This window comes from Pygocentrus nattereri, chromosome 4 (genome assembly GCF_015220715.1).
Source record: "Pygocentrus nattereri isolate fPygNat1 chromosome 4, fPygNat1.pri, whole genome shotgun sequence".
In the NCBI taxonomy this organism is placed as follows: Eukaryota; Metazoa; Chordata; class Actinopteri; order Characiformes; family Serrasalmidae; genus Pygocentrus; species Pygocentrus nattereri.
In genome coordinates this window covers 21,881,756-22,025,934 of record NC_051214.1, presented here as the reverse complement: position 1 = coordinate 22,025,934, position 144,179 = coordinate 21,881,756, and the positions used below count along the sequence as shown (strand labels likewise).

General features: G+C 39.2%; 2 protein-coding genes across 3 annotated transcripts; one reads left to right on the top strand and one right to left on the bottom strand.

The window, feature by feature from the left end:
- Positions 1–12,491: 12,491 nt before the first annotated feature.
- ptchd4 (patched domain containing 4) lies at positions 12,492–54,060 on the top strand. Its single transcript, XM_017683234.2, has 3 exons — positions 12,492–13,300; positions 20,264–20,744; positions 49,708–54,060. Exons 1-3 carry the CDS (start codon positions 12,752–12,754, stop codon positions 51,363–51,365), a joined length of 2,688 nt encoding a protein of 895 aa, XP_017538723.1. The 5' UTR covers positions 12,492–12,751; the 3' UTR covers positions 51,366–54,060.
- Positions 54,061–81,797: 27,737 nt separating this feature from the next.
- On the bottom strand, positions 81,798–143,771 carry opn5 (opsin 5). 2 transcript variants are annotated; one of them, XM_017683235.2, is made up of 8 exons: positions 143,554–143,771; positions 121,787–121,951; positions 107,142–107,261; positions 99,771–99,941; positions 96,240–96,574; positions 95,789–96,033; positions 87,277–87,488; positions 81,798–83,509 (listed from the first exon to the last, which is right to left on the bottom strand). In XM_017683235.2, exons 2-7 carry the CDS (start codon positions 121,908–121,910, stop codon positions 87,425–87,427), a joined length of 1,059 nt encoding a protein of 352 aa, XP_017538724.2. In that variant the 5' UTR covers positions 121,911–121,951; positions 143,554–143,771; the 3' UTR covers positions 81,798–83,509; positions 87,277–87,424. The 2 variants fall into 2 exon arrangements, with proteins under 2 accessions (XP_017538724.2, XP_037393539.1); XM_037537642.1 differs by lacking the exon at positions 143,554–143,771 and adding an exon at positions 113,868–113,942 and having other exon boundaries at positions 121,787–121,864.
- Positions 143,772–144,179: the final 408 nt, after the last annotated feature.

Genomic DNA, 144,179 nt, shown 5'->3' with positions numbered 1-144,179 from the left:
CTTTCAATATGGCTCCAATTGGGAATGTAACGCCTCCCTGATTTTGGGTACTGCTGGTATAGCTCAGGAGCTCATGATAGCAGATCGTAATTGAAGCACTGCCAAGGTGGTTAATACGCTCATTAAAAAGAAAAAATCAGGATAAACCCTGAATTTTTAGCTTATTACCCAAGAGAAAATATGTTGGGCTAAAACCTCCTTCATAAAAGTTACGTCAGGCATCATAAACCATAGTTGTACCCAGTAACAAAGGTCACCCTTATCCTTAAACGAGGAATTAGAACCTGTAGTGCACTGTGGCACAGTATGGTGTTAAAGTGACTACATTACATCCTCCAGCTCTGTAACACTTAATGAAACTTTAATGCAGGACTCAAACAGTGCAGGCCTGGATTTAAGCAACAATGTCATCCTAAAGTTCCAGAATACGTTGAAGATGATGGTAATTACACTATGATTACATTTAATGTAATTATGGGTGCCGTGTCATCTTTACTTTGTCATAAGCGACCTTGTAAGAACCAAAGAAAGCAGGTTTTCATGTTTTCATACAGGATATTAGCTTAGATAAAGAATGTCAGTCAATACTATTCTTTATTATTATTGCATAATCGCCTGGCTACAGGTATTTCAACAGAGTGCTAATATTTTCCACAGTTATTAAGTTTTCACAGTTATATGTGTACACTAGTGCAAATTTTGGTGGGGGGGGGGGGGGGGGGGGGTAGCAGGGGTTGGGGTTGGGGGACATGTCTCCTCCACTTTTTGAAATTTCGCCAGTTTATTTAGCTGTCAACAAAACGTACATACCTAAGTTGCAAATGAGTCACAGATACGCTATACTGCCAGAAGTATTCGCTCTTCTGGCTTCACACGAAAATTAACTTGAGTGACATCTCATTCTAAATCCATAGGGTTTAATATGATGTCAGCCCAGCTATAACAGCTTCAACTCTTCTGGGAAGGCTTTCCACAAGGTTAAGGAGTGTGTTCATTGAGGTCAGACACTGATGTTGGACAAGAAGGCCTGGCTCACAGTCTTTGCTCTAATTCATCTTAAAGGTGTTCTGTTGGGTTGAGGTCAGGATTCTGTGCAGGCCAGTCAAGTTCTTCAACACCAAACTCGCTCATCCATGTCTTTATGGACCTTGCTTTGTACACTGGTGCACAGTCATTTTGGAACAGGAAGGGGCCATCCCCAAACTGTTCCCACAAAGTTGGGAGCATGAAATTGTCCAAAATCTCTTGGAGCTGAAGCATTAAGAGTTCCTTTCACTGGAACTAAGGGGCCGTGCCCAACTCCTGAAAAACAACCCCACACCATAATCCCCCCTCTACCAAACTTTACACTTGGCACAATACCATTCTCTTGGCAACCATCAAACCCAGACTCGTCCATCGGCTTGCCAGTGGTGCTTTACTCAACTGCATTCGATGCTTTGCATTGCGTTTGGTGATGTAAAGCTTGGATGCAGCTGCTCGGCCATGAGCTGCTTTTTAACTACATATAATACTGGACTTAACTAACTACATATACTACTGAACTTAACTAACTACATATAATACTGGACTTAACTAACTACATATAATACTGAACTTAACTAACTACATATAATACTGGACTTAACTAAGTACATATAATACTGAACTTAACTAAGTACATATAATACTGGGCTTAACTAACTACATATAATACTGAACTTAACTAACTACATATAATACTGGGCTTAACTAACTACATATAATACTGGACTTAACTAACTACATATAATACTGAACTTAACTAACTACATATAATACTGGACTTAACTAACTACATATAATACTGAACTTAACTAACTACATATAATACTGGACTTAACTAACTACATATAATACTGGACTTAACTAACTACATATAATACTGAACTTAACTAACTACATATAATACTGGACTTAACTAACTACATATAATACTGAACTTAACTAACTACATATAATACTGGGCTTAACTAACTACATATAATACTGGACTTAACTAACTACATATAATACTGAACTTAACTAACTACATATAATACTGGACTTAACTAACTACATATAATACTGAACTTAACTAACTACATATAATACTGGGCTTAACTAACTACATATAATACTGGACTTAACTAACTACATATAATACTGGACTTAACTAACTACATATAATACTGGACTTAACTAACTACATATACTACTGAACTTAACTAACTACATATAATACTGGACTTAACTAACTACATATAATACTGGACTTAACTAACTACATATACTACTGAACTTAACTAACTACATATAATACTGGGCTTAACTAACTACATATAATACGGAACTTAACTAACTACATATAATACTGGACTTAACTAACTACATATAATACTGGGCTTAACTAACTACATATAATACTGGACTTAACTAACTACATATAGTACTGAACTTAACTAACTACATATAATACTGGACTTAACTAACTACATATAATACTGAACTTAACTAACTACATATAATACTGGACTTAACTAACTACATATAATACTGAACTTAACTAACTACATATAATACTGGACTTAACTAACTATATATAATACTGGGCTTCCTCGAGGAGAGGTTTGAAAATGAGTAAACAAACACACTCACATCTATAACAGCAGTATTATATATATATATATATATATATATATATATATATATATATATATATATATATATATATATATATATTATTTTTTTAATTAATATTCTATACATTTGGTTTATTCAAATATTAACAGTTTTCTCACCAAATAAACACAAACTACACAAAGGAAAAGATTTTGAAAATGTGTTGGGTGCCTAAGCCTTTCGCGCAGTACTGTACATGAATTTACATCTATAGCATGCTTTTAAAGAATCTGTTTAAGAATGTGTTCATATGGAATAATATGATGTTTCTCATTGTTTACTTTAAAGTAACCCCGCTGTGTGGAGGCTGTTCTTTAGCCTAGCTTACTCTCACTGTGAGTAGATAACATGGGTGTGTGAAGCAAGAGAAGATGGCTCTATGGGGGCTGGAAAACCACAGGCATAACTGATCTATCAACTGATCAACCAAAACACAAGCAATACAGTCACTTTTATGGAATGAAAAGCAGGGCGTTTTCAGAGTGAATCTCAAGAAACATCAGAATTCACAGATGAGGCTGCTTTGGGAATACAGTCTTAAATGTGAACATCCTTAGTCAAAGCACATGTTTTGTTGATTATAAAAATAAGCTGAAAGACTACAACCCCAATTCCAGTGAAGTTGGCACGTTGTGTAAAACATAAATAAAAACAGAATACGATGATTTGCAAATCCTTTTCAACCTATATTCAATTGAATACACTACAAAGACAAGATATTTAATGTTTAAACGGATAAACTTTATTGTTTTTTGCAAATATTCACTCATTTTGAATTTGTTGCCTGCAACACGTTCCAAAAAAGTTGGGACAGGGGCAATAAAAGACAGGTAATGTTGAGGAATGCTCAAAAAACACCTGTTTGGAACATTTGACAGGTGAACAGGTTAATTGGAAACAGGTGAGTCATGATTGAGTATAAAGGGAGCCTCCCTGAAAGGCTCAGTTGTTCACAAGCAAGGATGGGGCGAGGTTCACCACTTTGTGAACAACTGCGTGAGCAAATAGTCCAACAGTTTAAGAACAAAATTTCTCAAGTGCAATTGCAAGGAATTTAGGGATTTCATCATCTACAGTCTCTGCAGAATCTGGAGAAATCTCTGCAAGTAAGCAGCAAGGCAGAAAACCAACATTGAATGCCTGTGACCTTCGATCCCTCAGGCAGCACTGCATTAAAAACCGACATCATTCTGTAACGGATATTACCACATGGGCTCAGTAACACTTCAGAAAACCATTGTCAGTGAACTCAGTTCGTCGCTCCATCTACAAGTGCAAGTTAAAACTCTGCCATGCAAAGCGAAAGCCAAATATCAACAACACCCAGAAACGCCGCCGGCTTCTCTGGGCCTGAGCTCATCTGAGATGGACTGACACAAAGCGGAAAAGTGTCCTGTGGTCTGACGAGTCCACATTTCAAATTGTTTTTGGAAATCATGGACGTTGTGTCCTCCGGGCCAAAGAGGAAAAGGACTGTCCAGATTGTTTCAGCGCAAAGCTCAAAAGCCAGCATCTCTGATGGTATGGGGGTGTGTTAGTGCCCATGGTATGGGTAACTTCCACATCTGTGAAGGCACCATTAATGCTGAAAGGTACATACAGGTTTTGGAGCAACATGTGCTGCCATCCAAGCAACGTCTTTTTCAGGGACATCCTGCTTATTTCAGCAAGACAATGCCAAGCCACATTCTGCACGTGTTACAACAGCGTGGCTTCGTAGTGAAAGAGTGCAGGTACTAGACTGGCCTGCCTGCAGTCCAGACCTGTCTCCCATTGAAATTGTGTGGCGCATTATGAAGCACAAAATACGACAACGGAGACCCCGGACTGTTGAGCAACTGAAGTTGTACATCAAGAATGGGAAAGAATTCCACCTATAAAGCTTCAACAATTAGTGTCCTCAGTTCCCAAACACTTATTGAGTGTTGTTAAAAGGAAAGGTGATGTAATACAGTGGTAAACATGCCCCTGTCCCAACTTCTTTGGAACGTGTTGCAGGCATCAAATTCAAAATGAGTGAATATTTGCAAAAAACAATAAAAGTTTATCCGTTTAAACATTAAATATCTTGTCTTTGTAGTGTATTCAATTGAATATAGGTTGAAAAGGATTTGCAAATCACTGTTTTCTGTTTTTATTTATGTTTTACACAACGTCTTCAACTTCGTGTGTGTGTGTGTGTGTGTGTGTGTGTGTGTGTGTGTGTGTGTGTGTGTGTGTGTGTGTGTGTGTGTGTGTGTGTGTGTGTGTGAGGGTGAACAACATGGACAGGCTGCTGACTGGCTACAGCTGCTAAAGGAGAACCCTACGCTGGCCACTTGTGATATTTTAAACATTAGGTATTTTTATACAGAATTGTTGTAACTGTATTGATTTGTGGGTCCACCAGACCACTGAGTAACAAACACATCAACACCACACAAGGGTTAACAGCTGTGTCTTGTCAATTGTATTGACAGCTAAGAATAAAGACAGCTTATCAGTCAGTTTGGCTGTTTAGATGCTTATTTTAACAGTTGTATACAAATAACAAAAACATCTATATAATTAAGCACAATTATCTAAATGCCAAATCAGCATCAGCTAAAATGTCATGACCCTGTCAGGCCTAGTGATAACCCTTTACAGCTGTTCCTAAAAATGCGAGTTAATACACTTAAGATCAAGGCAGCCTAGACGATATTTGTTCATGGTAAATACCTGGCCTTTTAAAAAAGTGCTGGTGCACACAAAAACAGCGAAGAAATCAATTCATCAGCAGGCTAAAGGCCTTGTCAGTTTCCTCTTGTTGTCACTGGGATCTTGTAGATGTTGCTCCACCCTCAGCCTGCACTGTGTAAGCCTATCGAGCTTGCCAGCCCTGAGCCCACCACAACACAAAATCCATTAGTAATTGAGTGTCATCGCAAGAAAGTGTCCCTCCACCAGCCACTGAGACTCCAGCCCCTCTTCTATCCCCTCTTAAAGCAGGTTCTTTATGGAGTTCTTAATCTCAGCGAAGCTTCTGGAAAAGAGTCAATACTGTACTGCCGCAAAAGTAAGTAAGCCATTTACAACGCCTCTCTTTCAAAAGCAGGTTCTTTGTAGGGTTCCTGACATACGATTCTGGATGTGACCATCTGAATCTGTTATCTGAATGGTTTCATGAGATTTTGGCCCAGTCCCATTTCTTATTTTTACCTCTACCCCTTGTTTTCGAGTATCATCTAAGGGCTAGTGGCTGAAATCTTCATTACAAAATGGAACCCCCAAATAAAAAGAGAATCACTTCATTAATATCTACTAGCGCTGCTCTGTAGGCGACCCTGCCCGTCTGCAGTGACAGCAGAGGAGGGTAAAGTTCAGCTCCTCACTGCTGGGCTTTAGTTACATTTAGGGAATGAGCCTTTCTCTCATTTCCGGGGTCAATATTTCCGGTTTGGGAAGTTCTGTGTGAAATCATTTCCGTTTTTGAGTTTTCATTCATTTCCATCTGATGATGAGACGGTTAATCACAGTAAAAAGGAAAGAGGAACCGACATTCAAAGTAATCTGAAACAGCACGTATGTGTGCAGCGCTCATTTCAACCCATCAGACGTCTACGTTACAAAGAAGGGGAAAAAACACGGATGAAAAGGCCGCAGAACCATGTCATTTCATCTGGAGTCAATGAGCAAGAGAGTCTGTGTACAGCAGAGAGAGGGACGCCTTAGAGACTCTACTAATGAGGAGGAAGGGGTGGTGGAGCAGGAGGATATGTCGGGGATAGAGGAGGAAGAACAAGCCTAGAAGGATGCATATATATATATAAACACCTATATAAGAGGCAACCATCATTTACATTATGTGTGAAATGCTGTTATTAAAATATTCCTAAATAAATTTATATAAATTTATATTCCTTATAAAATAAGATTTCAAAAACAACCCCTGTAGTCCGCTCCCATCTACACTTTATTTATTTTTGTTTGGCTTTGTACTACATTTGAACATCATATGTGTTTTCATGTTCCCCCCATGTCTGCTCATGGCTTGTGTACGAGACCCTTGAGACTGGCATCAACCAACTTCTGTGACCCAGGTGACGGCAGGTGGTTACTGGAAAGATGTGTGGCTATATGTGTTACATAAAAACCTAACAGTGAATTAGCATATAAAACAGTGAATCTCGGGTTCGTGAACTGCAGTGTTGTAACAATAAACTGGTTAAACTATTTCAACATTCTTTGAAGTATTTGGACCTCAATGCTTCAGCAGTGGACACTGAGAAGGATATAATTTAACACAATAATTCATGTTAGACACTTTAGATATTTATTTACTTCTTAAACAGACACATACTTGAAGATCTCTAAATCTGAGGAATAACATTACTCATCCTGTCTGTGACATTAAGTAGCTAACTACAACACTGGAAACCAGCTAACCATTTTACCTTCATAACCAAAAATGAACTGCGAATCGAGTTTTGCACATTTGGTGCTCAATAGCTCTTCCACAATTCTGACCACATCATCCTGCCTAAAGAACGGGAGTTCAGCCAAAGATGATGAACGTTGAAATGCAGCCGTATTCATAGCGAGACGTGAAGACCGGAAATAGGCTTACACAGAATGTCCCCCGGGACTTGACTCCTCATCATACACCTTCAACGAGGGGGACAATTATTTATTATCACGCACCCCTAGTTCTTCAGTGATATGAAGCTGAAGTCAGATATTCACCAGATTCTTGTTCAAATTTTCCTGTTCCACCTTAAATGGTGCAGCAGTTACATTCTCGCCCCTAGCACTTAGCCCTGGCTTGATGTGCATTCACAAAACACCTCATCCATCACAGGCCATCACAAGAAAGTGGCATCCACCAGCCACTGCAGCGCTCCACAGCTGCTCCTCTACACCCTCCTTTAAAAGCAGGTTCTTCATAAGGTTCTCAAAGTGCAGTTCATGCATTAGTAATCTAGTGCCGTCTTCAGAAAGGGTCCCACTTTATTATACTACACATGTTCAAATGATGAACGGGCTATCTGGTGATTCTCAGCAGTGTTGGGATTGAGGCTAGGGTGGGTTTAGAATTAAGGTTAGGATTGGGGGTCAGAGTGGGTGTTATGAAAAATTAAGATTCATTTAATAGATATTCAGCTAAACGGAAGTTAAAGGCTAGGTTAACATCTACAAAGCATGCACAATGAATTCTCCGCCAACCACTTTAAAATGCTCTTTAACAAAAGATCAATAGCTTATATACATACACACACACACACACACACACACACACACACACACACACACACATAAATATACATATATATATATATATATATATATATATATATATATATATATATATATATATATATATATATATATATATAATAGTGATTTTTGTTTTGCCAATTTCAAACCTCTCCCAGCCCAGTATTATATGTAGTTAGTTAAGTTCAGTAGTATATGTAGTTAGTTAAGTTCAGTATTATATGTAGTTAGTTAAGTCCAGTATTATATGTAGTTAGTTAAGTTCAGTATCATATGTAGTTAGTTAAGTTCAGTATTATATGTAGTTAGTTAAGTTCAGTATTATATGTAGTTAGTTAAGTCCAGTATTATATGTAGGTAGTTAAGTCCAGTATTATATGTAGTTAGTTAAGTTCAGTATTATATGTAGTTAGTTAAGTTCAGTATTATATGTAGTTAGTTAAGTTCAGTATTATATGTAGTTAGTTAAGTCCAGTATTATATGTAGTTAGTTAAGTTCAGTATTATATGTAGTTAGTTAAGTCCAGTATTATATGTAGTCAGTTAAGTTCAGTATTATATGTAGTTAGTTAAGTTCAGTATTATATGTAGTTAGTTAAGTTCAGTATTATATGTAGTCAGTTAAGTCCAGTATTATATGTAGTTAGTTAAGTTCAGTATTATATGTAGTTAGTTAAGTTCAGTATTATATGTAGTTAGTTAAGTCCAGTATTATATGTAGTTAGTTAAGTCCAGTATTATATGTAGTTAGTTAAGTCCAGTATTATATGTAGTTAGTTAAGTTCAGTATTATATGTAGTTAGTTAAGTTCAGTATTATATGTAGTTAGTTAAGTCCAGTATTATATGTAGTTAGTTAAGTCCAGTATTATATGTAGTTAGTTAAGTCCAGTATTATATGTAGTTATTTAAGTCCAGTATTATATGTAGTTAGTTAAGTCCAGTATTATATGTAGTTAGTTAAGTTCAGTATTATATGTAGTTAGTTAAGTCCAGTATTATATGTAGTTAGTTAAGCCCAGTATTATATGTAGTTAGTTAAGTTCAGTATTATATGTAGTTAGTTAAGTCCAGTATTATATGTAGTTAGTTAAGTCCAGTATTATATGTAGTTAGTTAAGTCCAGTATTATATGTAGTTAGTTAAGTTCAGTATTATATGTAGTTAGTTAAGTTCAGTATTATATGTAGTTAGTTAAGTCCAGTATTATATGTAGTTAGTTAAGTTCAGTATTATATGTAGTTAGTTAAGTCCAGTATTATATGTAGTTAGTTAAGTTCAGTATTATATGTAGTTAGTTAAGTCCAGTATTATATGTAGTTAGTTAAGTTCAGTATTATATGTAGTTAGTTAAGTCCAGTATTATATGTAGTTAAAAAGCAGCTCCTGGTTTGATCAATCAGTGCTGCAGTAAATTGTGCTCATGATGTAATTTATGATATTAACGAGTCTCTGTGCAGGTGTCTGTGAAGGTGTCAAGGAAAAATACAGACCCAAGAAATTCTTGTTACTTTTTATTGTTTTTATGTTTATGTGAATTATGAATGTGACTTTATTCTAATGCATATTGTGATAAACTCACTGCTGAGGTCAACTGGTAAAAAATTTGCTTAGATGCCTAAAACTTTTGCACATTACTGTGTGTGTATATATATATATATATATATATATATATATGTGTGTGTGTGTGTGTGTGTGTGTGTGTGTGTGTGTGTGTGTCTATTTCTAAAAGTTTTCACTCACCCATCCAAATCATTGAATTCAGGTGTTCCAGTCACCTCCATGGCCACAGATGTATAAAACCAAGCCCCTAGTCCTGCAGACTGCTTCTACAAACATTAGTGAAAGAATGGGTCGCTCTCAGGAGCTCCGTGAATTCCAGCATGGTACCGTGATCAGATGCCACCTGTGCAACAAATCCTGTCGTGAAATATCCTCAATACTAAATATTCCACAGTCAACTGTCAGTGGTATTACAACAAAGTGGAAGTGATTGGGAATGACAGCAACTCAGCCACGAAGTTATCGGCCACGTAAAATGACAGAGCGGGGTCAGCGGATGCCGAGGCACATAGTGTGCAGAGGTCGCCGACTTTCTGCAGAGTCAATCACTACAGACCTCCAAACTTCATGGAATGGGTTTCCATGGCCGAACAGCTGCATCCAAGCCTTACATCACCAAGCACAAAGCAAAGCGTTGAATGCAGTGGTGTAAAGTGCCGCCACTGGACTCTAGAGCAGTGGAGACGTGTTCTCTGGAGTGACCAATCACGCTTCTCTGTCCAGCAATCTGATGGATGAGTCTGGGTCTGGCGGTTGCCAGGAGAACAGTGCTTGTCTGACTGCATTGTGCCAAGTGTAAAGTTTGGTGGAGGGAGGATTATGGTGTGGGGTTGTTTTTGAGGAGTTGGGCTCGGCCCCTTAGTTCCAGTGAAAGGAACTCTTAATGCTTCAGCACCAAGAGATTTTGGACAATTTCATGCTCCCAACTTTGTGGGAACAGTTTGGGGTCGGCCCCTTCCTGATCCAACATGACTGCACACCAGTGCACGAGCCCGTCGAGCTTCAAGTACAGCTCAGCTTGACCCGCCATCCTTCAAGGCGCATGGAAGACAAGCATCGAGAATGTTCTCTGTAGTGGCACCCAAGTGTTGGAATGAACTCCCCCTGGCTGTCCGAACAGCAAAGTCTCTTCCTGTCTTCAAACACAGACTGAAGACACATCATTTTTACACAGCACTTAAATAAGCATTGAATTAAGTATTGTTTGCAATATATTGTGCTCCACTTGTACATCATATTTTATTGTATTGCACTTTGTATTGTAGTTTATTGTATTTTATTGCACGGCACTGCATGGCACAGAGTTCTGTGTTCAACTCTATTCCTTTTCTCTGGGTATCTACAGTGACTTTTGTTTCTAGCAGTATCTGAGCTCAGGACTGTCTTTTTCTCTAACCTATTGGTAACTAGCAAAGATGCTTCTCTAGATCGACAAAGCACTTCTTGTAAGTCGCTTTGGATAAAAGCGTCTGCTAAATGCTGTAAATGTAAATGCAAAAATGCACAAAGCAAGGGGTCCGTAAAGACATGGATGAGCGAGTTTGGTGTGGAAGAACTTGACTGGCCTGCACAGCCTCCTGACCTCAACCCAGTAGAACACCTTTGGGATGAATCAGAGCAGAGACTGCGAGCCAGGCCTTGTCATCAGTGTCTGACCTCACAGATGCGCATCTGGAAGAACGGTCAAAAATTCCCATAAACACACTCCTAACCCTTTTGGAAAGCCTTCCCAGAAGAGTTGAAGCTGTTATAGCTGCAAAGGGTGGGCTGACATCATATTAAACCCTATGGGTTAAGAATGGGATGTCATTCAAGTTCATATGCCTGTGTAGGCAGACAAGCCAATACTTTTATAAATATAACAGTATTTCATCATGCAAAGAACCAATTAATCATGCAAAGGGTTTGTTGAGTGTTTATGGTTCTATAGAGAATGGTTCATTTACTGGAGAACCATCTTTTTTAAGAGTGTATATAGACGCTTTCTGAAATCCATTCTATATAGCACCAAAAAGGGTTCTACTATTGCGATAATGTCAAGTTTGTTACAATACAAGAGCCCTTTTCAAAAAGGTTCTACACAGAATTATTTACAGTACATTCTCATGAATCCTAAGAACCTATTTACGATGCAAAGAACCAATTAATCATGCAAAGGCTTGTTGAGCATTCATTGTTCTTTATAGAGGCATTTTCTTTACAGGAGAACCATCTTTTTTAAAGAATGTATATAGGCGCTTTCTGAAAAGGTTTCTATTTGGCACCAAAAAGGGTTCTGCTATTTTCATGATGATGAGAACAATATACAGCACATTCTCCATCAATCTGAAGAACATTTGCATGCAAAGGGTTCTTTGAGCGTTCACTATATAGAACCATTCTCTTTACTGTAGAAGCATCTTTTTTTTAAAGCATACATAGAAGGGTTCTATATAGCATCAAAAAGGGTTCTGCCATTGTTAAGATGTCAAGCTTGCCTGCTCTTTCTTTTTCAAAAAGGTTCTAAACAGAACCACACATAACACATTCTCCACCATCTGCTTTAAGAGTGAAAGGTAAGCATCTACAGTGGGTTCTCCGAAAGGAGGTCCGGCCCCCAGCCCCCGGGACTCCTCTCTCTCTAGCCCTTCCATGGTGTTTCCCCCCCTCAGTTCCCCCCTCGGTCCACCTCCCACCCCTTCGTGTTGCCTCTATCAACCCACAGCCCACCCCGGCTCGCAGTTCAGCTCCATTAAGCGAGGCTCCACCGCTTCGTGGAGTGCAGAATGAGGCGAGGGTGCACATGAGAGAGCATCGGGAGGTGTTTTGCTGCTCTTGCAGCAGAACGAGTCGCACACATCGCCGGGGCTGGGGGGGCGGGCGGCTGGGGTGGGAGGGAAGGAGGCAAAGAAGAGGGGAAGAAGGAAGGGAGGGATGGATGGCTCGAGATGAAACAAAACGGGGGCTGATCAATATCTGACCGTCTCGTTGCGAAACGCTGCAGCGCTGTAACGGGGTAACAGGTACAGAACGGCTTTGTAGCTCTCTCCTCATTCCTTCCTTCCTTTCTTTCCTTCTTTCTTTCTTTCGTTTCCCCCCCTCCCCGCGAACGGACGGAGCGAACCGAGGAGGGGAGAGAGAGAGAGAGAGAGAGAGAGAGAGAGAGAGAGAGAGAGAGAGAGAGAGCGGAGGAGCCAGCGGCCACGTGTCACAGGTGCTGGGCAGCGAGGCGCGGGGCATCTGCAAGCCGGATCCAGAGGAGGAGGAGGCGGAGGAGGAGGGAGAAGAGGAGGAGGATGCTGCGGCAGGCGATCCACCGCGGGCTCAAGGCGTCCTTCTACTGGCTCGGCCTGTTCGTCAGCCGCCACCCCGTGTTCTTCCTCACCGTGCCCGCCGTGCTCACCGTGGTGTTCGGCTCCGCGGCGCTCAGCCGCTTCCAGCCCGAGACGGAGCTCGAGGCGCTCGTGGCGCCCGCGCACAGCCTGGCCAAGATCGAGCGCAGCCTCGCCAACAGCCTCTTCCCCATCGAGCGCTCCAAGCACAAGCTCTACTCGGACCTGCACACGCCCGGTCGCTACGGCCGCCTCATCCTGCTCGCCAAGGCCGGCGGCAACATCCTGGAGCTGGCCGAGCAGGTGCTGCACGTGCACCGGCAGGTGCTGGAGCTGCGCGTGAGCCACAAGGGCTTCAACTACACGTTCGCGCACCTCTGCGTGCTGCGCCACCGCGACAAGCGCTGCGTGCTCGACGACATCCTCGCCGTCTTCGAGGACATCCGCGCCGCCGTGCTCGCCAACAGCACGCTGGCCAAGGTGCCCGTCAGCTACCCCAACACGACGTTAAAGGTAGAGGACCCCCCCCACCCCACGCACACACACACACACACACACACACACACACACACACACACACACACACACACACACGCCCCCCTTTTTACGAAATCTGCCTTGATTTTTTTCTGCTTGACACGCTGGGAACTTCGTTACGAGGAGCTGCGGCGCGGCGCGGGGTTAATGCTCCGGCTTCACCTCCTCGGATGCAGCAAAACAATGTTGTGGAATGAACGAGAGCAGCTCGCGGTGACTTCTCCCCGCGCGCGCGTGCGTGTGTGTGTGTGTGTGTGTTGTTGCTGCAGTTCTGTGACGGTGGTTTCACAGAGAAAACAACCCCCTCAAGTTGCGGAGACAAACACGGAGCGAGCCGCTCTGAGACCGGAGTTGGCGGAAGATGCGGCGCCGAGCGCAGCCTGTTCACAGAAACAGCCGCGGTGTTTGTAGCCGCGCTGCTAACCAAACAATTGCTAACGGGCTGAAGCCACAGGCGGTCCGGCAGTGACGGTGTGTGGAAGTGCCCTTCCTGCCCCCGGGGTAAACCCTGATTGTCAACACTCCGCTGCTGCGGGTCTCGATGTGCGCGTGCATGTGCGCGTGCGCGCGCGCGGTTATGAATCAGCTGCAGAGTCCTGCACTGCACTCGGGGAACGCCGTGGAGCTGGACTCGCTGGGAAACCACGGCCACTCTCACCCAGCCTGCACCAGCGTCGTCGCTGCTGGGCTGCTTCTTCAGCTGAGCATGGAAGCTCGTTCTCGCCACGTAGAGCTGGGCTCTCCCCCCTCCTGCTCTGTTTCTGGCTGCTGTATGTCACAGGATTTAGTGTTTCAAATGAATGACTTATTTACTCTAAATGTTTACTTCATATTTCAAAAAGAATGACGAGATTCTCGAGATTTTCAGATACTGTGTCAACTCAAATAGTAAGAACAGCCGCTTTGTCTTTTGAAGAAACATCAAACCACCTTGGAAGCCATAATATTTCATGTACATTTTACCATCTTGGCTATAAATGTGAACATGCTGATGTACTATTATAGGCTGAAAACATGACATAAACGACTTACTCTGCTCTGCTTTAAGCTTTAGCTCAGCTAGAACTGCTTTTCTCACATCTCTGGCAGGAAATGTCTTCCGCAAAGAGTAGAGCAATGTTTCAACGCTTGCGTTTTTACGAGGCTGACATCAGCTTCTCACGCGCCGGCTTCTCATCAGCATCAGAATCCCTTATTGATCCCAGAGGGAAAATGCAGTTGTTACAGTTGCAGCCATTTATGTAAAAGAATAAACACTTTAGTAATTTAAAACAAAGATAAAGAGAAAAATTGCAATAAGTTCACGAGATTTAAGTACTTATGAATATAGTCAAGTGGCGGTGACTGTAATAATAAATATGAATCATCTAGTATAAAGCAGTTCAAATTATTGTACCTTGTACAATATTGTACCTTGCTTCTCACGCGCCAGTTTCTCACGTGCCAGCTTCTCACGCGCCAGCTTCTCACGCGCCAGCTTCTTGTTCAGATTTTCCCGCTCCACCTTAAATGATGGAATGCTTGAGATTATTACTATTTTTACCTAAAAGTCTAATTCTGCTATGGAGCCACAACAGGACAGGATGGAGCCGTGTGTTGCCGACCCCTTTTACTATGTTACAATAATTAGTTAAAATTATACATTTAAAAATGTATAAAAGTGGCCAAAAAATGTTGCGTAATATACCTCAGTATAAGGAAAATCTTTGCAGTGATACTGGATATTGGAATTCAGTATTTGGAATACATTATGAAATGTATTTCCTTGTTTTAATGTGGGATTATTCCATTCAGTATTTCAAGAAAATATATTATTACTTTGAGAAAATAAGTCAATAATCTGAGATACTAATTCAGTAGTTTGACACACTGCTCCAGAAACAGAGAAGGGAGAAAAAGGATAGTGATTAAGTGACCCTTATTAGTCGGGGCAATTTCACCTCCGCATTCAACCCATCCGTGCAGTGAAACACCACATACATGCACACTAGTGAACACACACACTAGGGGGCAGTGAGCACACTTGCCCGGAGCGGTGGGCATCCCTATCCGCAGCATCCTGGGAGCAGTTGGGGGTTGGGTGTCTTGCTTAAGGGCACCTCAGTCATGTACTGTCAGCTCTGGGGATCAAACTGGTGACTTTGTGGTCACAGGGCCGGTTTCCTAACCTTGAGCCCATGACTGGCAGGAATGGGCGTCCACAGTTGACCATCAGTTGTTCGTACTTGTTCTGTTAGCAGCATTTCTACAATTACTCACAGGCGCTTCTTTTAACTGCTGGTGCTTCTTTTTTATGAATGTAGTTTGGCATGTAAATGTGTATTCTCATTATGCCCCCTGTGCTTGGCATCTACTGTGCAGCCAGAGCTCAATGCAGCACAATCCGAAGCTATTCCATGCATGTTTCCAGAGCTCCCTGTAGAGCTGGCACGCCTTTTCTTTTACGAAACCAATGCCGATATCAAAAACTCATGATCCAATACTGATCCAATAGTTTTTCGTGAAAAAACAACAAAGCTTTAAAATGAGCTCTTTTTACCTGAAGCACTTCACTTAACATGATCGCCCAAAAGTCAGCGGTCATGCTCCAACTACTCAGACTCTCTGATACCCCACAGGAATATGCAGTCACCTGGCTGCAGTCAAGGTAACAGGCCGTTCTGACGTGAAGGACCCTTCGTATACAGCCTAGAAATGCAGACTATGTTCTGAGTGATTTCAAGGACCCATCAGATGTTCTTCGGTTACCCACCGGTCTCTGCGCACGAGCGATGCAAAGGAAAACGAAGCCATTGGAGCAGAGCTTGTTTTACAATTCAGCCCTCTACTGCATGAATTGTGACTTAAACATGGTCAAATGTTTTTTATGCGTTTTTGTTATTTGAAATTGCTTAAATACTGAAAAGTTTTGGAAAAAAACTTGGTAAATTGTTGCCATTTGCCAACCATGCACAATCATACCATAAAATCTAAAAAAAAGCACCATAAAATAAAAAAAATTATCTAAAAACATCCTTTTATCGAAAACAAGAACAGACAAATCCAACTTAGACCCAGTTGTGGAATGTACGATATTTACAAATATTGGAAATGAATGTAATTTCGACGGGTATTTGGTAATATATGATAACAACAATATCATAAGCATTTGTCCCTTCAAAGTAAAAGAGCTTTTTTCTATAATTAAATAAGAAAACATAGATTTTATTTTACTGCTTTTTAGTAAAATGAAGGTACAGCAATTGTTGCCATATGGCAACACTGTGCAGTAGAGGGTTAAGTTGTTCATATTCTTCGTCTTCGTTACCTTACAAAGTGTAAAATAACTGATTAATTAAGGCCTTTGTCTGTATAGCGTACACCGTCCATATATTGTATTTCATTTAGAAATATTTGTAAATATGTAGTTTATTGTACTACATAGATAAATAGATAGATAGATACGTACTATGCAGAAAAAAATAGAAATAAACTTAGACAAAAGTTAAAATACAAGAAAAATAAAATATGACTACGGTATATTTGCATATTTATACAGCATATGAGACAGATTTGTTGTATTTACATGACAGCAGGCACAGAGTGGTAGGAGTTGAACTAAAAGCGCGATCATTATAGACGTAACTAACTTGGAGTTGCATCAATATTACAGTGTAAATCGCAGAGTAAAAGTGTCATTACAGTAATAGTTGTGATATATTGCCCAGTGTGTATTAACAGGAGAAGAGATACAGTGATGTGGTTCAGCTCAGTTCAGACAGCAGGAGATCAGTACTGTCTCTGCAGTAAGGAGACTCGTGGAGCCGTATAGCAGTGGGTAAGAAAGATCTCACGCGGCCTCTTTAACACAGCACAGCTCTAACCGTCTGCGCTGAATCTGCTTCTCTGTGTAGCATGCAGGGGGGTGTGAGGTGTTATCCAAGGTGGCTAACAGCTTGTTGCATGTCCTCTGGTCTGCCACAACCGCCAGAGAGTCCAGCCTGGCTCCCACAACAGAGCCAGCCTTCCTAATAAGTTTGTTTAGAGCACTTTTGTTAATGCTGCTACATTAACATGAGAACATCTCCTCCATTTCCATGAAGAAATGAAAAAAGCAACAAGCGCCTCCATGTTCTCCAAGTTCTCACCATGCAGCCTCGTTAGGACTGTTCCATTGGTGTGACCAATAGGCTACTAATGAGGAGTCTTCATAGGACTGTCCTACTGAGGGCCTACACTACCTCTGCTGCAGCCTAGGCTTTGGAACGCAGCTACAGTGTGAGTGGGTGTTTTTTCAGGCTAGATTTCTTACAAGATCGAATTAGAATTGTTTTTTCATACAATAACCAATTCAGCATTTTTGATATCATCCTGACACCGATGCTTATCAATTCATTTCTAGCTCCCTACCGTTTGAGAGGTTGTCTTTTTGCATACATTTTCTGAAATTGTCATTGTTATTATGGACGGGGATCTGCAGCAGTAAAGCCGATGAAGGCATCGCACATGAAAGAACAAGATACCTCTGAACAAAACAGCCACTGTGGCTGCTGAGAGACATAAATGGAAGCTATTCGATCGTACCATGTCACCCTTTGCCAGAACATCTTCAGGCTGTTTTGCTGCATGCAAGGCTGATAGCAGCTGCCCATGTTGCACTCAGTTCAGTTCAGAGTGTCCCTGCGACACTGAACCTTCTGAGGCCCCTTTGGGTTTGATGCAAAACTACAACTGCTTAAAAATGCATAGCCGCTTGAAGTGACCTGCTCTGACACCCCAAGCCTTCTCCAGTTGTTGGAGATGAGGTGTTGTTGTGACTGACAGCTGGTATAGGGGATTTTTCAGGCCTTTCACTACTGTTGTGGACGTTTGCAGTTTGTCTTGAGGGCTTGCTTGGCTTAGGTGGCTAAAACCTGTGTGGACACGGATAAATGCCTTGCCTGACACCCAAATTTGGTTTGCTGGCCTTTTTTTTTTGCCAGAGGCTCCATCCACCAGCTTTATCACAATGTTATGACATGCCTAGAAGAAAATTCAGAAGTCCTGGGGAAGCATTTGAGCACCATGTGTCCATATAGACAAGATACACTGGTGATAATATGTACTGTATTGTGTCACTGAATGACCTCCACCAGTATCCCATAGGGAAAAAACAGTGACCCGTTATTAGTATTAGCTTGATCAATAAAGAGAGAATGTATTACAATAGTAATGAAAATCATCAGTAACTGAAAATCAACTTTTTACTCTATAAAATAGTTTTTCATGTTCCAGTTCAGCCTTCAAATTCCTGTAATGTGCTATTTCCAGTAGTGCTATAGGCAAAAGTGGGGGGGCCAGTCCTTTCATTTCCATGATATGCCAAGAAATGGTTGCTTCATTTGTCCGAGGCATCCACTTTTTTACCTAAAGGCTGGCAACCCACGTCATGCATCTCTGCTTGAAATATCTGTCATCTATCTTGGGCTTACCTCAGATGTGTCTTCTCCGAAAATAATTTAACCCTACGCTCGTATCCGCTGTACACATTTTAGATAATCATAGATTTACCACATGCGTGCTCCAGTCAGCAGCTAGGCCAATACCATGCAGTCATATATCACAGCCAGATGTCCACATTTCAGCAAAACATTCTATTTCAAACAAGTTTTAAGATGTGAGTGTTAAAGAAATAGCTCACCCAAACATGTCAAATGCTCAATAAAAGCTGAAGAGGAGAAATTAGGGTGATATTCCAGTCCGAGGCATCGATATTTGGATTGCCATAGGTAATGTAGTCACACATCCCATAAAGCTATAGTAAAACAAGTCCAGTGGATTGGATTACATGAAAATAGTGGAGTAAAATTACGTTTATAATGCGACTCTGATCCAATTTTTTTGCCTATAAAATTGTCATATTTCATAATAATCTAATGGTCTAGTTGGCTTGGCCGATTTGATACCAGTTATATTACAATTATACAGTAGAATCACTTGAGTGATATTGTCTGACATATTTCTTTGTTGACCAGGTAAAATAACAATAGAGCATAACTATATTGAAATAACCATATAGAACACAGTAGTTTTGTATATTGAGTTTGTTCAAACATCCTTTCAGCTTTGAATGTGCTGTTGTGTAATACTGCGCTGGCATTGTAAGCCTGTCTGTGGCTGTAAATTATGGTGTTCTAAGTGCGGTCATACTGCATACATTGGCATTGCAGTTATGACAAGAGGCTCTTGGGCTGTTTTTTTACATTTTCCACAATGTTTGTATTGCTAGTTCTACAAATAGTTCCGTACTGACATTTAAACTGATTTGCTAATTTAAGAAAAACATGCCTCACTACCCTAAGTTGTGGATGCTATCTGTTTATTTGATGTCTACATCAGTAAATCTAGTGCAATGGGATCAGAATGTAATTAGGCATAACCCTATTGTTTTGCTATGAAGTTCTATACAGTATGTCACAATACATCATAATAAGCTTTTCTAAGCATATCGTGGATATTTTTAGTACTTAAAAACGCTTTCCAACCGCATGTCTAATTAGTCCTAATTAGTCCTGTTTAATTTGATTTGCAGTCTTTATGAACAGATTGGATTCTGCAATTTAGATTTTTTTCGGTTTGGTTCGAAATATGGATAAAACAAAAAGAATGTTTTTTCTTTTCCACAAAACTTCACACAGCTAAAACTTTGTCAAATTCCATCATAATAAAATATGACTTGTACTTAAAAACTCATATGTGGATTAAGAGTTTTGAACCTGCGTTTTTGAAAGGATTTCTTTGCTTATTTCAATGAGCTTTGAGTGGGAAATAATTAATATTGAATTGCACAAAGCTTTTGTTATCAGTAGCATTAACTAATCTATTTTGCCTTCGTCATTTACGACACCATCCTTTTGGATCGGATCGAGGTATCCCTATTTATCCTCGCTGTATGTCGCATCTGTCTGTTTTTATCTCCAGGATGGCCGAGTGGCCTTCATCGGCCACCAGCTGGGCAGCGTCGTCCTGGCCCCGCACAGCCGAGACCAGCAGGTCAAGTCGGCCCGCGCTATCCAGATCACCTACTACCTCCGCAACCTGCGGCCCATGGTGCAGGACGCCATCGCCGAGAAGTGGGAGAATGAGTTCTGCAAGCTGGCACACCGCCTGGCCACGGCCAGCCAGGACCTGTACATTCAGTCGCTCACCTCCTTCAGCCTGTGGCGGGACTTCCACAAAACAGGCGTGCTGGCCAAGAGCGAGGTGCTGGTCAGCCTGGTGCTCGTGCTGCTGGCCGCCACCATCTCCAGCTCCATGCGCGACTGCCTGCGGGGCAAGCCCTTCCTGGGACTGCTGGGTGTGCTCACCATCTGCATCGCCAACGTGACAGCGACGGGCATCTTCTTTATCTCCGATGGCAAGTTCAACTCCACGCTGCTCGGAATTCCCTTCTTCGCCATGGGTAGGTGTTCCTTTTGATTGTTTCCTTCGATTGTCACGCCAGATTACGCTAATTGCGACTCCTCAAAGGAGGAGGGAGGGGGGTGCGTAATTGTTCTGCACCTCTGTCACCATGGACCTTTGTTTGTGTCTGGGAAGTAAACAAACAAAAAAACAAGCTGATGATGATTAGAGGCACATTTTGCAGCAAGATAAATAAAACATGTTTACTTCAAAATTGCATAATGATTGTAAATGGTTCTGAGTGTACATACTCTTACACACAAGACAGCTACACCATTAACAACGTATTTTATAGGGAAATTACAGGAGAATGGAAAGCTTAAGGGTTTGAAATTTCAAAGCCTGAACAGATTATGTCTGGACTGGATATCTGACACTTTCTGACTGGTTTTTGTGGAAGTTTATGGCGACTGATAAATTTGGGGATCACACCCTAATAGGCTTGTAACTAGTTGCTGAATTGAAGTCACCACACTCACAAAACACATTCTCCCATCACCAGGAGACAGTGATAGCAAAGCAAACATTGACGTGTTGCTGTTGTTTTCACTACCATTTGTGCTGATACAATAGAAGAGTTGGGCAGAACTCTTTGGGTAAAGTCATGGATGAGAGGCGTGATGAGTGGAGTCCTGTGCCGGTAACAGAATTCTCTTTTCCAGGTATGTTTGTGTATAATAACTGTGGGAATGAGTTGAAGCTTAAAGGAATGGTTGAGAGAAAAATCAGATTTACACAATTTTCCACTGGCCCCACATGTTGCCGATCAGCCAAGACGGGTTTGGGCCTCAGTGGCCTCAATTTTAAACCAGGGTTTTTCCCAGAACTATTCTTTTAATCCATGTCAAATAAAAGAAAAAGCATAGTTCAGTAAATTTGTGGTTGTTATAGATTAGCATCTTTAATTTGGCCACAAAACTAATTAATCTAGTTAAACATTATAGAATAGTAAATGTCACATGAGCTTTACTGTCTGAGGATGTGGTGTGTGCTGCTGTTTAGCCTGATGCCTTTTCTTCTGAGGCTGTTTCACCCGATGTCCAGTTGTTTGAGAGCTGAGACATGGCAGTGTTTTTCCAGAGAGCCATAGCTGTTTTTCTCACCTCTGAAACCTGACGGTGTGGAATGAGGATGTTTTAAAACATACGCTATACCAGAGGCCACTTTCTATAAGGGCATGATAATAAACTGCTGCAGTAGCACACAGTGCATTGCCTTCCTTAGCTTGTTCAACCAGTGCAGCTCAACAGCCATGTCTAGAACAGTCTCATCCATGTTAGATACAGTAAATGCAGTATTAACATAGAACAAGCGTGTCAAACTGGGGACCTTAAGGCCAAAGTGCTGCGGAGATTAGTGTTCACCCTTATCCAATGCTCTGAATTCAGTTCATGAAGGCCTTGCTAATTGGCTGATGAGCTGAATCGGGTGGGTTTAATAGGGTAGCGCGTTTTTGCATGTGGTTTGCATGACATAAGTCAATAAACGAACAACCTTTTTTAAAGAAGTGGTAAATGAGTTTGCAGGCTAATGCAGGGTGTAACCATGGTAACTCAATTAGCTGTCACCAGGCATAGTGTGATTTGCACTTGATTTTAATTCTGCCATAAACTCATTTATTGATAGCCACGCTACATATGTGAATTCCAGTGTGTATTTACTTCTATATGCATATATATTTGGCTTTTGCTGGGATATATTAAGAGTGTTTGACCACTAGCGTATGCAACTAGATTACGTCCAGATTTTTCCTGTTGGAAAAAAAAAAAATCAAACGTTTGATATACTTTGACAGGTCTGAAATGCGTTCAGGATGCAAAATATTAGAGTCTGTGCCACTTGCACGCTTCTCCATTTTTCACAACAATTGTCAGCTCTGGGTGCCCTAAAATCTGCAGACTAGGGCCGAGCAGCAAAGACAGAGCTGGGAGCTACAGTATAATTGGAGAAAAAGTCGTGTAATGTAACCCCAGCTTTACACAGATTTTAGCATTGTGCAAGACTGTCTTGTTGCCCCATCTCTCAGTAATTTCCCATCACTTGGCTGCTTGGATTATTACATTTGGAGGTTATTGAAGACTCACTGCATTGGCAACTGCTATTGAAAACTATGTCTGTTATTGCTCTGAGCATTAAGACTAGGCCTATTGCCGCTTATGCAGCGTAACACTGTTGAACTGATATGAAAACAGAACGTGTTTGACATTCTCTCCGTCCTAGCAGATGTCCACCAACATCCTGTCACGACAAGGTAGCGGGACAGTAAATCAAACATGGATCACAGTCCTATCCTGTCCCCTCTGTGGTGATGTCTACTTGATTAGAGCTCTGTCAGTACCTTCTCTGACAAGACTTGCAAATGCAGATGCCACATGCTAGACCTGTGTTGTTTTTTCATAAATCAGCCACACAGGAAAGGCCAACTTGAAGAGAAAGAACTATAAATACTCTCTATCTAATTAGACCCCATTTGGTTGCATGGGACGCCCCTCTGGCATTATCCATGTGAACTCTCAAATCTGTCGAGCCAATTAGGATCGAATAGAGTGCCAGTTTTTTGTCGCTATTTGACATTTTGCACCTTCAGAGCTACACAGTGAAAAGAATGCTTTACTTTGATTATATAGCACTCCCAAGGTTTTAGTATATCGCTGTTGGAAGTAAACCTCGTATCTCCTTTTTTGTTGCTTTCCAGTTTTTGACATAATTTGAAAAAAACCTCTTGACCTTTACATTGTGTGTAAGTTTCATGATGAATGGACCAAAATTAAACAGCCAAAAATGACTTGGAAAAAACATCTGGTTCCATTGACTTGCATTAAAAGTAAAGTAGGTTTTTTCCTTCTCCTGTGAAGTTACCATTTTGGAGATACGAGGTTTTTGTCCGACAACAGATATATGAAGACATTACATGTACAATAAATACATTAAAACCTATAATGAACATGAAATGAAACAACTCAACTAGACTGCCAGAGACAAGGCCACCTGATAAATGATTGATAGTAAACTAACAGTCAGGTAAAATCCAGGTTAAGGTTGTAAACCTGGTCAAGGTTATAACGCCCTGCTCTTTATAGAATCTCTCCCCTCATACCTATTGTATCCCAAATGATCTCAGCTTCTTGGGCTCTCAGTGTTAAAGCGAGGCTAGTCCAGCGTGGAAGATTAATTGCGGCCTGACCAGTGGATTTTTTTGAGCCCTTAGCCGAATGGCAGATAGCCTTGATTTACTGAGCTTTTGCATTGAGGCCGTACAAGAGGGGACAATCTGGTGGGATAGATTTTGTCCCGCTGGGCAAGATGAATGTTGACACTTTACACTGCTGGCCACAGGCGTCTTGTGACGTGGCAAGGCGTCCCTGGAGACCCGGCATGATTCTGATGGGTTGAGGAACTGATGCAGGCACAGAGGCGGTGGAATACTGATGAGAGAAGTGGCGACATTCAATATGTCCATCTAGATCATGTTTACACAGTACAGTTCACACAATTTAGGCCAAAGACTCAAGGAATTTTTCTTTAACAAACATTGGCGTGTCCTTTGTGTGTTTTCTGGTATTTTTTCAAATGTTGTTGCTGTCGGGACAAAACTTTAAATCTCAATTTTATACCCTTTTTTTTTTACAGATTTTTTTTACATTTTTGAACATTTAAAAATTCCGGTTGTCTTTACATTCTGTTAAATACATATTGAACAGAACAGATACGGTCCAAAATGACTTGGAAAAAAAGTCATTACATTCTGTTACATTAACTTCCTTTCAAAGACTAGATTGATAGAATTTTTTCCTTTCCTGCACAGTTAGTGTCTTGGAGATTTTTCTCAAAATACAGATTTTTTCGTGCAGCAAAAAATTCTGTGATATCTAGTCTATTTCTGGCCAATATGCCTAATATTTCTCATTGTGAAATCGTTCTAGAAATATCATTGTAATAGATTCTTTAGAGATTTAATTTGCTTGTTTTAAGCCATTTTGTCTAGTGAATTGATTTGAATCCATTCAAATCAGATCATTTCATAATGAAATATTGCAGATAATTTTGCTTGTTTCAAGAAAAAATGCTTGCACAAAAAAGATACTAAGGAATAACATCACTTAAAACAAAGTAAAACATGTAGAAATATGCACAGCAGTCTTATAATATTGTTATACAATCTCAAAGTAAGAAATATTATACTGTCAAAAGTTGGGAAAATTCAAACACAACCTGGTCAAATGACACGTTATGTTGATTGACATAGTGAATGCACGTTTTCTGTTCATTTTAATGGAGTTTAATAGAGAAAACATTTTTCAATATGTCAAATTCAGCAAATCAGTAATTGTGCAGACAAGTATTCCCTGTAGGGGATGTGTTAACTTGTCTTTACTTAGAAAATCAATGAAACATCATGTGACCTTGGCTACTCAATATTTTTGTGCACAACTGTATATTGACTACATTTAAGATTTCACCTGCAAAGATATCTGGTAACACTTTCTATGAATGTCCCGTGTGTAAGCATCTATAAACACGTTCATAATATGTTATAGTGCATTCATAAGGCATCATAACCATGGCTATAAATATTTATAAATATGCATTACACATTATAGCCATGCTTATTATGCATAATGAATTGTTAACATCATGCATTATAAGTAGTATTCATAACAAATTATAAGAGCTCATAAGTTGTATTTGTCCACTCTAAGTAAAGTGAGGCATACTGTACTAAAGCCTCCTCCAGTGTTAAGAGTGAGGCTTCAAGTTGAAGGATTTACTGAAGGATTTACTGAAACACTAAAACATCCACAATAAAGCTCATTACAGACTGACTCCTTTGGCACTGACAGTATAACATGTTATTAACACTACTTATAATGCATTATGTTAACAATTCATAATATATAATAAGCATGGCTATAAAGTGTGATGCAGTGTAATTCATTTTTATAAAGATTTAGAACCATGTTTATAATGCCTTATGAATGCATTATAACATGTTATAAATGTGGCACTGTCACTATAACATGTTATTAATACTGCTTATAACGCATGGTATTAGCAATTCTTAATGTATAATAGACATGGCTATAGAGTGTAATTCAGTGTAATTCATTTTTATAAAGATTTATAACATTTTTCAGAAACCCTATTCATTCTGGCCATAGAGAAATGGGGCTTAGACCCAAGTAGATGCCACCATAATAACAATTTTACTTTAGCTGCATAATCAGTTGCTTGGTAAGTAACAGACATGAAGTGCATTAACAACCTTGACTGAGTAGTTTACAGATTTTGCTTCTGTAAGATGAATTTGTGCATTTAGAACAAAAGATGGATAGTTTCTGTAATATAGGCTCTGTACTATAAATACTGTAAAACCATGAATATACAAAGTTGTCTGTAAGTAACTGAAATTTAAGTGCAGAATATCAGCTTTCGAGATGTTCGATCCCAGCTGAGAGTTTTCTTGGTCTTCCAGATCTTGCCTTGACTTGGTGTTTTGCTTTCTTAAAGGCAATTTGGACAGTGGAAATTGCAAATCACATTGATGTCTTTTATAGTCTTCCTCTGTTTTATAGGCATCAGTTATCTTTATTTTCAGATCCTCAGCCAGCAGCTAAGAGGCGTCTTTGGTTGTGGAGTTTTAGCTCAAAGTTAGAAGAGTCAGAGAAGTTACTACGCTCTGGAATTTTCATCAGCTGGAAGTTCCTAATGACTGTTGCTGACTTGCTGAACCAGTTATAACAAGTCAGTTAAGGCCTAACGAGTTCATTACGCTCTGAGACTTTACAGCTGGTATGGTGTCTTTTGCACATGCCACAATCACAGTTTATTTACATTTTTTAAACTTAAATTTAAAGTCTTTATCCATTCAATTTAGCAGAAAATGTGATTTTGTTTGCTGCATTTAATTCTGTTTTACTTCAGAACTCAGTAAAATGCAATGTGCCAAAGGGTTACCAAACTTATCCATACAAACTAACCTCACACTCAAAGAACCATTTGCATGGGTTCTCTGCATAGTAAAATGGTTCTTCACATTGATGGAGAATGGGTTGTATACGGTTCTATGTAGAACCACTTTGAAAAGGGTTCTATATGGCATTAAAAAGGGCTCTGCCGTAGTTACAACATCAAGCTTGTCAAAAGGATTGTATAATGAACCCTGATAGAACCCATACAACACATTCTCCATCAATCTAAAGAGCCATGTCAGTTAAATCATGAAAATGCTTCTTTACATGTTCATGGTTCTATATTGAACCAAAGTACCCTTGATAAACCATTTTTTAACAGTATACTGAACTGTTTGGTGCCTTGTTAAGAAGCAGTATGAACTGGTAATCTTAGCACTGGCAAAAAACCCTTGCAGACAAAGCCAGCCCAGCTGTGTGCGACACGTTTTTCCGAAACAATGGATGAGAAGAGCCGGAGTAATACTGGAGTTATTTTCATTCAGACGCATGCGGAGTGCCTATTTTTAGACCCACTCAGAGGCTGTCTCACTTCTTGGCAGCAGAACGTGGATGTAGTGCCTTGAATGGACAAATGACAGGATGGCGAATCAATGACACATTACGTATTCACCCCTTGATCCCAGTCTACACAAAATGTTTGGCAGTAAACTCCCATTTTAATCTGCATGAATCATTATCAGATACTGTGGACGGTGAAGAGATCTTTCCCACTATCACTCCTATTTCTTCAAATTTGAGGATCAAAATAAAGTTTTAATACAGGACTTGCTTTTTTTCATATACAATATATTGCCAAAAGTATAAAACCAAGCCCCTCGGCCTGCAGACTGCTTCTACAAACATTAGTGAAAGAATTGGTCGCTCTCAGGAGTTCTGTGAATATTCCAGTATGGTACCGTGATCGGACGCTACCTGTGCAATAAGTCCAGTAGTGAAATTTCCTCACTACAAAATATTCCACAGTCAGCTGTCAGTTGTATTATAACAAAGTGGAAGCGATTGGGAACGACAGCAGCTCAACCACGAAGTCAACTTTCTGCAGAGTCAATCAATACAGACCTCCAAACTTCATGTGGCCTTCAGATCAGCTCAAGAACAGCATAGAGAGCTTCATGGAATGGCCGAGCAGCTGCACCCAAGCCTTACATCACCAATGCAGGAAATCTACTATTTAATTAGTTTAAATTTTTGTTCTTATTTTGTTTTCTTAAAATTTACTGGCATGATATTTTCCAAACATAGAACAATATTGTGATGTCAGATGATTTTTACGTTTGGACTAAAGTTAATGAACCCAACCTCTTGTTATCCAGGGTATATTTTGGTTTGTCCATCTGAATTTTCGTGACCAAATCGTAAAGCAAATTATTCAGTAACTGCATGAAATAAATGTACATTTTTATTTTGTTTATTTATTTCTTGTAAAAGCTCCCCTCAGATTAACAGAACATGTGTTTTATGATATACACATGTTGCTATATGCTTACAATTTACTGCTGAAAGCCAAAAATCTCAGACCCTCTTTGTGTTTTATTTATAAAAGTAATGTTTACAGAGCAGATCACTGAAAAGACGCCGTCTGTTTATAGTTTATAGCCCAGATTTGGGGAAAAACGGGTCGACTTTCAGTAGAAAAACAAACTGAGTTCAGCTTCTTTTATTATAAGGGTTTAAAATGACATCATCATCTATTTGCCTGGAAAGAAGAGTTACAGCCTCATATGACGCTCAGCTTCTGAATGTAGCTTAACTTGCAATCTCCTGATGAGGCCAAGGCTTAGACGGTTGCGCCACTCTGGAGCCTCGTCCATCTCAAATCTTGACATTTCTTCTGCTTACATGTATGTAAAATAGTGACAGAATGACATACACCTGGCCATAGAACAGCCAAGTAGCTAATTGTCCAATTAAGTTTGAGCCCCTAAAAATGGGGTAGCTTTGTATGAACATAGTCATAATTCCTGCATCATTCACCCCATTTGGATGTGAATACATGCAAATTTATTTCTGCACTTTAAGCTGTAATCATTTTTAATTCCAGCTCCAGTAAAATAACAACTTTGTCAGCATCCAGATATTTTTGACCTTAGCTGTTTATGGTCTTTTCCCGCATAGTTTTGGTCTTTTGGAAATATTCTTTACTTTGTTCTTTTCCAATAAATATACATTTTATAACTAATCAGTAAATGATTAACATTGCCCGAATCAGATGTTCCGACCTCCACAAACTTTATTTCTGTCATCTGATACTGTGATATGGTGACATATTTGAAAAATGGAGTGATATTGATTGAATTTTATCAGTACTGCCCAGTGTTGGGCCACTGCAGACATCCTTTCATTAACTCTTATGGATACTCGAGTATTAAAATTAGCTCGAATGCACATCTCTAGTCTGTGTTTGTGTGTATGTGCATACGTATTTCCCAGAAAGCACGTGTGTGTCCGTCGCAGTGGCTGTCTCTCCAGCTCAGCACGTCACTCTCATTGATCGAGCTCATTAAGGACCGCAGACTGTGGAACAGCTTGTGCCCTCCACTTGTGCACACTCGGCTTTGCCATTCCCTCCACGTGTCGCACGAATGTGCCTGGTCATGGCTAACATGCTCAAGGTACTCATGAAAAGCAGCCCATCTCAATCACCAGCCAGCAAAGGCAAACAAATAAAGCAGCAGCGTCCACTTCACAGCCTGCGGAGCCACTCGCCAGGGATTCTAGCCTGTATAAAAGATGGTGCAGAGTTAGCTAGTGGACTGAAAGCTCCTCGTTGGGAACCAATGCTGTTATTGATCAGCCGCTGTGCAAGGAGGCTGGGATGGGAGGGCCTTGGGAAGAGATTAGAGTTGAGCTACTTAGCATGAATGCTTTCAAGCATTACATATCACATGCCATTAAGCCAGTGGCCATATAATTTGCTATTGTCAGGGCAGAGTAAGGATCAGGAGTGTGGGGGTTTCACACATTGAATAGGTCACAGATGAGTTAACAGTGGCATTTTCATGTCTGGTGGAGTGGAAACCTCTTAAAAAAAAGTAAAAGCCTAAAAACAGACCAGTACTTTAGGTATTCTTTTGTATATCTTCATTCCAGGTGATGTGCAGTATATCATTTGTATTGCAGTGTTGGCCTTTACAATATTAGTGATATTGCCAAGGCTTACAATGAATAAGCGCACAAACAAATTACTGAATGTCCTGGCTGGGGCTGTCATGACCACGAACGTTTAACTGACGATTCATCTCATTTCATTTCATTTGCCTGTTTTTACACTTCCACTATTTTGTGAGGCCTGTATGCTTAATAATATCGCAGTTGTCGGAACAAAACTTACTTTACTTTAAATGTAAGTCCATGGAACCAGACGATGTGTACGTCGTTGCTGTCCAATGAAAAACAAGTGATTTTGGAGCATTTCTGTTGGTCTGTTCATCATAATGTAAAGGACAGCTGATGTGTGTCTACAAAATATACTGTATATATACATATATATTTATATGTGTGTGTGTGTGTGTGTGTGTGTGTGTGTGTGTGTGTGTGTAATATACATTCATAATAGCCAGCCAAGTTTACGTAACTGGCTTCGGTGGTAGATCTGCAGATGGTTTCTCAGGTTTATTGAACTGGCATCTTTTACAGCCACCATTTTATTGCAAATCCAACAAATCACCTCCTCCAAGTTTTTAGCTTGGCCCCAGAAAAAAAGTCTGAATCCATATGTGTTTCAAAAGCTTCTTGTGACATGTCGTTCACAAATTACTTATAAAACAGTTCATATAAGTATAAAATAGTTTGCTTGCTCGTTCTTGCAGTTTGCACGCCAAAGTGAGTGTGATTGACGAATGCATCTTGCGTGATGCATCAGCTTCCACCTGTTAGCTGGTAACATTAGCATCGTAGCTCCAGCGCTAAAACTAAATAAGCAAACTTTACACACCAAACGTGTCTTGGCCGGTCAGGTACATTTGGATTAAAAAGCTAAAGACATTTTTCCCTTCAGACAGTAAGTAAGATGTTAAGAAGAGCCATTTTGTCCTTTCAGTAAAATCAAACCACCTTGGGAGCCACAAAATTTTATGTCCTTTTTACCATCTTGGATGTAATCATGTCTCAGTATGTGCTGATGTCCTAGTAAAGGCTAAAAATATTAACAAAAACACAGACTTACTTTGCTCTGCTTTAAGCTTTAACTCAGGTGTGGCTGCTTTTCTCGCATCTCCAGCAGGAAACCTTTCTTCAACAATAGAACAGTTTCTTGTAAAATGTCTCTTAACGTTTGACTTTTTACAAATTATTGATGTTTGTCTTAAATCTCTGTCTTTGCCATTTCATTAGCTACTAGCTAGGTGAGATTGTCTGCGTTGCTATGGTGACCAGAAGTCTAAACTGAACTTGAACTGAGGGTTAAAGGGTGAATTAGCAGTTCTACATTAACTCCACCATGTAAGACCATTTATTGCTAAACTTGGTTGAACGATCAGCAGAGCTTTATTTTACTGTAAAGGAGGATTATTTTGTTATTACCTACAAATGTTCTGCTCTGGAGGTACAACAGAACAGTAAAAGAGTTGCCAACCTCCGTTGTAGGCTTGCCTTTTTAGGTGACAGCACTGGTGTTGCACATAAATTAAATGGCACGCAGAAGCAAAGAATCAAAAACATTTTTCAAACGCTTTAATGTTCAAAATTAGGTGAAAGTAGGTTTTCATGGTGGATGAGTGATGGAGGGTTCTCTAGATGCATTAATGAGCTAAAACTACACCTAACTGATACATTATTGGATGCTGATTAGGACTTGCAACCTTTACAGGTGTTTTTGGTTTCTCCTCAACAGACAATGTCCTAAAACACTTGTAAGAGAAATATTTTTCTATACACTCTCAAAAAAAAGGTGCTAAACTGTGACTGGGGCAGTTCCCCTCTTGTCTCTGGGGTGGAACCCTCAGGGGTTCATCTCAGTCCCTTTAGTCAGGGAACATAATTGAACCATAAGCCATTGAAATGATATGTTCTAAGCTGTACTGACTCCACACACCCAACCTCGCCTCCAGGCTTTTATTCTACTGTTCTGTTTTAAAACATTCGGTTATGAAAAGGAACAAATACCAACTTTTCACCTGGAAAAACTGATTTAAGGTTCACAATCAGACCTTAAAACTACTGCTATACTTTTGAGGGAACATTTACATTGTTTGTATTTGATGAAGAGAAATGTACCTGCACACAACCTTTATTTCAGTGTACATCAGTTAGTTGGCTTAGTTAATGTTAAAACCTCTCACTCACATCCTTAACAATATGTTGTTGTTGTTAGCAAGGCACTCGCATTCGCTCGCAAATACGAGTAAACTTGACATATTTTACAGTTCTTTTAAAACACAAAATACACATTTCACTGAATTGTTGGGCTGCATGTTTTCACTGTCACCTCACGCTGAGACATAATGAGTAACTGGACAGTGATTTTAGTGTTTGAATACTGCAGACCAACCAATGAAATGGTTGAATGAGTTCTCGAGGACTCATCCACACACTTACCCGCAGAAATATTTAGAAATTAGTCTAAATTGTAAAACAGCAACAAAAACAATGGATAACAAATCACCTACATACAAATATGCACCAAGCAGCAGGACAGACATGGTGGTTTGATGGCCAGTGGAAGTGGCCCACATTGAAAAACTGGTGACCTGAGCTTAATATTTCTTGTAACGCAGAGATAAACTCCATCTCTCTCAGTCGAGGACTGGAGAACAGAATGTTTCTTATTACAAGTTGTCGTTATACCAGAGCTGCTTCTTAACTCTGCTGGCCAGTGTGACATGGTTTAAATTTGCTTTTATTAATGCCTGAATATATTGGTAACACTTTCTATGAATGTTATGTTTGTAAGCATCTATGAACACATTTATAACATGTTATAGTGCATTCATAAGGCATTATAAACATGGTTATAACTATTTACAAAAGGAATTACACTGAATTACATATTATAATAATTATTCTTTTTTATTCCTTAAAACCTCTCTGGTGACTCACTGGACTAAAAGGAGAGTGAGATGTTTGGTGTGTGAGCTCTAGAAAGAGAAACTGAGCTATAAGCAGAGGCCTTGAACTAGCTGCTGTACACTGACATTACTATGATATACACTGACATGAAAGTTTATGACAGGCCAAGAGCAGTAATTCAAATCCATGGGAATGAAAACAGTCTAACAGAAAACATACACAAACTGTCCAGTGTGATTTTCTGATTTGATTCTTTTTTTTTTTTTTACTTGATTGCTTTCAGCTCTGCATTTTTGTTTGACTTTTAATGACCATTTTTTCGTTTCATTTTATGTAGCGAAAAGGATTCTGTTGCTCTGTATAGCTTTAAGAAGTTCTGAGGTTGACATGACACATTTGAATGTTATGACTAAAAACTTAAAATCTAGTGTCTTCTGTTCAAAATGTTCGCTATAAGTAGCACTTGAATTATTGTCGTAAAGTGAATAAAATGCTTTTAATTGATTTAGCAGTTAAAATCATTTTCTCTTCTTGCTGAAATATGCAGGACATCGTCTGGATGGCAGCATATGTTGTCAAGACATGTATATCGCTGGTGTCAGAACAAAACCTTGTGTCTTCATTTAGTCATTTTTGAGTTTTTGACATAATTTGAAAATACCTTTTGCCCTTTACTTTGCATGTAAATTTAATGAAGAATGAACCAACAGAAATGGCCTAAAATGACTTGGAAAACAGTCTGATTCCATTGGCTTATATTAAAAGTAGAGTATGTTTTTTCCTTCTCCTGTAAAGTTACCATTTTGGAGATACAAAGTTTTGTTCTGACAACAGCGATATATCATTCAGCATTAATGGTGCCTTCACAGATGTGCATGCCACCCATGCCATGTGCACATCATAAATACTGGCTTTTGAACTGCTTGCTGATAATAAGCTGAGTGGTCTTTAGTCCGGAGGACACAGTGTCCATGATTTCCAAACAGAATTTCAAATGTTGATTTGTCGGACCACAGGACACTTTTCCACTTCCTCTCAGTCCATTTTAAATGAGCTCAGGCCCAGAGAAGGCGGCAGCATTTCATGATCCTGTTTATAGACGGTTTCTTCTTTGCATTTTAGAGTTTGAACTTGCATTTGTGAAGTGACAAACTGTCAATGGAAGTGTTCGTGAGCCCATGCAGTGTCATAACGTGAATACATTTTACTGGCTCCCTAACTTGATAAAAGTGATGTCAAATGATAATTTCAGGAACACTTTCATTTATCCTCACTGTTGTACCCGATGCTGGTGAAATATCTAAGTCTTACATCATTCAGGGGCTGCAGTCCCAGAAGCATTTTAGCGTAGAGATCATTGATGGAGAAGGAAGTATCACTTTGAACACTTGCTGTAACAGTTAAGATGATCTTAACGCTGTGATGCTTTGGGGGAAGCTGGCCCAGGACAGAAGAAAAAAAACCTGTCAAAACTAGACAGAGCTACAAGCATAAAGCTTTGCTTGGTTTCTCTTGTAGTTTTGCTTCGGTCCTTCACGTCTTACCACTTCTGTACTTCTCTTTCTCATTTTTTATTGTGCTTTTGTGGTTTTCGAACATTTTCTTTTACTCATTCACTCACTCCCTCACTCTCGGTCTTTTTCTCTCTCTCACTCTCGCTGTCTGTGCCTCTTGCCTTCAGTCTCACTTTTTCTCTCGGGTTTCTATAAAGTAAGTGAACTGCATACTGATGGATGAAGCATAGAATGAACAAATCATCCCTGTCAGACACACTACATACTCAGGTTTAGTCCTTCTTTGGTCCCAGTGGATTAAGGAAAAAAAACAAGAAATTCACAAAACTTTTCAAGCAAAGCTTTTACACATAGATTTGATATGGGCCATCAGTTTATATGAGCCATCGATTAATAGAATTTGAACCTATAATTCTGAGAATATCTGAGTACTGCTGAGCAGAATACAGTGTGTGTGTGTATATACACACCAATCAGGTGTAACATTATGACCACCTCCTTTTTCTTCACTCATTCTCCATTTTATTGGCTCCACTTACTGTATAGCTGCACTTTGTAGTTCTACAGTTACAGACTGTAGTCCATCTGTTTCTCTGATACTTTGTCAGGCCCCTTTTACCCTGTTCTTCAGTGGTGAGGACCCCCATGGACCCTCACAGAGCAGGTACTATTTGGGTGGTGAATCATTCTCAGCAGTGCAGTAATACTGACGTGGTGGTGGCGTGTTGTGCTGGTCTGAGTGGATCAGACACAGCAGTGCTGCTGGAGTTTTTAAACACTGTGTCCACTCACTGTCCACTCTATTAGACACTCCTACCTTGTCAGTCCACCTTGTAGATGTAAAGTCAGAGACGATAGCTCATCTGCTGCTGCACAGTTTGTGTTGGTCATCCTCTAGTCCTTCATCAGTGGTCACAGGACGCTGCCCACAGGACGCTGTTGGCTGGATATTTTTGGTTGGTGGACTGTTCTCAGTCCAGCAGCAACACTGAGGTGTTTAAAAACTCCAGAAAGTGTCAGAGAAACAGATGGACTACAGTCTGTAATTGTAGAACTACAAAGTGCACCGATATACTAAGTGGACAATATATATATATATGTGTGTGTGTGTGTGTGTGTGTGTGTGTGTGTGTGTGTGTGTGTGTGTGTGTGTATATATATATATATATATTGTCCAAAGAAAAACAAGCATCCCAATAAAAGTACCTTTACTGGACAAGGCAAAAACACTCTTACCTTTCAATGTAAGTTGGCTTAAAGAGATTTTATTCCATGTGATTTTAGAGTGTTTTTATTGTTCTGTTCATCATGAAAACATCCCACAATGTAAAGGACAACTGGTGTGTTGAAATGATGTACAAAGCAAAAAATCAACAAAAACAAGATTTTATTTGTCACTGTTGTGATGGATTAACTAATAGAATTACTTCTAATTACTTGGAAAACATTTTTTTGACAATAACTTACAATAATAATTAAGAAGATTTTTGCTACTTTAACATTTTGGAGATACTTGTTTTTTTTTTTTTTTGGACAACTATGACATTATTTACATTCCTATTTTGTTGTGCGAGGTTACCCATCCTTCAAAGTGCACATAGGAATGATGCAGATCTCCTACCTGAGCTGTTTAGACCTTTCAGTCCACGCAAGTTTATTAGACATAGTTGCTGCTCTCAGACTGGTTCATTTTCTGTGACGTTTGAAGAGCTTTTCACCCCAACTCAATTTTTAAAGAAAACTGCAGACTCCATTCACTACCAGTGAACAGCAACAAAAGAAATTTTGGGAAAAGTGAAATTTTCTATATAAAAATCTAATTTTCGCCACATCAGTTATAAATTACATTGTTGTCATAGTAAACATGCCGCTTGTCTGTGGTGAGAGATAAACACAAAACACAATTTGCATTCAGTGAATCGGTTTATAGGTATATGCAGGTGTACAAAGTCCAACATCTTTGCTTGTATTTGCAATTAAGTAATTATGTTAGTTTATTTGTTTACTACTAGGAAACACAATTGCCTTAATGTGAGTGCAGTGCCAAGAACAAATACAACCGTATTTCCCAAAATGTTGGCACTTATAAATAAAAAAGAATATAAAAAAAAATAGGATGCACTGATATGCAAATCATGTAAACCATATTTTAAAAGGAAAATACTACAAAGACAACATATCAAATGATGAAACTGAGAAATGTTATTATTTTTTTTTAAAATATGTGCCCATTTTGAATTTGATGCCAACAACACATTCCAAAAAAGTTGGATGGGGGTCTCTCTACCGCTGTGTTCATTCACCTCTTCTTTTAACAACATTGTAAGTATTTGGGAACTGAGGAGACACTGCTGTAGTTTTGTTTCCCATTCTTGTTTAATATAGGATTTCAGCTACTCATCAGGGTCTTTTTTGTTTTTTATTTCATAATGCGCCAAATGTTATCAGTGGGTGACAGATCTGGACTGTATAAGAATCTGTTAATACAGAGCATTTAATACATTTAATATTTTAATACATGCTGTTGTAAAACATGCAGAAAGTGGTTTGGCATTGATTTGCTGAAATAATCAAGGCCTTCCCTGAAAAAGACATCATCTGGACGGCAGCATATGTTGCCAAAACATGCATATATCATTCAGCATTAATGGTGCCTTCGCAGATGTGCATTTCAACCATGCCGTGGACACTAATGCCCCGCTATCCCATCATGAATACTGACTTTTGAACTGTGCACTGACAACAAGCTGAGTGGTCTTTAGCCTGGGGGACACAGTGTCCATGATTTCCAAAAAGAATTTCAAATGTTGATTCGTCAGACCACAGGACGCTTTTCCCCTTCACCTTAGTCCAGTGCTCTCAGACCCAGAAAAGGTGGCAGCATTTCTGGATCCTGTTTATGTCTGGTTTCTTCTTAGAATTTTTAACTTGTATTTGTGGATGCAGCGACAAACTGACAGTGGCTTTCTGAAGTGTTCTTGAGTCCATGCAGTGATTTCCACTACAATCATGTCTCTTTTTAATGTGATGCCACCTGAGGGCCCAAAGATCACGGCCAGCAAATACTGGTTTTTGGCCTTTTCGCTTACATACAGAGATTTCTCCAGATTCTCCAGATTTAATGTTATTATGTACCATAATGATGAAATGCCTAAGTTATTTGATATTTTAAGTTGAAAAACGTTTTTCTTAAATTGTTGCACTATTTGAACATGCATTCTTTCACAGAGTGGTGAACTCCTCCTCATCTCTACTTCTGAAAGACTCCGCCTCTCTGAGATGCTTTTTTATACACAATCATGTTACAGACCTGTTGGCAATAAACCACTAGGTCTTTTTTATCATTACACAACTTTACCAGCCTTTTGTTGCCCCCCCATCCCAACTTCTTTGGAACCATGCTGTTGGCATCAGCTTCAAAATGGGCAAATATTTAAAAAAAAACCTTCAGTTTCAACATTTGAAACATTGTCTTTGTATTGACGTATTTTCAATTAAACATATGGTTTAAATGATTTACACATCATTGCGTTTTTGGTTTTTATTTACAGTTTTCACAGCGTCCCAACTTTTTTGGAAATGGGGTTGTAGTTAAGAGCATGACTGAGACGTCATAGGTAGTTTAGCTGTAACAAGGCTACTGTTACTGACCTGACTATGCCTGTAATTGGATTTTTATAACATAGTGTGAACTTAATACCAAGTCCTATGCATTTTTTTTGTCTTTATTCTCTGAAAAAGCAGGAGAAGAGGCTGCAGTCATGATGAATAATTTAATGTTCATAAAAATGATCATTATCTTCTAATTTGATCTTTTTCATTTTCTTCTGAATCTAAATAAATACTCATGATTTCTTGTATAACTGTTTTATCACCTGTCTGTAAAGCACTTTGAGCTGCCACCAGCATGAAAAGATTAAGATTAAGAGACCCTTAGTTAGACCCTTAATTAGTCCCACAACAGGGAAATTTCACCTCTGCATTTAACCCATCCTTGAAGTGAAACACCACATACACACAAGTGAGCACACAAACTCGGAAGCAGTGAGCACACTTGCCTGGAGTAGTGGGCAGCCCTATCCGCAGTGCCTGGGGAGCAGTTGGGGGTTAGGTGTCTTGCTCAAGGACACCTCAGTCATGTACTGTCGGCTCTGGGGATCAAAGCGGCGACCTTCCAGTCACAAGGCCAGATCCCTATTAGTATTATTTCTTCACTGCAACTAAATGACTCACACACTGGGTCCACTCCATTCTACAGAAAAGACAATAACATTAGGAAGTCCACTGCCTCATGCAAGAGCTGAAGTTGCATAAGGAGGGATTCTGAAAGTGTTTTTGTATGTCAGTTAATCCAAGGCTCTGCTTCTGCTTGTTGCCTTTCTGACAGTGGTGGACAGTAGTTAATTGAATGTAATTGGTTACTGTACTTAAGTAGTTTTTAGTGTATCTGTACTGAAGTTTTTCCACAGTACTTCCGGCAGTGCTGGCGACGGCAGCAGCTGGGCTAGCTCCCCACGTTTCACCTACTGTTTGTCCACAATGTGCAAGTCTAACATTGTGTACAATCAGCAAACATTACTGGACATTGGAAAACGGTGCACAGACTTAACATTCAGCCTGCTGTCTCTTGACCCCACGCTGCCTATTGTCCGCTCCAGAGCCCCCAAGGTGAACGCTGCTTCGCCTTCGACCGGAAGACGTCATCACCAGGCATGTGAACATAAACACAAGCAGGGCAAACGCAGAGGTGTGTGAGCTAGGATAGCTAATCTAACTCAGATTTCACTCCCCATCCTACTTCTAGCAAACGTCCGGTCACTGGAAAGCAATCTGGATGAACTGAGACTCAGGCTCACGTCAGATCGCCAAACCAGGAACTGTTGTGATTTTGTCTTTACTGAAATGTGGCTTCACAGCAGCATATCAGACTCGGCTATCACGCTTCACGGGCTCACAGCGCACCGTGCGGACTGCGCGGCCGAATCCCTCAAAACAAGGGGAGGGGGGCTGTGTGTGTTCGTGAACGACCGGTGGTGCACCAACATCAACGGTGGTGATGAGATGCAGACCCTATTATCTCCCATGTGAATTTAATGTGGTTATCATCGTGGCCGCATATATTCCTACGCAAAGCAATGCTAAGCTAGCGCTAACTATGTTAGCTAATATGTGAGCAGCAATCTCAACACCCAGAAGCTGCACTCCATCAGCACGTCTCCTGCCCAACACGAGGAGAAAACACACTGGATCATGTCTACACGAACGTGGAAGAGGCGTACAGCACCACCGCTGCCTCCGTTCGGTAAGAGTGATCACATCTCTCTGCTGATGAAGCCGGTGCTGAAACGGGTTGAAGCGACAGTGAGAGCAGTGCGTGTGTGGCCTGATGGAGCAGAGTCAGTCTTACAGGACTGCTTTCAGTGTACTGACTTTGACATGTTCAAAACTGCAGGAACCACAGAGTCTCTGGTTGATGTAAATGAATTTGCAACATCTGTCACTGGATTCATCAAGAAGTGTGTAGATGACGTGACTCAAATTAGACATATTCAGACACTTCCAAACCATACACAACCTAAAGGCTGGCATCAGGGCTACAAAGCACAAGTACAGCACACAAATTGCAGCCCACTTCAACACTAACTTGGACCCCCGACAGATGTAGCAAGGGATTTAAGCAATGCGGACCACAAGAACAAAGTCAGTGCTCCTTTAACTACAGATGCCTCCCTCCCTGCTGAACTGAATAATTTTACGCACGCTTTGAGACCACTGCTCAGTCAACACTGCCCTGCCCCTCTCCACAGAGGAGCCCCCACCTATACCACTCACACTGACTATTGAAGAGGTGAGGAGAGCACTGACACGGGTCTCTACTCGGAAAGCAGCAGGCCCTGATGGCATTCCAGGGCAGGTCTTGAAAACGTGTGCCAATCAGCTGGCTGCCACCTTCACAGACATTTTCAACATCTCCCTGGCACAGTCTGTTGTTCCTTCCTGCTTCAAAGCCACAACCATCATCCCCATCCCAAAGAAAACCACCATCTCAAGCATGAATGACTACCGCCCCATTGCCCTCACACCCATAGTCATGAAGTGCTTTGAGAGACTGATCCTCACTCACATAGAGAGGAGTCTTCCCAGCACACTGGACTCTCACCAGTTTGCCTACCGGGCAAACAGATCTAGTAAGAACGCAGTCTCCCGGGCAATGCACACTGCACTCAACCACCTGGAAGGAACAAACACCTATGTAAGAATGCTGTTCATTGACTTCAGCTCCACCTTTAACACCATCATCCCCTCCAGACTCAGTCCCCACCACTAGTACTTCTGCATTTAGTGGACTGTACTGCAATTCACCATGCACATTTCTGTCTATATAATTGATACATTTGAATATCTGACTATGCACATACTGTCCAATGTTATAACCTTTGCCTATGCGCATTTTGTTTACATTTGATACTTGTACTTGTCTTTGCACTGTATGCTATTTATCTTTTAATACTGCACTGGAGAAGTAGCCCAGTAGTGTTTCGTTATACTGTACTTTTTACTTTCACTCCACTACATTTCAAAGTCTAATATCTGACTTTTTCCTCCACTACATTTTGAAATCTGTCGTTCCTTTTGGTTTCTGTGTGTATAAAAACGTAACATGTCAAAACGAAAGAAGCGCAAAGCAAGAGCACCAATCAGGGCACAGCGGTCACTTTGTTTAGAGCTGGTTTTGACCTGTTGGTCATACCGACCCAGTGCAGCACACAGTTCAACATCAGAGCAGCAGCGTAAAATTTTGGGAGAGTCTGTTCAACATAAATGATGAACTAACCTAACTTTGTGTAAATAGAGCACAATATAGAAATATGTCCACATATGCAGTCGTGACTGACGCAGCTTTTTTCTGAATTTATACAAACACCATTTCATTTTATAGTAAATTAGTTTGGGCTGGTTTATGTTTATGAACAGAGACCTACAGATCAATATAGTAAAGGAAACTCATCTGTGATCCTGAGTTTAAAGCCAGTTTTTATTCAACTTAAACTTGGAACTAAGTTGTAAATAAATCTGAAACTGAAACTTTGCTTGTTTGTAAAAAGTGATTTCAGAGCCACTCGGTTCTCCCTGATGGAAACTGTTTACCTTCAGTGTTTTGTGCTTATGATCATTTTAATAGACGTCAGCGTCACTAATTAATGACATTCTATTAAAAGACTGGTTTACCAAGAGAGACACTGGAGGATTTTCACCTAAAATGAGTTCATGAAGTGAGTCTTGTTATAAAAAGGATAACAGGACATCAGAGCCATAATTACTCTTTTAGTACTTTTACTTTATACTTAAGTACATTTGAAGGTAAATAATTTAGTACTTTTACTCAAGTGGAGGTCTAAAGGGAGGAACTTCTACTTTTACTGGAGTAATATTTTACCTTGGGTGTCTCTACTTTAACTCAAGTACATGGTTTGTGTACTTCGTCCGCGATTGCTTTATTATAATTGTGTCACAAAGATTTTGCTTTGTTTTTTTTAACATCATCAACTATAAAAGCATATAGACATTCATTAGTGAGGAAGGCTAATAGCTTTTTGTTTTTCTGGGCATGAGCAGACTACGATACACCTGTACAGTCACTGTAACATACACACCATGATTTCCAGCCTTTCATTTATGGTCCACCATTTGTTTTTCTTCAGCTTCTGGAGTTTTATAGTGAGTTTGTTGCTTGTCATAAAAGCTTTTGTGCTCTTCTACAAACACAACTGGTCATCCAACATGTTAATGCTTATTTGTTTGCAACCCATATAACACAGAAACAAGCAGGGTCCAATTAAAAAGTGTACTTAGTGTCACAGTCTGTCGGTTTCAGAATCCAGACTGTGCTTGTTTGTTTATAAAACTTGATGTGCACCCCCCCCACCACTTTAATCTTACTCTTTTAACAGATTTCATCCTATAAATCCCCCACTTTACTTTTACTCTATTAACAGATTTTACCCTATATATCCCCTGCTTTAGTTTTACACTTGTAACAGATTTTGCCCTGTATATCCCCCAATTTAGTTTTACACTTTTAACAGATTATATCCTATATTTCCCTCACTTTAGTTTTACTCTTTTAATAGATTTTACCCAATACATCCCCCATTTTAGTTTTACTCTTTTAACCGATTTTATCCTATATATCCCCCACTTTAGTTTTACTCTTTTAATAGATTTTACCCTATATATACCCCACTTTAATTTTACTCTTTTAACAGATTTTACCCAATACATCCCCCATTTTAGTTTTACTCTTTTAACCGATTTTATCCTATATATCCCCCACTTTAGTTTTACTCTTTTAATAGATTTTACCCTATATATACCCCACTTTAGTTTTACTCTTTTAACAGATTTTACCCAATACATCCCTCATTTTAGTTTTACTCTTTTAACAGATTTTTGTCCTATATATCCCCCACTTTAGTTTTACTCTTTTAACAGATTTTACCTATATATCCCCCACTTTAGTTTTACTCTTTTAACAGATTTTATCCTATATATCCTCCACTTTAGTTTTACTTTTAACAGATTTTACCCATACACCCCCCACCTTAGTTTTACTCTTTTAACAGATTTTACCCTATATATCTCCCACTTTAGTTTTATTCTTTTACCAGATTTGATCCTATATATCCCCCAATTTAGTTTTATTCTTTTACCAGATTTGATCCTATATATCCCCCAATTTAGTTTTACTTTTTTAACAGATTGTATCCTATGTATCCCTATGTATCGCTCACTTTAGTTTTACTCTTTTAACAGATTTTATCCTATATTTCCCTCACTTTAGTTTTACTCTTTTAACAGATTTTATCCTATATTTCCCTCACTTTAGTTTTAGTCTTTTAATAGATTTTACCCAATACATCCCCCATTTTAGTTTTACTCTTTTAAAAGATTTTATCCTATATATACCCCACTTTAGTTTCACTCTTTTAACAGATTTTATCCCATATTTCCCCCCACTTTAGTTTTACTCTTTTAACAGATTTTATCCTATATATCCTCCACTTTAGTTTTACTTTTAACAGATTTTACCCATACACCCCCACCTTAGTTTTACTCTTTTAACAGATTTTACCTATATATCCCCCACTTTAGTTTTACTCTTTTAACAGATTTTATCCTATATATCCTCCACTTTAGTTTTACTTTTAACAGATTTTACCCATACACCCCCACCTTAGTTTTACTCTTTTAACAGATTTTACCTATATATCCCCCACTTTAGTTTTACTCTTTTAACAGATTTTATCCTATATATCCTCCACTTTAGTTTTACTTTTAACAGATTTTACCCATACACCCTCCACCTTAGTTTTAGTCTTTTAACAGATTTTATCCTATATATTTCCCACTTTGGTTTTACTCTTTTAACAGATTTTACCCTATATATCTCCCACTTTAGTTTTATTCTTTTACCAGATTTGATCCTATATATCCCCCAATTTAGTTTTATTCTTTTACCAGATTTGATCTTATATATCCCCCAATTTAGTTTTACTTTTTTAACAGATTGTATCCTATGTATCCCTATGTATCGCTCACTTTAATTTTACTCTTTTACCAGATTTGATCCTATATATCCCTCACTTTAGTTTTATTCTTTTAACAGATTTTTTCCTATATATCTCCCACTTTAGTTTTGCTCTTTTAACAGATTTTATCCTATATATCCCACACTTTCGTTTCACTCTCTTAACAGATTATACCTTATTTATCCCCCATTTCAGTTTCCACTCTGTAGTTTGGCTCAAATCTTGATGCTGTGTTTCAGACTGCCTTCAAGATCAGGCCACAATTTCAGGCACAGTCAAACTCTAGTTGTACTTTTCTGTTGTGGTCTTTTGTGTTTATCGTGCATTATTGTGCATTTTTGTGCTTAGTTATGTTATGTGGTGGATATTATGTTGACTTGAGTTTTATGCATACGGCCCACCTAATCCATTGCAGTGGGATTAAATGCAAGAAGCCGCGGTGCGTGCCACCTCAAGATAAGAGAGCGTTTACTGTGAGTGTGGCATTCATGCACAAGGGTAGTACTGAGCACACTCTTCTGCTGTTTCAGGGCTTTCTGTGAATGAAAAATGTTTGCTCACTGCTTTCCTTCAATTTCTTTAATTAAACAGGAGAATAGGTTATGAAGAAAGACGCTAGTAGTGCTGTAGTCCTGTAATCTGTCAAATGCATGTATACACTGCAAAAATATGCATATTTAATGCATAAAGCTCCATCTTTATGATCTGAAAGCAAGATGATTTTGATGACTTTTGATCCTTATGAAGACCAAGGCTTTTGTGTTGCAAGCAATGCAACAATACAAACACCTGAAGAGACAGAGCCTGTATATATTTAGTCACGCACTGTTATTGAAACGGACTGACACCAACGTGGAAATAAACGCACCATTTTTCCCCATCACCTGTCAGAAATGGAAATGCTTTATGAGCCATATATTAAGACCTCATCCGGGCATGTTTTCCTCCTGCTGATGGATGTGTTTGCCTCCTGCACTGTGCTGAAGTTTCAAAGCTGTAATTCTGTTTAATGACTCGCTGACGCTGGGGAAGTCTGTCCACGTGCGATTCAAAAGGTGTGTGTGCTGCCTTTATTGGAGCCCGAATGTCGGCGTGCCCTTTCTCCGACACATCTCGCCTAGAACGATCCACAGGAGGCCTTATGACAAACTGCCCTTCCAAACCTCCGTCCCATTCTGTACCTGTCTAAAAGGCACACAGCGACATGAGCTACAGCCTGGCACGGGAAAGCTGCAGTCCAGGGTCATGTCCCCGGATAAAAAAAAAGAGTAGGAGGTGGAATATCTATGGTAGGAATGCTCGGGATGTGCTAACCCATTTAGATAACGTCAGAGGATGACAGCGCATAGCGGCTTCCCTGGCGTTCAGTGTTGCTCTCTCTCTCTCTTTCTACCTCCAAGCACAGCTGCACGTGCTGGGTCAGGATACCCACCTGGCCGGGGATACACCGTATCCCTGAAGTACCATTACACAAACCAGTGGTCCGAGGACACCAGTGCTGATGTAGCTGAAGTGAAATTGGACCATGTGACTAAAAATCTTACAAACTTATAATGTATTTATGCAGTGAATATCATTATGCATTGAATTTAGTAGGAATGCATCAATTTCAGCCAATGACAGTTTTAAACCAAAAATGGTTAAAAGTGGAACTTTCGGTTTTTGGTAAATAGAGAAGAAACAGTAGAACATATTGTCTAAAAAAATAAACCCAAAACAAGAAATATATCTACAAGGAAACGTCAAATTCAGTTAAACAATAATGCTGTTTGCTGTTGTTCACCTCACTCTTCTGCCGCAGTTGGCACAGATGCATTCAAACAGTTTGAGCAGCAGTGGATCAACAGTGAAAATGTCGAACGTGTGGAAATTGTGGGTTCTATGAAGGACATCAGACAAGTGATTTATAATTACTACTCATGCCATATCAAATGGGGTACCACGCTCAAAACCTTCTCCATTACGGGTTTGACACTCCTTGAAACACAGCATTCTGCTTCATATGCAGAATATAGCACATCAACACAATCTGTAACTAAAGTTTTTAAAATGACCTAAAAAGCACAAATGAGAGAAACTAAATATATAAGTTGTTTTTGTGAATTTTGGTTTCAGCCATTATTTTTGTTACAATTCAACTCAAGGACGTTGCTGTAGGCTAATTATTAGTCTATAAACATTTCCTAGTACTCACTTTATATCCTGAAGATCATTCTGAATCTCATGGACTCTTCACAGTTTGAACACTGAAAATAGCTAGATACCTAATTGTTACACTACTTTATACTATTACAAATGAATGGGCTTGTTGCCTTAATGGGTGAGACTGGTGGTCTGAAATTTTGATCAGTAACGACTTTTAGGCTTCTTTTTCTTCCCTATCTAGCAAGTAAAAGAAGTCGCAATTTTTTAAAGTTCCTTTGCGGCTAATATGAATTGAGATACAAAATGGCATAATCGTTTTATAGATATCTCAAATGCATATCAAAAATGTTTAATTATTATTGTTAGAATTTTATCGCCCAGGCCTTGTGAAAGTGGCGTAATTGCAAATGTCACAGTGATCTGCCTCTCAGCCAGATTTATAGGCTGCAAGAGGAGACCTCCACTTCTCTTAGCTTATGGGCTTCTGTGCTCTACGTTAAAGCCAGACGATTTGGCGCAGCGTTCTCGAACACTGACAGCAGTCACGGGATCCATGCGCCTGGTTTAATGCTGTCATTTTTCCTGCTTTGTGGTATTAATAAAGATACGCGCTCCGCCTGCAGTCCCTGATCTCATTTACATTCTTGAAGGGAAGAAACGTTTTGACAGAGGTGGTTCGACGTGAAATCTCTGTCAGAAGCGCTATTTAAAGACCAGACACTCGCTCTAATTTGCATATTGTTATTTTCCTCCCTTAATCTTTATTTCACCTCTAGCCTGCCTATCAGGGTCAGTGACGGCTCTTTCTCTGCCTGAAGCTCTGATGCTGCATATTTCTGTATTTTTGGAATATTTAATTGGGCAGAGGATAAGGAAGGGAGAATAACAGTCAGAGATGAACAATGTCACAAAGTTGAATAACAAAACATTTTTAGAAAAAGATGGTACATAAACGATAAACTTCTCAGTCTAAATTAGGCAACGTTCACAAAGCAGGTAAAAGTGTCCCAACATATCTGATTTTTTTGTTTGGCTGTTCAAATTACCTTGTAAAATGTGACCTGTGTGCGACATCAGTCTGAACAGATCAGCTCCTAAACTGACCCACAGGCACAAAAGAACAGAGCTTCACGCGGCTCCTCCAGAGGTAAACAATCACGACTGCAAACGTCAGTCGTGAGGTTCAGCTACATTTTCCCCAGCATCACAGGAGCATCATGAAGCTTCACTGACAGCTGGGCTCATCATCCAGAACGTGTTCTTGCTCATAAAAAAGGCACGTTATTCGGCCACAGCCACTTCTTTGGTTCGTGTGCCTCTGATTTTTTAAACTTTGCTTTCAGATTTTTAACTGGTCTTTGCTTCTGCAGCCTCGTTCTCCTACATTTCTTTCAAAATCCCTTCAAACATGGAGTCTTTTTAAGTTTTTGTATAGAAATATCACCTCAAATGTTTATGAGGTCTCAGCAGCGCAAAATTATGACGCATTTTGAGTTGGATTGACGTAAAAGTCACCTGAATTCTGATCTGGCTGTTTAGTACCACAAATGAAAGCGTCTCAAATCAGAATTGAAAATGTCAGATTCAGTCTTTTTTGCTGTTCGCACCGACACACAAACTCACATCTGGAATATGAAGGGAAAAAAAAAATCAGATTTGGGCCACTTTTACCTGCTGTGTAAACGTAGCCTTAGTGTCCACTGTATTCTCCCTGTTCTTTGCTGTGGCCACTCCTCAAAAGCCCTTTATGATTTAAGCAGCACCTCTCTGCTCACTCGGCTGTTGTACTTACATTAGTAAGTGATTCATTCAGCTGCATAAGTCAGACACAACAAGCAGCCTCAAGCTGAGAGTTTTGCACATTAAAGATTCTGATCGCACTCTCCGTCCCACCACCACATACCCCCAACATTAGGAAGTCCCTCGTCCTCTCCGACTTAATGAATGCTACACTAAATTAGCATCTGAATAGATGATGACATATTTTTCAAAGCTGCCGACTGCCACAAGCGGAATTTCAAAGTGAAACTGTCATCTTTGTGTTCTTCTGACACTCAATTATTTAGCCAAATCATTAATTTACCACCACTTAATAATGGAGGATATGATGAACAAGGCTTTGAATGCAGTCTTGCAGTCTTGGCCGAGAATGCCAATTCAACCCATCATTGCACAGGATAATGTGCTCCGGTTCTCCATGGACAATATTCCTCTTTGACAAAGAACCTAAATGAAGCTTTACGCATTATCTGGGCCCCTGGATGTGCTGCTGATATGGTGAACTAAATGAATTGGGCATTGTTGGTCATACACCCTGGAGAAGGCTGCTCAGAATGGATAGTTGGTGTGATGATTGCTGTGAAGTGCTAGCGTGAAAGAGAGACATTCATTAGATGTGCAGAAGCAGATGTGCAGCTATGAATCTGCAGTTAAACGCACAGATCACAGCTTCAGGTAATATTTTAGCAGTCAACATATAATTCTAGTATGGTCTGACATTAGTAAAGCTTTATGTAGCTGAAGTCTTAAGACAGTGTCTTATCCGTTCACAGTTATAGCATTTATCACCTGTGCGTTTTCCTATACTATCAAGGTCAGGAGAAAAGGAACATGCTAATCTACACTGATCAGTCATAACATTATGACCACCTCCTTGTTTATACACTCATTGTCCATTTTATCAGCTCCACTTACTGTATAGGTGCACTTTGTAGTTCTACAGTTACAGACTGTAGTCCATCTGTTTCTCTGATACTTTGTTAGCCTCCTTTTACCCTGTTCTTCAGTGGTCAGGACCCCCATGGACCCTCACAGAGCAGGTGCTATTTGGATGGTGGATCATTCTCAGCACTGCAGTAACACTGATGTAGCGGTGGTGTGTGTGTGTGTTGTGCTGGTAAGAGTGGATCAGACACAGCAGTGCTGCTGGAGGTTTTAAACACTGTGTCCACTCACTGTCCACTCTATTAGACACTCCTACCTTGTCATGTCCATCTTGTAGATGTGACGCCAGAGACGATAGCTCATCTATTGCTGCTATCTCTTGGTTGCTTTTTGTCTGATGTCATCTCTACTAAGCAATTTTAGAAAAATCTTTTTTTTGAGCAATGAAAATTTCCTCTGGATTTGCATTATTTAGTGTCTTTCTTTGCCATTTGAAATGAATTCTCATAAACCAATCGAATTATACAACTGCTTAAAAAAACTAAAAGCAAGCAAAGTCTCACCATTGGGCTCATTACATTGGCGTAATCCTTTATCCTTAATTAGCCTATTTCTCCTCAGTGTCAGAGAAGAGACTTCTCTGATGTTGTAGAGCAAGGTAACAGGCTAGATTCCATGACATATTCTCAGCAGTAAGGAGCAACATGAAGAAGAGCTGAGGCTTCAGCACCCAGCGAAATATTTAGTAGATGCATGAGTGTCAAATTTATTCAGATGTTCAAAGGTAATGATATTCCTTGTGTCTCACAAGCACTAGCGCTGTCGATCACAAATCCACAGAGCTGTGTCAACCCAGGCACACGGAATGGCATTCATTGATGGAAGAAGAGCGACATGAAAGTTAATTTGAATAATTTGAGCAATTTGTTTTATTATATAGACATGTATGGTGAATCTAGTTGAAATTAGTTGTTCAGGCAACTTGCACAAGTGTGTATTTCTTTGTTTATTATTCCTGAAACTTTCATGAAGCCAGTCTAAAATTAGATTTTCTTGGCGTCTCTTTTCAGGGCATGGAACTAAAGGCGTGTTTGAGCTCCTGGCTGGCTGGAGAAGAACCCGGGAGAACTTGCCATTCAAAGAGCGAGTGGCAGACGCCTTTGCCGATGTGATGGTTTGCTACACCATGACCAGCTCACTGTACATCATCACATTCGGCATGGGTGCCAGCCCTTTCACCAACATCGAATCCGTGAAGGTTTTCTGCCAGAGCATGTGCGTGGCCATCCTGGTGAATTACTTCTACGTCTTCTCCTTCTATGGCTCCTGCCTGGTGTTCGCGGGCCAGCTGGAACAGAACCGCTATCACAGTGTGTTCTGCTGCAAGATCCCCTCCGTAGAGTACCTTGACCGGCAGCCCACATGGTTCAAGACCATGATGAGCGATGGTCATGATCTCTCCACGCACCACGACAGCATGCCCTACCAGAACCACTTCATTCAGCACTTCCTTCGGGAGCATTACACAGAGTGGATTACCAACACCTACGTCAAGCCCTTCGTGGTCATTCTCTACTTGATTTATGCCTCCTTTTCTTTCATGGGATGTTTACAAATTAGTGATGGCTACAACATAGTGAACCTGCTAGCCAGCAATTCGCCTAGTGTGTCGTTTGCCCTGACCCAGCAGAAACTGTTCAGCAACTATAGCCCAGTGATAGGGTTCTACATCTATGAGCCCATTGAATACTGGAACTCTACAGTGCAGGAACACCTCAAGACTCTAGGCCAGGGCTTCAATAAGATATCGTGGATTGACAATTACTTCAACTATCTGAAGGTTGCCAATGTCAGTGCGTCGACCAAAAGTGATTTTATAAACATTCTCAAGAATTCATTTTTGAGGAGCCCGGAGTATCAGCACTTCACAGAGGACATAATTTTCTCCAAAAATGGGGATGAGTATGACATCATTGCCTCTCGGATGTACTTGGTAGCCAGAACCACTGAGAAGACCAGGGAGGAGGTGGTGGAACTGCTGGAGAGACTCAGACCACTCTCCCTCATAAACAGCATCAAGTTCATCGTCTTCAACCCCACCTTCGTGTTCATGGACCGCTACAGCTCCTCAGTTGTCTCGCCAATCCTCACGTCAGGATTCAGCGTCCTGACTGTTCTTATCCTCACTTTCTTCCTCGTCATCAACCCCCTGGGGAACTTCTGGTTGATCTTGACCGTCACATCTGTGGAGCTGGGCGTCCTAGGCCTCATGACGCTTTGGAATGTGGACATGGACAGCATCTCTATCCTGTGCCTTATTTATACTCTCAACTTCGCCATGGATCACTGTGCCCCCCACCTTTACACGTTTGTACTGGCCACTGAGCACACTAGGACTCAGTGCATCAAGATCTCGCTCGAGGAGCACGGGGCGGCCATCTTGCAGAACACCTCGTGCTTCGTTATTGGGATAATGCCCCTGCTTTTTGTGCCTTCCAACCTGACCTACACACTGTTCAAGTGCTCGCTCCTCACCACCGGCTGCACGGTGTTGCACTGTTTCGTCATCCTCCCTGTGTTTTTGACTTTCTTCCCCCCCTCCAAGAAGAGGCACAAGAAGAAGAAACGGGCGAAGAGGAAAGAGCGGGAGAGGGAGCGGGAGCGGGAGAGGGAGGAGATCGAGTGCATTGAGGTCAGGGAGAACCCTGACCACGTGACCAGCGTCTGAGACGTGGGGGGCACGTCCGGCCGTGTGGTTAAAACAGGGAGTGCATATCCTGTCCGGTGGGGAGCGATGTATGTAGCACTTCACAGGTCCAGGAGGGTCCGAGTAGAGCCGCCCTCTCGAGTGGGATGACCTTCAACAGCTCCAGCAATCAGCAGCCTTGATGTCTAGAGTAGGAAGTATTTTTAACGTGCACCCTTCGTCCTGAGCAGTGTATAGCATCTGCAGCTGCCTGCCGCTGTTGCCAGTTCGCTTGAGGACCTGTCAAAGCCTTTTGGGTAAGAAGACAATTGGAAATGTATCAAATGCTCCAGGAAGCCAGTAATAGATTTCAGAATTTTTAACTGTAACATGAATCAAAACAGTCTGTATTGTAGGGGTTGCATACAGAGTCCCATGGATGTGTTGATATTTAGGATTACCTATTATTTTAGGCTTACTTACTGTTAATACTTGCAAATGATTGGAGACCCATACAGTTAGAAATTAATAATTGGGAATGATATATTCCAAACCGCTGAAGATGTCATTTTAATATATGTTTTTCTGATACGATAGCAATATTGAAAACCTCGCATATCGGCCAATGCCAAAACGATCAAGCCGATATTTTTTCTTTAAAAACTAATCTTTAAAATTGGCTATTTTTCATAGAAGCACTCCACTTAAGGTCTTAATGATGACCTTCTAAAAGCAAGCAATCATGCCTCATACCATCAATTTACTCAACGTATAGTTAACATGGCATGAGAGGGTTAGCATTGGATTGGATGCATTGTTTTTTAGCCAGCATTTTATGCTGATATCGGCCCAGTTCGATACCGTATCAGATCAGATGCCACCTCTAATTTTGGGCCAAAAATCCTTGTCCTGGTCATCAAATCCAAAACCATATGTGCAAAAGTAGATAAGCTGGCATTTACAAATGTAGCATGTCTTTGGAGTTTGCTAGCAGAGCTAAGCAAAGCAGATGTTATACACTGTTCAGTCTGCACAAATGAATAGGAAGATAGGAAATTTTCAAGCTGCATTTCAGTGGAACAAGATGTGTTCTTTGTACTGTCATGAAAAATATATCTGTTTTCATAACATCAGCTGCATACTGGAGATCTAATTCATAAAACATCAAGCATGTGTTAGCATAACTCACAGTTAGCCCAGTCATGGTCAATCATGACTAATTTCAATGTATGTGTCCAAAATAGTTTGCAGTCCTACTAATCCACTGTTGTTTGAAATGTGATAGCACTTAGATAGATGGATACATCTCCCAAGAAGCATAACAAGGGGCAGTTAAAAGTGCTTGCGATTCTTAAATTAGATTTCAAAGCAAGTTCAAGTGTACGAAAGGAACAAGAGACCAACTGATAACAGTGGGCCGACTTTGTAATTGAGCTTTTGAGAGAGCTTTGCCAAATTAGTAGTTATTACAGTTAGTGGCAGACGTTAGTATCCATTATTGGTTGCTTATGCCCAATTTGATGATGTCATCAAACCTAGGTTGTTGATTAGATTTACGAAAGAATAGGAAGATACAAAAAAAAACTGCATTCAATATAACACATTATAACAGACATACAGTGTTGTCAGGCTTAATGTGTTGGATTTGCAGTAAGACACTGTCTTTTAGTTGTTGCTACACTGTTCTTTGGTTCTCAACAGCATATATTTTAAAAGGAAAGTTCCATCAATTTTAGATTTTACTGTTTTAGCTTGTAGGTAATCACTTACTGATTATCGGCTGTTTTTGAACTGCGGAAAACTGGAGAAACATTTTTAATATTTTTATTTTTAAGTCATTCTTTTAACATATTTTAGCCCAGATCCATGGCTAAATGATATAAACATGTTAATATGTTCCACAATCAGCAGTGCTAACTATATTAGCCATTGGCTATTAGCCATTACTTTAAAATATTGGTGGAACGTCTCCTTTTTAACATTAGCCTTGCATCGTTGATTGTATCCACTGTTTACATCTGTTGTGAAGAGCAGCGTGTGCAATTAGAAAGGACATTGCCAGTGTTGCTTTCATTTGGCCTTACTGAACCAGTCAATGCACTGGATGTTGTTGTAGAGTCATTCCAAAGGCAGGTGGTCCCCATGTAGGAGAACCATGTTGGTCAGAGTTTACGAGGCTACTGAGCCGAATAAATAGATGTTATAGAACAACACATTATGGAAACAGACCACAGATCCAACACTTCAGTGGTGGTTGATTGATATCGAAGGATGTATAAGCGTCAGAGTAAATCATAAAGTCCTTTTGGTTTATTGGGCTGGCATTATGCCATGCTGTGGTGTTTAGATATTCAAGGCTCAAAGGTTTTACCAGGACTGAGGCATTGTGAACCTTGTATAAATGTCCACCATGTCCATCTAACCAGTGGTTAGAGACAAAACGAGATGCAACATATTAAAAAACCCAGCAAGCAAACAGAGACCTCATAACTAGTACTCAGACATCCATCACTGAAAAGGAATTCAGTTGGTGCACTCAATGTCTACCACCGATGGCGTCACCATACTTTGTGAGCCATACAATGTTTGTGTAGGAAGAGGGCATGAAAAATTAAATAGGCTATATGAAAAAAATAAATGCATACTAAAATCATATACTTCCCAAAAAGACTGTCTGCCGCATGTAATGTATGTATGCATGTATTTAGTTAGTGTGCATTTTTGTTTGTTTCCACATTTTGAGAACTGTATGTTTTTTGATTGTTTTTTTAATTTATTTTATTTTATTTATTTTTTTTTTTGCATAATTGATATCATCTTGTCAGTAACTTGAAGAGCTATCTGTGTTTTCTGTTGTGCTAACAACCAGAAAAAGAACAAGAAATACGAATTGTAAAATAACTGTACAGGATTTTCTAGTTTTTTTTAAAGAAATGAAAAGTGAAAGATTTTTTTAAAATCAGAAATTCTTATTATAAAAAGGCAATAAAGGACAAAAATAAAGAAACGCTAAGCCGAGTAGGCCAGTAATAAATTATGGAATGTCAACTGCATACTAAATGGATCAGTTCTTTCCACGCAGAGAATGTTAAATGTTTAATAGTATAGTGTTTGGTGTGTAAACCACAGTTTCAGTCATCCACCTAAACTTGTCATAGCTTAGAAGACTTACTCTTCCGACACTGAGTAGCAATTATATTTCACTTCTGGACAAACTTCTAAAACTCCATTAAGCAATTTACTAGATAGAAGTAGAAAAGAAGATATAAATAATACAAGGTAGAAACGCTCAGTGTTACATAGTAAATCTCTCAGTAAAGTAAAACTCCAAATGAAAACATTGTCAGTTCAGGAAAAAAAAACTCATAGTTAAACTCACATTAGCTAATATAATGAAATATTAGGACAGCATTTAGGGTTACTCCTAGTAGGCCAATGATTAGATTTTTAGGAGAGTATGTTCCCCACAGCATGATCTGCGTTTACCAGTCTGTCAGGAACAATGTATTTTCTTAGAACAGGCCATTAATCTCTGATACAGCATTGCTGTATTATCTGCTTTATTTAACTTCAACATGCTCTTACAAATTCAAAGTCACCTGCTTTAAACTACTGAAGTAAGACACTTTTCTATCCATATCTATATCCTCTAGATAGTAAATCAAAATGTGCACTTTAACTGTAATTTAAAATGGATATTTAATTAAATAGACAGAATGTTAAAACATAGAACAACCCTTGGGTCATTTATATTATAGGAGAGCACTATCTTAACACTTATGTGCTGTAAAACCTCACAGTAGACATTTGCAGATTTTGCCTAGCAATGACCAAGGCTGGACCGAAAGATTGGTGGTGAAAGAGATCCTCAATTTCTTGTGCAGTTAGCATGCTAGCTAACTCACTACCCTGAAACAGTAGAAACACATATACCAGATGTTTATATACTTGCATATATATAGATAGCGCTGCACAGAGTTGTAGGGAAACAACTGCCATGGTTGGTCGCAGTGGGTTAACTTCTGTGTGCAGCAGTGCTTAGCCAAGAAGCTAACCCAGCAGTTAGCAAGCTGGCTGACTCGCCTTCCATAAACATTCAGATCACGAAAGTAAAAATTATAACAAGCTCTCCTGCCTAACTGCAGTCTCTTTTTTTGAGCTTAATCAAAGCCAATGATGAAGAAAAGTTTGAGGAGTCGTGCTTAGTCACTGCTACATTTAGCATTTCCCCCATTTTGGTTCGACAGTGCTATTATATGAAGGGCCACCTGTTCAGTGGTCAACACAGCCAAAGCAGCAGAGCTAGTGGTTGAGGAAGCAAAGTTACATGTCAGAGTTCACCAAAGTCACATTTCTGCTCAATTTGTATTTGTTCAGTTAGTCTTATGTCAGTTGGTCTCCAATGCTCAGCTCTTACAGATTAACGTGAATAAATTTAGCCTCGTCTTTCAGTTCTAAAACATTATCGCAGCATCAAATATGACCTTGCCTATAACAAGACACAGTAATTTGATGGTAATCTGGAAATTAAAATTCTTAAAATCACAGCTTTGTATCCTGTTAACTAAAGCCAATATATTGCCAATAGTTTTGTAATTGTTTCTGTACTAAGCAGGTGTATATTTTACTGCACTGCGCAGCCACTGCACCATGCATTATTAGTAGTTTTAAGTACTAAATTAACCATACAGTTATGATATTTTGAGCCCATAACCTGATTATCTGGCGTTTTAGACATGCAAAGGCAGGTAAGATGATCAGTGAGTTAAAAGAAGTTAGAAATTCTACGTCTAATGAAAAGGATGAAAATACATGACCTCCAAAATGCTATAACTGAGTATACAGGGTTGACAGTTTATGAGGTCCACCTACAGTGACTGTAGTCCAGCTGCTGCTGTAATTTATCAGCCCTCCCCATCCTGTCCATCAATGGAAAGGGACCACAACAGGACGACTGCTGAACAGATATTTGGGGGATGGGCCATTCTAAACACAGCAGTGATACCAGTATAAGTGCATCAGGCTCAGCAGTGTTTCGGTGTCACTGCTGGGTTGTGAACCAAAAATATCTCGCCAAGAGGGGGTCCTGTAATTAGAAAGCTGACCGCTGATGAATGGCTAGAGGATAACTAACAGAAACTGTGCAGGGAAAAAGATCTACAGGTATCCATAAAGATTTCTAAATATAAATACTATACTTTAGAGCTATAATATTGTTATAGAAACCTCACCAGCATTGCCGGCCGGTACATGAGCATGTCAGTGTCACTGCTATGCTGAGAGAGGTCCACCACCCAAATAACACCAGTAATGAGGTCCATGATGGTCCAGTGGTGGCCTTTTTCCATCGATGAATGCGATACAGTTTGACTGTTAACAGATGGGCTACAGTCAGTCATTGTAAACCTACAAGGCATAAATACAAGGTGCAAGTACCTATAGTAAGGTATAGGTGTAGGGGTGGGAATCCTCATGATTCTATTCGATTGTGATTAAAGGTGCCAAGATGCGATTCTAAAATGAATTTCAATGCATCTCCGTTTAAATGAAAAAACTAAATAAGTAATATAATTTATAATAAAACAGGAATATAAGAGCTTTTCAGGACTGTTTTGAAAGTTGGAACTGCAAACAGGCACAGTTGTGGCCGTTTCTTCTCTTTCAATTACGCTCACAAACACAACTGCAACGCAGTAGCAGCACCACCTGTTGGAGAAACCTAAGACTTCCACGTGTGCTCAAGTGAATAAGTGAGTTCCAAGTTTAAATCCATGTGTTTTACATAGAAATAAAAATGTATTTTGTTATTATAGCGGAATTGTTCTGGAATTCAGCTATAGATGCCTGTGGGAGACAATGAAGCATTATATATTCAAAATTTAACCCGTCAGGACACTTAAGGCCCCAGTCTACCTTGTCAAAATTTTCTTCTAACTAAGAATAATATCGGTCTTTTCTGTTGATTTTGAAAATTCTGAAAAAAGTTTTCTTCTTTTGAGTTGGGTGGTCCTAAATTTAGCACAGATGACGTCAGATCTGCCAAAGCACCTGTCAGAGTGAGTAAAACGTACACGCCTGCTACTCAGGTTTCTCTCCCTCACAAATAGGTTAACTTGTTAACAGTTATAACTGTTATGAATGTTTATTACACCACTGTTTGTAGCACAGCCAGATGTGGCTTCTTTCTTGCATTAGCCACCTGTTACAGGATCCTAATATAAATGATTAACTTAATTTATGAGAGCTTGTTAGCTTCAGGTTAACTATAGGAATAAAATGACGCGTTACTTACCCCCCGTAACATCAAGGCTTTATGTGTTTAAGTTGCCTGGGAGACACCAGTGTCAATCATTATGCATTCTGACATGCCAACACATTTATGAGCAAGCAACACTATTAGCACTAAAACTAAAACTAATTTACATATATACACCAATCAGGCATAACATTATGTCCTTGTTTCTACACTCACTGTCCATTTTATCAGCTCCACTTACTATATAGGTCCATTTTATAGTTCTACAATTACAGACTGTAGTCCATCTGTTTCACTTTTACCCTGTTCTTCAGTGGTCAGGACCCACCTATATAGTAGGTGGAGCTGATAAAATGGACAATGAGCATAAAAACAAAGAGGTGGTCCTAATGTTACGCCTGATGTATATTTTGATTATAACACTGGTGAGGACTTTTTTTCCATGGCATATCTTTCCTATTAAAACACAAAACTACACATATGCTGCAGGTTTACAGTTAATCCTTCAGTCATTGTTTAAGCTTAAACCTTGAGTCTTAAATATTTCTGGATAAGCCTGTTAGCTGGTTAGCATCTTCTGAGCTGGTCGTATATAAAGCCGTGCTCTTATGTGCAGTCATGTTTAGTATAGTTTTGGAGTTTTACCTCACATGCAAGACATTTTTGACTGTAAACACATGCGTATTAGTGAGATCCTGCATTTTTCCCTCCTTCATGCTGGGCTGTTCCAGAACATCCTACTTTGTAAAGTCTCTGGGGGTGCATGAGTTTATTTCTCAGCAGGAGAAACGTAGAGCATAAATAACAATCTGATAGTTTTTATGAATCGATTCAGAATCTTTCAAGAGAGAATTGTGAGACATGTAAGAATCGATTGTTTTCCCACCCCTACAGTTGTACCATGATGCCCCAGACCGTGCGCTTACTAATTAGTTCTTGGGAAGGACAAACGTTAAGATTCCTTTCTTTATCTGTAAGAGATACTTTTATTGTGTAGCCTGAAAAGAATGTACTGGGAAGCTTTAATTGTATTACAAGACAGTTGATGCTATGGAGGGAATTGGGTTAGAGTCATTTAAACCCTTGTGTGGTGTTGATGTGTGTGTTACTCAGTGGTTTGCTGGACCCACCACATTATTGTTTTTTAAATCAATACAGCCATAACAATTTATCAAAAAATACCAGATGTTTAAAATGTCACAAGTGGCCGGCGTAGAGTTCTCTTTTAGCAGCTGTAGCCAGTCAGCAGCCTGTCCATGTTGTCCACCCTCACACACACATATACACACATAAATGTAAACACATATACACACACAGACACACACACACACACACACACACTAACAGCAAGCCATGTAGGAGGAGAACAGAGTGAAGGACACAGCACCTCCACACTTTTACTCCACGCAGGTTCAGCCCAACACCACATGTGTAATATAAATGTGTGGGGGGTGAAGAGAGTGAAGACACTGAAAATGGGTTATTTTATATGTTCTTCACAGAAAATGAGACCAAGAATCTGAGGGTGAAATAATAATAAATCACATCATATTTTCTTCTGGTAAACATTGAAAATGGGTCCCACAGACCTGAACACCACACAAAGGTTAAATCGGCTAGCCCAAAGTGCATTGTGAGTCTTACAAACAGAGATTTGTTTTTTCATTTCTCTAACCTGTTTGTGTCCAAGTGTCTCGTCTAAATACTGAAGCCAAGGGTAATTTAACGCAATATCTTATTTTCATTTTGAAAATAATATGATTATCAGAGACTCATTCATAAAACTGAGGGACAGAAATCTGTATAAATCTGTACAAACAACACACACCAGCGCATTTCTCCATGATCAGGTCATTCACACTACAGAGCAATAATACAATACAGTTACGTACTGTGCTCGGTTTCTTTTCCACATGTTAGTACGACTACAAAAAGCTGACCAAGACAGGTAGCTCACTGCATGTTCCGTCTCCTATCAGAGTCTAACTGGCCTTCCGGATTTTAAGTCAGCACTGGAAAATCTCTTTCACTTTATTAGATTTCATATTACAAGAGTCCAATTAGAAACAGTAATAACACGATCATCTTCAGCCTTCTACATTTCTCACGCCGTGACGTGTGTCTATGTGTTTTGTTTTTGAACAGTAGTGCCCATATTCCACTCTAAAAGCCTTTACACTTCAGAAGTGATTCTGATTCTTATGACTCATAAAATGTTTAAGAAAAACCTGGAAATGTAAATTCCAAGAGTCAAAAAGTGCTACTGTTTATACCGACCAGTAGAGAATACATGTTTTGTGTACACTTAAGTGCTTATCAGTATCAGTGATTCATCATAAGCACCTTGTAAGGATATTAACTTCAATGTCTGTCTTCAAGAAACACTCTTAAAATGATTGTATCTAAACAAAATGTAACAAATTGATAACCTAATACTGAATTTAACGATAGGTTACAGTATACGGATAGTCAGCCCAGTTATAGGGGGGCACAGAATGTCATCGGCTCCATAAAAACACTGGGTATACAAAGATCAGTCCAAACAGGCTAATAACAAGCAATTAGACCTTTTAATATGACGGTAATATTTGGGATTACTTAGTCGTGCTGTAGTCTGAATCTCCTCTAGGTCAGCATCGGCTACATGCATGGAATTACCTTCGTTTGTGCCATGTTATATACAATACATAGTACTTTCAAATCAGTTGTGTTTTAAGGTTGTATAATCTTGCTTAAATGTTATCACTGTTAAATATTGTATTGCACTCAGTAATTTGCATAGTTAGGGTTATCTTAAGGCACTAGAGTGCGATGTTAAGTATTTCATTTCTGAAGACGGTGCAATGTTTCATGTGACTGGTTTGGAAAATGCTGTCCCCCTGTTTGTGTGATCAGTCTTACAGTTCACAAATGGTGAAGTTATAACGTGTATTAGTTTTTTATGTTTGGCACCAAAGCGTGGTGGAGTGGTTGGTCTTAGAACACTGTGATGATGACTTTGATGATGTGGTAGCTTCGGGGAGGGATCAAAGCCATTGACTTTAAACGTTGCTAATGCAGTCCGAGCAAGACGGGTGCAATGTTCAGTACATCTGGCATGTCTTCATTACATTGGAGCACTTAAGTAACCCCTAGCAAGAGGTGTGAATGATGTAGGGGAACAGGATAAAGGGGAGGATTTCATTGAGAGGTCACAATCGATCCCCAGTGATGCTACATGTGTATCTGGGTGTCCAAGCAAGCATAATTGGCCTTGCTCTCTCTGGGTGGGCAGGTTGACCTCCCTCTCCCCTCATCACTCAGCAGTACTCTTGCCAACATGGGTGTCTATTAACTGATGTAGCAGATTTGGCGGTTAGCAGGAGCATCACTTGAGATTTTGGGGGCTGAACTTTTATGAGGGGGTTTTTATGACCCTAAAATATCAGTTCTGAATGGACAGCAAAAATTTGATGATGAGAAAATATGACTATTTGTTCACACTGAGAGAATGCAAGATCTTCACAGGCACAGATCATGCAGCAGTACTGTACTCAAGCAATCTCTTCTCACTTAAAACTCCAGGTCCTAAACATGGTATTTAAATACACAGGCTATGGATGAGTACCTGATGAGACCTGCTCTTCGGCCCTTCAGTCTTCTTCAGCTTCGTTCTCTCCCTCTTTTCACCTGTGTTCCATATATTAATTTCATTACAACCAGAAGCCGTATTACAGAAACTTCTTAGATCTGAACTCTTATCTGTTTAATCACCATGACAACTTAGTTAGGACTCAATTCGGGACAGTAGCTATTACACAACAGTTCTTAAGTTCATAATCTTATCATTAACTCTAGATAAGAAAACGTTTTACTGAACTGTCCTAACTAGACTAAATGTCCTAAAGACTGTCCTAACTTTAATACAACATCAGAGGAGTTTCAACTTCCGTTTTAACCATATTTCTATCATTTTGTGCCATTACAGGGAGCATAGTTCACTATAACCGGCATAATGATGCTACATTTATTTACATTGAATCAGTTTTAAGGCTCAGTCTGATTTGGTCATACTCTGAAGATCAGATACATTTGGCGAATGGTGTTGGGTTCATTTCTGGCTGATTCCAGGTTGTTTAGCTATTCTTCTGTCACAGCTGCCGACTGAAAAGCTGCTCAGTGGTGACGACAGTTTGGGAATTTAGTGTCGTCTCATCTTCAGAGTCTGACCAAATCGGCTGTCGCTCAGATGTGTTCTTAAAAGTGTCCATTTTCTGTTTGTGGCAAAGTAAGAAGTAAAAACGTTCAAATGGCTTGAGCATCTCCTACAGCTGTCAAAGTCGTTGCTTAGCAGCACAGTTAGAACGCTTCTCAACCAATTAGCCTGCATGGCCAGAACTAGCTGTTGTATAATGTTTGATAAAAACTCATTAGATAAAATATTACAGTGATGGTGGTGAATAATGAGGAGATAGAGCTAAACGTGTGTGTGTTTATTAGGAGGAATAACATTAGCATGCGTGGCTAAAGTGTTTGGGAAATGGAGACTGAAACTGTGGAGCAGCAACTCTGATAAATAGCACGAAGTGCTGATACGACATTATTAATTCTCAGTTTATCACGCTTTAGTTTTATTTGACCTGTTTTACCTCCGTAACGATAACTAACGTTAGCTATCTGGCTAACTAGCTTGATTACATGTTTATGTTTCAGCTGTGCGCGTATGGTCAGTTGCTAGGCAACAGACACGACAGTTGATTGTCAACTTCAGTCGAGTAAGTTAATATTCCTGACTTGAGATGAGAAAAGATGCTGTAAGATAAGACAAGATTCTTAATTAAGATCAGATTTGCTTCAGTAATACGAATTTGTGAAAAATCTTATCTTGACCTGACAAGAAGATATGATGTTTCTGCAATACAGCCCCTGGTTTATAAGAATTTAAGGATTCATGAGACATCAATCTGTTCAATTTTTTGTTTTAACAGGAAAAATTGCCTCACGTGTCAGGCTTTAAGCAGAGCCGTCGTCTCTCTTCATGAAATTCCCTCTGTCCATTTGCAGGTTCAGGACCTGAGGGATATAAAACTGTGTAATGATTAACACTGTGTGACCTTTTCACTGACATTGTCTTACTGGAAACAGCAGTCTGTGGCTACTAATGATGTGATGAAAACCAAGAACCTAAAGAGCCGTCAGTGAGCCTATTTGTATCTCTTTCACTTGGTTACACTGTAACTATCTGAAGTTTCTTAAAATTCTAAAAAGTAGTTGGCTAATGTTAATTCATCGCCAAGGCAGCGGTGGATTAGAACAGCAGCAGTGCCTCCTCCAGTTCACTAAAGCCCCCCCTAGAACTGGGATAGATGCCCCTGGCAGTTAGTGTTCTCCTCCAAGCGTGTTGAGCTGTCCAGAGACATTGTGTTAGCAGCAGTTTAAGAAGCTGTCACATGTCCCGGAGGAAGCGTGTGCTGGCCTTTACCCTGGCAGCATGTTCTGATTAAGAAGTTTATCTAGCAGGTGGAATTATCCATAACAAAAATTGGGAGAAAAAATAGTCTATACATTTCACTCTATTGAAAAATTAAAAATTCTTCTACTGCTCTCAATTACAGTAAGAAAGAGAGACTAACGGACATTTCTCATTTTTTGCTACGTAGTGTTTGTGTGCAGTCAAAAGTTTGAACACCCCTGATCAAATCAAATGCTTTGTTGATTTTCTAACTGCAAATTAGATGCTCTACAGAAAACATAAACGTAACATTTTTTTCTGAAGATTTTAGTGCACAATTTTTATTTGTTTGCTGAGTTGAACATTTTGGAAAAAATAAGATATTTTATTAAAATATTTTCACTTAGAAAATTAACAGAGCTTTCAGAACGTTTGACAAAGGGGTGCCCAAACTGTTGAATACAACCGTATTTACATGACCATTCAAAGTTTGGAATCACTTGCCATATTGACACTTTTTGTTATTTTACATACAACAGTACCTTATTCAATGTGGACTTAAATATTACAAAATGGTAACCAAAAATGTATTTTTAGGTTCAATATTTCATTCAGCATTTCAAGAATTTAGTGATAACATGATAAATATTTGATAAATAATCTACTGTAATTATCACTTTACATTATTTTTTTATTTTAAAGTCACCTGTCTTGAGATTTGATCTCCATTTTTGAAATATGATGAATTCTGGATATTAACTGCATTATGTATGTATTATGTGACTTCATTCTGGGCAGCTTTCTCATGTTAGAAACTTATACAGTTCTGTTCTTTATTCACATCCGACATTTCTTCAGTCTTTACAGCTTCCTGTTAACCTCTTAAACTCCTTGGGACCTCTGGTGGTTCCAAAACGCGCTTCGTCATATTCTTCATAACTTTCATATTTCATAAGCTACATTCAGAAGCTGGGTGTCGTGTGAGGCTGTAACTCTTCTTTCCAGTCAAATAGACGGTGATGTCATTTTAAACCCTTATAATAAAAGAAGCTGAACTCAGTTTGTTTTTCTACTGAAAGTCGAGCCGTTTTTCCCCAAATCTGGGCTATAAACTATAAACAGTAAACATTTATAAAATAATGCAAAGAGCATCTGAGATTTTTGGCTTTCAGCAGTAAATTGTAAGCATATAGTGATATGAGTAGATCATAAAACACGTGTTCTGTTAATTTGAGGGGAACCTTTAAAAATAAATAAATAAAAATTTGCGTTTATTTCACACAGTTACTGAATAATTTGCCTTATGATTTGGTCACGTAAATTCAGATGGACAAACCAAAATACACCCTGGAGAATAAGAAGTTAATTATTCGAAACATGTAAAGTGGAACAAGATAAAAAGAAAAATTATTGTGTGCGAACATCTACAACTAAACTACTTTTACATTATGTAAAACATTGATTCCAAACTTTTGAATGAGAGTGTAATTATTTATTTACTTACTTATTCACTATCTTACCGATTTCATTCCACATTCCTATTTTTAAAGCCTTCCTAGTTTTTTTTTTTTTCTAATAAAGTGTTTTGGAGTGTTTGAAATGCTCTGTGATTGTTCACTTTAGATCATTCTCATAGGTTGTTTTTTTTCTCTCTTAAATTCAGTCCCAACATAAGGTACAATGCCATTTGTATGGCATCTGTTTTAGGGGAAGGGCGGTCACATTAAGATCACATCCATTGCCTCTTTGTGCAAGAAAGCTTGAGTCAGACTACAGTGCCAAAGATTTTGCTCTTGGAAGATAAAATGGGAGGATGCTTGTCAAAAAGCATCCAGGAGTTTTGCTGTATGGATCATTCTACCGAATTGGTTCAAAGTCAGAGTTGAAAATCCATTGCGAACTTTTAACTGACCTGAACTTTATACTAAAATCCTTTTTTCTTTATGTGACCCTATACCTTAACCCTTTAAATGGCCAGGGCCCACCGGCAGGCCCAAAGTTTTATAGCTTAAAAGGTATAGAAAGAGGAGCCCAGCCAGTTTGCATTAAAGCTGCTGTAGATATTGAATAATAAGCCTTAGTATGTAATAAGCCTGGGATTTTAGTGGGTTAATTGTGTTTATTTTATGGAAAAAAATGATTGGACATTCCATTTTGGTGCAAAACAATCATAACACTTCTGAAACTTTACCAAATGTTTTGATGATGACTGGTTTGGCTCAAAACACTACCCAGTACATGAGTAGCAAACACAGCTAAACAGCTATACAAACATAAAATCTTATTTGTTTCATTCAAACACACTTTTTCTCAGACTTTATTGCTGAAAATGTGTGTTTCAGTAGTGACAATTCTTAATGTTACACACCAGTTTACTTTAAAACAGTGCGATCTAACTGCTCACCATGTGGCCATGATGGGCAGGGATGCAGCCTTGCCTGCTGCTCTTAATGTCTGGGTGTGTCTAAACTAAGACTCTGCCAATGGACTAAAATTCTATGATGATCCTGCATATATGTAACTTATTACTATCTCAATTATTGCCCTGAGTTTCAATGGATTATAATATAACCCTTGCAAATGTGGTGAATATGTAAGCTCTGAATGCTTTATTGTTTCTGAAATAGTTGTTTTAATGTAGGACTGCAGTTTGAACTGGTTCGGTAGAAGGGTCCTCTTATTTTCAGGGCTATTTTTGGCTCTACCTTGTTGGCTAATCCTGCCTCTGTTCTTTCGTGGCCTGTTTCTGCACAGCCTTTCTTGATCTCTTACCCCTCCAGCTCTGTTTCCTCCTTGTCACTGACTGCCGTGCAGACGCTCAGTCACTGCAGGTTGTTAATTCAATGAACTGCCTCAATTGGGTTACATAACTTATCTGCAGCGAGTCTGTATTTCTTCTTGCTCTCGGTTGCTTCAGTGCTCTTCAAAGACTGCTGTGAGGAAAGAGGGGGGAAAAAAACAGCAGTAAACAAAAAAACAGGTCCGCCGCTTACCCGGAGCGTGCCAGATGAGCTGTACACACGATCTGTTTATGTGCTTGTCGTGGTCTCTGAACAGGAGAGAGAAAGAACAAAAGAAGGAGGAACCAAACTAAGACAGAAGTGGAGAAAAAAGGAGAGAAAGAACTTCAGAACTACTTAGTTTGTTGTACAGTTTTTTATTCTGTTTTGGATGCACATGCTATGAATATTGTTTTCACTGCTGAAGGATCTACTACCTGAGATTTTTCCTTTCAAAAATGAATAGCAGAGGCATTACTCTGATAACTAGCACGTTACAGAGAACCTGATAAAGGTACTGCAGTGCATATGGCCATAAAATAACACTAATAAACATGTCTTCCACTAATGCAGCGTTTTTTTGCAACATGCAGCAAAGATTCCTAGAACACCGACCATCTCCGTTAACAATCAGTTATGCAGCTTCGACCGAACCGACACATTTCTGGAGAAAACACAACGTGAAAACACTTGTAGCGCGCAACATTAACCAAAACAGCCAAAAATAAGGCCATAGAGACCATAGTGAATCGATTCTGTAAAGGAATGTTTAAGTCTGAATTTATTAGAGGTATGCATTTGAATGCTATGAATATTTTCATTGTAAACTATTTTCTACTGCCTGCTATGTTGAAGCTATAAATATTATGATGATGTACATTTTCTTTTTATATGAAAACAGGTTAAATTTTCATTAAAAGCCTTTGTCTAAGAAATATTGTGTCTGGAAGCCCTTTTGTTTTAGGCTGCGGCTGTTCGGTGGGAGCGTTCTCGCAGTTAAGCGTTAATTAACACGTATGAATATGCGCATATTGTAGATGAAGCGTGTAAGACTGGCACATTTGATAACAGCTCATGCATTTCTGCAGAGCAGAATTCCCTTACCTGCTAAGGTGCAGTCAAATGATGTTTGTTTATTTGTTGTGTTTTATTTATTCTTATTTTTTTGTTGTTTTGCACTGCCTAACGTGTGTCTTGTAGAATATAAAGACAGTGTTCATTATTTTTGTGTAGATACTCTTTCTTGGCATACTAGTAAAACGTGCAGACATTAGAAGAGTTGCGTGGCTGTGTTTTGGTTTAAGCAATACTGAGGCTCCACCAGGTCCTTTATGTATATGCCTTTTTCTGATATGTGAAGATGCAAACTGAGCCTCACTCACCCTAGATCAGAGGGCAGCAACCCAAATGTTAAGAAGAGCCATTTTGTCTTTTCAACAAACATCAAACCACCTTGGGAGCCACAACATTTTATGTCCATTTTATCATCTTGGCGGTAAATGTGTCTCAGTATGTGCTGATGTACTAGTGTAGGCTAAAATATAAATGAAAACAGACTTACTTTACTCTACTTTAAGTTTTAGTTCATTCCTGCTTTTCTCGCATCTCCAGCAGGAAACTTTTCTGTTAAAGTGTAACTCTTACTTCTAAAATGTCTCTGAATGTTCCCCTTTTTACGAGGCTGAAGTTGCTTCTCATTTGCCAGCTTCCTGTTCTGATTTTTCTGTTCCACCTTAAATGTAACTGCAGCACCATTTAAGGTGGAACTGAAACTGTTCAACCTTGACTTTTCAGATTAAATGTATCGGGAAACCAGCTGGAGTGATTATAAATGGAAACAAGTCCAATCATCTCCAAATTATCAGTCTTAAATCTCTCTCTTTGCCTTTTTGTAGCTACTAGCTAGGCGAGTCTGCACACCACTCTTCAGGGTGAATTAGCAGTTCTACATTAACTCCAGCGTTTAAGACCATTTACTGTTGAACTGTGTTGAAGGATCAGCAGAGCTTTATTTTACTGTAAAGGAGGTTTATTTTATTTTTACCTACAAATCAAACAAATTCTTCTGTGGAACCGCAACACGGCAGCAAAAGAACCACATGCGTCTCCGAGCCACAAGTTGCCGGCCCCTGAGCTAGATGAAGTATTTGGTTTACAACAGGAGACATTAAGCTAACCTTGCTAAGAAACGCTGGACTTTCATGAACTCCATTGAGGTAAATATAAGCAAAATCTTGTCCAGCATTTTACCCCTAATTCCCTTTTGATGGATCACATACGAGCTGTGGCATTTGGCAATAAACCGCAAGCTAGCAAGACTGACATTCAGTGAAGAGATAGATTGGATGGATGGATGGATGGATGGATGGATAGATAGATAGATAGATAGATAGATAGATAGATAGATAGATAGATAGATAGATAGATAGATAGATAGATAGATAGATAGATAGATAGATAGAACTTTATTGATCCTGGAGGGAAATTGCAGTGTTTTAGTAGCAACACATATAATCACACATAAACTTACATAAACTATGCAGAAAAAATCTAGACAGAAGTTAAAGTGCAAGAGACATAAAATAAAGCATAAAAGTTTATCTTTTTACATGACGCATGAGACAGGCGTATGACAGGCGTATTCACTGGTGTATGAGACACAGTCACTGTATTTACAGACAGTAAATGAGGTCATCTAACAGCACATATTAAAGACATGACTAGCTTTGAGTTGCATCAATATTGTTGTGTAAAGTGCATGGTGAAAAGTGTCATTACAGTAATAGTTGTGATATTGAACAGTGTGTATTAATCAGAGGAGATGCAGTGATGTGGTTCAGCGCAGTTCAGACAGCAGGAGATCAGTACCGTCTCTGCAGTAAGGAGAATTGTTGTAGAGCCTTATAGCAGTAGGTTAGAAAGATCTCACACAGCCTCTTTCACACAGCACAGCTCTAACAGACGCCACTGAATGTGCTTCTCTGTTCATCCAGTGTAGCACGCAGAGGGCGTGAGGTGTTGTCCAAGATGGCTAGCAGCTTGTTGAGCATCCTCTGTTCTGCTACAATGTCCAAAGAGTCCAGCTTGACTCCTACAGCAGAGCCAGCCATCCTAATAAGTTTGTTGATTTTGTTCAGAGCACTTTTGTTAATGCTGCTGCCCCAGCACACAACAGCATAGAATAGAGCACTTGCTACAACAGACTGGCAGAGTCCATAGGAGCTTGGTCCTTCTTCCTCAGGAAGAAGAGACAGCTTTGGCCTGTATTGTAAGCTGGTTCAGCTTACAGCAGTCAACGGAAAGTATCTTGCAGCTAACTACAGCTGTTCCAACTAAATTTCTACAGATAAGACGTGACACTGAGGTAAGCTTTGCTGACTGTTTCTCCATCTTCTGTGTCTGTTTTGTGCTCATCTAGCTACTGTCATATTATATGCAGCCAACGTGCTTGATAAATATTTCCTTACGCATTTGGACTGTAGATACATCATAAATAAGAATATATTTTTACTGTCTTCAATGTTGATTTGTTCAAGCACTGCCATCTGTATCACTCCTCACAGTAGACACTCCCTCTTGGTTGGCATCACCTGGCACTTGCTGGCAGTCTGATTGATGAATTTGGTTTTGGTGGATGCCAGGAGAACGCTACCTACTTAAATGTACTGTGCCAACATTAAACGTTGGTGGAGGAGGGATAATGGGCTGGGGCTGTTTTTCAGGGTTAGAGACTCTATAGCTTCATTTCCTGTTCCACCATAAATTATGTAGCAATTATGTTCAGATGCCTGTACAGACGTTACTTCAGTGCATCGAGTCATTACAGGTAAGACATATATAAGACATATACACATGATCAGGCCTGACATTATGACCACCTCCTTGTTTCTATGCTCATTGTCCATTTTATCAGCTCCATTTACTCTATAGGTGCACTTTGTAGTTCTACAGTTACAGACTGTAGTCCATCTGTTTCTCTGATACTTTGTTAGCCCCTTTTACCCTGTTCTTCAGTGGTCAGGACACCCATGGACCCTCACAGAGCAGGTACTACTTAGATGGTTTCAGTTTCAGATTTATTTGCAACTTAGTTCCAAGTTTAAGTTTAATAAAAACTGGATTTAAACTCAGGATCTCAAATGAGTTTCCTTTACTATATTGATCTGTAGGTCTCTGTTCATAAACATAAACCAGCCCAAACTAATTTACTATAAAATTAAATGGTGTTTGTATAAATTCAGAAAAAAGCCGCGTCAGTCACGACTGCATATGTGGACATATTTCTATATTGTGCTCTATTTACACAAAGTTAGGTTAGTTCTTATAAGAGATTAAATTCCTCAGTCGTCACTGTAAACAATTCTGATTTGGAAAGTTCCTCTAGAGCAGCATTTCCCATCAAACTACTCTGATTGGCTTTGCTTACTTCCTAACCATTTTATAATGCAGGAATTTTGAAACATTGTTAGAAATCTTCTTACACTTCTTTGAGATACAACAATAATCACACATTACATTTTGCACTGGGGCCCAGAAGATCCTATTGATACCACTGAGTTAACTGAACTATTGACCTATAGGCCGCCTCATGTCACTAGCAGTGGCACCCACACCTAGCAGTGATTACAAAATCCAGAACCCAGATTTAAACCCCTGTACTAGGTTGTCCACAGTCTCTGATTGCATGGGGGCTTCCAGTACATTCTGCACTGATGCTGCTGAATGTTGTGTTTGCACTCCAGCGCCTTGAGAAAGCAGCTAGATTAGTCTTAAGTCTCGCATCTGTTTCACCTGAGTGTCGTCTCAGTTTCAGCTGTGTCTGTGCTCGCTGATGTGGAAATGAAGGGGCTGATTGTTAAGGATGAGTGTAGGGATGATGTTAAAACTCTTATGCTGAGGAAGATGAAAGCACAGTGAAACTCAAAGTTGATCTTCTCGTGTCTCACAAAGACTCCTCTGCAGAGACTAGGCTTCAAGCCCTTCGCCTGTGTACTTACAAGCTTTGCCTAAGGGGGGAATATTTATCCTCTTCATTTAAAGGCATAAGGCGTCGCTGAAGAAGATCTAGCACATTTTTTTCACAATGTATTTCATTTCTCAGGCCGTTTCTATTATAAGTATATTTATGATGTTTCGGTAGGGATGTAGCCACGGGTAGGCCTGGATATGCTTGGGCCTACTGAGACTGATCACAGGCCTGTCCAATTAAATAAGGAAAAAATATTTATTAAGCTGCATATTTTAAGAGGAATGAAATCTGATTAGTTTTCTTTGAGTGCTGTTTCTGTAATATGGTTATGATATAAATGTGAGAGTTTTGGGGGGAAATGAACAGATTACGAACCAGTGTGTTTAACTCTAGCCAATTAAGGAGCTTGTAATGTCAGTAATTACTGGAAGTAGAGTTAAAGAAGCGATCAAATAAGAAATGAATGGTAGTTCAAAGTTGCTGTGTTGTGTTGACAAATCAAATTATACTACAACTATTATAATGTAATTCAGAAATCAGTAGGTACATTGGGCTGTATTTTGTCTTGTGAACTGTGTTCGTAGCCTGCCTTTCCTGTTAGGTTTGGTAGATATGGCTTTTCATATGGGTCAGAGAGCTAGAAAGAGGTAAACGAAATAAAATAATTGAGTGTGTTTACGTGCACTTAATAATCTGGTCATGATTAGATTTTGGGAGGTATTTGATTATTCTATTGATCATGTAAATAGCAAAATCCAAATTCTTAGACTGGAGTAAGGTCTAGAAATCAGATAAAAAAAATAATCCAATTAAGCTGGATTTTAGCCCAGAAATTGTGTTTCAGTGTAAGTATACTCGTACTCTGATTTCTTTCATTTTTCTCAGTCTGTGTCTGTGCAAAAACAGAACACTGTCCCTGAAATAGCAAGCATTGTTAAACACAGCACCCATGAGATGGCAACAAAACACTTTTAGAGCAAAGCCGACCGCATGCTTGACAAAATTCAACTATTTGTTATGTTCTATATGATGTATGTTCGTATTTTCCATGAAAGTGACTCAGTGTTAAAAATTTGAGTTTTATGTTACGTTTAAATCATGTCTTCTTCTATGAGCTTATTGGCTGGTTGCAAAGCAGAAATCCGATTATACCCTGACTCATGTAGACCAGGAGTTTCCTCATTATCTGATTACTCAAGTGCATGTAAATGTGTTGAAAGGATTTCTGACAAAATCAGATTTTCTGCAGTTATCAGATTATTAAGTATATGTAAACACTCTTGCTGTTAAAATATCACCTTTCAACATAAAGCAGGTGTCCTACACATGACCTCAGGTACTTTATTCACAACATGAGGGAAAAAATGGACCTCACTAAATGTTTATCACAGTCACAGCCCTGGAGCAGGGGTGTGAATTTGATGCTCCAGCTGCATTCAAAAGATCGCAAGACCTGGGTAATATGAGGATGTTTAGAATGCGTGAGATCCCATCTCTGCTATAGTATATAGTTTGTAACATTTTTTCCCGTTTCCAAAACCAAAAATAAATCAGAAAAGACATAAATGGTCCTGCCGTAGCAGCATGTCTTACCCTAGGTGTAAGTGTGCTGTGTTGTTTTTGTCTGATTTTAACTTTATTAATTGTGTCGTCTTCATTGAGCAAAAGTTGTGCCTGTGTGTTGGCACATGCTTTATACTGAGGGGTGCTGTTGATTAGAGAAGTGAAGTTAGATTTACGTCTATTCAGCGTTCTGGTTGATGCCAGTTGACTCAGTCTTGCTGCTGTCCTGTATCAGGGCGGAAGCGTTGGAAGAGCTAGAGGTTATGGTAGTGATTTAGTATATAGCCAGATGTTATGACTTTGCAGGACATAGAATATTTGGAAAATGTATGTACCAAGTTGGCTTATTCAGCTTTTCACAGGCTTACTCAAAATTGGATTTTTGCCTACATCACTGGTTTATATAACAAAAACAGTCATAATTCATTTTTATGACTATTTTCCAACCTCTTAAAATTAAGCAGGCTGGTAAATGTGCATAAGACATAAGATGTATTTGCTCATCTGCCTTCACATACATATGAACTTGAGTGCACATCCCATGTCCAGTGGCGGCTCTTTTACACCACTGCATTCCACACTTTGCATTGTGCTTGGAAACCCATTCCATGAAGCTCTCTATGTTGATCTTGAGCTGATCTGAAGGCCACATGAAGTTTGGATATCTGTAGTGATTGATTTTGCAGAAATTGGCGACCTCTGCACACTATGCGCCTCAGCATCCACTGACCCCACTCTGTCATTTTATGTGGCCGACCACTTCGTGGCTGAGTTGCTGTCGTTCCCAATTGCTTCAACTGGACTTGTTGCACAGGTGGCGTCCGATCACGGTACCACGCTGGAATTCACTGAGCTCCTGAGAGCGACCCATTCTTTCACTAATGTTTGTAGAAGCAGTCTGCAGGCCTAGGAGATTGGTTTTATGCACCTGAACTGGAACACCTGAATTCAGTGATTTGGTTGGGTGAGTGATCATTTTTCTAGGGATATTTTCTAGTTTAAAAATCATGATTATTGATGTCACATACCTTGTGTAAAATACAGAAAACTTTAGGAGGCCTCGTTCTGTTCTTGTGGTTCTGCGCTTTGGAATTCAGTTTCACGTCTTGCTGGACAGTCAAGCTCAGAACACACTTTTAAGAAACATTTGAACATATCTCCTTAATTTAGGGCTTAGTGATTTTTTTTGGAAAGCACTTTAAACTGCTACCAGTGTGAAAAGTGCACAGTAAATAAATTCAGTCTTATTCTTATTCCTATTCTTATTATACACTTCAAAACTTCTAAACAGGCTTTGCCATAGCATAGTCTTTTATTTCAAAAAAGCTAGGATTGAAACCAACAGATGAGGAGTAACATGGCAACAAAACAATAATATGGTTGCATTGTTATTGGAGCTTTCATCTCACTATCGCTCAGTAAACGCAGCTTGATTTATGCATCATCATTTCAGTAAAGTGTAGCATGTGTCTGGTGATGGTCTCTGCTGAGAACACAGCAACTCTTTCAAACAGGATGCAAACTGGAACATGGAAAGGACTCATTTGCACTAATTTGAAGCCCTACCAGATTGTCACGACCGTCCATTGGATCATGGCGTAGGTGGCATTATGGCCGGGCAGTTGTCGTCTCGTCTGTGTGTTTGTGCTGTGTCTGGCAGAATCTCGCAGCTTCCACAAGCCGTACCCGGTGCTCCGAGGGAATCAAATATTCATGGAAGACCTGGATTTTCTGCTGCCTTTTATGTGCTGGTCTCCCCTGAGTTGCTCCTGTTTATTTCTAGAGCAGGGCACCTACCGAGGGCCACCTGAACATTTCATGACAACTAAAAAATGCATCTAACCAAACGGATGGCAGCGGCCTGAAATATCTGCAATGGTAATCATTATGACCCATTAATTTGGTGGGGAATACAATAAACTGCCAATAAAAGCATTCGTGTTAAATGACCTTTGTTACATTAGTAGAAGTGCTTTGGTTCAGAGTAGCCTCATATAGAATGTACTCTGCAGTTGTTAATGTAAGACTAGGGATTTTATTCTGTGGATAGTATATTATGATACGTTTTATTGCACCAAACCACATTAGTTTCAGGGCTGTGTTAGAGGGAACTCTTCTGTTGGTGTAAGCCATTCGTTTCCACCTGGCTTGATGGACGACTGGCTGATAAGTTCAACCAGGAAGAGCTACAGTATGCTCCACAACAGTAGTCCCAATCTATAACAGCTCTTGCATACTGTAGGATTTACTTGGACTCGGTTGTGGACAGTAACTAAGTAAATGTACTTAAGTAGTTTTTTCATGTATCTGTTTTTTGGGCGACTTTTTACTTTCACTCCACTACATTTCAAAGTCTAATATCTGACTTTTTCCTCCACTACATTTTGAGAAATCTGTCGTTCCTTTTGGTTTCTGTCAAAATGTAAGAAGCGCAAAGCAAGAGCACCAATCAGGGCACAGCGGTCACTTTGTTTAGAGCTTGTTTTGACCTGTTGGTCATACCGACCCAGTGCAGCACACGGTTCAACATCAGAGCAGCAGCGTAAAATTTTGGGAGAGTCTGTTCAACATAAATGATGAACTAACCTAACTTTGTGTAAATAGAGCACAATATAGAAATATGTCCACATATGCAGTCGTGACTGACGCGGCTTTTTTCTGAATTTATACAAACACCATTTCATTTTATAGTAAATTAGTTTGGGCTGGTTTATGTTTATGAACAGAGACCTACAGATCAACATAGTAAAGGAAACTCATCTGTGATCCTGAGTTTAAAGCCAGTTTTTATTAAACTTAAACTTGGAACTAAGTTGTAAATAAATCTTAAACTGAAACTTTGCTTGTGTGTAAAAAGTGATTTCAGAGCCACTCGGTTCTCCCTGATGGAAACTGTTTACCTTCAGTGTTTTGTGCTTATGATCATTTTAATAGACGTCAGACATATTTGACATATTTGATTCAGTGACATATCTGGAAACTTCATTTTTGGTTTTGCAAAATTTTAACCATTTTAACTAAAACTTAACCATGTAATAAAGTTATTGCTAGAATACTTACATGATGCAGGCATGATGCATCTGTGACATAAAATGAAATAAAATTTACAGACATGTTACAGAAATTTATTGACAGAAGTCTTTGGGAATTCTCTAAGGGTGATGTTGAGGTCTGGACGTGGGTGGTCAGTCCATTGTTCGAGGAACACCAGCCTCTTCTTTGCTTAATGTGCAAATGTTCATCTTTCTCCTTTTCTCAGTAAGGTTCATCTTAACAGCTACACATCCTTTCAGACCCACAGCGCTGAGTCGTCTTCTCATAGTGGAAGGATGGACAGAAACACCTGTGGATTTCGATTTTCTCCCAGAGTGGAGCTTGATTTTCAAAGATTTTGGTGGGGTACCAGGTCTTGCACAGCTGATAAGGCCCATTTTCTCTACCCCTGTGTCACTTATTTTTGACTTTATGTAAATTGTGTATATATATGTTTGTTTGTTTTTAATGCAGCACCACCTGGGGACCCGTAGATGATGAAAAGCAAAAGTTATTTGCTATTTTAAGTTGAGAAACTTAAAACTTAACTGTTCTTGAATTGTTGCACTATTTGGTGGTGCAGTCTTTCACAGAGTGGTGAACCTCTCCTCATCTATACTTCTGAAAGACTCCGCCTCTCTGAGATGCTTTTTTATACCCAATCATGCTACTGACCTGCTGCCAATTAACCACCAGGTGTTTGTTTTTTTTTGTTTTTTTGCTGCTGTCCCAACTTGGACAGGACGTGTTGCTGGCATCAAATAAAAATGGACATATAGTTTTCAAAAACAATGAAATTTCTCAGTTTCAACATTTGATATTTTGTTTTTGTACTATTTTCAATTAAATATGGGGTTTAAATGATTTGCACAGCATTGCATTTTGTTTTTATTTACACTTTACACAGCATCCAAACTTTTTTGGAAATGGGGTTGTAGAATGGGTTTACAAGGAATAAAGGAGAAACAGTAAAACGAACAGGGCAGGGGTGGTCGAGGGCTGAGAATGACCGTAGGGAACCGGTTAAGAGGGAGGAGCAAAGCTTCAGGTTCTTAAGACTGCAGGTATGAGATCCTGTCGCAACCCAAAGCGCTGAAGTGATGCAGAAAGTATTGCAGTGGGCCCTGTGGAGGTGGAACAGAAGTAAGGCCAAGACGAAATGTGGTATCATCGCTGAAGGTGGAGCCATGGGGGCATCGTCTCCTACCATTATACCCGAACACATCGTGACCTATCAGTGGGCAGGTAAGAGGTGGGTAGTAACTAGTTACATTTACTCTGTCATGTGTACTTTAGTAAACTTTTACTTATTTAAATATTTTCAAATGATATGTCAATCTCATCTGTTGATGCGGCGCATTCCAAATAAGCTGTATGGAAACCTCAGTACTCAAGTTGTTTGTATTTACTTGGTACTTTTTCCTGAAGTTGTTGAGCTAAATCTGTTTCTACTTAAGTCATTATTTAATTGAAGAAACAATACTTCTCTTTCAGTGCGGGTTTAAGCTACTCTGCTGACCTCTGTCTGTCAACCAGGTATGCATTGACCGCTGATGCAATAAAGCCAGAGCAGAAACACAAGGCCCAGTCCACTCTGAACACCAACAGTTCTAGTCTGCCCTCTAGTGTGTGGAAGAAGGTATTACAGCATCAAAGCACCGAATGGATTTAAAACCTGTTTCCACAAGCTTCACATTATGGTCATCTTTCCACTGCACAACCAAAAACATGAACCAACACAAAAGAGAACCAACAGGAACTGACTACCTCTAGTTTATTGTACACCTACATAAAAGTCATAATAACTACTCTAAAGGATATTATTATATTAAAAAAGCTTTGTATTATTATATAAAAAGCTTATATTTTTCTCTCTTAAGTGTGAAGACTAGAATAAGTGCTCACTTTAGCAAACCCTTTATAAAGTAATAATTCTTTAAAACAGCATTCATTTCATCAACATACTATTCTGGTTATAATTCTGGTACATTTATTGGTCATGTACTTGCCAGAAACAGCTTTGCCAGCTCAGGCTAGTAGACCAGCTTAATGTACAATATATTGCCAAAAGTATTTACTCACCCATCTGGTTCATTGAATTCAGGTGTTCCAATCACTTCCACAGGTATATAAAACCAGGCCCCTAGTCCTGCAGACTGCTTCTACAAACATTAGTGAAAGAATGGGTCGCTCTCAGGAGCTCAGTGAATTCCAGCGTGGTACCGTGATCAGACGCCACCTGTGCAACAAGTCAAGTCATGAAATTTCCTCACTACTAAATATTCCACAGTCAACTGTCAGTGGTATTATAACAAAGTGGAAGTGATTGGGAACGACAGCAACTCAGCCACGAAGTGGTCGGCTACATAAAATGACAGAGTGGGGTCAGCGGATGCTGAGGGGCATAGTGCGCAGAGGTCACCAACTTTCTACAGAGTCAATCAATACAGACCTCCTTCATGTGGCCTTCAGATCAGCTGAAGAACAGTGTAGAGAGCTTCATGGACTGGGTTTCGATGGCCAAGCAGCTGCATCCAAGCCTTACATCACCAATCGCAATGCAAAGCGTGGAATGCAGTGGTGTAAAGCGCCGCCACTGGACTCTACAGCAGTGGAGATGTGTTCTCTGGAGTGACCAATCACGCTTCTCCGTCTAACAATGCGATGCATGAGTCTGGGTTTGACGGTTGCCAGGAGAACAGTACTTGTCTGACTGCCTGTGCCAAGTGTAAAGTTTGGTGGAGGGGGGATTATGGTGTGGGGTTATTTTTCAGGAGTTGGGTTCGGCCCCTTAGTTCCAGTGAAAGGAACTCCTTAATGCTTCAGTACCAAGAGATTTTGGACAATTTCATGCTCCCAACTTTGTGGGAACAGTTTGGGGACGGCCCCTTCCTGTTTCATCATGACTGCGCACCAGTGCACAAAGCAAGGTCCATAAAGACATGGATGAGCGAGTTTGGTGTGGAAGAACTTGACTGGTCTGCTCAGAGTCCTGACCTCAACCCGATAGAATACCTTTGGGATGAATTAGAGCGGAGACTGTGAGCCAGGCCTTCTCATCCAATATCAGTGTCTGGCCTCACAAATGTGCTTCTGGAAGAACGGTCAAAAATTCCCATAAACACACTCCTTACCCTTGTGGAAAGCCTTCCCAGAAGAGTTGAAGCTGTTACAGCTGCAAAGGGTGGGCCGACATCATATTAAACCCTATGGATTAAGAATGGGATGTCACTCAACTTCATATGCGTGTGAAGGCAGACCAGCAAATACTTCTGGCAATATAGTGTATATTTTCATTTGGGTTTGATGGTTTAGCTGGTCATCCAGAATGACCATCTTTGATAGACCAGCATGACCAAAGTGGTTGGCCAGTCAAGCTGCATCGTTATCAGCTTGGTCATGCAGGCAGACCAGCTAAATGATGGGTGGCAAACTATGTTCCTAGAGGGCCGGTGTCCAGTAGAGTGTGGTGATATTCATGCTTTTCACACACCTGCTAAACCTGAATTTTAGCTGAAGTGTCTGAGTTGTGTTTGAGCAGGAGAACCACCAAATTGTGCTGAACTCTGGACCTCCAGGACTGGAGTTCACCACCCTTATGCTGAACCATCAAACTCAAATGAAAGTATAACAACTGGTTGACCAGCATAAGGTTTTGTACAGTCCAGCTGGATAAACTGAAAACAAAGGCTAATCTCAGCTGGAATTTTATTGTTCACTGAAGTTTTCTTCACTAGGAAAGTGAAGAATGCACAACATCCTTCAAGTCTTCTGAAGTATCTGTTACCAAAAACAAGGGAGAACAGCTTTGCGTACCTTTAGGTCTTGCTGCTATCAGTCTTTAGCAGATAACAAAAAAATCATAAAACTAGAAACGATACTGGATCAATGGCCACTGGGAAAAGCACAATTCCATTTTTTTGGTGTCAATAGTTCCAGCATGTTGTGAGGTGGAAAAAAATGCACTGTTTGTCTAAAAGTATCTACACACCCCTACTAATTAGTGAATTCAAGTACTTTAAGGTGTCCCCATTACTGACACAGGTGTTCAAATAAGCACACACAGCTTGTAAATTGTAATCTCCACAGGAAAATACTGCCAATAAAATGGGATGCTCTGGAGCAGATGAGCCTAAGGTCACTAGGGGGCAGCGGTGTGCTGGAGGTTAGGGAACCAGCCTTGTAACTGCAAGATCGCTGGTTCAATTCCCTGAGCAAACAGTACATGATTGAAGTGCCCTTGAGCAAGTCACCTAACCCCCAACTGCTCCATGAAAGCTGTGGATAGGGCTGCCCACCACTTTAGGCAAATGTGCTCACTGCCCCCTAGTGTGTGTGCATTCGCTAGTTTGTATGTGGGTGTTTTACTGCACAGATGGGTTAAAACCTGGAGGTGAAATGTCCCCTTTGTGGGACTGATAAGTGTGACTTAGCTATGATCACTGTAAAGCTTTAGCTAGAGGGGTATTAAGCCCCCCATAGGGTTCTCCTTTAGCAGCTGTAGCCAGTCAGCAGCAGCATCCATGTTGTCCACCCCCCCCCCACACACACACAATAATAACCGCTCTTAACACTTTATTGTAACAATTTATTGTATTTATTGTAATATATTGTAGTGAATATTGAAGTGTCATAAAGAATAATGTACACAAACAGTGAAGTAGGACTTTGAATGAATGACTCATTACTCTGGATGACAAACGAACATCAACCAAAACATAAATTCACAAAAGGTAGCCATCAGATGCTCCACACAAATGGCTGGTAAAGTCAAAAGGACTTGTGTGTTATGGGAAAAGTGATGGAACTGGTTATTGTGGTAAAACTGTAAAGACGGTACAACTGGAAAACACATCAAAGATCACTGGAAATGTTGTAGATTTACATTCAAAATACATATAAACAACAAAACAGGATTTCTTTCATGCGTCTTTAAATGAGTGCTATGTAGAAATACGTGTAAGCAGTGTTTTTTGTTATTTGGATCCATCATTGTTCTTGATGATACCGTCTAAGCTGTTTGTGTGTCAGCGGCTCGATCCTTCTTTTCTACCTAGTCAGTGTGTGTGAATTTCTAATCATGTAATGTACACAATCTAGTACAAAATATTTCACAGGACAGGTGCCACCACCAAGTACATAACAACAGCCGGACCGGCCGGGACTTTTAAAAACCTTTAGAAACAACAGGAGCTACAGTGACACGTCAGTGCGGTAACTCTTTTTTTAACCATAGAAACTTGTGTAGCTTTTTTTTCGTTTGTTTGTTTTTCCTATAAAGCTTGTTTACGTAGCCAAGTCATCTAGAAACATGGATGCATGTAGGATCATTTGTAACAAATATATATGTAAGTCAAGCAGTTATTAGCACCATAGCAACAACCACATCCTCCTCATTTGGGCAAATCTGAGGCCAGCGGATAAATCATGATCAAAACCCTTCTCATAAATCCTCCAACAAAAGTCTGACATTAAAAAAACGTCTTGTTCAAAACTAGATATGTTGGTGTACTTTGTTGTCACAATTGCTTTACAAATGATTTGGAACTGAACCTGTCTGGATCACCACTACATCCCAAATGTAGTCAATCAGCCAAGACATACTGGGTGTCTAAAGCCCAGTCCCATTTCACCCCTCGCCCCTACCACTCAGCCCTTAGCCCTCCATTTTGCGTGTTCACAATGTGTCTCAATTCTTGTTGAGATGGAGGGGGAGGATGAAGTGTTAGAGCTACATGACCCTCCAAATGAAAGTTTTTCAGAGACTCCAAACAGAGAGATATAAGAAAAAAAAACAGCAAGTTGGCTGTGCAAGAGACTAAAGAAACCCACAAATGTAAGAATTTTTTCCATTAAAAAATTACAATAATCACTGTTTCATCTTAGTTTAGTGTCGTTTCAGTGTTTTGTGGTCGTTTTTCTTCATAACAAGCACAAAAATCACTAATAGCATGCTAATGTCTCAGTAGTTAACTAGCTAACTTTCCCGCTCCACCTTAAACAGTCCAGCCGTTCTGACACCTGAAGCGCCAGAATGTAACTGCTGCACCATTTAAGGCGGAACAGGAAAATTCGAACAAGAAGCTGGTGAATATCTGACTTCAGCTTCATATCACTGAAGAATTAGTGGTGGATAATAATAAATAATTGCCCCCCTCTTTGAAGGCGTATGATCCCTAAATGTAACTAAAGCCCAGCAGTGAGGAGCTGAACTTTATCCTCCTCTGATGTCACTGCAGAAGGGCCAGGTCGCCTACAGAGCAGTTAATGAAGTGATGTTTCTTTTTTTTTTTTTTTGAGGTTTGTCCCATTTTGGACGGAAAATTTCAACCACTACCCCTTGTAGTTCCAAGGAGTTAAGGTGACACTCGAAAACAAGGGGTAGGGGTAAAAAGAAGAAATGGGACTGGGCCTTAATGTTGCTTCTTTAGTTTAGCACTGGAGCTATGAAGCAAACACTAGTAACACTAGTCACCCAAATCTTTTTCTGTAAATACATCCCTAAAACCTCTCAAGATTGCTTATACATGTCAATGTAACTTGTGTAACACAGTATAATGTACCAAATTCTACAATGATAACTTTACAGGAGAAGGAAAAAACCTACTCTACTTTTAATGTAAGTCAATGGAACTAGAAATGTTTCCAAATCACTTTTGTTGGTCTTTTCATCATGAAATTTGCACAGAGGATGTAGAACCATAGGTACTTTAAAATTCTATCAAAAACTGAAAAACGAGAAAAATGGAGATGCGAGGTTTTGTTCCGACCGCAGCAATATGCTGGTTTTTCTTTGTTTATTTTTATAGTTGTACTGTGTCCTAAAGCACATCAACAAGTCGGTCCAACCTTACTGAAGACCTGCATTCACTTTGAGAGATGTTTTGGGGGAAGTTTGTTGGCTTTTTGTTGAATTCTAGTGTTTGTTAGCAGCTTTAGCCTCATAGCATCAGCGTTACACTGAAGGAGCAGAGTTTGGACAACAAACGTTCGAGTGATCGACCACATTGGGGTAAGTGAAAAACTGGTAGATCAGATGTTTCACCAAACCTTTTGTTTGATTAATAATGCTGAAATAATTCAATATTGCATGTCATTTATGTTTAATTGCTACAGGTTTTGGTACTGTGCATTTTCCTGATTGCTGTGTTGTTGATTGTAGTGTTGTAGTAGGCAAGTCCAGCCTTTCCTGTATTTCCTTTATTTAATAAATATAACTAGTTAACATTTTGCCAGAACAACTGATGAGCTCTATATAAATAAAGTGTTTTATTCTTTGCAAATAACAAACAATATTTTAGACTAGGCATGTGACGATACACTCAGCTCACGAAACGAGACGAGACACGATATTGGGTTCATGAGAACGAGACGAGACGAGATTTTAAGAAAACTAAAGGAATCGCCGAAATCCTTGATTTTCTACCACAGAAAATGGCCTCATATCTGCTGCGATGAAAACACCAATGTCTCTAGTTATTGCTGTGGCTCTGACGCTTGACTGTGGAAGTTGAGGTCCGAATGTGTTAGTCAGCGTCGTCTGGCTTGTTTTCTTCACAGGTGCAGTTGTTGATTTGAGTGCTGTGCTGTGCTGGTGCTGTAAATGTCTCTGCATCGTGCTCGTATTAGCCGCGGTGTACGGCCTTGTTTGCATATGGTCCGTGTCTTATCAGTCACTCTCTTGCCATTTATCATTTCCGCCGGGTACCCAAAATGCTGCCAAACAAACGATTTGAACGTGGCGGGGGCATCTTCAATAGTAATACCTGTATTTTCCGACGTCATTCTGGCTGCTTGCTGGATCACAAATCCCGCGAGACAGATTTTTAACGCGACGAGAAATATCGCCGAGATACATCTCGCGAGATCTCGTGACACGAGATCTCGTCACACCCCTATTTTAGACATTTAAAACATTTGGTTAAATATTTGTACTGTAATACATTTTTTCACATAAAAAACAATGGCAGTACCATCACGGCCCACTGGGGGCCTGCAGGACAACCACTGTTGTATAGATGGAAGTAAAATCAGCTGATTGAGGACTTAATTGATCAAATCTGTTGGTTAGTGATCTGACTGATCTTTCCATGATGGCTTAACTGAGCGTTATTTGTTTGTTGATGTTTCTTGGTTCCAGAGTTCAAACATCACCTAAGGACAGATAAGAATGTTATTGTAAATATGATTTCCATTTAATAATAAAAATGGAAATAAAATAAAATGAATAAATGTAGTTTAGTTTTTGCTCATTTGACTTTAGCTGGTGATTCTGAATAAGCTTTAGAGAAGAAAGGAATAGAGAGTAACCTTAACATATAATTATAATATGATGAATTGTGTGTTATAATAATGCATAATGTATATTCTGAAAAAATCTTAATCTGGTCTTGGTCTTGACTCTGACCCAGCTCTAGCAGTCTTGACTACAACACTAAGTGACTGACTTGTGTCTGACACACCACATAAAACTGTACTGTCATATGTTCCGTGTTTAAGCAAATGGAACTGAAATGAATCTCATCCGATTCGCAATTATCTTTTTCTCTTGTGTGCCTGATGACGCTGTGCTTCTCGAGTGCATTCAGCTCAAATCTTTGGTTAGCATGTTTGCATCTTTTGCACCTCGATTTCATGTATTCAGATGCAGTTTCTCCAACAAGGTAACCAGTAAAATACAACCTCATTTCCAAAAAAGCACAGACACTGTGCAGAATGTAAATAAAAATAGGATACAATGTTTTTCAAGTCATGTAAAGTCATATTTTTAAAAGAACATACTGCAAAAAGAACACATCAAATGCTGAAACTGAGAAATTCTATTGGTATTTGAAAAATATCTGCCCATTTTGAATTTGATACCAACAACACATTCCAAAAAAGTTGGGGCGGGGACATGTTCACTGCTGTGTTTCATCACCTCTTCTTTTAACAACAATAAGTAAGCATTTGGGAACTGAGGAGACACTGCTGTAGTTTTGAAAGTCAAATGTTTTCCCATTCTTGTTTAATACAGGATTTCAGCTGCTCAACAGTTCGGGAGCTTTTTTTTTCCAGTTCATAATGTGCCAAATGTTTCCAAATGTTTCCCAAACTCTTAATACAGAGCAATTCTGTTTTATTGCATGCAGAATGTGGTTATACATTGTCTTGCTGAAATAATAAAGGCCTTCCCTGAAAAAACATTGTCTGGATGACATCTGCTGCCATCAAAAACCTGTATATATCGTGGTGCCTTCACAGATAACAAGCTGAGTGGTCTTTTGCCCAGGGGCACAGTGTCCATGATTTCCAAAAAGAATTTCAAATGGATTTGTTGGACCACAGGACACTTTTCCCCTTCACCTCAGTCCATTTTAAATGAGCCCAAGCCCAGAGAAGGTGGCAGCATTTCTGGATCCTGTTATGTACAATTTCTTCTTTGTGTTTTAGAGTTTTAACTTGCATTTGTGGATGCAGTGATGAACTGTGTTCACAGAAAATGGTCTGTGATCATGCAGTCATTTCCACTACAGAATCATGGCTGTTCATAACACACTGCCATCTCAGGGCCCAAAGATCACGGCCAATAAATACTGGTTTTGGCCTTGTCCTTTGTATACAGAGATTTCTCTGGATTCTCTGAATGTTTAATGATATAATGTACAGTAGATATTGAAAATTTCTTTGCTGTTTTATTGTGAGAAACATTAGTCTTGAATTATTGCACTATTTGCTCATGCAGTCTTTCACAGAGTGGTGAACCCCTTCTCATCATTACTTCTGACTCCGCCTCTCTGAAATGTTCTTTTTTAACCTAATCATTTACTGACTGCTGCCAATCAACCACCAGGTGTTTGTTTTTTTTTGTTTTTTTAATCATTACACAACTTTACCAGGCATCAAATTCAAAATGGGCATATATTTTCCAATGAACAATAAAAATTTCTCAGTTTCAACATTTGCTTTATCTTTGTACTCATTTCAATTAAATATATGGTTTAAATGATTTGCATATCATTGCATTTAGTTTTTTCTTTAAATTTTTGGGGGTTGGAAACCTTTTTTCAGGGGTCTGGAGTGGTCCTGCATCGTAGGCAGTGGATCAAGCTTCATTTCCACCACCACTTGTGTACCAAAGCTGAATGCTAGTTTCAAAGACTTCTATTTCAGAAGAGCAATACAGAAAACATTAAACTCTGTCATTGTCATTCAGGTTTACTTATTATGGCTTTTTGAGCTGCTCCTGTAGTTTATAGCCAACACCCATTCATTTATATGTACACCGATTGCTATTACGAAGTTAAACCTGCATTCATTTTTAGATGCAAAGAACCTTATGGGCCTGGCTTGTCGGGCTGAGAGTCAATCACAAAAATAGTCAATTCCAGGCGATTTGAAATCGATAGTCAACTTGATTCCACATACAGATGTTCAGGTTTCTCCACACCTGTACAGACATGGTGTGAGATATTCTGCTGTCAGTTTCTGGATATGCTTTTTGTCATAAAAAAGGCCTTAAGCTTAATTTTAGAAGGATTTTGTTCACAAAACTCACAATTAGATATTTGTCCCAAATCTTTCAGCCCTGTAGAATCAAACAATATTGATTGTACAGACAGTAGGTGACAGAGGACAGCCAGGAAGCATTACAGTGTATTTATCCCCTGCCAGAGTAACCTAAGTTCATTTAGCTAGAGTTGACTCCTCAAAGAGACTTACTAAGATCTAATGGGTTTTATAAACAAATAAACATCTTGTGTCCCTGAAGAACATCTGTGGTGACAGCACAGAAAATTTGTATGTCAAGATCTTTCATCATTCATAACATGAATCATACTGAAATACTATTGACCTAATTAATGTTCTACTTTCCTATTTTGCTTGATTACCTTCCCAATGTCTAAATTTTTGGAAGCAAGAATCAAACAAATTATTATGTGGTGTCGACTCTTGGTAATCAACCCCATCAATTTGCATTACATCAAAAGTGGAATTGGAGTCAATTCCAGAATTTTTGGGATGAGAGTGCCCGACTGACTGCCCGACTGACAGCCCGACTGACTCACTCACTCCTGAAGGGGTACTATCAGAACTAAAGTTTTTGGTACTTCATCAAAGCGGTGCTTTACATCAGTCACACTGGTTAAATGCTCCAGATCTTTCAAGGCTTTATACTACTGCAAAACTAACTGCAGCATCCAGGAATCCAGATTTCATGAACCATTTGGTAGAACTGCTGCTAAGACCTGTATCTCATATAACCCACATTCTCCACTTGATACAGTTTTTGATTATGCAGGGTCACTACTTAGACCGCATCTCTACTGGTTTGAACTGGATATCTACCAATAAACAATAGCCAAAATTTAGCACATAGAAAATGCCAGTATAGAGCTAGGTGATGACTCCAGAAGCTGTCTTACAGTAGTTTCATTTTCTCACGCATACTTTAAACTATCTAACTAGGTCCTGCAGGAGCTCACAGCTCCATAGAACTGTTCCATGCAGTGATCTTACACTGACAATATAAGACATGGAATATTTGGAATATATGGAATATTTAGCGCAATATAAAGCCAATGAAGAATCCCTTTAAAATGACAATTGCACATTACCCACAGCATGTCTGGTGTGTTGTAAATGTTCAAATCTAAACTGTCATATATAGTGCATAGTGTTTTATCGTAAGAACTCTTTTGAAACCAGTTTTTTATCCTAATGACTTTTTTGACCATAGATTACTGTACCGGCATGTGTAGAAATACCAGTGTATGTGCCTTAATGCTACTTTAGACTTATCAAAATCAAAGTGATATTGGGGGAGATATATATACATACACACACACACGCACACACACACACACACACACACACACACACACACACACACACACAATAACTGTACAAAATATAAAAATACAGGATGTGTCTGCACATACAGGGATACCAATTACTCTGTAAGGTGGCCACGGAAAGTCAGCAGCGATAGTGCAGGCTAATTCATCCATGTCACTCATTGATTTCTCAGGGTTAGGCACTAACACACTAATGTCCACTGTAGAATTTGAGTCGTCTGAGCAGACCAGCTCACATCTCAATTTGTGTTTCATTTGCTGGTGTTGCTTTCATGGAGGCAGAGATGGAATAAAACCTGTAAAAAGCAAAAGCACTGGTGTTATTACACAGAGCAATTTAAAAGCCTACATAAGCCTTCAATACAGATTTGCGCCTTATGGTACATGTAAACATTTGTCCTTGGAGATGGTTCCTTTAGGAGCCCTTTAGAGTAGCTTTCAGACACAGCGGCCCTTCCTCATCAAACAAGCGCAGTTTCAGGCGCCCAGAATGAGATATGAGCTACTCCGCATCTGATTGATGCAACTGCTCTATCAAAACGTGGTGATTTGAGTGCAACAGAGAAATCAGTTTCAGCCGAGAGGAACCCCAAGCGCCCCAAACGACCCTTATTTACATAGCTTGTGCAGATGATGCCACATTTTAGAATCAAATAAACATAACTTACATGACATATAGCCTAATTCAGGCAGCTGTTGCAGAAGTGAATTAATAAAAGGAGAGCATTCAGGAGGCTCATGAGGCACGGCCTGTCCTCCGCGAAAAATTTCACCCAGTCATGTTCGAGCACAGCATTGAGCTCTTTCAGTGACAAATAGGTCTTGACTGCGAGGCTGATCCTCAGCCGAGGGACTAATGAAGTAATAAAAGATCCAAATCTAAAAACTGTCATTGACATAAAGGAGAGCCCTGTCTGGGTAGGGGATAGGCTCTTGCCTCAAGTGGAGGAGTTCAAGTACCTCGGGGTCTTGTTCACGAGTGATGGTACAGGGGAGCGGGAGATTGACAGGCGGATTGGTGCTGGGTCAGCAGTGATGCAGGCTCCACAAGGCAAAGCTCTCGATTTACCGGTCGATCTACGTTCCCACCCTCACCTATGGTCATGAGCTTTGGGTAATGACCGAAAGAATAAGATCGCGAATACAAGCGGCCGAAATGAGTTTCCTCCGCAGGGTGTCTGGACTCTCCCTTAGAGATAGGGTGAGAAGTTCAGTCATCCGGGAGGGACTCAGTGTAGAGCCGCTGCTTCTTCACGTCGAGAGGAGCCAGCTGATGTGGTTCGGGCATCTGGTTAGGATGCCTCCTGGACGCCTCCCTCGGGAGGTGTCACAGGCAAGTCCACCTGGGAGGAGACCCCGGGGAAGACCCAGGACACGCTGGCGTGATTATATCGTGCCTCGGAATCCCCCTTGGAGAGCTAGTGGAAGTGGCTGGGGAAAGGGAGGTCTGGGCTTCATTGCTTAGGATGCTGCCCCCGCGACCCGAACCCCGGAGAAGCGGAAGATAATGGATGGATGGATGGATATATATATATTTTCTGGATGTTTGTGTGTTTGTTCAACCATTTTCAAGCCTCTCCTCGAGGAAGCCCAGTATTATATATAGTTAGTTAAGTTCAGTATTATATGTAGTTAGTTAAGTCCAGTATTATATGTAGTTAGTTAAGCCCAGTATTATATGTAGTTAGTTAAGTCCAGTATTATATGTAGTTAGTTAAGTTCAGTATTATATGTAGTTAGTTAAGTTCAGTATTATATGTAGTTAGTTAAGTTCAGTATTATATGTAGTTAGTTAAGTCCAGTATTATATGTAGTTAGTTAAGCCCAGTATTATATGTAGTTAGTTAAGCCCAGTATTATATGTAGTTAGTTAAGTCCAGTATTATATGTAGTTAGTTAAGCCCAGTATTATATGTAGTTAGTTAAGTCCAGTATTATATGTAGTTAGTTAAGCCCAGTATTATATGTAGTTAGTTAAGCCCAGTATTATATGTAGTTAGTTAAGCCCAGTATTATATGTAGTTAGTTAAGCCCAGTATTATATGTAGTTAGTTAAGCCCAGTATTATATGTAGTTAGTTAAGTCCAGTATTATATGTAGTTAGTTAAGTCCAGTATTATATGTAGTTAGTTAAGTTCAGTATTATATGTAGTTAGTTAAGTTCAGTATTATATGTAGTTAGTTAAGCCCAGTATTATATGTAGTTAGTTAAGTTCAGTATTATATATAGTTAGTTAAGTTCAGTATTATATGTAGTTAGTTAAGTCCAATATTATATGTTGTTAGTTAAGTCCAGTATTATATGTAGTTAGTTAAGTCCAGTATTATATGTAGTTAGTTAAGCCCAGTATTATATGTAGTTAGTTAAGTTCAGTATTATATGTAGTTAGTTAAGTCCAGTATTATATGTAGTTAGTTAAGTTCAGTATTATATGTAGTTAGTTAAGTTCAGTATTAAATGTAGTTAGTTAAGTCCAGTGTTATACGTAGTTAGTTAAGTCCAGTATTATATGTAGTTAGTTAAGTCCAGTATTATATGTAGTTAGTTAAGTTCAGTATTATATGTAGTTAGTTAAGTCCAGTATTATATGTAGTTAGTTAAGTCCAGTATTATATGTAGTTATTTAAGTTCAGTATTATATGTAGTTAGTTAAGTTCAGTGTTATATGTAGTTAGTTAAGTCCAGTGTTATACGTAGTTAGTTAAGTCCAGTATTATATGTAGTTAGTTAAGTCCAGTATTATATGTAGTTAGTTAAGTTCAGTATTATATGTAGTTAGTTAAGTTCAGTATTATATGTAGTTAGTTAAGTTCAGTATTATATGTAGTTAGTTAAGCCCAGTATTATATGTAGTTAGTTAAGTTCAGTATTATATGTAGTTAGTTAAGTTCAGTATTATATGTAGTTAGTTAAGTTCAGTATTATATGTAGTTAGTGAAGTCCAGTATTATATGTATTTAGTTAAGCCCAGTATTATATGTTGTTAGTTAAGTTCAGTATTATATGTAGTTAGTTAAGTTCAGTATTATATGTAGTTAGTTAAGTCCAGTATTATATGTAGTTATTTAAGTTCAGTGTTATATGTAGTTAGTTAAGTTCAGTGTTATACGTAGTTAGTTAAGTCCAGTGTTATACGTAGTTAGTTAAGTCCAGTATTATATGTAGTTAGTTAAGTTCAGTATTATATGTAGTTAGTTAAGTCCAGTATTATATGTAGTTAGTTAAGTTCAGTATTATATGTAGTTAGTTAAGTTCAGTATTATATGTAGTTAGTTAAGTTCAGTATTATATGTAGTTAGTTAAGTTCAGTATTATATGTAGTTAGTTAAGTTCAGTATTATATGTAGTTAGTTAAGTTCAGTATTATATGTAGTTAGTGAAGTCCAGTATTATATGTATTTAGTTAAGCCCAGTATTATATGTTGTTAGTTAAGTTCAGTATTATATGTAGTTAGTTAAGTTCAGTATTATATGTAGTTAGTTAAGTCCAGTATTATATGTAGTTATTTAAGTTCAGTGTTATATGTAGTTAGTTAAGTTCAGTGTTATACGTAGTTAGTTAAGTCCAGTGTTATACGTAGTTAGTTAAGTCCAGTATTATATGTAGTTAGTTAAGTTCAGTATTATATGTAGTTAGTTAAGTCCAGTATTATATGTAGTTAGTTAAGTTCAGTATTATATGTAGTTAGTTAAGTTCAGTATTATATGTAGTTAGTTAAGTTCAGTATTATATGTAGTTAGTTAAGCCCAGTATTATATGTAGTTAGTTAAGTTCAGTATTATATGTAATTAGTTAAGTCCAGTATTATATGTAGTTAGTTAAGTCCAGTATTATATGTAGTTAGTTAAGTTCAGTATTATATGTAGTTAGTGAAGTCCAGTATTATATGTAGTTAGTTAAGCCCAGTATTATATGTTGTTAGTTAAGTTCAGTATTATATGTAGTTAGTTAAGTTCAGTATTATATGTAGTTAGTTAAGTCCAGTATTATATGTTGTTAGTTAAGTGCAGTATTATATGTAGTTAGTTAAGTTCAGTATTATATGTAGTTAGTTAAGCCCAGTATTATATGTAGTTAGTTAAGTTCAGTATTATATGTAGTTAGTTAAGTTCAGTATTATATGTAGTTAGTTAAGTGCAGTATTATATGTAGTTAGTTAAGTTCAGTATTATATGTAGTTAGTTAAGCCCAGTATTATATGTAGTTAGTTAAGTTCAGTATTATATGTAGTTAGTTAAGTTCAGTATTATATGTAGTTAGTTAAGTCCAGTATTATATGTAGTTAGTTAAGCCCAGTATTATATGTAGTTAGTTAAGTGCAGTATTATATGTAGTTAGTTAAGTTCAGTATTATATGTAGTTAGTTAAGCCCAGTATTATATGTAGTTAGTTAAGTTCAGTATTATATGTAGTTAGTTAAGTTCAGTATTATATGTAGTTAGTTAAGTCCAGTATTATATGTAGTTAGTTAAGTCCAGTATTATATGTAGTTAGTTAAGTTCAGTATTATATGTAGTTAGTTAAGTCCAGTATTATATGTAGTTAGTTAAGTCCAGTATTATATGTAGTTAGTTAAGTTCAGTATTATATGTAGTTAAAAAGCAGCTCCTGGTTTGATCAATCATTGCTGCAGTAAATTGTGCTCATGATGTAATTGATGATATTAACAAGTCTCTGTGGCGGCTGTGAAGGTGTCAAGGAAAAATATGGCACCAAGAAATTCTTGTTACTTTTTATTGTTTTTATGTTCATTTGAATTATGAATATGACTTTATTCTAATGTATATTGTGATAAACTCACTGCTGAGGGAAATTGGTAAACAATTTGCTTAGATGCCAAAAACGTTTGCACAGTACTGTATATACATGCTGTTATTGCTGATACTATTAATAATAATGATGTTCATTTTGTGTCGCCTCACAGCAAGGAGGGCCTGGGTTTGATTCCCCGGCCGGGCGACCTCTCTGTGTGGAGTTTGCATGTTCTCCCCGTGTCTGTGTGGGTTTCCTCCGGGTTCTCCGGTTTCCTCCCACTGTCCAAAGACATGCAGTCAGGCCAATTGGACATGCTAAATTGCCCCTAGGTGTGAGTGTGTGAGTGACTGTCTGTGTCTGTCTGTCTGCCCTACGATGGACTGGCGACCTGTCCAGGGTGTATCCTGCCTTTCACCCGAAGACTGCTGGGATAGGCTCCAGCACCCCCCCCCCCGCGACCCTGACGGAGAAGCGGCTTAGAAGATGGATGGATGGATGGATGGATGGATGGATGGATGGATGGGTGGATGGATGGATGAATGGGTGGATGGATGGATGGATGGATGGATGGATGGATGGATGGATGGATGGATGGATGGATGTTCATTTTGATGATGTTTTTGGTTTGTTATTACACAGATATATTTGCACTACGGCCCGATTTGATTTTGTTCACACAGATACTCCAAAGATGATGAATAACATAAAAATGCTTGATGACAATGACAGCACTCGACTATCTCACCTCTCCCTCTCCAGGCCTTCACTCCACAGTGACTTCGCGCTCAGTGTGGTGTCAGAGGGGGTTCAGGGGAGGGGCTGATGGGTACTTGGTTTGCTGTGATGTAGTGTAGTGTATTATTTAAACTGAGAGTGCTGGTTAAGAAAAGCACATTGTATTAATAATTCTAGGCTAAACTGCCTGTTTGGAGCATTTGAATATTCAGGACTGAAGCCCCAAAGATGCAGCCCTAACAGTACCTAAAGCTGGGACTGGCTTCATTGGCACTGACAGTATAGCATGTTATTAACTCTACTTATAATACCTTATATTAACAATTCATAATGCATAATAAGCATGGCTATAAAGTGTAATTCAGTGTAATTATTTTTTATAAATATGTATAACCATGTATATAATGCCCTATGAATGCATTATAACATATTATAAATGTGTTTATAGATGCTTACAATCTGTAGAAAGTAGTCCATCTGAAGAAATACACAGTTTATCAGCCACCATCTTCTCCATTCATCACTGGTCATTTTAGAACCACAGGAGCACCTCTGAACAGATATTATTTGAGAAGTGGGTCATTCTCAGCACAGTGGTGACACTCGTACGGCCGCATGTATGGCACTGAGCGAGTGTTTCAGGCACAGCAGTGTTGCTGGAGTTTTTATTTACGTCAGGGTCACTGGGTTAAGAACAACCTGCCATCCGAAGCTATCCATCCAAGAGCAGTTCTAGAGTCAGAAACTGACCACTGATGAAGGGCTAGCACAAAACTAACACAAAGGCCCAATCCCATTTTTTCTTTTTACCCCTACCCCTTGTTTTCAAGTGTCACCCTAATACCTTGGAACTGAGTTATAAGGGGTAGTGGTTGAAATCTTGCCCTATGGGACAATCCTCAAATAAAAATAAATAAATGAATAAATAAAATGAACTTTGCTTTATTAACAGCTACTAGCGCTGCTCTGTAGGCGACCCTGCCCACCTGCAGTGACAGCAGAGGAGGGTGAAGCTCAGCTCCTCACTGCTTATTTATTATCACCCACCCCTAATTCTTTAGTGATATGAAGCTGAAGTCAGATATTCACCAGCTTCTTGTTCGAATTTTCCCGTTCCACCTTAAATGGTGCAGTAGTTACATTCTGGTTCTTCAGGCATCAGAACTGCTGGACTATTTAAGGTGGAATGGGAAAGTTAGCTAGTGAGCTACTGAGACATTATCATTGCAATTAGTGATTTTTTAATGCTTGTTATGAAGAACACGACCAAAATACACTGAAACGACATTAAACTGAGATAATACAGTGATTATTGTAATATTTTAACTGAGAAAATACTTATACTATCCCTCCATTTCAACAAAAATGAGGACACCCTAACCCTAGATGTGGACATTCAAATCAGAGGGCTAAGGGATTGGGTCTAAATGTGTACAGGAGAGAAGCCAGAGGGATGGCTGGAGTGACACTGGCTACCCCTGAAATCTGACTGGCCACCCTGGGTGCCCCCTCAAAACTTTCATGTAACTGGCTGATTACAGTGCTTTCTCCAATTCAACTGACCTAAATTGAAGTAAATTGTAAAAGCCTTTGCCAAATTTGTTGCAACATAACATTCTAGCTGAAGCCTTAGCTGCTTAATGTGGGCAAACTAAAAATACATAGTTCATTTGCTGCTACATTGCAAGTAAAGATTAACTGACATAATCTGAATCGCTCAAAGTGCAGCAATTATGACACTGGAGAGTGATTTAAAACTCAGGTGGAATTTTAAAGAGTTAGATATTTATACTACATGCAGATAATCATACACGCAATATAACTTCATCTTGTTTTCTGGGTCTTTTTTGATAATTACACATACACTTTATCGCCAAAAGTTTTCGCTCACCCATCCAAATCATTGAATTCAGGTGTTCCAATCACTTCCATGGCCAGAGGTGTATAAAACCAAGCTCCTAGGCCTGCAGGCTGCTTCTACAAACATTAGTGAAAGAATGGGTCGCTCTCAGGAGCTCAGTGGATTCCAGCATGGTAGCGTGATCGGACGCCACCTGTGCAGCAAGTCCAGTCGTGAAATTTCCTCACTACTAAATATTCCACAGTCAACTGTCAGTGGTGTTATAACAAAGTGGAAGGGATTGGGAACGACAGCAACTCGGCCACGTAAAATGACAGAGCAGGGTCAGCAGATGCTGAGGGGCATAGTGCGCAGAGGTCACCAACTTTCTGCAGAATCAATCACTACAGACCTCCAAACTTCATGTGGCCTTCAGATCAGCTCAAGAACAGCATAGAGAGCTTCATGGAATGGGTTTCCATGGCCGAGCAGCTGCATCCAAGCCTTACATCACCAAGCGCAATGCAAAGTGTGGAATGCAGTGGTGTAAAGCGCCGCCACTGGACTCTAGAGCAGTGGAGACATGTTCTCTGGAGGGACCAATCACTCTTCTCCGTCTGGAAATCCAATGGACAAGTCTGGGTTTGACGGCTGCCAGGAGAACAGTACTTGTCTGACTGCATTGTGCCAAGAGTAAAGTTTGGTGGAGGGGGGTTATGGTGTGGGGTTGTTTTTCAGGAGTTGGGCTCGGCCCCTTAGTTCCAGTGAAAGGAACTCTTAATGCTTCAGCACCAAGAGATTTTGGAATTGGAGTACTTGACTGGCCTGCTCAGAGTCCTGAACTTCTTGTCCAACATCAGGGTCTGACCTCACAAATGCACTTCTGGAAGAATGGTCAAAAATTCCCATAAACACACTCCTAACCCTTGTGGAAAGCCTTCCCAGAAGAGTTAAAGCTGTTATAACTGAAAAGGGTGGGTCGACATCACATTAAACCTTATGGATTAAGAATGGGATGTCACTCAAGTTGATATGCGTGTGAAGACAGACGAGCAAATACTTTTGACAATGTAGTGTATTTTGGGTTTATGGACTATGAACCTTGCTACAGTCACCCAATGGCCACCCCATTCATGCAGTCCAACTAATCACCACTGATTGTGCATTAATATTCCATCATATGTGATGGGCAAGACAGGTGTTTCTAATAAAGTGGCTGTGCCTACAGATATAAGAGATTATACAGACAATAAAAAAATCTTACCTTGGGGTTTTATACTGTTTCTTTTTGCTCAAGGCTTTAAAGCAGCAGAACTTGGAACAGCTGTTCTTGCAGTCAATGACCTGGTATATGATTGGATTGTACATGGCAGCTGATTTGGCCAGCAAGGTTGGGATGACTGAGACCGGAATAGGCACTGAATCATGCTCCCCAAAAGCAGAGACCACTGACACCACTGCGTATGGAATCCAAGCTATCAAAAATCCAGCACAGATCAACATCGCCACCTGCAGGACACAAGCAGAATGACACTCAGTGCACATTTCACTTTTGATTTCAATGAGAGAAATAAGTAACTACATCTATATAACAATATATCTAAAACATATGAGATGAACACATTCAAACTGGCTTTACTATAACCATAAAAATGAAACAAACAAATCTTTTAAGATTAAATTTACAAACACGTTTGAAAACATAATCTAAACACCTTTGTTAACTTCATCTCCAGACTGTGGTTGTTCTTATTCCGCGTGTCGAAGTAGGACACTTCCTTAGCGGACGTCTTCACCTTGATGATGATCTTGACGTAGGAGAAAACGATGATGCCCGTGGGCAGGATGAGGCAGAAAAAGAGGATGGACATGACAAAGCTTTGGCCAGCCACAGAGGCCTGAGCCAGCCACCAGTTGAGCGTGCAGGAGGTGCCAAATGGTTCCGGAGCGTAGCTGCCCCAGCCCACCAGCGGCATGGTGGCCCAGAAGGCCGCATACAGCCAGATGAAGAGCAGACTCAGCATGGCATGATTCCGCTTAATCCATGTACCTGTAAGAGAGGTGAGATAAACATATTTTCTACATGTTGTGCACACACAGCACAGTACAGTACTGGGCAAAGACATCCAGCAACTAAGAAGAGAGTTTTTACAGCCAGTCATCTGTGAATTAAGTGTGGAGTTGCACAACATTCAGTACTGTGCGAAAGTCTTAGGCACCCAAGACACATTTTCAAAATCGATTTATTTGTGTAGTTTGTGTTTATTTACTGAGAAAAGTGTTAATAACACTTATAGAACATTAATTATATATATGTATATTAGTGATTTTCTGGATGTTGGTGTGTTTGTTTAACCATTTTCAAACCCAGTATTATATGTAGTTAGTTAAGTTCAGCATTGTGAAGGTGTCAAGGAAAAATATGGACCCAAGAAATTCTTGTTACTTTTTATTGTTTTTATGTTTATTTGAATTATGAATATGACTTTATTCTAATGTATATTGTGATAAACTCACTGTTGAGGTCAGTTGTTTAAAAATGTGCTTAGATGCCTAAAACTTTCGCACAGTACTGTATTTTGCCATTAAATGTGTTTTTGCTTGTAAAAAACACTCTTCAAAATAAACGAAAATAAACTTTAATACAATAAATTGTTATTTTAAGTCTAGAAGTGTGTATATCATTAAGATGCAAACGAAGTCAAGAGTGGTTTGATGCTGTGCTGTAGAGAAACGTACCCAGTCAGAATTGTTCTCAACTCTAGTTGAAAATACTTTTATGATAGTTTTGAGATGTAATGTATGGCCTTAAATGTATATAAAAATACTTTGAATAATGAATATTTTTTCACGGTTACTTTAATGGTGCACTGTTCACATTTTACTGCTGTCTCTGATCCACTCATACCAGCACAACACACACTAAAACACCACCACATCAACGTCACTGCAGAGCTGAGAATGATCCACCACCCAAATAGTACCTGCTCTGTGAGGGTCCATAGGGGTCCTGACCACTGAAGAACAGGGTAAAAGGGGGCTAACAAAGTATCAGAGAAACAGATGGACTACAGTCTGTAACTGTAGAACTACAAAGTGCTCCTATATGAAATGGACAATGAGTTTAGAAAAGCTAATTCCCCTTCAACCTATTTTATTTAAAAAAAAAAGACAGCTCAGCGTTGGAAGCCCCCTCATGTATTACACAGTAGGAGGTGGTTATTTTATTTTCATGATATAGTTATGATGGAGCTCTCTACTGCTAGAATACACAATTCTAAGGCTTCAGCAATCCAAACAAGGGACAATGTGGCTGTTAAACTACTTGAGTGAAAAAAGTGTTTGAAAATGGTCAATTAGGGATACAGATAAATATTACACACACACACACACACACACACACACAGACACACACACACACACACACACACACACACACACACACAAATTATGTGTTTATATGTATTTTCAAATTATGTTAAAAATTGAAAAATAAGAAAAATGGAGATATGAGGTACATACATTAAATCTCTAAACTATCATAAAAGTATTTTCAACTAGAATTAAGAACAATTCTGACTGGGTAAGTTTCTCTCCAACACAGCATTGAACCACTCTTGACTTTCACAGAAACAAGGAGTTGTACGTAATAAAGTGGCCGGTCACTCTTTACTACCGCTCGGTATACCGTTTGGTATCACTGTTCAGAAGCTTGGAATCAATGTATTCAGTAATGTATAACAAATCTTGTTGAAACTAAAAATTCCAATATGTGTGACCTGTGCATTTTCACATGTTTCAAACGATTAAATAACAAGCTATTATAATGAGTGATGAGCTGTAAAAGACCTAAAACCCACAAGAGCATTAGTAAGGTCAGACTGATGTGGGATGATTAGCCTGTTACAGCAATAGGTATAATTTAAAGCAGCTGGACTCACTAACTCACTGCAGTGTACCTAAGAAAGCTGTATAGCATTCATAAAAAAGTCATAATAATACACAATATTTCAAATATTGAATAAAACTTAAAAATACCCTTTGGAATCTGTTTAACATTTAGATCCACATTGTATAAGTTGCTATTCTATATAAAATAATAAACGAGTAACTCTTTCCTGAAGGGCAGTGTTCAAAAGGCTTCACAACACATTAAAATGTGTAGATATGTGTTCTCTGTAGAGCAAGGGTGTCAAACTCAACCACTCAAAGGGGCATATTAAAAAAGCTCTACAAATCTGTGGGCCAGAGAATGTCTATGCTTATATTTGATAACATTTTCCTATAACCTGAGCTGATTACTGTTTATTCAAAATACGCCAAAACACCAGCATCAAAATAAAGGCAGATGTATTGAACTTGGATACTGAAAAATTAGATCAAATAAATAAATAAATAAATAAAAAATAGGCTACAATACACAACATTATGCACATTACAGTAGGTTGCATTACATTGCATTACGTACATTATGCTGCTGTGCATGCTGTGGATTGTAGTGCAGCGCAGGCTAATATTAATCAAGAATAAAAATAAGCTAACACTTTCTATGAGGGTCATGTTTATAAGCATCCATAAACACATTCATAACATGTTATAATGCATTCATATGGCATCATAAACATGGCTATACATATTTACACGTTATAGCCATGCATTATGAATTGTTAGCATAATACAGTAGAAGCACTGTTCATTACAAATGATAAGTGGTCACAAGTTGTATTGTCCGCTCTAAGTATAGTGAAGTGTACTGTACACTACACTAAAACACTAAAACATCCACAATAAAGCTCATTACAGGCTTCAAATGTCAGAGTTTAAACTAGTGCTGCCATCAGTGTTTCACCCAATGTGGGAAAGTCAATGTACACCACTGTTAATGTTCACCACCGTTTGCATAGCACTAACTTAACACTGCATATCTAACAGAATGATAGCAGGAGTTCAGACTTTTGTATACGACTATATATAGGTTTAAAAAGGTTTAAGCGTATCGTGTCACTTGTTGAGGTGAAATAATATCAAAATTGACAAAAGCAGCCGTTATGACATTTAACCTTTATAAATACTTATGTAGGTTTATGTCATTTGTCATGAAAGGTTTATGTAGGAGTCATATAGCCCTATGAATGCTGTGTGTCAGTAAAGTGCTACCAAAACAGGCTTAACATAACAAATGATTCCAGACTTTTGAACCACAGTTCGTGTCTCTGAACACTTCATTCACCTTCGACGGTACCCACCGTATCTTAAATGGCAGATTTTCAGGTATCGGTCAAAGCTGACCACAGTCATGGTGATGAGGCTGCCACAGCCGAAGAAGAAGCCAGCCCAGCCATAGAAGCGGCAGCCCTCCCAGCCGAACAGCCAGCGGTGGGCAAAACTTGAAACCACAAAGAACGGCTTCCCTGTGACTGCGGGGACGAGAACAAGGCATGAGCAGTGTGACTTGGACATAAGGCACAAATGTCTAACGTGCAGGTGTATCTGATTCCTGTTCTAGCACAGGAAAAGCAATGAGAAGCCAAGAGCGACCAGGAAAAGCACCTGATCCTGTGTGTGAACTGCTACAGGTACATAGACGTTAGTTAGTTAGGAAAAAAGGCAGAGAAAAGGTGGAAAAAAAGAGAAAGAAAGGATCGGACTCTGGACAGCATTAGACACTGTGATAACTGCAGCACAGTGTCCTGGAGGAATTACAGCCGTATGCGAAACTTTGACCACTCAAACGACGTTTTATTGATGTTCTAAGTGAAAATAAGTGACATCCTCTACAGAACACCCTTCTGCTCATTTGTAATGCACATTTACTGTTTATTGGGTAAATTTAACATATCGGGGAAAACCAAAGCATTAAAACATAAAATGTGGCCGGTGTAAAATTTCTAGCACGTTTTATATTTTAGTTTTACTAATATTTTTTTATTTAGTTAAACTAAATAAACTTTAGTTATAAATAACTGTGCAGTAAATTTAGCAGAGAAGTTGTATGTTTAAAGTGTGCTGTCTGTAGAGGATGTGTAGCTTATTTTTAGTTAAAAAAAAAAGTGTGATTGGATCAGGGGTGTTCAAACTTTTTATTCATACAACTGTATATACCGTTCCTCACTCAACACATGGCTGTGGTGAGGAGAAATGAAAATAAAGTTGATTTTGACCAGTTTTGGCACACAGATCTGCGAGATACAGACAGGTAGAAATAAATTACACTCTGTCAGATGGAGCAAGAGTTTCCATGTTGTGGCAGAATTTTTCCAATGAATGCATATTACTGCTGTCGAAACAAAACATTCAAAAAAATCCCAAAATCTCCAAAAATCTCCAATTTTGTTGTTTTTCAGTTTTTGGCATAGTTTGGAAAAACATCCTTTACATTGTGTGTAAATTTCATGATGAATGGACCAAAAGAAACGGCCCAAAATGACTTGGAAAGACGTCTGGTTCCATTGACTTACATTAAAAGCAAAGTATGTCTTTTCCTTCTCCTGTAAAGTTACTATTTGGAGATACGAGGTTTTGTTCCGACAGCAGCGATATATTGCTACTTCTTTCACACACACAGACACGTTTTCTGAAACCGCTTATCCTTCTGGGTTGGAGCATATCCCAACAGTCACTGGGCGAAAGGCAGGATGATAATCATTTGAATATAATTATTATTAAATTATATAATTTTTCATATACAGGGGGGTGTACAAAATAAACACAGCATGACATACCACTCATTGGACTTTCCGTTAGCTACACATACCATATAGTTGCACTTTGTGGGCTTACAGTTACTGCTTGTAACCTGTCTGCTGCTGTATAACTTATCAGCTCTGCTCTACCCCATCCATACAGTAAAAGGACCACCGTAGGACCACCGCTGACTTAATATTATCTGAGTAGTGGGTCATTCTTGAAGCCAGGCTGTACAAAACATAAGAAATAACAACATTTTACACACATGTGGTTTAGTCGTTTGGAATGACATTGAGGTCATTATAACATTATATATCTATATATAAAACAATTTGATCGTTTCAAAAACCTCCCACTGCTTTTGGGCCCTAACTGAACATAACTAAATCTGTAGTACTGTGAGAACCACTGCTAGTTCACACCACATAAAGGAGAGGGAAACATAACTTCCAGGAGAACTTTGATGTTTTCTAAGTAGATTCCTATCTAAATTGCTGACCCCAAGGATAGAAGATGTTAGTAAATTTGAGCCTGATCCACTCAAACCAGCGGCGCACACACTAACATGCCATTTTGTCACTGTGGTGCTAAGAGTGGTCCACCACCAAATAATATCTGGTCCTACAGTGGACATTTTTCATTAATGGATGGAGTAAAGGGGGGCTAATATATCATGTAGCAACAGAGGGACTACAGTCAGTAATATTACATCCACAAAGTGCAAGTATACACAGATCAGGCATAACATTCTGACCACAACCTTGTTTCTACACTCATTGTCCATTTTATCAGCTCCACCTTCTGTATAGCTGCACTTTGTAGTTCTACAGTTACAGACTGTAGTCCATCTGTTTCTCTGATTTTTTCACTTTGTAAGCCCCCTTTTATGCTGTTCTTCAGTGGTGAAGACCCCCATGGACCCTCACAGAGCAGGTACTATTGAGTGGAGGATCATTCTCAGCACTGCAGTAACACTGACATGGTGGTGGTGTGTTAGTGTGTGTTGTGCTGGTCTGAGTGGATCAGACACAGCAGTGCTGCTGGAGATTTTAAACACCTCAGTGTCACGGCTGGACTAAGAACAGTCCACCAATAAAAATATCCAGCCAACAGCGTCCTGTAGGAAGCATCTTGTGACCACTGATGAAGGCCTAGAGGATGACCAACACAAACCGTGCAGCAGCAGATGAGCTGTCATCTCTGACTTTACATCTACAAGGTGGACTGACAAGGTAGGAGTGTCTGAGTGGACAGTGAGTGGACACAGTGTTTAAAAACTTCAGCTGCACTGCTGTGTCTGATCCACTCGTACCAGCACAACACACACTAACACACCACCACCACGTCAATGTTACTGCAGTGCTGAGAATGATCCACCACCCAAACAGTTCCTGCTCTGTGAGGGGCCATGGGGGTCCTGACCTCTGAAGAACAGGGTAAAAGGGGCCTAACAAAGTATCAGAGAAACAGATGGACTACAGTCTGTTACTGTAGAACTACAAAGTTCACCTCTATGTCTGTCTTGTGTATATTGTCTGTATATTTTGTGTATATTTCACTATATTTTGCATATATTTTCTCTAGATTTTGTGTATATGTAATATATTTAAATTTTTTATTTTTTTTATACGTATGTGTATGTAAAAGCATTTCAATGCATAAATGTCCTGACATGTTGGGCAAATGACAAATAAACTTGAAACTACACACAAAGTGGAGCTGATAAAATGGACAATAAGCACAGAAACAAGGAGGTGGTCAGAATAACCACTGAGTATTAATATTTCATGTGGTGTTTCCTTTTGAAACATCGCGCTGTATGTTTGAGTAGTGATGCTTGGAATGAATATTAAACTGATTTTTCCATGTTTGTCTCTATACTTCAAATGCTCAGCTGGAAACAAAGCCTTTCAGAGTGATTTGATGTGAAATGTTTCACTACAGCGAATGTTACCGACACAGACTTTACAGTGGTGGTGATAGGAACCAGGGGGCACGATGTCTACAATGCAAATATAGCCACTTTATTTACTATCTAAAACCACCAAACATTGATAACAGCAAAATAGTGGTAAAAAAATTTTTTAAAAACCTTTGTTTGTTTTATGATGCCCTGCATGTAGTTTTCTGCCATGCATGTACTTTTACATCAAATCACTCTGAATAACTTTTGTTTACATCTCAATGTAAACACTGCAGAAATACTGAAATGACATTTTCCTTCACATTTGATTGCCAAGCCAATTCAAAGATTCTTTGGACAAGTGCTTTGATGTGAAATCCAAGACTTTGATGTCTTTATAGTGGTGATAAGAACCAGAAGTTACCAGGTCTTTAATGCAAACACAGCCATATTAATTGATATTCAAACTGACCAGTGAATCTACGTGTCTTCGTTGTTTATGCTTTCATGTAATGTTGACGATGGTAAAATGGCACTAAATAGTAAAAATAAAAATAAGTGTTCTTTGAGTACTACTTTGCCTGATCATGCATCTCTCCACCATAAATGTGTTTTAAAAACCGCACTCTAGCCCAAAACATCATCTCAAAACTATCGTAAAACAATGTCAGACATCAGGCAACGTATTCATAACCACTTCACGTCATAACTTTCCGTGAAGGAGCTTTTAGAGGCGCTAAACTCTTCAGACGTCTGGTTCCTATCACCACCACTGTGAACAGGTCAGACGTGATGAGTTTTTCACATCAAACCACTCTGAACGGCTAGGTTTACATTTTAATGACTTAACAGTGCAAACAGTGTGAAAGACACTAACTAACGCACTCACTCACACACACACACATCATCTAAACCGCTTATCCTTCTGGGTCGCTGTGGGGTTCTGGAGCCTATCCCAGCTGCCACTGTGCGGATGTGAAAAAACAGTGGATTTCCATTTTAAGACAGGCATGATGTGAATTCTGGAAATGCTTAAAAAGATCTGATGTAAAGCAATCATAGTATCTGCATTGTGAGCATAAATTGTCAGACTGATCCATATTTTCAGGCCCTCTGCTTTAGTGCTACCTCTGCTCCTCGGCCGACTGTGTAAGTGCACAGCCGTCCACACGGTGGAGCAAGAGCACATTCATGAACAGATTAGAAGCTGGAGCCACTGCACCACAGAGTGGCCGATGGGAGAAAGGGATGAGACTCTGCACGTCTTTCTTCTTGGTTTACTCCTTGCAAAAGTGTCTATTTTGGTAAACCCATCAAAATGACCATTCAGAGCTCTGTCCAAAGTCAGAGGACATTAGTCTGAAGGCTGCTTTTGTAAATCCTGATGTGCGACGTTATACAAACAAAATCACCGTCATCAGAACCCAATCCTGTGAACCACCAGTAGCAAAATTTGTCATCACAAACAGAATGTGGTCACAGCTGGTCATCCACAGTATATGCAAACAAGCCATTAAAGGGATTAGTGTTTATTAACCTAATCACTGTCTGTGGCAGCTGGTCACATCAGACAGAGGTGGGACACAGATAACTTGGCGCTTCCTCTGTACTTAGTAAGGATATAGACAAATCATCACATTATTAGTGTCACATATAAAATCTGCCATCAAAAACTCTGAACACAAAGATTTTACTCAGTATTTCACATTCTGTGCTGCGACTAAACATGCAGTTAGTCAGTGTTCTTTAAATACTGATGATATCCGCAATTCACAATCACATTTACATTAAAACATTGCCAGATTGCCAACGTTTACTTACAATAGCAGTTAAGGGGCAGTTATTTTTCTATTATAAGCCTATTTTGGGTCAACTGCTGTCATTCCAGTCTGTTATTTATATTCATTGACACTGTATCTATATACAGCGACATGTCCACCCTTCATTTATTTCATTTCCAGCCAAAACAGTCATTAAGAAAACGATATTCTTTTTTTTCAGAATTAGGACAAACATTACATAGAAGTCTCAACAACAAAATATAATAAATCTTATATTTTTATCCACTCTTTATTTTTATTTCAGCTTCCATCTTATTTTTCCACATCTCCAAAGTTCAGTCAACTTCAGGCATTTCTCTGCTTCTACAATCCATGTAATCCCAAACATAATCAATGGCGTGGAGGTCTGGCTTCTGGGGTGGACAGTCCATTGTTCTGAGTGCCTGAACAGCTTCACGGCTTGATTTGTATGTTGTTGATTTTTTGCTTCTCTCGACGTTTCTCAGTAATGGGTTCTTGACAGCTTCTCACCCTTTTGGATTCACAGTGCCTTCTCAGAGTGGATGGACAGAAAGGCAAATAGGTCTGATCAGCAGGTTTGGACCCTTGTGTGGTGATGGGGTCTGTGGGACTCATGTTTACAAAAAGAAAAATTGATGTGGTTTATTATTATTTCAACCTCAGATTCTTGGTCTTTGCTCATTTTCTGTGAAGAACATATAAAATAACCCATTTTCAGTGTCTTCACTACACATGTGGTGTTGGGCTGAACCTGCGGGGGGTAAAAGTGTGGAGGTGCTGTGTTCTTCACTCTGTTCTCCGCCTACATGGCCTGCTGTTAGTGTGTGTGTGTGTGTGTGTGTGTGTGTGTGTGGGTGGGTGTGTGGGTGGGTGGACAACATGGACAGGCTGCTGACTGGCTACAATTGCTAAAGGAGAACCCTACTGGACACTTGTGATATTGTAAACATCTGGTATTTTTACATAAATTGTTATGACTATATTGATTTGTGGGTCCACCAGACCACTGAGTAACAAACTCATCAACACCACACGAGGGTTAATTTGTGTTTAATTATATTTATCTCTTATGTTTTTCATTCAAGCTTTGCTGGATGTTTAGTATATCTCTCAGGTTTATTATTATAAACCATTTTTACTATTTCACTCCATGTTTTCTGGGTCTTTAAATATACTTTTTCTAAAACTGCAGGTCAACGGAACCAGAATTTTTTCAAAGTCACTTTGGGCCGTTTTCTTCGGTCCAATCATTAGGACATTCACAATGTAAAGGACAACAGGCATTTTCAAATTATGCCAAAAACTGAAAAACAAGATACAAGGTTTTCTTCCAACAACAGCGATAAGCAATATTATCTTTGCTATTACTAAGTCAGGAGATCTGACTTCTCATCTGATGATGACCGTGAGTGTGTTTACATGTACTCAGCCCAATCATAATCAGATTTCTTCCGTTATCCAATTATTGCTATAGTCATGTAAACTCTGATCTAGAAATCTGATTAAGAAATCCGATAACGAGAGCTGGATTTTATCTCAGTAATCAGGTTTTTCAGTCCATGTGAACTCTTACTCTGATTTCGTTCATATTTTTCATTCTGTGCATGTGCAGAACAGATGGCAGTACCGGAAATAAGCGAGCAGCGTCGCAGTGAGACGCAGCAAAACACTTCTGGAGCAAAGCTGAAACCAAACACGAAATAAAGTCTGTAAATATTCTTCATCTTGTATGTTCATATTTTTAGGTAAATCGGCACAATGTTTGAAAAAAGTGAGTCTGTTGGCTGGTTGCAAAGCAGAAATCTGATTACTGTCTGACTCATGTCGCACCGCGGTTTCCCCATTATCTGATTACTCAAGTGTAAACGCGTAGATCGGATTACTGACAAATTCTCATTTTCTGCAGTTATTGGATTATTAAGTGCATGTAAATACACTCTAGGTGGTGTACCAGGTCTTGCATGGTTGTTAGGAGTCCCATTCTCTCTACATCTTTCTTCATTCTTTAAACTCTTTTCACTTCTGTTCTTTTGACTTCCCTTTTCCTTATTCAAGTGGATTATATTTTATCTAATATCTTCAAAAATATCTCCTAAAAAATTAATAACTTTTACTTAATGGCCATTTTGACTGGTAATTAAATCAGCTATGGATGGTCCCTGATCACTGCACAGTTCTGTACTTCAATACCAAACCAGTATCATGATGTAAAATAAAAGCCTTACCTGAGATGCCAAAGTCGAAAATGGCTAAATTTAGTGTCATTAATTCAGGTGGCTTTAACTTTGTCTTCCGTTTGATGGTCATGTAGATGACATAGCCATTGCCTACAGCTGACATGATCCCTGTGAAAGAGAGAAGTGCAGAAGGTCAAAACACTACGCAGGTGTTTTTACACAGTAACAGTACGTCAATCAATGAAAAGTCACTCATTTTGCTTTTATTACTGTGTTTGTAATGACAGGAAAACTGTGTAAGGTCTTTCAGATCTGAATATTTGTTCAGTCAATATTAGGATTAAGGAAAAATGCAGACCCTGCATAACACACATTCTGATCTATTAGTTATATAGTTATTCCCATTAAAACATCTGAATCATCAGAGCTGGCTTTTCTGAATGTTTGGCTGCTGCAAATGTTCTGTACATAGTTTACATTTTAATTTGAAGGCCGTATCTGGCATTTTTCTCTGTTTTATTTTTATTTTATATGTATGTAATTGGGTGGCCTGAATTGTGCCTTATTCAAAAGGCAGTCTGAGCTGAAACACTCAGGCGGAGTTAGACTGCTAGAACCTGGATGGATGGATGGATGGATGGAAGGATGGATGGATAAATGGATAAGTAGACAGATGGATGGACAGATGGATGGATAGATGGATGGATAGATTAATAGATGGATGGATAGATGGATGGATAGATAGAGGGATAGACGGATGGATAGATGGATGGACAGACGGAGGGATAGACGGATGGATAGACGGATGGATAGACAGAGGGATAGACGGATGGATAGACAGGTAGACGGATGGATGGATGGATGGATGGATGGATGGATGGATGGATGGATAGATAGACGGACGGATGGATGGATGGATGGATAGACGGATGGATAGACGGATGGAAAGATGGATGGACGGACAGACGGATGGACGGATGGATGGATGGACAGATGAATGGATGGATAGATGGATGGATTCTTTATTGACCCCAAAGAAAATTTAGCAAATAAGCAGATATATTACAAAACAAATGATTGGACATGGGCTGCTTTTGCAGGTTAGTTTTCATATGGACTGTATGGTCTGGACAGAGGATGGGAGATTTTGAAACTCTGACCAATTTTCTCTGACTTTGTCTTGAAAGAGGATCATGAAAACATTGTCAATGTGCCCTTTAAATTGATCCATTAGGTCCCATTTGTGACTCAACATTCACAGCACCTTGGTGACCTGCTTTGTTTACCTTTTCTATGTATTAATATGTTTATTTTAGAAATGTGGATTAAGCAAGCGTGTTAAAAAGTAATCGCATGTGTGTGGCCCAGCAAGTAATACACAGATGCAAAAGCACTACATTTCCTCATATGCAGCTGAGCATAGCTCCTGTGGCTTTTAGTGAAAGTGCTGGAGTCTGAACTTTGGCTCATACAAGACGTTACAGTAATGAAAGTGCAGCCTGCTAATTGCCCTGGCTCCATTCACTGAGTACCGCCAGTATAATACATCCAACCTGCTCTTCACAGTAATTGTACATCTCCTGATATTTCAGCCTAGACTGCTCTTTTTAAATCATGGACTGTCTATCATCCTGCACTTAGTCCACTTCAAAAGAGCTGTGAAATGTGGAACAGTGGAAATCAGCCGCACCTGCCGCAGACTGTTACCTGCCACCGACACTCGCTTTGACATATTTCTGTAGTTACAAGAACTACAAGAACCTAATGGTTTTACTTTCAGACGACCCGTTATCAACCCCTCTTTACCCCTTAAAATTGTACAGGCTGGTTTAGTTACCCTGCCTTTGAGATTCCTATATGTAAATGAGCTCTGTTCTCACTGGCTGCCTTGCATTGTTCCTCATTCTAAAAGCAACTTGGGCTGAAACATTCCTTATAAGGTAAACATGAATGGGTGGAGTTAAACTGCTGTTAGTTAGATACGTATATATAAGCAATGTTTTTTTATAACATCACACAAATAATTATTCAAGATGGGCCTTTTCTGCAGCTTAGTGTCCCTAAACGCACTTCAGACTGGGGAGTGAATGGTACATATTGACATGTTAACAGTGTTTACATTCTACATCAAACTCTTATAAAAGGGATATAAAAGGGGGACAATTCAGTTCTCCACAGTTTGAGCTCTGTAGGTCAACATTTTTTCAGGCGGTCTGTGGTAATCAACAGTACACTAAAACTAGACCTGTCACCACCATGACATTTCACAAATACACAAACATCACTCACCGCTGCCCTTTAAAGGTGTTAATAACAAACATCAGATACACAAACATCACTCACCACTGCCCTCTAAAGGTGTTAATAACAAACATCAGATACACAAACATCACTCACCACTGCCCTCTAAAGGTGTTAATAACAAACATCAGATACACAAACATCACTCACCACTGCCCTCTAAAGGTGTTAATAACAAACATCAGATACACAAACATCACTCACCGCTGCCCTCTAAAGGTGTTATTAACAAACATCAGATACACAAACGTTACTCACCGCTGCCCTTTAAATGTGTTATTAACAAACATCAGATACACAAACGTCACTCACCGCTGCCCTCTAAAGGTGTTAACAAACATCAGATACACAAACGTCACTCACCGCTGCCCTCTAAAGGTGTTATTAACAAACATCAGATACACAAACATCACTCACCGCTGCCCTCTAAATGTGTTATTAACAAACATCAGATACACAAACGTCACTCACCGCTGCCCTCTAAAGGTGTTATTAACAAACATCAGATACACAAACGTCACTCACCGCTGCCCTCTAAAGGTGTTAATAACAAACATCAGATACACAAACGTTACTCACCGCTGCCCTTTAAATGTGTTATTAACAAACATCAGATACACAAACATCACTCACCGCTGCCCTTTAAAGGTGTTAATAACAAACATCAGATACACAAACATCACTCACCGCTGCCCTCTAAAGGTGTTATTAACAAACATCAGATACACAAACGTCACTCACCGCTGCCCTCTAAATGTGTTATTAACAAACATCAGATACACAAACGTTACTCACCGCTGCCCTTTAAATGTGTTATTAACAAACATCAGATACACAAACGTCACTCACCGCTGCCCTCTAAAGGTGTTAACAAACATCAGATACACAAACGTCACTCACCGCTGCCCTCTAAAGGTGTTATTAACAAACATCAGATACACAAACATCACTCACCGCTGCCCTCTAAATGTGTTATTAACAAACATCAGATACACAAACGTCACTCACCGCTGCCCTCTAAAGGTGTTATTAACAAACATCAGATACACAAACGTCACTCACCGCTGCCCTCTAAAGGTGTTATTAACAAACATCAGATACACAAACATCACTCACCGCTGCCCTTTAAATGTGTTATTAACAAACATCAGATACACAAACATCACTCACCGCTGCCCTCTAAAGGTGTTAATAACAAACATCAGATACACAAACATCACTCACCACTGCCCTCTAAAGGTGTTAATAACAAACATCAGATACACAAACATCACTCACCGCTGCCCTCTAAAGGTGTTAATAACAAACATCAGATACACAAACATCACTCACCGCTGCCCTCTAAAGGTGTTATTAACAAACATCAGATACACAAACATCACTCACCGCTGCCCTCTAAAGGTGTTATTAACAAACATCAGATACACAAACATCACTCACCGCTGCCCTCTAAAGGTGTTATTAACAAACATCAGATACACAAACATCACTCACCGCTGCCCTCTAAAGGTGTTATTAACAAACATCAGATACACAAACATCACTCACCGCTGCCCTCTAAAGGTGTTATTAACAAACATCAGATACACAACATCACTCACCACTGCCCTCTAAAGGTGTTATTAACAAACATCAGATACACAAACATCACTCACCGCTGCCCTCTAAAAGTGTTAATAACAAACATCAGATACACAAACATCACTCACCGCTGCCCTCTAAATGTGTTATTAACAAACATCAGATACACAAACATCACTCACCGCTGCCCTCTAAATGTGTTATTAACAAACATCAGATACACAAACATCACTCACCACTGCCCTCTAAAGGTGTTAATAACAAACATCTGATACACAAACATCACTCACCGCTGCCCTCTAAAGGTGTTATTAACAAACATCAGATACACAAACATCACTCACCGCTGCCCTCTAAAGGTGTTAATAACAAACATCAGATACACAAACATCACTCACCGCTGCCCTCTGAAGGTGTTATTAACAAACATCAGATACACAAACATCACTCACCACTGCCCTCTAAAGGTGTTATTAACAAACATCAGATACACAAACATCACTCACCGCTGCCCTCTAAAGGTGTTATTAACAAACATCAGATACACAAACGTTACTCGCCGCTGCCCTCTAAATGTGTTATTAACAAACATCAGATACACAAACATCACTTACCGCTGCCCTCTAAAGGTGTTATTAACAAACATCAGATACACAAACATCACTCACCACTGCCCTCTAAAAGTGTTATTAACACACATCAGATACACAAACATCACTCACCGCTGCCCTCTAAAGGTGTTAACAAACATCAGATACACAAACGTCACTCACCGCTGCCCTCTAAATGTGTTATTAACACACATCAGATACACAAACATCACTCACCGCTGCCCTCTAAAGGTGTTAACAAACATCAGATACACAAACGTCACTCACCGCTGCCCTCTAAATGTGTTATTAACACACATCAGATACACAAACATCACTCACCGCTGCCCTTTAAAGGTGTTAATAACAAACATCAGATACACAAACATCACTCACCGCTGCCCTTTAAAGGTGTTATTGACAAACATCAGATACACAAACATCACTCACCGCTGCCCTTTAAAGGTGTTAATAACAAACATCAGATACACAAACATCACTCACCGCTGCCCTCTAAAGGTGTTAATAACAAACATCAGATACACAAACATCACTCACCGCTGCCCTCTAAAGGTGTTAATAACAAACATCAGATACACAAACATCACTCACCGCTGCCCTCTAAAGGTGTTAATAACAAACATCAGATACACAAACATCACTCACCGCTGCCCTCTAAAGGTGTTAATAACAAACATCAGATACACAAACATCACTCACCGCTGCCCTCTAAAGGTGTTAATAACAAACATCAGATACACAAACATCACTCACCGCTGCCCTCTAAAGGTGTTAATAACAAACATCAGATACACAAACATCACTCACCGCTGCCCTCTAAAGGTGTTAATAACAAACATCAGATACACAAACATCACTCACCGCTGCCCTCTAAAGGTGTTATTAACAAACATCAGATACACAAACATCACTCACCGCTGCCCTCTAAAGGTGTTAATAACAAACATCAGATACACAAACATCACTCACCGCTGCCCTCTAAAGGTGTTAATAACAAACATCAGATACACAAACATCACTCACCGCTGCCCTCTAAAGGTGTTAATAACAAACATCAGATACACAAACGTCACTCACCGCTGCCCTCTAAAGGTGTTAATAACAAACATCAGATACACAAACGTTACTCACCGCTGCCCTTTAAATGTGTTATTAACAAACATCAGATACACAAACATCACTCACCGCTGCCCTCTAAATGTGTTATTAACAAACATCAGATACACAAACATCACTCACCGCTGCCCTCTAAATGTGTTAATAACAAACATCAGATACACAAACATCACTCACCGCTGCCCTCTAAAGGTGTTACAGAACAAAAGGTAGAACTTTTTTACCTAAGACCCATGATGTCTCAATAAATGTATTTCCTGCTTTTTACCTACATGCATTGGTCTTTACCCAAGTGATGAAAAAGTATCCAATTGCCACTGTTGTTTGTTGTGATATAAACATAAGATTGTGAGCAAACAGCTGTAAGTGCAGACAACTCAAATAATTGCGATCAGGGGATAATATAATAATAGTAACAGGCCTGGCTACAAATGCAGCAGATTAGGTTGAAAAACACTGACGTGCTCCTTTGAAGTGTTGCGGTCAGTTATCTGTGATATATATATATATATATATATATATATATATATATATATATATATATATATATATATATATAATTAATATTCTATCAATTTTGTTTATTCAAATATTAACACCTTTTAAATATTTTTTAAAAAAAAGTTACATGACCAAATCATAAGGCAAATTATTCAGTATCTACAAGAAATACATTTATTTCATTTATTCATTTACTTGTAAAAGCTCCCCTCAAATTAACAGAACATGTGTTTTATGATCACACATGTTGCTCTATGCTTACAATTTACAAAAATTACTTTATAATAGTAATGTTTACAGAGCAGATCACTGAAGAGACGCCGTCTGTTTATAGTTTATAGCCCAGATTTGGGGAAAAACGGCTCGACTTTCAGTAGAAAAACAAACTGAGTTCAGCTTCTTTTATTATAAGGGTTTAAAATGACATCACCATCTATTTGACTGGAAAGAAGAGTTACAGCCTCATACGACGCCCAGCTTCTGAATGTGGCTTATGAAATATGAACGTTATGAAGAACATGACCAAGTGCTTTTTGGAACCACCGACAGTCTCAAGGAGTTTAAGAGGCTACTTGTAGAAAAAAGGTCGTTTTTTGGCTTTGGTACATCATGTGCATGTACATTTGAAACAAACTAATGAGCTAACATTAACGCTACAACTGACCAGTGATGCAGTAGATGGTGATGACTTGTCTTCTCCACAAAGTAGAAGTTCCAGCCTGTTAGTTTGCTGAGGTCACTGAGAACAGAGAAGGAATTTCTCATCATTTTAGATCTAGCTAATGCTAGCATAGCTAATGTAGTTAGTCAGACTCTTAACAAACTGAGTTCATTCATTTTGATGATTTTTCAATTATAATTAAAATGCAGAAATGCTTCTTTTCTTCTTCAGCATTAACAGGTTAAGAATCTTGATCTATCGAGCCAATTCAGGAGAACATTTGGGCAGTTCCCTGCTGCATGTTTACACAAGACGTTTCAGACCTTTACTGTCCTTCTGACCTGCATCAGCTGACTGACTCAAAAATCACTCAAACATCAATTCATTTGCTATGAGTAACAGATCACCAAGATGAGAACTGAATAAACCCTTTCACTCGAATCCCGTCATATGACACCCAATGATCAGGCACACTGAAACAGTTAAATATAGGACTGTTTTGCCCCATTTTCATTTATTTATTTTACTCATGAAAATTGCAGTAGCATGTGCTATGCTACCAACAGTGCAGCGGAGCATCACATACTCCACAAACGTCTCACAGCAGGTCACTGAGGAGGACAACCAGTCTCAGAAAAACAGACACACTTGCAACTGAACCAATGGAGAATTTAAAGCTGCTACTGTTCTATGCGCTGGTTTCCTGGACATAGTTTAAGGGCAAAACTGCAGTGTCAGTGGAGAATCACTAATGGAAATGTACCCTAATCAGCCATAACATTATGACCACCTCCTTGTTTCTGTGCTCATTGTCCATTTTATCAACTCCACTTACTGTATAGCTGCACTTTGTAGTTCTACAGTTACAGACTGTAGTCCATCTGTTTCTCTGATACTTTGTTAGCCCCCTTTTACCCTGTTCTTCAGTGGTCAGGACCCCCATGGACACCCCCTCACAGAGCAGGTACTAATTGGGCGGCGCATCACTGCAGTAAGACTGATGTGGTGGTGTTTGTGTACAAGCTGTTTTATAAGATCAGTTCAAAATAAAATATTCTTTGAGCATGTTTTATGGACTATGTATTGTCCAATTACAAGAAAAAAGAAACTGCGTACTGGCTCCTGTTCACTGAATCTTGCTTTTAATACATTTATTTCTTCAAGCTTAATATTTTTGTGCATTTTAAAACCTAATTCCCAACAGGTTTGGACTGTATGTAAAATGGTAATGAAACAGGAAGCACTGATTAGTAAATTCTGTTTGACCAAAAAAGTTGGGACAGGAGCATGTTTACCATGGTGCTACATCACCTTTCTTTTTCACAGCATCTAATAATTAGTTTGGGATTAATAACACCTAATGATCAAACTACGAAAGTGAATTTTTTGCCAGGCTTTTATTATACAAGCCATTTTCAATGGGACAGTTCTGACCTACAGGAAGGCCTGTCTATCACAAGCGCTCTCAGACGTAATTCTTGGTGGTGTCATATTCAAATAAGCATGGATGTTCCTGAAAAAGACAGCATCTAGAAGGCAGCATATGTTGTTCCAAAATGTGTTTGCCGTTTATAGTGCTTTCACATATGTGCTACCCACTAATTCACCTCCCACTACCTGACTGATGCAAACTTTTTAACTTTACACTGGTAACAATCTGGATGGTCCCTTTCTTATTTGGCTTGGAAAACATTATTTATTACCATAAATATTCTCAAAGAGTTTCTCAACAGATCACAACACGTGTCCACTGTGCATCAGTCCATTTCAGATGAGCCCAGAGAAGTTGGCAGTGTTTCTGGGCACTACTGATATATGGCTTCTGCTGTGCATAGTAGAGTCTTGACTTAAATTTGTGAATGCAGCAACAATCTGTATTTATTGACAGTTTTCCTTTACAGAAGCCTGTGGGTTTCTAATACAATGCTGTCTGAGGGTTCAAAAGTCATGGTGATTGTGGTTTAAGGCCTTTTCTTCTATGCACAGTGATTTTTCAGGTTTTCTAAATATGTTGATGATATAATGACTAGTAGATGATGAGACACCAAAAATTCTTGCAACTTCTTTGTAAGGAACATTATTTTACACCGCTGGATTTATTGCTGATGTTTTTTGTTTTTTTTTGTTAAGTCATAGACGAAAGCATATGGGATAGAAATACGTGTAGAAATACATACATAAAATAACATTTAGCAGCATTCTAGCCAGGCCAAAAGAAGCCACTGCATGCTTACGCATATGAAGATTTACCTACATCCGGCTCTGTTCTGTTTTGCACAATGAAAACTATTTTACTCAATATGGTTCTGATTGAAAGTGAAGAGACAGGCCAGAATAATAATGACCCCAATGACCAACAATAATAGATTTTCTTCAGCATCTAAAATGGTTTTCTTGTAAGAAGATTTTCCATTACATTATTTGAGTCTGTTTTCCAGGGTCCAAAGATGAAAATTGTGAAGTAAAAAAAAACATTCATATGTGTGGAAAATGTTTCTATTCCCCATAGTGGCACAGTTTAGCTGCCATTCCTACGAATCATTTAAAACCCTGCAGCTACACTATATTGCCAAAAGTATTCGCTCGTCTGTCTTCACACACACATGAAACTGAGTGACATCCCATTCTTAATCCATAGGGTTTAATGTGATGTCGGCCCACCCTTTGCAGCTATAATAGCTTCAACTCTTCTGGGAAGGCTTTCCACAAGGTTTAGGAGTGTGTTCATGGGAATTTTTGACCATTCTTCCAGAAGCGCATTTGTGAGGTCAGACACTGATGTTGGACGAGAAGGCCTGGCTCACAGTCTCCACTCTAATTCATCCCAAAGGTATTCTATCAGGTTGAGCGCAGGACTCTGTGCAGAACAGTCAAGTTCTTTCACACCAAACTCGCTCATCCATGTCTTTATTTCTTTGGTGTGCAGTCATGTTGGAACAGGAAGGGGCCATCCCCAAACTGTTCCCACAAAGTTGGGAACATGAAATTGTCCAAAATCTCTTGGTGCTGAAGCATTAAGAGTTCCTTTCACTGGAGGGGCCGAGCCCAACTCCTGAAAAACAAGCCTGCACCATAATTTACACTTGGCACAATGCAGTCAGACAAGTACCGTTCTCCTGGCAACCACCAAACCCAGACTCATCCATCAGATTGCCAAACAGAGAAGCGTCACTTTGGTCACTACAGATAACACGTCTCCACTGCTCTAGAGTCCAGTGGCGACGCTTTACACCACTGCATTCCACGCTTTGCATTATGCTTGGTGATGTAAGGCTTGGATGCAGCTGCTCGGCCATAGAAACCCATTCCATGAAGCTCTCTATGCTGTTCTTGAGCTGATCTGAAGGCCACATAAAGTCTGGAGGTCTGTAGTGACTGACTCTGCAGAAAGTTGGCACTTTGCCCCTCAGCATCTGCTGACCCCGCTCTGTCATTTTACGTGGCCGACCACTTCGTTGCTGAGTTGCTGTCATTCCTAATGGCTTCCACTTTGTTATAATATCACTGACAGTTGACTGTGGAATATTTAGTAGTGAGGAAATTTCACAACTGTTCTGCAGGTGGTGTCCGATCACGGTACCACGCTGGAATTCACTGAGCTCCTGAGAGCGACCCATTCTTTCACTAATGTCTGTAGAAGCAGTCTGCAGGCCTAGGAGCTTGGTTTTATACACCTGTGGCCATGGAAGTGATTGAAAGACCTGAATTCAATGACTTGGATGAGTGAGTGAATACTTCTGGCTATACAGTGTATGTAGGCCTTCTAAACAATGCGATCTAACTGCTCACTGTGTGGCCCTGAGGGACAGAGATGAGGTCTCACCTCCTGCTCTACAATGCGGGTTCTTTTGTTTATTTTTATGATCCTCATTAGCTGCTATCACGATAGCTGCTATACTTATGCTATACTGGGGTCCAGTAGACATACCAGACATTACAAAAGAAGTTCAAGAACAATCAATGAAATGTAAAAAATAAAAGAAAAACAAAAAAGAAACTGAGAGAAAACAAAACATAAAATATGGAAAATGACACAGTAGGACAATTTAAAACTAAAATAACAATAGAAAGACTGAAAACAAAACAAAAAAATAAATCACACAGAAAGAAAAGCTCATTTGGTATATCTTACAAGGAACTTAGCCGACTCTAATCTATATTACAGAGGAAATTGTCCTGTGTGAAAAAACACACCTACAATAATTAACTCCTACAAACAAGCCCAGGATCAGTTCAAACTCAAGTATTTGGGTCAAAAGTAAAAAAATTAAAAACTAAAAATATTTTTTTTTAAATTAAATATTTAAAAAATTAAGTTTATGCTAATTTAAATCCTAAATCGTTTGAATGCTACTAAAGTGTCAATATGAAATAACAGTCGCTGACCCATCAGGCCAGACTGGTTATCCCAATAGAAAAAAACAACTGCATTTTAGCTACTGTTCACTGTATCTTGCTTTTTATACACTTATTTCTTCAAGCTTAATATTTTTGTGCATTTTAAAACCTGGTTAGAATCTATATCCCTGCCCACCATGAAACTCCACCATTGTGTTTTTACAACTGTCAAGCACTGATCTACCTCACTGATCTTTACATTTGTGAAATATTGTTTTTAACAGTTTTTTTTTTTTTTACCCTGAACTTATAGCTGTAAGACTGGAAGGGAATTCCACTCCTTCCAGCTCTATAAACTACTGTTCGACACACGTAGTTAGTTTTTGCTGTGGGCAATTTTAAATAATTGTTGTATATCTTGTTATATTAGTTTCTCTACCTTCTACATGCTCCAGTTCATCATAAAGATCTGCTGGATATTTCAGAAGTCGAGCAAGGATCAACTTCCACCAGTTGTCTACCTTTAACCATTCGAGTTCACCATGTATTTTATTTATGCTGGTTCTATAAGAACATTATAATGTAGTTCTTGCTGCCTTCTTTTACGGTATTTAAGTTTCTTTGCTGCATTTTGACCATATTACAGAGCAATAGTCTAAATTACATAGTATTAATGATTCTGACACTAGTTTAAGTGACCTGGGTGTGTAGCATTTTTAACAAATTATTTCTGATTAGACTTTTCCCTTTTTATAGATTGTGTTCTCGATATGTTTTGACTGTGATAATCTACCATAGACTGTCACATCTGAGACTTCCTCTTGAGCTTGTACTGTTTCTTTTTTGCCTGTATTTAACTTTGGTTCAGCTTTCAGTGACGATTTGGACCCAATTATTATACTTTTTGTTTTCTGTACATTTAGTAAAAGTTGACTGCCTTCAATCCAGTTTACCACTATCTTTAATCCACCATCCAGCATTTTGGATAATTTACTCTCTCGGCTGACGCATACAGAGCAGTACCATCAGCGTACATCTGTAGCCTGGCTCTGTTCAGTACTAAAAGCAGTTTCTCTAATTTCTCTAACAGTTTTCCTAAAACTGGCAAAAAGGCCCATTAAAGGAAGCTCTGTTATCTTTTAGCAGTGTGGGATTACTTTTGCTTCCTTCCCCAACTTTGGATATAGACCCTTTTCTAAGCTTAAATTGAAGATATAGCTACCTGATTTTGTTATGTTTTACAGCTACACTATATTACGAAAAGTATTCACCCATCCAAATCACTGAATTCAGGTGTTCCAATCATTGCATTGTGATGCTTGCCTGACTGCACTGTGCCAAGTTTAAAGTTTGGTGGAGGGGGGATTATGGTGTGGTGTTTTTCACAAGTTCTTTCAATTTCTTGCTCCCAACTTTGTGGGAACAGTTTAGGGACGGCCCCTTCCTGCTCCAACATGACTGCGCACCAGTGCACAAAGCAAGATCCATAAAGACCTGGATGAGCGAGTTTGGTGTGGAAGAACTTGACTGGCCTGCTCAGAGTCCTGACCTCAACTTGACAGAACACCGTTGGGATGAATTAGAGTGGAGACTGTGAGCCAGGCCTTCTCGTCCAACATCAGTGTCTGACCTCACAAATGCGCTTATGGAAGAATGGTCAAAAATTCCCATAAACACACTCCTAAACCTTGTGGAAAGCCTTCCCAGAAGAGTTGAAGCTGTTATAGCTGTAAAGGATGGGCCGACATCATATTAAACCCTGTGGATTAAGAATGGGATGTCGCTCGAGTTCATATGCGCATGAAGGCAGACGACCGAATACTTTTGGCAATATAGTGTATTTTTAATAGTTTCCTATCCAGATTATCTCCATATTATGTGTGACTAAAATGAGGCTCTGCATATGAAGTAAAACTCACTATTCACTGAAAACATATAAATAATACAAATGAAAGTATCTGATACTTATTTACCCTCTCAGTAATTATCTGGTTAATCGCTTGTCATGGTGATCATAACTATCCACCCAAATTCAACTTTTACAATAATAAGCACAAATCAGGTTGCACTTAAACCTTAATTTTAAGACAAGACTCCAAGACCCAATACCATTTCAGCCCTCGCCCCTACCCGTCCTAGCCCATCTAGGGGTAAGGTGTCCCAAATCTTGTTGAGATAGAGGGGTAGGGTGAAGTGTCAGGGCTACATGACCTTCCAAACTGAGGTTTTTTAGAGACTCCAAACAGTTATGAGGAAAAAAGAAACACCAGCAAGTTGGCTGCACGAGAGACCAAAGAAACCCACAAATGTGAGGATTTTCTCTGTTGAAAATTATGATGAGCAGTTTTATCTTAGTTTAGTGTCGTTTCAGTGGATTTTGGTCATTTTTCTTCATAACAAGCATAAAAAATCACTAATAGCATGCTAATGTCTCAGTAGCTAGCTGGCTAACTTTCCTGTTCCACCTTAAATAGTCCAGCAGTTCTGACGCCTGAAACACCAGAATGTAACAGCTGCTCCATTTAAGGTGGAACGGGAACATTTGAACAAGAATCTGGTGAATATCTGACTTCAGGTTCATATCACTGAAGAATTAGGGGTGGGTGATAATAAATAATTGTCCCCCTCTTTGAAGGCGTATGATGCCCTAAATGTAACTAAAGCCCAGCAGTGAGGAGCTGAACTTTCCCCTCCTCTGCTGTCACTGCAGGTGGGCAGGGTCGCCTACAGAGCAGCGCTAGTAGCTGTTAAAGAATTTTTTTTTGTTTGTTTGTTTTTTGAGGTTTGTCCCATTTCGTAGGGCAAGATTTCAACCCCTACCCCTTGTAACTCAGTTCCAAAGGGTTAGGGTGACGCTCAAAAACAAGGGGTAGGGGTGAAAAGAAGAAATGGGATTGGGCCCATATGTGTATGTATGTATATAAACTTTTATATGTATATAAATACGTGGCTGTTGAATTATGTGACACAATCACGTTTCTGTGCCTAACATCATTTAGTCTGCTGCCATCATCACAGACAGAAAGTCCCAAATTGTCCCTTCATTGTGAAATCAGTAAAACCACTTTGCACATTGTGTTCCACCCCCGCACATTCACTGCACGTCTCAACGTATTCAGAATTTACGACATTGATATTCAGAATGCAGTCTCAATCAATAAACAACCACAGTGTGTTCTGCCGCCCCGAGAATGAGGATACGAACAGCCTCTGGGAGTGGAATATCAAAGCTGACCGTAAACGCAGCAGCCCTGCTTTTCGTGTTGTTGATATGTGAGAAAAAAAGAAAACTTAATTTGAGAGGAATATTGAGTTAGATTCGAATTTGGTTTGTTTTGTAAATACACGTTTACTTTTCAGCCACTTACAGCGCAAAATGATGTTGCGTCAGTGTTTTTCACACATCAGAAAAATGCCAGCTGTTTGTTTTCTGTGAACATTGAATGAGGAAAGGACCAATAGAAACAGTCCCCTTTCCTAAAGTAGGAGGTTTTCTTTATGAGAGTGGTCTTTTTAGTTGTTACGTCAATCTGGAAAGTCGTTTGAACCAGCTGGAGTAAATGGACTTCACCCTGGACGCTTACCGATGATGAGGATGTACACGGCTGCCACTATGTCTCCTTCTTTGGACAGCTTGGAGGCGAAGGGGTCCCCGCGGAGGAGATAAGGGGGGATGTAGCCTGTGTGCACTGAAGTCTCGTTCTCCATAGGGGATCTGGAGTGTGGTCAGCTTCCCGTGGAACAAACAGCTGAAGGTTTAAAATGTTTCAGAGATTAGAAAGTGGTTCAGAGTTCACGTGTCAACATTTTGAGGGCTTTGAGGGTCACTAGGAGTGTTTGGTGAAATTCAAAGAAGTTACCAGACTGTCTACATTTTTTTAGTTTATTATACTTCAAACAGTCAGTCAACAGAAGATTCTTTATCTGTTAACTTACAATCAGAAGTTCACTGAACTCAAAATTGTAAGGAAGCCCAGTAACTAATATTTTTAAACTTTTTACAGTCTGAAAAAAACCTGACAAAGCTGAAAAAGCCAACGTACTGTTCTTCATAACCTGCTTCTTATTATTATTCTATACTCAAACTAAACGCTACTCATCCTACACTTTTCAACACAGAGCCACGATCTCTGTAGGACTTCGGTTGCTTGTGCTTTTCTAAGCGATCCGACATTCGGTTTTCAGAAATGTATTGCTCAAAGACAATGAATTTAAGGTGGAACTTCAATTAACATAGCACTAAATTTAAGAAGGCACAGAATTTAAGGTGGAACTTCAATTAACATTGCAATAAAATTAAGGTGGCATAGAATTTAAGGTGGACCTTCTTTTAAGGTGGCACTGCAATTAACATGGCACTACATTTAAGGAGGCACAGAATTTAAGGTGGAACTGTCTTTAGGGTAGCACTAAAACAAAGGTGGCACTGAAAAATAAATTTTGCGCGAACTTTAAGGTGGAACTTAATTTAAGGTAGCACCAAAATGAATGTGGCACAAAATTTAAGGTGGAACTTCAATTAACATAGCAATAAAATTAAGGTGGCATAGAATTTAAGGTGGACCTTCTTTTAAGGTGGCACTGCAATTAACATGGCACTACATTTAAGGAGACACAGAATTTAAGATGGAACTCTCTTTAGGGTAGCACTAAAATAAAGGTGGCACTGAATTTCAGGGGGAATTGCAATTAAAATTTTAGGTGGAACTCCATTTTATGGTAGCACTTAAATTAAGGTGGTACAGAATTTAAGGTAGCAGAAAAATTAATTTTGCACGAACTTTAAGGTGGAACTTAATTTAAGGTAGCACCAAAATTAATGTGGCACAGAATTTAAGGTGGAACTTCATTCATGGTAGCACCTAACAACAAATTACCATCCACAACGGACATTTTGGCATTTTAACAACCATCAACAGTCTTCAACCATTTTAACATTTTAACATAACTAACTGGCTTTTTCAAGCCAATGTAAAGTTCATTCACAAACTTTCTCTTTCTAGTTAATTATACCATCCAATGTAATTGGACTGCTTGAACACTAAAGTTTGCAAATGATCGGCACTAAGCAAAAGCTCTCCTGAAGAGAGTTCAGAACTCCTCTGGCCTCCCAGCTCTAGTTTGAGTAGTAAGTTATGCAACAACAACATGATTACAGTCATCATTTTTCTTCATCAGAATATGGAGATATTCTATTTCAATACACACTTCAAGTCGGTAAACCTTATTAATAATAAATTAGTTTGACAAATTGAAGTGATTTCCTCTGATAGAGAAAACATCCCCTATGATGCCTCCTAAGAAAACAACGTGTTCGTTTTGATGCACTGATCATGATTTTTTTACGGTCAATTCCACTTTTTTTACTGCCGAACTGTTCAATGCCTTTGTTGTTTGGGTTAAAAATAAAAGGTTAAAAAAAACACAACAAAACCACAAAGTTCACACTGTCTGAACTAAATGGATACAGGAAACAAATTTACAGAACGTTTTACAACCCAATTAGCAAATGATATAACGGTGCATATTTTGGGTACAAAAATATTGGTTTTATTGAACTTGATTCAATCTTCAAATGCATAAAATTACTGGATTACATAACTAGATTTTTTCAAATTGTAACTGCACTGTGTACCTGTTAAATCACAATATTATGAAATAAGTACAGTTGTTCATTAGTCAATAATGTCATTCTTCCTTAAATATGTCTGTCCTACATTTATGCACTGCTCAAAAAAGTAAAGGGAACACTCAAATAACACATCCTAGATCTGAATGAATGAAATATTCTCATTGAATACTTTGTTCTGTACAAATTTGAATGTACTGACAACAAAATCAAACAAAAATCATCAATGGAAATCAAATTTATTAACCAATGGAGGCCTGGATTTGGAGTCACACACAAAATTAAAGTGGAAAAACACACGACAGGCTGATCCAACTTTGATGTGATGTCCTTAAAACAAGTCAAAATGAGGCTCAGTATTGTGTGTGGCCTCCATGTGCCTGTATGACCTCCCTACAACGCCTGGGCATGCTCCTGATGAGGTGGCGGATGGTCTCCTGAGGGATCCCCTCTCAGACCTGGGCTAAAGCATCCGCCAACTCCTGGACAGTCTGTGGCGCAATGTGGCGTTGGTGGATGGAGCGAGAGATGATGTCCCAGATGTGCTCAATCGGATTCAGGTCTGGGGAACGGGCGGGCCGGTCCATAGCTTCAATGCCTTCATCTTGCAGGAACTGCTGACACACTCCAGCCACATGGGGTCTAGCATTGTCCTGCATTAGGAGGAACCCAGGGGCAACTGCACCAGCATATGGTCTCACAAGGGGCCTGAGGATCTCATCTCGGTACCTAATGGCAGTCAGGCTACCTCTGGCGAGCACATGGAGGGCTGTGTGGCCCTCTAAAGAAATGCCACCCCACACCATTACTGACCCACTGCCAAACCAATTATGCTGAAGGATGTTGCAGGCAGCAGATCGCTCTCCACGGCGTCTCCAGACTCCGTCACATCTGTCACATGTGCTCAGTGTGAACCTGCTTTCATCTGTGAAGAGCACAGGGCGCCAGTGGTGAATTTGCCAATCCTGGTGTTCTCTGGCAAATGCCATGCAAACTGCACGGTGTTGGGCTGTGAGCACAACCCCCATCTGTGGACGTCGGGCCCTCATACCATCCTCATGGAGTCGGTTTCTAACCGTTTGTGCAGACACATGTACATTTGTGGCCTGCTGGAGGTCATTTTGCAGGGCTCTGGCAGTGCTCCTCCTGTTCCTCCTTGCACAAAGGCAGAGGTAGCGGTCCTGCTGCTGGGTTGTTGCCCTCCTTCGGCCTCCTCCACGTCTCCTGGTGTACTGGCCCGTCTCCTGGTAGCGCCTCCAGCCTCTGGACACTACACTGACAGACACAGCAAACCTTCTTGCCACAGCTCGCATTGATGTGCCATCCTGGATGAGCTGCACTACCTGAGCCACTTGTGTGTGTTGTAGAGTCCGTCTCATGCTACCACGAGTGTGAAAGCACCACCAACATTCAAAAGTGACCAAAACATTTTCCACCCGTTGTCTGTTCCATTTGCACAACAGCTGTGAAATTGATTGTCAATCAGTGTTGCTTCCTAAGTGGACAGTTTGATTTACTTGGAGTTATATTGTGTTGTTTAAGTGTTCCCTTTATTTTTCTGAGCAGTGTATGTCCTTGCATAGACTCCGACCAAATGACCTAAAGTAACGCTATTTTTCAAAGCCAAACAAGTCTACAAGGACAGCAGTGTAGGAAACCTGATCTAGGTGTCTCCCGATTTACAGAAAAGCAAAGTAAACATAATCTTTTCATTTTTCTGCTTGTCTTGACTGTAGACTTTACTCTACATTTATTATTAAGTCTTTTCAATAAAATTTTATGTTAATTTAAATATATTAGACATTGTCTTCCAAAGCTAATGTAACAGGATATGTTGTGTTTACCATTTGAACTGAAATAGAGTACAAAGTTTTTACCACAACACCTTACAGCACCACAACACCTTACTGCTGTGGTGTTCTGAAACTCTGGACAGCCAAAAGCGTCAGTAGTTGCAGAAAAACCCAGACATACTATTATTTAACAGGTCAAACTGCCATTTTAACCCTTGTGTGGTGTTGATGTGTTTGTTACCCAGTGGTCTGTTGGACCTACCACATTACTGTTTTTAAATCAATACAGACAACAATTTATGTAAAAATACCACTTTAAAATATCACAAGTGCCCAGCATAGGGGTCTACTTTAGCAGCTATAGCCAGTCAGCACACACTAACAGTAGGTCATGTAGGAGGAGAACGAAGTGAAGGACACAGCACCTCCACACTTCTGTTCACCACAGGTTCAGCCCAACACCACATATGCAATATAAATGTGTGGGGGGTGAACAGAGTGAAGACACTGAAAATGGGTTATTTTATATGTTCTTCACAGAAAATGAGCAAAGGCCAAGAATCCGAGGTTCAAATAATAATAAATCAAATAATTTTTTATTTCACCCTCTCATCCCTACCACTTAGCCTTAGCCCACTGTTTTGCATGTTCACGTCTAGGGGTAGGGTGTCCCAATTTTTGTTGAGATGGAGGGGTAGGGTGAAGTGTTGGGGCTACATGACCCTCCAAATGGATCATAATAGGGTCATAATTCAAACAGAGAATTATGAGAAAAAAGAAACAATGGCAAGATGGCCACGTGAGCGACCAGAGAAACCTACAAATATAAATGTTTTCTCCATTAAAAAATGTATGATAACCACTGAATTATCTTAGTTTAATGTTGTTTCAGTGTATTATGATCATTTTCTTCGTAACAAGCTAACAGCACGCTAATGTGTTGGCAGCTAGCTAGCTAATTGTAACTCAGTTCCAAGGGGTTAGGGTGACACTCGAAAACAAGGGTTATGGGTAAAAAGAAGAAATGGGATTGGGCCTTGATGTCCAGTATGTCTCAATATGTGCTCATATCCTAGTATAGGTTAAAGAACCAGCTCAGCTATAGCCGCTTTCCTCCCCTCTCCTCAAAATTCAGTTTCTTGTAAAATGTCTCTCAACATTTGACTGTTTCAAGAAGCTGAAGTTGCTTCTTATTCGCCAGCTCCTTGTTCAAATTTTCCAGTTCCACCTTAAACGCTGCCTGAGCCGTCAGAACGTAAACGCGGCACCATTTAAGGTGGAACAGGAAAATTCAAAAGAGAAGTGACTTCATCTTCACAGCTTTTTAGTGTTTGACAGTCTCATTGCAGAGTTAATGTACCAGGAAACCAACTGCGCTGATTTTAAATGTGAATAAATAAAATTAAATTTTTTTTTTTTTTCATATTTCCTACAGTCATACTTCTGAGCAGAACTAATTTTGTCACTTTACTCTTCCTGAGATAATGACTGCCCTCCCATCCTGCTGAATGCTGTTGGAAGACTGACCATCAGGGCCTCCTCCTTACCTATCACCAACCCGCTCTCCTGTTCATTTGTGTCAACTGCAACACCCTCAATTACATCATTGTGCCATCTAGATGTACCAGCATTGAGATAGGACAGGACTGTTTCAGCTCACTCTTTTCATAAAGATTCAGTCAGAGACTGCCTCAGTCAGAGACTGCTTCTACCAGTGCAGTTTCTAAAGCTTTACCATCCAGTCTTCAAACAGAGATCCTCTTAGCTTTTATTTGGCATTTAGATTATTAAATTGTATATACTGTTTGACCAGAGGCAGACGGGTCTCCCCTTGTGAGTCTTGGTTCCTCCCAAGGTCTCATCCTCCAGTCTGAGGGAGTTTTACTTGCCATCATCGCCTCTCGCTTGCTCACTGGTGGATATATGTTGTAACTGTATGTTTTCAAACTTCTGTAAAGCTGCTTTGTGACAACATCGTTGTAAAACTGAATTGAATTGAACTGAATAAGTCCATTTATCTCCATATGTTCAAGCAAGCGACGTCAAAGTTCCACCCAAACTGGAAGTGAATTACAGACTCTGTCGCAACTTTTATTGCCAAGGATTAGGATCTGTTCTGTTGCCAAACCACTTCCATTTGTTTTATTAATGAAAGATACTGGAAGTAAATTCAATATGGATGATTACAAATACTTTGCTTTAAAAGTACAAAGTTGTCAGAAATCCTGTATAGAAAAAAAGATGCATCGATAATCATTTTATAATCGCATCGCAGCCTCTGAATCATAATCAAATCGAATCGTGAGGTGCCTAAAGATTCCCACCTCTACCGAGGGTGTAAGTATTGCGTATGATACATAAAATCTTATGCAACTTTGTAAAACTAAATGCTTCATCATATTCATTTTAGATGGTCGAGAAAGCTACAAAGCAACAACACACCAAAAAGACAGGCCAATATTCAACCATCCTTTCATTATAAACAGTTGGCATTGGTGTAGATGCTCTGCAGGATCTCCAGCTCTTTCTCTCAGACGTTTTCTAAGTCATTCATGTATGTAAAGCAATCTGCTGGCAGTGACCTCAATAATATTTTATAGAGAACAGCTGCTGCCAGAAGCTAAGCCGTCAGGCAAAGCAATCAACATAGCCCAATCAGTTTGGTGAATTTTCCATAGATAAAGATGATCTTTTGAGGTTACCTTGTGACAAGAACCTGCCATTAAAGAGAGCACAAGGATTAGGGATACATCTCAAATAATGACCATCTAGTCCCCATGAAATGAATATTTCACTATGTGTTGCACATTGAAATTCAAGGAGAAGCATTGAAAAATCACTGATGCAACACCGACAGCAATTTTTTTCTCAGACTGAGATACATTATATTGGCAAAAGTATTCACTCGTCTGCCTTCACAGGCATATGAAATTGAGTGACATCCCATTCTTAATCCATAGGGTTTAATATGATGTCAGCCCACCCTTTGCAGTTACAACAGCTTCAACTCTTCTGGGAAGGCTTTTCACAAGGGTTAGGAGTGTGTTTATGGGAATTTTTGACCATTTATCCACAAGCGCGTTTGTGAGGTCAGACACTGATGTTGGACGAGAAGGTCTGGCTCACATCTCCACTCTAATTCATCCTAAAGGTGCTCTACTGGGTTGAGGTCAGGATTCTGTGCAGGCCAGTCAAGTTCTTCCACACCAAACTCGCTCATCGTCTTTATGGACCCCTTGCTTTGTGCACTGGTGCGCAGTCATGTTGGAACAGGAAGGGACCGTCCCCAAACTGTTCCCACAAAGTTGGGAGCAGGAAATTGTCCAAAATCTCTTGGTGCTGAAGCATTAAGAGTTCCTTTCACTGGAACTAAGGGGCCGAGCCCAACTCCTGAAAAACAACCCCACACCATAATCCCCCCTCCACCAAACTTTACACTTGGCACAATGCAGTCAGACAAGTACCATTCTCCTGGCAACCACCAAACCCAGACTCATCCATCGGATTGTCAGATAGAGAAGCGTGATTCGTCGCTCCAGAAAACACGTCTCCACTGCTGTAGAGTCCAGTGGTGGTGCTTTACACCACTGCATTTGTTGATGTCTGATAAGCACATTATTGCAGCTTAGTGAAACCGATTGTTGTTAAGTAACATTATACATCGCTACTGTCAGAACAAAAGCTTGCATCTCCATTTTTCACCTAATTTGTAAATGCCTGTTGCTCTTTATATTGTGTGTAAATTTCATGATTTCATGATGAACCAAAAGAAAATTCTGGTTCCGTTGACTTACATTAACATCAAAGCATGTTTTTTTCCTTCTCCTGTAAAGTTACCATTTTGGAGATACAAGGTTTTCTTCTAACAACAGTGATGTGTATGTATTAAAGTTGCTTTCTTCCTGACTTTATATCTTTCCATAGGATGGGATCTTTAGTTTACCCTGCTACTCATACAGAAGTCTCATCTTCTCTAAAAGAAAGAAGAACATCAGTGCAATAAATGTGTCTAATAAATCTCAGATTGTTCTACTTTTTACTGTTTATTCACTCAGAGGAATCACACAAAACAGTCTGTCCTGTGTCTAGCATTTTCTCATGTTTATGTAAATAAAGTTCACATTGGCACATTTATCAGAGTTAATTTTTTTGTTTATGACTTCCAGCATGTACGTAACCCTTGTGTGCTGTTGTTGTGTTTGTTACTCTGTGGTCTGGTGGACCCACCACATTATTGGTTGTTTAAATCAATACAGCCACAACAGACACACACACACAAAGAGCAGGCCACATAGGAGTATAGGTCAATGAAGTGGAATACACAGCACCTCCACACTTTTACTCCCTGCGGGTTCAGCTCAACACCACATGTGTAATATAAATATGTGGGGGTGAACAGAGTGAAGACACTGAAAATGGGTTATTTTATATGTTCTTCACAGAAAATGAGCAAAGACCAAGAATCTGTGGTTGAAATAATAATAAATCACATCATTTTTTCTTTTGGTAAACATTGAAAACGGGTCGCACAGACCTGAACACCACACAAGGGTTAAACATAAGTGTCACATTCTGGGACAGTTCTTGTAGATACAGTGAAAAAGGCCTCCTTTAAGTTGATTTGCAAACACTAGCAGCCATTGGTAAGGCTGTCAGTAATTTTCAGTGTCTGTCAATTTAAGACAGATTGTTTACAGTGCCTTCACTCAATGAAAAGCTTTGAATCTGAGAAACTCACACTAATAAGAAGTACTGATTAAATATATATATATATACACACACACAACAGTCACCATCTTTAAGAGAGCTCAGCTCCACTGTTCAATTCACCACTAAGAAAGTCTGAAAACATGTATAGCTTTCAAGAAGCTGCTATGAGAAAAGGAAATGGACAAACAAGAAAAAAATCTGAAGCAAAGAAGCAGTCACTGTTCTCAGAACAATGGACTGACCACCCCAGAGTCCAGACCTCAGCGTCACGAAATGCATTTGGAATTATTTGGATCATTAAAAGCATGAAATCCTACCAACTTCTAAGACAGAATTCTGGATATGGTAAAAAAATATCCCTGCATTTCTTCATACACAGAAAGTGAGTCTCCTGAAAAGAACAGAAGCGGTAATAAAAGGTAATGAGTGACGCACTAAATACTGAACATTTGTTATTTTATATTTAGATGTTGAGATGCCGAGATATTGAGATATTTGTTGAGATATTAAATATATGTTTTCTTTTTTTTTATGAAGATGCTAAAAAACGAATAACTTTGTACTTCATGGCCATTTTGACTACAAATGAAGTAAATAGAAGGCGATCTCTGATTTCTGCACAGTACTGTATGTGGTCAACACATTAAAAATATATTTTATTTGATTAGGTCAATATACTGTGTACCACATCCTGCATAACAGCTCTGAGGCAATTTGTACAAAAGAAGCAAGGAAAAAGTTTTCATAAATAACTGAATGCAAATAAGGAAGCTAAGCCAACACAATATTTTTCTCATTTCTTGCAGCTCCATGTATCTTTTATACTGAATGTCAACAATAAATGTTCAGTTTCTTCACTGTGTGTTATAAGATTGATCTGGATTAAACTCAGAGTGAACAATGTGAACAGACAGTCTTCATTAAGTATAAAAAAACACCATAGTCAGGTACGATTTTTGAAAATTATGAAAAAGCAGTGGGAGATTTAGAGCCAGCACCCCCCCCCCCCCCCCCCCCCCCCAAAAAAACCCTAGCACCCCTAGGCCACAGTTTCTGCTCCGCCGTGTTGAATGATATAAACTTTCACTATGACGCGACACACATGCAGAACGGACTTAAACATTCCGATAGGGAATGTAATCAGATATAGGCATTTACACAGATATTATTCGTCAATTTAATGGATTATTCACAGGATTACCCACGTTGTTCAGTCAGATAGAGACCGAGCCTTAATCAAACTAGTCTGTTCTGAGGTGTTTAAATGGCTGCACTCTAATCCGATTGAGTTATTAATTGGATTATTAATATATTATCAGGATGCATGTAAACATATTCAATTTGTGACATGGGAAAGAATGAAATAAAATGAGTTTAATGAGTTTAGGCTACATTCCAATTACACTAAGCTAACACTACTTGTTAATGACAAATACAGGAGAAGAATAATGCAATGCATTGAGAATTGATTTGATTCCAAGAATCACTTCTTGGAATCAAAATTGAAGAAGTGAGGTGCCTAGAGATTCATACCCCAACTAAGAATGCTGTTAGAAATGGCTAATACATTATTCATATGTGAAATGAACCATTCATATGTGAAATATTATTAAAAAAACAGTGAGAAACCTGCAGTTATCAAAGTATTAAATCCATAAACACACAAATATCACACATATACTTTAGTCCCTTCTGTTACTAGCCACTCAAAGTGTGTTTGTTTTCAAATGGCTTGTGTGGTCTAACCCACATTTTAATAGATAACCGTTCATGACCTGCAGCTGTCAATAATATGGATGAATGTATCTGTCAATGGGTGGTTTATTTGCTTCCTAAAAGCCACTTGTGGATTCATGGACAGCTAACACAAATAATCCTTCTCACTGTGCTCCCTGGCAATGCTCAGCCTCTCTGATAATTTCCCTGAAGGGCTGAGGCCAGAAGAAGCACAACTCTGTTGCACTGTGTCATAAACACACTAGTAGCAGTTATGAAAATACAAAATTAGAAATATAATACCACAGTAAAATCCACTGGCTCATTATGGTCACTCTATATCAGCTATAGCTCTTTTAAATAAACTGCCACTGATAAATGCACAGGTGTAGCTCATCCTAAACGGCAGATAAATGAAATACTTGTGTGCTGTAACAAAATGATTAAGTAACATCTTTGCTGGCCTCTCACTGTGATCTAACAAACTAATAAACAATTATCCTTTCATTCAGACTGAAGAACAACTTTACAATTCAGAACTTCAACATAAATCTATAAATTACGCAGCCACATACACTACATTACCAAATGTATTTACTCACCCATCCAAATCATTGTATTCAGGTGTTCCAATCACTTCCATGGCCACAGGTGTATAAAGCCAAGCCCCTAGTCCTGCAGACTGCTTCTACAAACATTAGTGAAAGAATGGGTCGCTCTCAGGAGCTCAGTGAATTCCAGCATGGTACCGTGATCGGACGCCACCTGTGCATCAAGTCCAGTCGTGAAATTTCCTCACTACTAAATATTCCACAGTCAACTGTCAGTGGGATTATACCAAAGAGGAAGTGATTGGGAACGACAGTAACTCAGCCACAAAGTGGTCGGCAGAGGTCAATGGATGCATAGTGCACAGAGGTCGCCAACTTTCTGCAGAGTCAATCACTACAGACCTCCAAACTTCATGTGGCCTTCAGATCAGCTCAAGAACAGCATAGAGAGCTTCATGGAATGGGTTTCCATGGCCGAGCAGCTGCATCCAAGCCTTACATCACCAAGCGTAATGTAAAGTGTGGAATGCAGTGGTGTAAAGCGCCGCCACTGGACTCTACAGCAGTGGAGACGTGTTCTCTGGAGTGACCAATCACGCTTCTCTGTCTGGAAATCCGATGGAGTCTGGGTCTGGCGGTTGCCAGGAGAACGGTACTTGTCTGACTGCATTGTGCCAAGTGTAAAGTTTGGTGGAGGGGGGATTATGGTGTGGTGGTGTTTTTCAGGAGTTGGGCTCAGCCCCTTAGTTCCAGTGAAAGGAACTCTTAATTCTTCAGCAGACCAAAAACTTGACCAGCCTACACAGAGTCCTGACCTCAAACCAATAGAACACCTTTGGGATGAATTAGAGCGGAGACTGTGAGCCAGGCCTTCTCATCCAATGTGAGTGCCTCACAAATGCGCTTCTGGAAGAACGGTGAAAAATTCCCATAAACACACTTCTAATCCTTGTGGAAAGCCTTCCCAGCAGAGTTGAAGCTGTTATAGCTGCAATGGGTGGGCCGACATCATATTAAAACCTATGGATTAAGAATGGGATGTCACTCAAATTCATATGCGTGTGAAGGCAGACAAGCAAATACATTTGCATATATAGTGTATATTATAAAGCTCTATATAACACTATAGCATTTTTTTGCCAAGCATGTTTGGACTAGCATAACTACTAGAGATGCACAATGATATCAGAATCATTTCAGCTTCAGCAGTTTTTGCCCATATCCCCAAATTTTTCTTTTTCCATTTAATTTTTTTCCCTGATGTCCACTTTTGTGTAACATTTATGTGTGTAACAAAAAGGGTCATAATTTATTTTACATGAGCATTTTCCAACCTCTCTTCACTCCAAGAATTAAACAGGCTGTTTTTATTGCTGTACCCAGACTCATCCATCAGACTGACAGACAGAGCAAAGTGATTCATCACTCTGCAGAATACCTTTCCACTGCTCCAGAGTCCAGTGGTGCCGCTTTACATCACTTCATCCGACGCTTGGCATTGTGCTTGGTGATGTAAGGCTTGCGTGCACCTACTCGGCCATGAAAACTCTGCCATGAAGCTCCTGTTGCGCAGTTTTTGTGCTGATGTTTTTACCAGAGGAAGTTTGAACTCTGCAGTTCTCTGCAGGTATTGATCAGCAGAGTGTTGGAGACTTTTACGCTCTATGCTCCTCAGCACGCGGCAACCCGCTCTGTAACTTCAGGTGGTCTCACACTTTGTGGCTGAGTTGCTGTGGTTCCTAAATGCTTCCTAAACACTGTAATACCACTCACAGTTAATCGTGGAATATCTAGGAGGGAAGAAGGTTCACAAACTGACTTGTTACAACTCTGGCCTCCTAATACAGAACCACACTGGAATTCAGCAAGCTCTTTAGAATGACCCATTCTTTCACTAGTGTGTGTACTGGCAGGCTGCATGGCTAGCTGCTAGATTTCATACACCTGTGGCAATCAGACTGAATGATACCCTTAACTTCAGTGATTACGAGATGTGTCCCAATACTGTCCACATAGTGTTATGTACATGAAAAATATTGGACATTGTCATCAGCCCATAATTCCCATATCCGTGAATCCTTAACAGCTACAGTGTAAAAAGTGGAACTACGCAGGCGTGATGTGAAGAGTTTCTGGGGTTTAAATTGTAGTAAAATACTGATTTTGCTTTATTTTGCTTTCTAAGCATTGTTTCATTCAAAGTATTTATTTGAAATGAATCAACCCAATCAACTGTTTCGTACCACCTGAAGTATTTTTTTGGATGAACTGACAAACTATTACTTACAGTATTTAAATTTCCATTCATTCTGAACTGATCAGATGCTATGTAGCTTTTGTAAGGGACCAATAATGTGCATTCTGATTTATAAGCAAGTGTAAGTTAAGTAGCTTAATGTTAACTGCCAGGTCTGTTAACTGTCTCTCTCCACACCTACAGATTTACATACAGCCTAGAAAATTCAAAGTAATGTTATTTTTACTGTAATTTTACTGTAATTGATTTATAAATGTGGTTGGTATAGTGTAGTGGTTAATACCTCTGCCTTCTACACTGTAGACTGGGGTTCAATCCCCACCTGGGCAAACACCCTACACTATACCAATAAGAGTCCTTGGGCAAGACTCCTAACATCACCTTGGCCTACCTGTGTAAAATGATCAAATTGTAAGTCGCTCTGGATAAGAGCGTCAGCCAAATGCCATAAAGTGCCTTTTTTACTGTAGACTTCTAATGTTGTGTGTCATTTATGGAGATCTACCTCCAAACATCACTGTGTCTTCTGAATTCTGAAGCTGTTATAGTCAAAATAGAAATTTTAAAAAGAATCTAAATAAAAAAATGAAATATATAATACAAAATGTGCCATATGTTTTACCCATGCCAAATTTTGTGTCCATCTTGTTAAATTTAGTACATAATCAGTAACTGAGCAGAAGTGGGTCCTCTGTAGAGGATGCATTAACCTGTTTTCACTTAGAACATCAACAGAACATGTCATTTGACCAGGGGTGCCCAATCGACTATAGTGCAAATATGAAACAGCAGCTGAGCCAAAGTGAAGTTCAGTTAGTGAAGGGGTTTAATCTGAACTGAAAAGACATGCATTTTAAAATGTGACTAATGTCTAAAGCTAAATCAGCTCAAATTCTAATCTCACGTATTAAAAGAAAGACACACAGCTGCTTTAGATCTGAAAGAGGAATCTGCACCAGTCATGGTTCTTGAATATACTGGATAGATGATTTTGGATTACTGCCATTTACTTGTGCTGTTTTTGTATTATTAACATTTAATTAATCTCCTGCCAGCTAAACCACAGCAAATCAACTGACTAACTGATGCTAAAATCAGTCCTTGACTCATCTGAACTGCAAGTGACACCACAGGAGGTACCTACAGCGGGGACCCTAAGGCTGAGAGCACTAGTGAAAATGCTTCTACTCTGCATTCTTCGCTAATTCTGTAAAAGGTTTTTCTTTATAAATAAAATGTTCAGCATTACATTGAGTAGTCTTTTATATTTTTTTGACTTGAATATCCACCTGAGAGTCGTCTGAAGCTTCAGTGGAAGGAATAAGGCTCAAAAAAACCTGACCTTTTTATACAAAGGCCTTAATATGGTCAGTATTACAAATTCGCTCCAATACGAATAAAGACCTAGAAATACTGTAGTACAGAATCTTCAATATTTCTGTGATATAATGTTATATACACTACTGTGTGAAGGTTTTAGGCATCTAAGCAAATTTTTAAACAATTTTCATCAGCACTGAGTTTATCACAATATACATTAGAATAAAGTCATATTCGTAATTCAAATAAACATAAAAACAATAAAAACTAACAAGAATTTCTTGGGTCCATATTTTTCCTTGACTCCTTCACAGCCGCCACAGAAACTTGTTAATATCATCAATTACATCATGAGCACAATTTACTGCAGCACTGATTGGTCAAACCAGGAGCTGCTTTTTAACTACATATAATACTGAACTTAACTAACTACATATAATACTGGACTTAACTAACTACATATAATACTGAACTTAACTAACTACATATAATACTGGACTTAACTAACTACATATAATACTGGACTTAACTAACTACATATAATACTGGACTTAACTAACTACATATAATACTGGACTTAACTAACTACATACAATACTGGACTTAACTAACTACATATAATACTGAACTTAACTAACTACATATAATACTGAACTTAACTAACTACATATAATACTGAACTTAACTAACTACATATAATACTGGACTTAACTAACTACATATAATACTGGACTTAACTAACTACATATAATACTGGACTTAACTAACTACATATAATACTGAACTTAACTAACTACATATAATACTGGACTTAACTAACTACATACAATACTGGACTTAACTAACTACATATAATACTGAACTTAACTAACTACATATAATACTGAACTTAACTAACTACATATAATACTGGACTTAACTAACTACATATAATACTGGACTTAACTAACTACATATAATACTGGACTTAACTAACTACATATAATACTAAACTTAACTAACTACATACAATACTGGACTTAACTAACTACATATAATACTGGACTTAACTAACTACATATAATACTGAACTTAACTAACTACATATAATACTGGACTTAACTAACTACATATAATACTGGACTTAACTAACTACATATAATACTAAACTTAACTAACTACATATAATACTGGACTTAACTAACTACATATAATACTGGACTTAACTAACTACATACAATACTGGACTTAACTAACTACATATAATACTGAACTTAACTAACTACATATAATACTGGACTTAACTAACTACATATAATACTGGACTTAACTAACTACATATAATACTGAACTTAACTAACTACATATAATACTGGACTTAACTAACTACATATAATACTGGGCTTAACTAACTACATATAATACTGAACTTAACTAACTACATATAATACTGAACTTAACTAACTACATATAATACTGAACTTAACTAACTACATATAATACTGGACATAACTAACTACATATAATACTGGACTTCCTCGAGGAGAGGCTTGAAAATGGGTAAACAAACACACTAACATCCAGAAAAGCACTATATATATATATATATATATATATATATATATATATATATATACTGCTCAAAAAAATAAAGGGAACACTTAAACAACACAATATAACTCCAAGTAAATCAAACTTCTGTGAAATCAAACTGTCCACTTAGGAAGCAACACTGATTGACAATCAATTTCACAGCTGTTGTGCAAATGGAATAGACAACAGGTGGAAATTATTGGCAATTAGCAAGACACGAGTATTGAGTATATTATTGAGTATAAAGGAGTGGTTCTGCAGGTGGGGACCACAGACCACTTCTCAGTACCTTTCTGCTTTCTGGCTGATGTTTTGGTCACTTTTGCATGTTGGTGGTGCTTTCACACTCGTGGTAGCATGAGACGACCAGATTGGCAAATGCCAAGCGTCCTGCACGTTGTTGGGCTATGAGCACAACCCCCACCTGTGCTCTTCACAGATGAAAGCAGGTTCACACTGAGCACATGTGACAGACGTGACAGAGTCTGGAGACGCTGTGGAGAGCGATCTGCTGCCTGCAACATCCTTCAGTATGACCGGTTTGGCAGTGGGTCAGTAATGGTGTGGGGTGGCATTTCTTTGGAGGGCTGCACAGCCCTCCATGTGCTCGCCAGAGGTAGCCTGACTGCCATTACGTACCGAGATGAGATCCTCAGACCCCTTGTGAGACCATATGCTGGTGCGGTTGCCCCTGGGTTCCTCCTAATGCAGGACAATGCTAGACCTCATGTGGCTGGAGTGTGTCAGCAGTTCCTGCAAGATGCAGGCATTGAAGCTATGGACTGGCCCACCCGTTCCCCAGACCTGAATCCGATTGAGCACATGTGGGACATCGTGTCTCGCTCCATCCACCAACGCCACGTTGCACCACAGACTGTCCAGAAGTTGGTGGATACTTTAGTCCAGGTCTGGGAGGAGATCCCTCAGGAGACCATCCGCCACCTCATCAGGAGCATGCCCAGGCGTTGTAGGGAGGTCATACAGGCACATAGAGGCCACACACAATACTGAGCCTCATTTAGACTTGTTTTAAGGACATTACATCAAAGTTGGATCAGCCTGTAGTGGGTTTTTCCACTTAAATTTTGTGTGTGACTCCAAATCCAGGCCTCCATTGGTTAATAAATTTGATTTCCATTCATGATTTTTGTGTGATTTTGTTGTCAGCACATTAAACTTTGTACAGAACAAAGTATCAAAGTATTCAATGAGAAAATTTCATTCATTCAGATCTAGGATGTGTTATTTGAGTGTTCCCTTTATTTTTTTGAGCAGTATATATATATATATAAAAAATTGTGATTTTTCTGGATGTTAGTGTGTTTGTTTGTTATATGTAGTTAAAAAGTGTCTTGGGTGCCTAAAACTGTATTTTTCAAAAATGTTTATTTACAGGATTAAATTGCTGTTCCCAGAACAAAACTTCCCTTTAAATCTCCACAATGGTAATTTTACAGGAGAAGGAAAACTGTACTCTACTTTTAATGTAAGTCAATGGAACCAGAAGTTTGTCCAAGTAATTTTGGGATGTTTCTTTTGGTCCATTCATCATGAAATTTACATACAATTTAAAGGGCAACAAGTATTTTCAAATTATGTAAAAAAAATGGAGATACAAGGTTTTGTTCTTACAGCAGCGATATGAAAGTAATCTGAGATTACCAAAGACCTTTGGACCCCACTGTATTAAAAAAGGATTTATGGACAACCTCTGACACCAATATCTGATACATATAAATAATTAATGATGAGCAGAGGCACCACAGGAAGTGAAACGGACTAGTCATACAGGCTGTTATTATGGAACTTCGTCAATATCCTTCATATGTGATGAGTGTACATAAGCCCACCTAGACTAGGTGTAAAGAGTTTTTTCAAAAAGGACACTGAACCCTTCATTAATCTTCTAATTCATTAATCTTAAAAACTACTGAACTTTAAAATGAGCTGTTTTTTCATTGAAGCACTTCATCTAAGATCATCCAAAAGCATCTAAAATCAGACTATCATACTCAAACTCTCTACTGCCCCACAGAAATTCACAACTAACAACATATTTCAGGCTATACTCATGTACAGTGTATCGTTTTTTACGTTCAGTTCTGTGTGAAGGAATTAACGCTGTATAAATGTAACATTCATTTATTAATTTACGTGGATGTTCATTCAGCTCTGCAGGTGTTCATTCAACACTGTGCAAGTTTTTTCAACACTAGAGATCTTTGCTTACTTCATCTACTACATATAGTCGCATGCAACCGTTTGGATGTCCCTGGTCAATTTCCATGTTCTTTGTCGATTTTCTAAGTGAAAGTAAGTTAACACGTTCTTTGCACAATGACTGCTTCCTTGCTGAACTTAACATTTTATGGGGAAATTTAAAACATTAAATGCAGCCTGTGCAAAAAAATGAAAAACAGTCCTGCATTAAACTGCATTAAAAAATGCCATGTTTAAATGTTCACATGTTTTCACTTAGAAAATAAACATATGTAGTTTTGCATAAAGTTTGACTCCTTCACAGCCGCCACAGAGACTTGTTAATATCATCAATTACATCATGAGCACAATTTGCTGAAGCACTGATTGATCAAACCAGGAGCTGATTTTTAACTACATATAATACTGAACTTAACTAACTACATATAATACTGAACTTAACTAACTACATATAATACTGGACTTAACTAACTACATATAATACTGGACTTAACTAACTACATATAATACTGGACTTAACTAACTACATATAATACTTGACTTAACTAACTACATATAATACTGGACTTAACTAACTACATATAATACTGGGCTTAACTAACTACATATAATACTTGACTTAACTAACTACATATAATACTGGGCTTAACTAACTACATATAATACTGGACTTAACTAACTACATATAATACTGGATTTAACTAACTACATATAATACTGGACTTAAGTAACTACATATAATACTGGACTTAACTAACTACATATAATACTGGACTTAACTAACTACATATAATACTGGACTTAACTAACTACATATAATACTGGATTTAACTAACTACATATAATACTGAACTTAACTAACTACATATAATACTGAACTTAACTAACTACATATAATACTGGACTTAACTAACTACATATAATACTGGACTTAACTAACTACATATAATACTGGACTTAACTAACTACATATAATACTGGATTTAACTAACTACATATAATACTGGACTTAAGTAACTACATATAATACTGAACTTAACTAACTACATATATTACTGGACTTAACTAACTACATATAATACTTGACTTAACTAACTACATATAATACTGGGCTTAACTAACTACATATAATACTTGACTTAACTAACTACATATAATACTGGGCTTAACTAACTACATATAATACTGGACTTAACTAACTACATATAATACTGGATTTAACTAACTACATATAATACTGGACTTAAGTAACTACATATAATACTGGACTTAACTAACTACATATAATACTGGACTTAACTAACTACATATAATACTGGATTTAACTAACTACATATAATACTGAACTTAACTAACTACATATAATACTGAACTTAACTAACTACATATAATACTGGACTTAACTAACTACATATAATACTGGACTTAACTAACTACATATAATACTGGACTTAACTAACTACATATAATACTGGATTTAACTAACTACATATAATACTGGACTTAAGTAACTACATATAATACTGAACTTAACTAACTACATATATTACTGGACTTAACTAACTACATATAATACTGGACTTAACTAACTACATATAATACTGGATTTAACTAACTACATATAATACTGAACTTAACTAACTACATATAATACTGAACTTAACTAACTACATATAATACTGGACTTAACTAACTACATATAATACTGGGCTTAACTAACTATATATAATACTGAACTTAACTAACTACATATAATACTGGACTTAACTAACTACATATAATACTGGGCTTAACTAACTACATATAATACTGAACTTAACTAACTACATATAATACTGGACTTAACTAACTACATATAATACTAGACTTAACTAACTACATATAATACTGGGCTTAACTAACTACATATAATACTGAACTTAACTAACTACATATAATACTGAACTTAACTAACTACATATAAAACTGGACTTCCTCGAGGAGAGGACAAAGGGAGTCGGTCAGTGTCACTGAAGTATAACCACAGAGAAGTTCTGCTACTTTGTGTGAAAGCCTTCACAGTGAAAATGTGCCACTGGTGCAGTTACCAATTAGTTAGTCTATATCCATAATCTGACTCTTTTGCTTAAGAAAGCAGCTAACATTGGCTTTTTATATGAGGAAAATGTTTAAAAGCCCCAGATAGATTTCTACATGAGTGTATTGCAGTATTTCTGCTGTGTTAAATGGATTACTGTACATTACTGTGGGTTCCCCACCATTACTGTTTACATTGTTCAGCAGAGATTAGAAATAGTACAGGGAATGACATTTTCAGTTTTTCCAGAGTGAAACCGAGTCTGAAACTGTGATTAACTGGTTAATAACTGCCTTATTTTCATTATCGTCCTATCGCTGCTGTTGGAACATGTCCATATTTCTCGTTTTTGGGGTTTTTGATGTAATTTGAAAATGCTTGTTGCCCTTTAAATTGTGTGTAAATTTCATGATGAATGGACCAAAAGGAATCAGCCAAAATTACCTAGACAAAATGTCTGGTACCATTGACTGGCATTAAAAGTAAAGCATGTTTTTCCTTCTCCTGTAAAGTTTCCGTTTTGGAGCTACGAGGTTAACAGCGATGTAACTATGACCACACTAATACTTTGTCCAGCGCACTTTAGCAGCGCTGATCTGTGAGGTAGGCTGAACGATGGTGAGATGAGGTGACCATCGCACAGCAACATACAGAGCCCTGCTGATGACATCAGATATAAACATAACGCATGGCCACGCCTTATTAACGAGTGGGAACAAGATCCTAATGCGTGCACGCAGTAAGGCATGGGAATGCGATTAACTATGTCGTTGGCCATGACTAAGTGAGGTGTGGGAACGAGATCATGCCTTACCAAGTCGTGGCTAGGCATTAGGATCTCATTTCACACCTTACTAAGCCGTGGCCTCACATTAGGATCTCATTCTCACACCTTCTTAAGTTGTGACCACATATTATAATGTCATTCCCACACCTTACTAAGCCAGGGCCATGCATTAGAATCTCGTTCAAGTCATGGCCATGCTTTACAATCTCATTCCCACACTTTACTAAGCCGTGGCCTCACATTAGGATCTCATTCTCACACCTTCTTAAGTTGTGGCCACATATAATAATGTCATTCCCACACCTTACTAAGCCATGGCCATGCATTAGAATCTCATTCCCACGGTCAGGCATTAGGATCTCATTCCCACGCCTTACTAAGTCGTGGCCACGCATTATTTTTATTTTACAGGATGTCACCAGTGGGCCTCCGTCTATCGTTTATCAGGTGAATGAAACACTCCTTACAGCTGAGCGTTAAAGACGCAGCTTAGATCTCATCAGAACTGAGTGTTCGCTGCTCGTAACGCTGCCAGACGTGATTCGCTCATAGAGTCACTGCACACCTGCAGTTTAACTCCCGGATTAACCCGCTGGGTCAAACCTCGCCACCCCACTGAAAAGGGTCTTGCTAGGCTCCCGAACGGAGGCACAAATCGTTACAGCCAGCGCTTTTATACTGATACACCGGACGGCACAGGCAGAGCTGCTCTCACCCACCTAAGAGTGGCTCATCCCGCGGCTCTGAGCGAACTTTCCCGCCGCTTCTCAGTCGCTCCTCAGCCGAGCTAACGTCTCCATACTCCAGCTCGAGCAGGTGGCTTGAGGCTTTCTTTCCCTCTCCCTGAAGCTCGGTGTGAAGGAGGGCACGGTGGCGGTGAGGGTCAGGTGTCTGCGTCCGCCGCTCTGACCGCAGGAGTAAGAGAGCTCCACCGAGCAGCTGCTTATTACAGCACTGACGAGCGCCGCTCACTACGAGCCGCAGACACAGCCCAGCCGAGACCAGCCATTGGACAGAGGGAGGGAAGGAGGGGAGGAGGGAGGATGAGGAGGACCACGCACATAATCTTAGAGAGCAACACACGGTCATCCAGATGACCCCAAACACTGAGTTCATCGCATTTAACTATGTAAGTATAAACGTTTGGCAAAGCTGAAGTGTCCTTGTTTCTCCACTGTGTCCATTTTATCAGCTCCACTTACTGTATAGCTGCACTTTGTAGTTCTACAGTTACAGACTGTAGTCCATCTGTTTCTCTGATACTTTGTTAGCCCCCTTTTACCCTGTTCTTCAGTGGTCAGGACCCCCATGGACGTGGTGGTGGTGTGTTAGTGTGCGTTGCGCT

Excerpts from the sequence above, each read along its gene's own strand:
- ptchd4 (XM_017683234.2), top strand. The coding sequence starts at position 12,752 with ATGCTGCGGCAGGCGATCCACCGCGGGCTCAAGGCGTCCTTCTACTGG. Across the intron at positions 13,301-20,263 it reads ACCCCAACACGACGTTAAAG|GATGGCCGAGTGGCCTTCAT; the intron begins GTAGAGGACCCC and ends TTTTATCTCCAG. Across the intron at positions 20,745-49,707 it reads AATTCCCTTCTTCGCCATGG|GGCATGGAACTAAAGGCGTG; the intron begins GTAGGTGTTCCT and ends GTCTCTTTTCAG.
- opn5 (XM_017683235.2), bottom strand. The coding sequence starts at position 121,910 with ATGGAGAACGAGACTTCAGTGCACACAGGCTACATCCCCCCTTATCTC. Across the intron at positions 99,942-107,141 it reads TTTCGACTTTGGCATCTCAG|TCACAGGGAAGCCGTTCTTT; the intron begins GTAAGGCTTTTA and ends TCGTCCCCGCAG. Across the intron at positions 87,489-95,788 it reads AAACAGTATAAAACCCCAAG|GTTTTATTCCATCTCTGCCT; the intron begins GTAAGATTTTTT and ends TGCTTTTTACAG.